Source organism: Odocoileus virginianus, chromosome 6 (genome assembly GCF_023699985.2).
Source record: "Odocoileus virginianus isolate 20LAN1187 ecotype Illinois chromosome 6, Ovbor_1.2, whole genome shotgun sequence".
Lineage (NCBI taxonomy): Eukaryota > Metazoa > Chordata > Mammalia > Artiodactyla > Cervidae > Odocoileus > Odocoileus virginianus.
The window spans coordinates 16,563,465-16,692,090 of NC_069679.1; the positions used below are offsets into that span (position 1 = coordinate 16,563,465).

The window sequence follows — 128,626 nt, forward strand, 5'->3', positions numbered from 1 at the left end:
CAAGGTCCAAAGGTTCTGAAAGAACAATTGACCTTCTCCCTAACCACCTAAAAGAGTTATGGACAAAGAATATCACCTGCCATCCCAGGAAACAAAGAATGTTGAGGCCATCAAGCCAGCAGTCATTGCAGTAGTTGAATTCAGGATGGAGATAAACAGGATACAGGCCTAGATAGTTAGGGTGTATATCAGGGAAAGATTTTGGTGAGTCTAGACACTTGCATCTTTCTGTACAAGGAAAAGTGCTAAATTTGTTAAATTTAAGTTGCCTGGTTTTTCTTTAATTAACAGTAATCTCTTGATGTTCCAACTATTTGTGGCTTTTTTGGGGAAAAGTTCCTATATATCCTGGTTCTTCCCTTACTTCTTCAAAACAGTCCCTCAGAGCTATCTGAGAGGCTGTCTCCCAAGCTTAAGTCCTCAGTAAGTCCACTGAATAAAACATAATTCTCAACTTTTAGGTTGTGAATTTTTTTTCAATCAACAGAATGTATATAGAGGATTTATTTCAGGAAGAGAGCTATCACCATGGATAATTACAGTATAATATGAACTAGATGTGTAGACAGGGAGGTCTGTTAAAGTCTATTAAATTTTTTCTCTGTTCCCATGGTCTCTGCAAGGCTTAACGAATATTTGTTGACAAAATGTTTGCTAAATTCTGCTGAATTGCTCCCTTCCCTTTGTAGTCCTCAAATACTATCTTCCAACTTTTTGCCTTCAGCTAAAAATGTTATTTGAGGTAGCAGCTTGTTCGATTTGTCAAGTTTTACTCAGCTTTCCTGGGTACCTCCTATGCATATGGGAAATATCCATGTTGTTAAGCTTCTGTTTGTTTTTTGTTTAAAAAAATTAATAAATAGAAATCTCATTTAAATAGAGTCAGGAGACCAGAAGGGGAAGCTTTCACACTCTCCAAGGATAGCAGAGCCAATGGGAAGAAGAAAGATTGCCTCTCTGGCTCAGACCTTAAGAGACTGTTGCAATTCAGCCAATGAAAAGTCACATGCTCTTTGCTTACTTTAGCCCTCTCAACTTCCTTTTTCCCTGTATAAAAGAGTTCTCCTCTCCATTTTTGCCAAGGATTTGCATGTGACTTACCATGGTTGCCCACCCAAAATTGCAATTCTTTGCTGATCCCAAATAAACTCTTTTTTTTTTTTTTTTTGGCTGGAAAAAAGCTTGGCGGTCTGATTGTCTTAGTGCAACACTTGCCCTTGTTAATTTATTTTTTATTACAGAGGGAACACAGACAGAACCTAGAAGGGTAGAGGAAAAATTATTTTTCTTGTCCTAGAGTTAGAATATTTAGTTTATATCCAGAACTTATCTTCAAAACTTGTTAGTAGCAACGCCATCTTCTTTCTTCTCTCTTTTTGGCTATGTGGGTTGACTTCAGTTCAGTTCAGTTGTTCAATCATATCTGACTCTTTGTGACCCCATGGACTGTAGCACACCAGGCTTTCTTTTTTTTTTTTTTTTTATTAGTTGCAGGCTAACCACCTTACAATATTGTACTGGTTCTTGTCATACATTGACAAGAATCAGCCATGGTTTTACATGTATTCCCCATCCCGATCCCCCCTCCCACCTCCCTCTCCGCCCGATCCCTCTGGGTCTTCCCAGTGCACCAGGCCCAAGCACTTGTCTCATGCACCCAACCTGGGCTGGTGGTCTGTTTCACCCTAGATAATATATATGTTTCGATACTGTTCTCTTGAAACATCCCACCCTCGCCTTCTCCCACAGAGTCCAAAAGTCTGTTCTGTACATCTGTGTCTCTTTTTCTGTTTTGCACATAGGGTTATCGTTACCATCTTTCTAAATTCCATATGTATGTGTTAGTATACTGTAATGGTCTTTATCTTTCTGGCTTACTTCACTCTGTATAATGGGCTCCAGTTTCATCCATCTCATTAGAACTGATTCAAATGAATTCTTTTTAACGGCTGAGTAACATTCCATGGTGTATATGTACCACAGCTTCCTTATCCATTCGTCTGCTGATGGGCATCTAGGTTGCTTCCATGTCCTGGCTATGATAAACAGTGCTGTGATGAACATTGGGGTGCACGTGTCTCTTTCAGATCTTGTTTCCTTGGTGTGTATGCCAAGAAGTGGGACTGCTGGGTCATATGGCAGTTCTATTTCCAGCTTTTTAAGAAATCTCCACACTGTTTTCCATAGCGGCTGTCCTAGTTTGCATTCCCACCAACAGTGTAAGACGGTTCCCTTTTCTCCACAGCCTCTCCAGCATTTATTGCTTGTAGACTTCTGGATAGCAGCCATCCTGACTGGCGTGTAATGGTACCTCATTGTGGTTTTGATTTGCATTTCTCTGATAATGAGTGATGTTGAGCATCTTTTCATGTCTTTTTTAGCCATTTGTATGTCTTCCTTGGAGAAATGTCTGTTGAGTTCTTTGGCCCATTTTTTGATTGGGTCATTTATTTTTCTGGAGTTGAGCTGGAGGAGTTGCTTGTATATTTTTGAGATTAATCCTTTGTCTGTTGCTTCGTTTGCTATTATTTTCTCCCAATCTGAGGGCTGTCTTTTCACCTTGCTTATAGTTTCCTTTGTTGTGCAAAAGCTTTTAAGTTTCATTAGGTCCCATTTGTTTATTTTTGCTTTTGTTTCTAATATTCTGGGATGTGGGTCGTAGAGGATCCTGCTGTGATTTATGTCGGAGAGTGTTTTGCCTATGTTCTCCTCTAGGAGTTTTATAGTTTCTGGTCTTACATTTAGATCTTTAATCCATTTTGAGTTTATTTTTGTGTATGGTGTTAGAAAGTGTTCTAGTTTCATTCTTTTACAAGTGGTTGACCAGTTTTCCCAGCACCACTTGTTAAAGAGGTTGTCTTTTTTCCATTGTATATCCTTGCCTCCTTTGTCGAAGATAAGGTGACCATAGATAGGTTCGTGGATTTATCTCTGGGCTTTCTATTCTGTTCCATTGATTTATATTTCTGTCTTTGTGCCAGTACCATACTGTCTTGAAGACTGTGGCTTTGTAGTATAGTCTGAAGTCAGGAAGGTTGATTCCTCCAGTTCCATTCTTCTTTCTCAAGATTACTTTGGCTATTCGAGGTTTTTTGTATTTCCATACAAATTGTGAAATTATTTGTTCTAGTTCTGTGAAAAATACTGTTGGTAGCTTGATAGGGATTGCATTGAATCTATAGATTGCTTTGGGTAGTATAGCCATTTTGACCTTATTGATTCTTCCAATCCATGAACATGGTGTATTTCTCCATCTGTTTGTGTCCTCTTTGATTTCTTTCATCAGTGTTTTATAAAGTTTTCTATGTATAAGCCTTTTGTTTCATTAGGTAGATATACTCCTAAGTATTTTATTCTTTTTGTTGCAATGGTGAATGGTATTGTTCCCTTAATTTCTCTTTCTGTTTTCTCATTGTTAGTGTATAGGAATGCAAGAGATTTCTGTGTGTTAATTTTATATCCTGCAACTTTACTATATTCGTTGATTAGCTCTAGTAATTTTCTGGTAGAGTCTTTAGGGTTTTCTATGTAGAGGATCATGTCATCTGCAAACAGCGAGAGTTTCACTTCTTCTTTTCCTATCTGGATTCCTTTTACTTCTTTTTCTGCTCTGATTGCTGTGGCCAACACTTCCAAAACTATGTTGAATAGTAGTGGTGAGAGTGGGCACCCTTGTCTTGTTCCTGATTTTAGGGGAAATGCTTTCAATTTTTCATCATTGAGGGTAATGCTTGCTGTGGGTTTGTCATACATAGCTTTTATTATGTTGAGGTATGTTCCTTCTATTCCTGCTTTCTGGAGAGTTTTAATCATAAAAGGATGTTGAATTTTGTCAAAGGCTTTTTCTGCATCTATTGAGATAATCATATGGTTTTTATCTTTCAATTTGTTAATGTGGTGTATCACATTGATTGATTTGTGGATATTAAAGAATCCTTGCATTCCTGGGATAAAGCCCACTTGGTCATGGTGTATGATTTTTTAAATATGTTGTTGGATTCTGTTTGCTAGAGTTTTGTTAAGGATTTTTGCATCTATGTTCATCAGCGATATTGGCCTGTAGTTTTATTTGTGGCATCTTTGTCTGGTTTTGGAATTAGGGTGATGGTGGCCTCATAGAATGAGTTTGGAAGTTTACCTTCTTCCGCAATTTTTTGGAAGAGTTTGAGTAAGATAGGTGTTAGCTCTTCTCTAAATTTTTGGTAGAATTCAGCTGTGAAGCCATCTGGTCCTGGGCTTTTGTTTGCTGGAAGATTTCTGATTACAGTTTTGATTTCCTTGCTTATGATGGGTCTGTTAAGATCTTCTATTTCTTCCTGGTTCAGTTTTGGAAAGTTATACTTCTCTAAGAACTTGTCCATTTCTTCCAAGTTGTCCATTTTATTGGCATAGAGCTGCTGGTAGTAGTCTCTTATGATCCTTTGTATTTCAGTGTTGTCTGTTGTGATCTCTCCATTTTCGTTTCTAATTTTGTTAATTTGGTTCTTCTCCCTTTGTTTCTTAATGAGTCTTGCTAATAGTTTGTCAATTTTGTTTATTTTTTCAAAAAACCAGCTTTTAGCTTTGTTGATTTTGCTATGGTCTCTTTAGTTTCTTTTGCATTTATTTCTGCCCTAATTTTTAAGATTTCTTTCCTTCTACTAACCCTGGGGTTCTTCATTTCTTCCTTCTCTAGTTGCTTTAGGTGTAGAGTTAGGTTATTTATTTGACTTTTTCTTGTTTCTTGAGGTAGGCCTGTAATGCTATGAATCTTCCCCTTAGCACTGCTTTTAGAGTCCCACAGGTTTTGAGTTGTTGTGTTTTCATTTTCATTCATTTCTATGCATATTTTGATTTCTTTTTTGATTTCTTCTATGATTTGTTGGTTATTCAGAAGTGTGTTGTTTAGCCTCCATATGTTTGAATTTTTAATAATTTTTTTCTCTGTAACTGAGATCTAATCTTACTGCACTGTGGTCAGAAAAGATGACTGGAATGATTTCAATTTTTTTGAATTTACCAAGACTAGATTTATGGCCCAGGATGTGATCTATTCTGGAGAAGGTTCCGTGTGCACTTGAGAAAAAGTGAAGTTGATTGTTTTGGGGTGAAACGTCCTATAGATGTCAATTAGGTCTAGCTGGTCCATTGTGTCCTTTAAAATTTGTGTTTCCTTCTTAATTTTCTGTTTAGTTGATCTATCCATAGTTGTGAGTGGGGTATTAAAGTCTCCCACTATTATTGTGTTACTATTAATTTCCTCTTTCATACTCGTTAGCGTTTGCCTTACATATTGCGGTGCTCCTATGTTGGGTGCATATATATTTATAATTGTTATATCTTCTTCTTGGATTGATCCTTTGATCATTATGTAGTGTCCTTCTTTGTCTCTTTTCACAGCCTTTATTTGAAAGTCTATTTTATCTGATATGAGTATTGCAACTCCTGCTTTCTTTTGGTCTCCATTTGCGTGAAATATTTTTTTCCAGCCCTTCACTTTTAGTCTGTATGTGTCCCTTGTTTTGAGGTGGGTCTCTTGTAGACAGCATATATAGGGGTCATGTTTTTGTATCCATTCAGCCAGTCTTTGTCTTTTGGTTGGGGCATTCAACCCATTTACATTTAAGGTAATTACTGATAGGTATGGTCCCGTTGCCATTTACTTTGTTGTTTGGGGTTCATGTTTATACAACCTTTCTGTGTTTCCTGTCTAGAGAAGATCCTTTAGTATTTGTTGAAGAGCTGGTTTGGTGGTGCTGAATTCTCTCAGCTTTTGCTTGTCTGTAAAGCTTTTGAGTTCTCCTTCATATCTGAATGAGATCCTTGCTGGGTAGAGTAATCTAGGTTGTAGGTTATTCTCTTTCATTACTCTAAGTATGTCCTGCCATTCCCTTCTGGCCTGAAGGGTTTCTATTGATAGATCAGCTGTTATCTTATGGGAATCCCTTTGTGTGTTATTTGTTGTTTCTCCCTTGCTGCTTTTAATATTTGTTCTTTGTGTTTGATCTTTGTTAATTTGATTAGTATGTGTCTTGGGATGTTTCGCCTTGGGTTTATCCTGTTTGGGACTCTCTGGGTTTCTTGGACTTGTGTGGCTATTTCCTTCCCCATTTTGGGGAAGTTTTCAGCTATTATCTCCTCGAGTAACTTCTCATGGCCTTTCTTTTTGTCTTCTTCTTCTGGGACTCCTATGATTTGAATGTTGGGGCGTTTCACATTGTCCCAGAGGTCCCTGAGGTTGTCCTCATTTTTTTTATTCTTTTTTCTTTTTTCCTCTCTGCTTCATTTATTTCCACCATTTTATCTTCTACCTCACTTAGCCTATCTTCTGTCTCTGTTATTCTACTCATGGTTCCCTCCAAAGTGTTTTTGATCTCATTTATTACATTATTCATTTTTAATTGACTCTTTTTATTTCTTCTAGGTCCTTGTTAAACATTTCTTGCATCTTCTCAATCTTTGTCTCCAGGCTATTTACTTGTAACTCCATTTTGTTTTCAAGATTTTGGATCATTTTTATTATCTTTATTCTAAATTCTTTTTCAGGTAGATTCCCTATCTCTGCTCTTTTGTTTGACTTGGTGGGCATTTTTCGTGTTCCTTTACCTGTTGGGTATCTCTCTGCCTTTTCATCTTGTTTAGATTGCTGTGTCTGGAGTGGGCTTTCTGTATTCTGGTGGTCTGTGGTTCCTTTTTATTGTGGAGATTTTACGCAGTGGGTGAGTTTGGACGATTGGTTTGTCAAGGTTTCCTGGTTAGGGAAGCTTGTGTCAGTGTTCTGGTGCGTGGAATTGGATTTCTTCTCTCTGGAGTGCAATGGAGTGTTCAGTAATGAGTTTTGCAATGAGTCTATGTGTTAGGTGTGACTTTGGGCATCCTGTATGTTGACACTCAGGTCTATGTTCCTGCGTTGCTAAAGAATTTGTGTGGTATGTCTTGTTCTGGAGCTTATTGGCTCTTGGGTGGTGGTTGGTTTTGGTGTAGGTATGGAGGCTTTTGGATGGTCTCTTATTCCTTAATGTTCCATGTAGTCAGGAGTTTTCTGGTTTTCTCAGGTTTTGGGCTTAAGTCTCCTGCCTCTAGATTTCAGTTTTATTCTTCCAATAGTCTCAAGACTTCTCCAACTATACAGCACTGATAATAAAACTTCTAGGTTAATGGTGAAAAGATTCTCCACCGTGAGGGACAACCAGAGAGGTTCACAGAGTTACATGAAGAATAGGAGAGGGAGGAGGGAGAGAGAGATGAGCAGAAGGAGAAAAGGGGGACTCAAGAGGAGAGAGACAGATATATGCAGTTATCTGTTCCCAAAGTGTTCTCTGTAGCCCAGACACCCACAAAAATTCACAGAATTGGATTGGGAAGAGAAGGGGAAAGGAGGAAATAGAGGTGTTCTGAGGTAGAAAACAGAGAGTCAAAAGTGGGAGAGAGTAATCAACTCACTCCTGAATAGAAATAGGGACTGAATATTGGATTCTTAAATGTCCAAAATTTATATCACATACTGAAAAACAAAGATTAAAAATCTAGCATAGAGGTTAGACTCTTTGAACTACAATATTTAAAAACAAAAACACACAAAAAAAACAAAAAATAAATTAGAAATATATATGAAGTTCAGCTTAAAAATAGGGCTTCTCTCTCTTTTTTTTTTGCAAGGTTATAGTGAAATGAAAATGAAAATTAAGGAATAATAGAGGAGTATTAGAGGACTTTAAAAGGAAATAGGAGAGAGAAACAAGAAAAAGAGAAACAAAAAAAAAAAAAGAAGAAAAAAAATTTTTTCCCTAATTAAAAAAATCATAAAAATATATGAAAATGAAAGTTGAGGAGTAATGGGGGAGTAATAGGGAATTTTAAAAGAAAATAAAAGAGAAAAAATTTTTTAAAAAGGAAAGAAAAAAAATTTTTTTTTCTTTTAAAATTTAACAAAAAATATACATATATATCTAGGAATTTCTCTGGAGCTGTTGTGGTCAGTGTAGGTTCAGTTCAATTTCAGATAGCTCCTCTTTCCAGCTTACACTTCTCGATATCTATAGGCCCCTTCTGGTGTAGTTGGTATTACCTTCAGGGATTTTAATCTGTTGCACCGGTCTTTTCTGAAGCAGTTCCCTTTGTTTATTTGGCTTCTGTTTGCCTTCTAATTTCTGCCCTGATACAGGTGGGTGGAGGTGATCTCTTATTTAGGTTCGCTAGTTCAGTTCAGTCCTGCTATGGGGAGGGCGGGGCGCTGCCGACAGATATCGCTGTGTGTGGATAGCACTCAGCGTGTCCCGGCCACACTGGGTTTGCCCTGCTCACGGGTGTCAGTGCTTTCCCCGTCTACACTGCTCAGGCTCCCGGCTGCTCTATATGGAGCGGGCCCTGTGTTGAGTGCGGTTCCAGTTTTCGGGTACTCCACAAAAGCGCAGATTCGGTTGCGCCTGCGTTTTGCGCCTTCCCCGGCCTGAGCGGTTCAGGCAGCCAGAGGCTTGGGCGCACTCTCCCCGGATGCAGCGGTGCCTTTTCCCGCAGCGCCTTTTCCCTCCGCGGCCCCAGCGCATGCCGCCGGTTGGGTGCCTGCGGCTTGGTTTGTTCTCAGAAGCTGGCCTCTAGCCATGACCCTCCCGGCAGCGGATGTCGACCATCCAGAATCTCAGGAATTCTTTAGATAGAACCCGGAGGCCTGTTTGCTGTGTGGGAGGGGGTGGCTGCTCCGGGGCTGAGTTTGCCCCTTTCCCCTCCCCCCTGTCTCCTACCTCCAGCGGGGATGGGCCGGCTCTTCTCTGGAGTTTCTCAGTCTCTTTGTTTTGCGAACCGCCGGCAGTGTGTTCAGGCCGGTTAATTTTCTCCCTTGCTATCCCACAGTTTAAAAGAGCTCCCTCCGATTGCTCTCAGGGTCTTCGGGCCGATCCTTACCCCGCTAAGCAATGCCCTAAGCAATGCCGCCCGCCCTTCTCCGTCCCGCCCCCACTTGTTGGTGGCGGGTGCGGGCGTCTGGGGTACTTTTCTGCTGGGAGTTGCTTTTAGGCACATAATCTGTGGGCCTTATTTAATTTTTCCTCCCAGTTAGGTTTCCCTCTGAGATTTGAAAACTTCCCCCAGACCCGCCAGCGCGAGGGTTTCCTGGCGATTGGAAACTTCCTCTATTAAGACTCCCTTCCCGGGACGGGTCTCCATCCCTAGCTCTTTTGTCTCCCTTTTAGTCTTTTATATTTTGTCCTACCTCCTTTCGAAGACAATGGGTTGCTTTTCTGGGCGCCTGATGTCCTCTGCTAGCGATCAGAAGTTGTTTTGTGATATTTGTTCAGCGTTCAATTGTTCTTTCGATGAATTTGTAGGAGAGAAAGTGGTCTCCCCATCCTAGTCCTCCGCCATCTTGGCTCCTCCCCTCTTTCCACACCAGGCTTTCTTGTCCATCACCAACTCCTGGAGTTTACTCAAACTCATGTCCATTGAATTGGTGATGTCACCCAACCATCTCATCCTCTGTCATCCTCTTTTCCTCCTGCCTTCAAACTTCCCCAGCATCAGGGCCTTTTCCAATGAGTCAGCCCTTCACATCAGGTGGCCAAAGTATTAGAGTTTCAGTTTCAGCATCAGTCCTTCCAATGAATATTCAGGACTGATTTCCTCTAGGATGGACTGGTTGGATCTCCTTGCAGTCCAAGGGACTCTCAAGAGTCTTCTCCAACACCACAGTTCAAAAGCATCAGTTCTTCAGTGCTTAGCTTTCTTTACAGTCCAACTCTCACATCCATACATGACTCTAGAAAAACCATAGCTTTGACCAGACGGACCTTTGTTGGCAAAGTAATGTCTCTGCTTTTAAATATGCTCTCTAGGTTGGTCATAGATTTTCTTCCAAGGAGGGGTGACTTGCAGGATCCCAATTCATCCACCAGAAATCTAACCCATACTCCCTGCAATGAAAGCTTGGAATCCTAACCACTGGACCACCAGGGAATCCCCTTGTTTCTTCTCTTCAAATGGGAAATAAGTCATCAGGGACATGTTGGTATTTACAGAAACTCTGGTGCAATTTAAGCCCTAGCTCATTATTCCCGTGAATAGTGGGGAATTGGGCACCAATAGACTGGATGGGGGTTGTCTCAGGGAACATTGTAAATCCAACTACTCTCCAGTTTTTTGGGTGAATGAAGAGGGGGAGTAAAAAGGCAAGAATTCTGGGCACCTGGGTATGGAGGACTTGAGAGATGATTCTAAGAAAAGATTAGATGGCCATCATGTTCCCATACATCTCCAGAGTTCCCAGCAAGTTAGTGGTATCCAGTGCAGACCTAAATCAAGCAGTGGCTCAAGGAGTGTAGAAGCTGGAGGGAGACACTACTAGGGCTTGTATGTGATGCTGCAAACTATGAAAGACCCATTTTATGTCTGCTAATAGCTCTTTTTCTGGGAAAAATCCCAAATTAAATTCTAAGAAGTTAAATGAGGGGCAGTAGTTTCTCTTCCAGAGAAGGCAATGGCACCCCACTCCAGTACTCTTGCCTGGAAAATTCCATGGAAGGAGGAGACTGGTGGGCTGCAGTCCGAGGGGTTGCTAAGAGTTGAACATGATTGAGTGACTTCACTTTCACTTTTCACTTTCATGCATTGGAGAAGGAAATGACAACCCACTCCAGTGTTCTTGCCTGGAGAATCCCAGGGACGGCGGAGCCTGATGGACTGCCGTCTATGGGGTCGCACAGAGTCAGACATGACTGAAGCGACTTAGCAGCAGCAGCAGCAGTTTCTCTTCAGTTTGCAGGTGCTCCATTGCCATTAGCTCAAAATAAAGTGAAAGAAAGTGAAGTCGCTCAGTCGTGTCCAACTCTTTGTGACTCCGTGGACTGCAGCCCACCAGGCTCCTCCATCCATGGGATTTTCCAGGCAAGAGTACTGGAGTGGGTTGCCATTGCCTTCTCCAGGGGATCTTCCCAACCCAGGGATTGAACCCACGTCTCCCGTATTGCAGGCAGACGCTTTACCATCTAAGCCACCAGGGAAGCTCAAAATAATCCACCTCCCAAAGTAGCACATCTTATGAAGGACTCTTCTGAACCCCTAGTTTTTTTAACAGGTGGGCAATATAGCAGCGTATACATAAAATGTGCTAACAGGGTAAATCCTATGGGTTCTCACCACACACACACACACACACACACACACACACACACACACACACAGACATGAAAGGGTAACCACGTGAAGTGGTAAATATGTTAGCTTGGTTATAATGATTATCTCAGGATACATATGTAAACCAAATCAAGTTGTACATCTGAAATATAAATAATATATGTTAGCTACAATTCAAATGCTTTCAGTTCAGTCCTTTCACACTACACACACATTCTCCTTCTTTAGTATCTAGTGTCTTTACACATCTCTGTTCCCCAATTTGTTTCTAAATATTCAAAGGGAGAATGTGTGAGAATTATCTTAAGAGGAATCATTCTCTCTGAAGCAAATGAAACAAAGCTTTCTGTGTCATGGTCACTGATCTGATGGACTTTAGTCTTGACCAGAGTTTATGAGGATATTAAAGTATGTGCATGTTTATAAACTAGAGAAGAATTAAAAGAGGATAGGAGGAAAAAATAATCTCACACACAAGAACATAGTCTTCTCAAATAGCTGGAATTGAAATTATCTTATTTTCTTTATTATAAGGAACATATGAAAAATCTTTCAGTCAGGAAGAGTGAAGGAGTCTTAATGATCTAGTATATTGTAATACTCTGACTTAACTAGGATAACTCAAAAGTTTGAGAAGGGGAAAAGAAAATTCCTTGTATCATTTCTTGATCTTATTAGATCCAAATACAGCTAGTTTGCCACATAATACAGATAGAGCTCTCACGTTGCGAGTATATATTTCCAACTTTTTAATGCTTCTCCCAAGAGCTGATTTTTGGGAATAACAAAAGCCATGTGTTAAAACTTTCAAAACTCCTTGTGCTGAAGTGGGAAAAGCACTGGATAAGTAGCCAGTTAAACTAGACTTTTGTCTCAGCTTTTCTACTAAATTTTGGTCTTAGTAAATTCCTTAACTTTGAGCTTTTGTTTACTGTAACACTACCAGTAGCATCCCAAAGGTGCCACGGTATTAGAATGAGATAGCTTAGATGAAAGGACCTTGAAATTCTTGAAGTGCTATGTAATGACTAAATTCCAGATGATAAGATCAAAGATAGCAAAGCTGACCAATATTATAAAAGAAAGCATATTATAGAAGAGCCTAGATTCATTATAAGTTTGTGTCTCATCTTTTTCTGTCATGCAATGTGTTTAACAGAATGGGTTATATAAAGAAGAAAGAAAGAATCAGGGGAGCCAGCCTGGGACAGCTCAAATGCTTACTCATTACTGTTTAAGGAGTAAGTTAAGGGCCAGCTGCTGGGCCATAACCCCAGCTGAGTGGTATCTATTTGTCAAAGTGCACAGGCACTTCCGGGTTACCCTCACAGGCGATGACAACACGTCTGGTGCTGGCCTTGGCCCGGTACCTGCAGTTGGGAGCCCTGGAGCTCCCCGTTTCCCTACAATCTGTGACCCTCACCACACCCTCGTGGCAGTTCATCCGGCCGTTCTTGCACTGAATGTTGGCAGTGCTGCAGATACTGCGGATGTTCCAAAGATCTTCATGAATGAAAGTGTTGAAGCGCTTGCACTGATGTGAAGTCATCTTCCGTCTTTGCATCATCAAGTTGCAGTAGCCGTCATTGCCTCCTGTCTCATCAGGGTCCACGTGTTGCCGCAGGAATCGTTGGTACATGCGATCCTGGCCATAGGAGGGCTGTACCAGCCCCAGCCCCAGCAGGGTCAGCAACAAGAACAGAAGAAAGACCTGGGTCCGCTGGAGAGCCATCACTACCTTGGAGATGCCTAGAGAGACCAAGGGGCAAGAAAATCATCCCAGTTTCAATAGGAAGTGAGCAACCCAAAGCAGCAAGGACAATTTTTGGAGCAACAGATGGGCCCTTTTTCTACACGTGCAGTCTAAGGATTAGGCCCAGCTGAGTTCCTAGTTTGATACATATGTTACTACTGTCCTTTGTTTTCAAAGATACTGCTTCATGATAGTGGATCACACTGTGTGTGATTATAATGCTGATGAGGGACTTGCATCTTATTCCACCTACAGCCTATCCTTAACAATAATGATCAGGATTAAACATAACTGTCATTTATTTAAATGCCACCTTCTCAGTTCACAACCACATTTTGCCTGTGCACGGAAAGACCCAAAGCTCTAAGTCACATTTCTGTGTCTGCTGCTTCAGATACGTGATATGGAGTTAGGAGGAGAGGGAAGTGAAGGGGCTGTGGGAAGCAGGGTGGCAGGAAGAAATGATGCTAGATTTACTCCTCACCCCAGGACCACTGGATTCAACTTCTGAAGATACACTTAGCACTTGGGCAAGAGCTTCATCCCCACAACTTACTTTGTGTTGTCTGTCCCAAAACTAGTTGTGCACAATTCTGTCTCCTTTCTCTCATTCTGCTTCTTTGTGACCAACAACATGGGTTAGCAATATGACTAGCTACAGAGAAGATTTTACTTTTCAAATAAGAGCATGGATGGCATCAGTCACAATAGCCAACTGATTTATTAAGACATGGAAAAATATTATGAACAGAGTTTAATGTAGACATCAATGGGTGCCTCTCAAGGTTCTACCCACAACAGAAAATTAAATGATCTTCAAATCCTCCCAACACATACTTTTTGGTTAGAGCTTGCCCCAAAGTCTTTCTCCACTGAACATGATGATCTCAGTAAGAACTTTTGATACGGTGGTCCCAAGGCCCTAGTTCTGCCACACTAACTGTATGACCTTGGGGAAATTAACCTCTGTCAGTTTATTTCCTCAAAAGTAAAATAAGCATAAAGGTAATACCGACCTCTAGGAATGTTGTGAAGAAGAAATGATAAAATCTATGTCAAGTGCTTATCATAATGCCTAGCCTATGCTAAGTGTTCAGTAAGGGTCAGAAATGATTATTTTTAGCATTTCCATTTTATCTTGGTTTCCTTTGTTCTCTTCATTCCGCTAAAATAATAACTATACTGAACTGCACATATTATAGACACCCTCCCTCTTGTACTGTAGAGAACCTATATTCCCAAGACATTAGAAGGCTGTTTTGGAGCTGAAATATCTCAGCTACTAGGATTTATGCTGTGTACCTACACAAATATTTCCTCTCCAAAGTGCATGGAATTTTCTTCCTTGCATGTCACCCTTTTACAGAAGACTTGAAAATTTTGAGTTCTTTTTCTCTTATCTTTGCAAAGTCAACAAAACATAGTGGAATAGGATTTCAATTTCACAAATGATTGACCTGAGATAAAATGACTTGCCTGTGACTAAACACTTCATTCTAAATAGCTTTTTGGTTGTGAGAGAACAGGAGATCAAGAGCAAAAAGCACTAGGAAGGGCTGGCTTCTCAGCAGCCAGCTCCATCAGCAAGTGGAGAAGCACCCTGTCTCATTGCCACATGATTTCCTAGAAAAGTGTCATTTGTTCTAACACCAGGGCTGAGTATGCGATAATAATGTTCTAAGCAGGTGTTTGGAGATGTGAGGTATTAAATTTTTTTTTAAATTTGTTTAGCTGTACGCCCGAGTTTAGGGGTGGCGGCCGAGAGGAGCTACCCCACCTCCAAGGAGTGGTGGCTGCTCAGGCGCAGCAGTGCTGAGAGGAGCTACTCCACATTCAAGGTCAGGAGGGGCGGCCTGAGGAGATACCCCTTGTCCAAGGTAAGGAGCAGTTGCTGGGCTTTGCTGGAGCAGCCGTGAGGAGATACCCCACGTCCAAGGTAAGAGAAACCCAATTAAGAAGGTAGGTGTTGCGAGAGGGCATCAGAGGGCAGACACACCGAAACCACAGTCACAGAAAACGAGCCAATCTGATCACAGGACCACAGTCTTATCTAACTCAGTGAGACTAAGCCATGCCGTGTGGGGCCACCCAGGACGGACGGGTCATGGTGGAGAGGTCTGACAGAATGTGGTCCACTGGGGAAGGGAATGGCAAACCACTTCAGTATTCTTGCCTTGAGAACCCCATGAACAGTATGGAAAGGCAAAGTGATAGGATACTGAAAGAAGAACTCCCCAGGTCGGCAGGTGCCCAATATGCTACTGGATTTCAGTGGAGAAATAACTCCAGAAAGAATGAAGGGATGGAGCCAAAGCAGAAACAATACCCAGTTGTGGATGGGACTGGTGATAGTAGCAAGGTCCGATGCTGTAAAGAGCAATATTGCATAGGAACCTGGAATGTTAGGTCCATGAATCAAGACAAATTGGAAGTGGTCAAACAGGAGATGGCAAGAGTGTACATTGACATTCTAGGAATCAGCAAACTAAAATGGACTGGAATGGGTGAATTTAATTCAGATGACCATTATATCTACTACTGTAGTGGGCAGGAATCCCTTAGAAGAAATGGAGTAGCCATCATGGTCAAAAAAGAGTCTGAAATGCAGTACTTGGATGCAATCTCAAAATGACAGAATGATCTCTGTTCGTTTCCAAGGCAAACCATTCAATATCATGGTAATCCAAGCCTATGCCCCAACCAGTAACACTGAAGAAGCTGAAGTTGAACGGTTCTATGAAGACCTACAAGACCTCTTAGAACTAACACCCAAAAAAGATGTCCTTTTCATTATAGGTGACTGAAATACAAAAGTAGGAAGTCAAGAAACACCTGGAGTAACAGGCAAATTTGGCCTTGGAGTACGGAATGAAGCAGGTCAAAGACTAATAGAGTTTTCCCAAGAGAATGCACTGGTCATAGCAAACACCCTCTTCCAACAACACAAGAGAAGACTCTACACATGGACATCACCAGATGGCCAACACCGAAATCAGATTGATTATATTCTTTGCAGCCAAAGATGGAGAAGCTCTATACAGTCAGCAAAAACAAGACCAGGAGCTGACTGTGGCTCAGATCATGAACTCCTTATTGCCATATTCAGATTCAAACTGAAGAAAGTCGGGAAAACCACTAGACCATTCAGGTATGACCTAAATGAAATCCCTTATGACTATACAGTGGAAGTAAGAAATAGATTTAAGGGACCAGATCTGATAGACAAGAGTGCCTGATGAACTATGGATGGAGGTTTGTGACATTGTACAGGAGACAGGGATCAAGACCATCCCCATGGAAAAGAAATGCAAAAAGGCAAAATGGTTGTCTGAAGAGGGCTTACAAATAGTTGTGAAAAGAAGAGAAGCAAAAAGCAAAGGAGAAAAGGAAAGATATTCCCATTTGAATGCAGAGTTCCAAAGAATAGCAAGGAGAGATAAGACAGCCTTCCTCAGCGATCAATTGCAAAGAAACAGAGGAAAACAACAGAATGGGAAAGACTAGAGATCTCGTCAAGAAAATTAGAGATACCAAGGGAACATTTCATGCAAAGATGGGCTCGATAAAGGACAGAAATGGTATGGACCCAACAGAAGCAGAAGATATTAAGAAGAGGTGGCAAGAATACACAGAAGAACTGTACAAAAAAGATCTTCACAACCCAGATAATCACGATGGTGTGATCACTCACCTAGAGCCATCCTGGAATGTGAAGTCAAGTGGGCCTTAGAAAGCATCACTACAAACAAAGCTAGTGAATGTGATGGAATTCCAGTTGAGCTATTTCAAATCCTAAAAGATGATGCTGTGAAAGTACTGCACGCAATATGCCAGCAAATTTGGAAAACTCAGCAGTGGCTACAGGACTGGAAAAGGTCAGTTTTCATTCCAATCCCAAAGAAAGGCAATCCCAAAGAATACTCAAATTACTGCACAATTGCACTCATCTCACACACTAGTAAAGTAATGCTCCAAAGTCTCCAAGCCAGGCTCCAGCAATACGTGAACCATGAACTTCCAGATGTCCAAGCTGGTTTTAGAAAAGGCACCGGAACCAGAGATCAAATTGCCAACATTCGCTGGATCATCAAAAAAGCGAGAGAATTCCAGAAAAACATCTATTTCAGCTTTATTGACTATGCCAAAGCCTTTGACTGTGTGGATCACAATAAATTGTGGAAAATTCTGAAAGAGATGGGCATACCAGATCACCTGACCTGCCTCTTGAGAAACCTATATGCAGGTCAGGAAGCAACAGTTAGAACTGGACATGGAACAACAGACTGGTTCCAAATAGGAAAAGGAGTACGCCAAGGCTGTATATTGTCACCCTGCTTATTTAACTTATATGCAGTACATCTTGAGAAACGCTGGGCTGGAAGAAGCACAAGCTGGAATCAAGATTGTAGGGAAAAATATCAGTAACCTCAGATATGCAGATGACACCACCCTTATGGCAGAAAATGAAGAGAAACTAAAAAGCCTCTTGATGAAAGTGAAAGAGGAGAGTGAAAAGGTTGGCGTAAAGCTCAACATTCAGAAAACAAAGATCATGGCATCTGCTCCCATCAGTTCATGGGAAATAGCTGGGGAAATAGTAGAAGCAGTGTCAGGCTTTTTTTTTTTTTGCTCCAAAATCACTGCAGATGGTGATTGCAGCCATGAAATTAAAAGACGCTCACTCCTTGGAAGGAAAGTTATGACCAATCTAGATAGCATATTAAAAAGCAGAAACATTACTTTGCCAACAAAGGGTCTGTCTAGTCAAGGCTATGGTTTTTCCAGTGGTCATGTATGGATGTGAGAGTTGGACTATGAAGAAAGCTGAGCGCTGAAAAATTGATGCTTTTGAACTGTGGTGTTGGAGAAGACTTTTGAGAGTCCCTTGGACTGCAAGGAGACCCAAGCAGTCCATTCTAAAGGAGATCAGTCCTGGGTGATCATTGGAAGGACTGATGCTGAAGCTGAAACTCCAGTACTTTGGCCACCTGATGCAAAGAGTTGATTCATTGGAAAAGACCCTGATGCTAAGGGGCCGACAGAGGATGAGATGTCTGGATGGCATCACCGACTCGATGGACATGAGTTTGAGTAAACTCCGGGAGTTTGTGATGGACAGGGCATGCTGCGATTCATGGGGTCGCAAAGAGTTGTTGGACACTACTGAGCGACTGAACTGAACTGAACTTAGTTGTGATGCAGTTCCAGAGCCCACCTGCTCAGTTGTTGTGGCTTGTGGGCTTAAATGCTCTGGGCCATGTGGGATCTTAGTTACCTGATCAAGGACCAAATCCCCATCCCTTTCATTGCAAGGTGCATCTATTAACCACTGGACCACCAGGGAAGTCCCTGGAGATGTGTTTTCACAACTATGATGTGATCAATGTAGTAATGGTTCAAACCTTTGACCTTCCCCATCGAGACCATAGGATTTCCCTCATGGCTCAGTGGGAAAGAATTCACCTATAATGCAGGAGATACTGGTTCAATCCCTGGGTGGGGAAGATCCCCTGGAGAAGGAAATAGCTATGCATTCCAGAATTCTTCCAGAAGTCATAGGATTCCCTGGAAATTCTATGGACAGAGGAGCCTGGAAGGCTATAGTCCATGGGGTTGCAGAAAAGTTGAACACCACTTAGCAACCCTAACTGGGCAAAAGTCTGTTTGTAAGCCCCCTTTACCTCAACAGATGGTACTGGTTGGAGAATCTGAGAAAGAATTCTAGTAGTCTACTAAGCACTGGAAATTTCTTGCTTCCTAAGGGCTTTTTTTTTACTTTATAATAGTAAGACAAATTTTCCAAAAGAATTTTGGGAAATTCTTCTCCTTACTTTGGAGAGAAATGACAATGTTTTCAATTTTGAAATAGATGAAACTTTGACCTACTCTTCCATCCCCTCCTCCATAAATTGAATTCTTTCTGTGAGGCTGGGCTCTGTGTGGTACCAGGACACTGGCCTCTAACCCAGGTATTGAGGAACCAGGGTATTGAGGAACCAGGTATTGAGGAACCAGGTCCATTTCAGGGCATGTACACAGCAGGGGAGGCTACCATGGGGAATACTGTGACCATGATAGTCATTCATATGATGGCAAAAATAGTGATGCATAGTTGTAGTTTATTAACTACACTCTAAATAAGATATCCAGGTATCTGTTGATGAAATTAGGTAACACCAAACTCATAGATTAATTAGCATATTTTACAGACTGTCTGTTAACTTAATCTTGTATTTACTTGAAGTGAAGTGAAGTGAAGTGAAGTGAAGTGGCTCAGTTGTGTCCGACTCTTTGCAACCCCATGGACTGTAGCCTACCAGGCTCCTCCGTCCATGAGATTTTCCAGGCAAGAGTACCAGAGTGGGTTGCCATTTCCTTCTTGAAACCATATCAAATTGAAGAATAAAGGATAAGCTTGGAATTTTTCTATGACCTCCCTAAGACCTCAGAGTTGCCAGGCATCAGTTGATAAAGGAAAAGATTAAAGAGAAAATAATGTAGTAATCAATTTTTTAATCTTTTTATGAAATAACCAGGAGAATATCCTGGGAGTGTTCCATTCAAAGCAATATCAAATTTCTTCCTGCTTAAGGGAAGAGGTGGCTACCCTGAATGGGTTTTGTTATTTACGCAGGATTTCAAATGTGTGCATGTGTGTGTGAGAGAGAGAGAGGGAAAGAAACTGTAATTAATCTATTGGTACTTAGTCCCAAGGGGCTTCCCAGGTGGTGCAGTGTAAAGAATCTGCCTGCCAGTACAAGAGACACAAGAGATGTGGGTTCAATTCCTGGATCAGGAAGATCCCCTGGAGGAGGAAACGGCAACCCACTCCAGTATTCTTGCCTGGAAAATTCCATGGACAAAGGAACCTGGTGGGCTGTAGTTCACGGGATCCCAAAGAGTGGGATATGACTGGATGACTAACACACACACCCCTTCACAGAAAGATAAAGTCCACGCCCTGAATGCCTAAAAAGGAACTGACTGGTAAGGAAAGAGGCATTGCTCTACCATCCAACCCTCTCAGATGAACAGCGAAAATGCAGAAAGATCAATAGACCAAGAATCAGTGAGACTTTGATTCTTACTGATTTGAGAGACTTTTTATTTATGAAGCATATTGTAAAGCAGAAAAGATCAGCAGCTCATTTTCTGGATTCTTATCAATGAATGTTGCTGCAGTCTAAGGGGAAAATGCAAAGAAAGATGAGCAGAGCCAGCTCTGGGCTACTATCTTGAAGGGATAAAGGACTCATCAAAGTGGACGGGCCAGCCATTTTCACAGCCAATAACAATGACTCTGGAGGATTTTATGGCTCTGTACTTGCATGGAGGCCGGGAGGAACCTCCTTTATGCTTGCAGGTGGTGACCTGGAATGCAGATCTGCTTATTTTGAGATTGCCTCCATAAGGTTCTCCATTCCTGTCTTCACAGATGGCCTTGATGTCATTCTTGTTGCCATGAATAAAGGTGTTGGTGTCTTTGCAAGGTCTGGTCAGGCCTCGATTTTGCATGATGTTATTACAGTATTTGTCATCCCGGCCCTTTGGTTTGGCGTCGTAGTGCTGGGTCAGGAAGTGTCTGTATCTGTAGTCATCTTGATCCAGGGCCAGTGGGGTCAGACCCAGACCCAGCATGAAGACCAAAAACAGGGGGCTCAGGACCATGACCATCTCTTCCAACAAAGGCTCCTGCCAAGGGCAAAAAGAGATATAGTAGGGCACAGAACAGCATTGCCAAACTAGGCTGGAAGGACAGGGATTTGTTTTATGGTGGGGTGCCATGAATCATGGAGAAGGAAATGGCAATCCACTCCAGTACTCTTGCCTGGAAAATCCCATAGACGGAGGAGCCTGGTAGGCTGCAGTCCATGGGGTCGCTAGGAGTCGGACATGACTGAACGACTTCACTTTCACTTTTCACTTTCATGCATTGGAGAAGGAAATGGCAACCCACTCCAGTATTCTTGCCTGGAGAGTCCCAGGGACGGAGGAGCCTGGTGGGCTGCCGTCTATGGGGTCGCACAGAGTCTGTCACAACTGAAGCGACGTAGCAGCAGCCATGAATCAGGTACCCTCTATCACTAGGTATATCTTTTTCTTTTCCTTTCCTCAGTAGTCTCATCTGTCTCATCAATCGATTTCTTTGGAAAGTCAATTTAAAAGTTTCCTGAACACAACTTCCAAATGCAAACACTCTTTTCTATCCCTGAAGATCACTGAAAATTTACATTTCTATCAGTGGTACCATTAAAAAATCCATTCACACTCTTTAATTCATTTATTAACTGGGTACCAAACACCATGCTAGGTCCTAGAACACAAAGACCATTAAGACATACCAAGTGTCTCCCTAATACAGGATCCCCATGGGGGGATCAGCCACGGGGAAGGCATCAGAGCACTGATGTACAAAGATGAAACAAAAAGATATACACTGAGAGCTATGAAGATGAGGGACTTTCAGGGAACCTTGAGCCCAGGGAAGGGCGATCAGAGAGGACTGTTGAAGATGGATTCCAGGGCAAGTCAATCCATCAGTTGACTGTGAGGAGAGCAGGGGGAGCAGTTTCACCAGGAGGTGCATGGAAGCAGAAGTAGCAGAACTAATTCCCCAAGAAGTAACTGTTTCATGGCCAAATGTGGAATTATTACCATTTAGGAAGAACAGGGACAAGTGTGGAAGAATCTGTGTCGTCCTTGGGAGTGGGTCTGGGGTCAGCTCTTACAGAGAACTGGAGGAAGAGGAATTCAAGCTTACTCTTGACAGCTTCTTGCACTGGGAACAGTTTGGATTATTCTCAGAGAATATTTTCCAGTTTCCCTGAAGGCCTATGTGGACAGTTACGCAACAGGCAAATGGTATTATCATGTGGTTAAACAAATAAACAACAAAACACTTCAGACCTTTTCATTAAATAAAAGGCTTTATAATTTGCTGAATTGATTTCTTAACATCTTCCTCAAAAGAAGAGAGAGCTGCCATCACCACTCAGGAACAGTCAACTAAAACTGTAAAGCTCACGCATCCCAGGAATGGTGTGTCACAGACAGCACAGCCAGAGAGTGAATATTGTGCTTCTTGCTGGGATGTGATTTTAACTCAATGACAGATAATTAAAAATAGAACTAGACCAACATAATTTATAACAAAATAGAAAACAAGCTTCTCATGAGCCACTAAGATTTTACTTCTTCTGGAAACTGAGAATTGGAGCATTGCAAGATACTTATTGTTTGTAGCAGATAGTTTCTGACTATACCATCAGTTCTTTGGAGGAAAATTGAAAGAATAGGGTCTTTTTAAAAAAAACCACCATGGTCCTACTTCACTTTTTACCAAATAAATGTGACTGTCCTCATGTCTAACAATAAAAAGAACTTTTCAACGTTAATTGGAAACTGATTTTTATAACTTGGTTTTTCAAATTGTTTTCCAATGAGTAGCTCATCCAATTTATAATTGGCTATGATTTCTCGTCAGTCATCACACATGCCGAGAAATTCTTAGACTGGGATAAAAATCTGATCTTCAATTTATTTTTAAATGTACTATAATCTTTATGAATCCACATAAATGGTATCAGTTCAGTTCAGTTCAGTTGCTCAGTCATGTCCGACTCTTTGCGACCCCATGAATCGCAGCATGCCAGGCAGTGTCAAGGATATTAAATTATTAATTTTTATATTGTGTTTTTCTTGTTGTAAGTCAATAAACATATTTTCATATTAAATATTTTTGTAGCCCTTAAAGAGGCCACAAGTTGTAGCACTAAACCTGTAGTGATGCTAAACAATGCTGGGAGAACAGCTGTGGATCTAGAAAGACAAAAGGATTTGGGGCCCTGCTGCTTACATGGGAGGGCATGTCATAGAGTGAGCTTTCTAATCAGCATCTGACATTGATCTGCCTTATCTGTTTTATCGCTGTTCAGTCGCTCAGTCGTCTCCAACTCTTTGCAACTCCATGGACTGCAGCATGCCAGGCTTCCCTGTCCTTTACCATCTCCTGGAACTTGTGCAAATTCATGTCCATTGAGTTGGTGATGCCATCCAACTGTCTCGTCTTCTGTCATCTCCTTCTCCTCCTGCCTTCAATCTCCTTGCAGTCCAAGGGACTCTCAAGAGTCTTCTCCAACACTACAGTTCAAAAGCATCAATTCATCAGCGCTCAGCCTTCTTTATGGTCCCGAGCTCACATCCATACATGACTGCTGGAAAAACCATAGCTTTGACTATACAGACCTTTTTCAGCAATGTGATATCTCTGCTTTTTAATATGCTGTCTAGGTTTGTCATAGCTTTTCTTTCAAGGAGCAAGTGTGTTTTAATTTCATGGCTGCAGTCACCATGCACAGTGATTTTGGATCCCAAGTAATAACAGTCTGTCACTGTTTCCATTTTTTCCCCATCTATTTGCCATGAAGTGGTGGAACCAGATGCCATGATCTTAGTTTTTTGAATGTTCAGTTTTAAGCCAGTTTTTTCACTCCTTTTTCACCTTCATCAAGAGGTGTTTTAGTTTCTTTGCTTTCTGCCATTAAAGTGGTATCATCTGCATATCTGAGGTTGTTGATATTTCTCCCAGCAATCTTGATTTTAGCTTGTGCTTCCTCCAGCCCAGCAAGTCACATGATGTACTCTGCATATAAGTTAAATAAGCAGAGTGTCAATATATAGCCTTGACATACTCCTTTCCCGATTTTGAACCAGTCCATTGTTCCACGTCTGTTTCTGACTGTTGCTTCTTGACCTGCATACAGGTTTCTCAGGAGGCAGGTAAGGTGGTCTGGTATTCCCATCTCTTTAAGAATTTTCCAGTTTGTTGAGATCCACACAGTCAAAGGCTTTAGTGTAGTCAATGAACCAGAAGTACATGTTTTTCTGGAATTTCCTTGCTTTTTCTATGATCGAATGGATGCTGACAATTTGATCTCTGGTTTCTCCGCCTTTTCTAAATCCAGCTTGTGCATATGGAAGTCCTCAATTCATGTACTATTGAAGGCTAGCTTGAAAGATTTTGAGCATTACCTTGCTAGCATGTGAAACGAGCCCAATTGTACAGTAGTTTGAACATTCTCTGGAACTGCCCTTCTTTGAGATTGGAATGAAAACTGACCTTTTCCTGTCCTGTGGCCACTGCTGAGTTTTCCAAAGTTGCTGGCATAATGAGTGCAGTACTTTAACAATGTCATCTTTTAGGATTTGAAGTAGCTCAGCTGGAATTCCATCACCCCTGCTAGCTTTGTTCACAGTGATGCTTCCTAAGGCCCACTTGATTTCACATTCCAGGATGTTTGGCTCTAGGTGAGTGCTCACTCCATCGTGGTTATCTGGGTCATGAAGATCTTTTTTGTATAGTTCTTCTGTGTACTCTTGCCACCTCTTATTAATCTCTTCTGCTTCTGTTAGGTCCACACTATTTCTGTCCTTTATTGCACCCATCTTTGCATGAAATATTCCCTTGGTATCTCTAATTTTCTTGAAGAGATCTCTAGTCTTTTCCATTCTATTGTTTTCCTCTACTCCTTTGCACTGTTCACTCAGAAAATGAATAATTTCTTATCTTTCCTTGCTATTCTTTGGAACTCTGCATTCAGATGGGCATCTCTTTCCTTTTCTCTGTTGCCTTTCACTTCTCTTCTTTTTTCAGTGATTTGTAAGGCCTCCTCAGACAACCATTTTGCCTTCTTGCATTTCTTTTTCTTTGGGATGGTTTTGGTCATTACTTCCTGTGAAATGTTACAAATCTCTGTTCATAGTTCTTCAGGCACTCTGTCTACCAGATCTAATCCTCTGTCTACCAGATGTAATCCTTTGAATCTATTTGTCACTTCTATTGCATAATCATAAGGGATTTGATTTAACCTTACATTGCACTTTTCAGTCTGCTGGATGTGTTTTCTCTATTTTTTTGAAAAAGTTTCCAGCAATCACTGAAAGATAAATTTAACATCCCAACCTTCACAGAAAGGAAAAGTCTGCCGCCTGTTACCTGAGATGGAAATGACTGATAAGGAAAAAGACATTGCTCTCCCATCCAACCCTCTCAGGGAGAAGCTGAATAGAGAAAATGGGGGAAGATCAGTAGACCAGGGATCAGTGAGAAGACTGATTCTTGCTGATTGCAGAGACTTTTTATTTATGAAGCATCTTGTAAAGCATAAAAGAAAAGATCAGCAGTGCATGTTCTGGATTCTTAGCAATGCATGTTGCCATAATGTGAGGGGGAAATGCAAGGAAGGAAGGGCAGAGCCAGCTCTGGACTATGGTCTTGGAGGGATAAAGTTCTCCTCAAGGTGAACAGGAAAGCCATCTCGACAGCGAATAACAATGACTCTGTTTGCTCTGAAGGCTCTGTACCGGCATGGAGGCCGGGTGGACCCTCCTCTATGCTTGCAGGTCGTGACCTGGAAGGGAGACCTGCTTCTTCTAAGACCGTCTCTGTAAGGTTCTCCATTCCTATCATCACAGATGGCCCTGATGTCGTCACTGTTGCCATGAACAAAGGTGTTGATGTCTTTGCAGGGTCTAGTCATGTTTCGTCTCTCCATCATGGTGTTACAGTATCTGTCATTGTGGCCTGCTGGGCTAGGATCATAGTGCTTCCTTAAAAATCCCCTGTACCCATCATTTTGAGCCAGGGTTTGTGGGGTCAGGCCCAGATCCAGCATGAAAACCAAAAACAGGGGGCTCAAGACCAAGACCATGTCTTCCAACAAAGGCTCCTGCAAAGGGCAAAAGGAGATTAAGTAGGGCACAGAACAGCATTGCCAGATTAGGCTAAAAGGGCAAGGACTTTTCTCTCTGACAAGGTATCATGAGTCAGGTATCCTTCATCACTACTTAGTGATATTCTTTTCCTTTTCTTGAAAAGGAAAAGTTTCATCTGTTTTGTCTCTTGATTCCTTTGAAAAATCAATTTAAAAGTCTCCTGAAGACAGCTCCAGTCTCAGCTGATCTTTCCTATCCCTGAGGATCACTGAAAATGTACCTTTCTATCAGTTGTAACATTACAAAATCCATTCACACGCTTTAATTCAGTTATTAGCTAATTTAATAGCAAACTCTATATAAGTCCCTACTGGGTACCAGGCACCATGCTAGGTCCTGGAAGACAAAGGCCATTAAGACACACGAAGTGCCTCCGTAATACGGGATGTGGCACCCATGGGGAAGAGATGGGAGCACCAGGCTACTGAGATGAGACAGTAAGACAGATGCTGAAAGCTATGAAGAAGAGGGACTTCTATGGAACCTTGAATCCCAGGGAAGGGGCGATCAGAGGATTGTTGAAGACAGATCCCAGGCACTCAAGTCAATCCATCAGTTACTGTGAGGACAGCAGTTACACCCTGAGGTGCTGAGGTGAAGGGAAGCGGACCTAATTCCCCAAGAAATAGGTGGTTCATGGCCAAAGGTGGAATTGTTATATAAACTACCATACAGTTGTGCTCATTTCACATTCTAGCAAGTTATGCTCAAAATCTTTCAAGCTAGGCTTCAGCAATGTGTGATCCTAGAACTTCCAGATGTACAAGCTGGGTTTCAAAGAAGCAGATGAACCAGAGATCCTAACACTCTAATGGCAGAAAGTGAAGAGGAATGAAAGAGCCTCTTATTGAGCCTGTAAAAGCTAGCTTAAAACTCAATGTTAAAAAGACTAGGATCATGGCATCTGGTCTCATCACTTTACGGCAAAGAGATGGGTAAAACATGGAAGTAAGTGACAGATTTTAATTTTCTTGAACTCCAAAATCACTGCAGATGGTGACTGAAGCCATGAAATTAAAAGACACTTGCTTCATCCTCTAGCTCTTACAGAGGACTGGAGGAAGAGGAACTCAAGCTTATTCTTAGGAGCTTCTTGCACTGGGAACAAATAGGATGATCCTCAGAGGATATTTTTGTTTCCCTGAATACATACCTACACTGATACACAATAGGCAAATGGTATTACCATGTGGTAAAATAAGCAAACAAAATACCTTAGATCTTTTCATCAAATGAAAGGCATTATAATTTCCTGTATTGATTTTTAATATCTTCTTCAAAAGAAGAAAGCTTCTATCATCTCTCAAGAGCAGTCAACTCAAACTGTAAAATTCAAACATTTTAGGAATGGTGTGTCACAGACACTCAACACACCCAGAGAGCAAATACTAAGTTTCTTCCTGGGGCACAATTTAACTCAATGACAGACAATTTAAAATAGAATTAAATAGGCATAGAATATAATAAAATAGATAACAAATATCTTACAGTCACTAAGATTTTATGTCTTCTGAAACTTGAGAACTGAAAGTCATTTGTTGTTTGTAGCAGGTAGTTTCTGCTACAAACTTTGGGAAACTACAGTTCTTTGGGAAAAACTGTGACAAAAAGGGCCTTTTTGTAAACCACCATAGTTCTACTCCACATCTCACCAAATAGATGTGAATGCCCTCATATCCAACAATAAAAATAACTTTCCACAATAAATTAGAAACTGATTTTTATAACTTTTGTTTCTCAAATTGTTTTCCTACGAGTAACTCATCGTTTTATAATTGGCTATGATTTCTTGCCATGAAGAGATGGGACCAGATGCCATGATCTTAGTTTTCTGAATGTTGAGCTTTACGCCAACATTTTTACTCTCCTCTATCACTTTCTTCATCAAGAGGCTTTTTAGTTCCTCTTCACTTTCTGCCATAAGGGTGGTGTCATCTGCGTATCTGCGGTTATTGATATTTCTCCCAGCAATCTTGATTCCAGCTTGTGCTTCTTCCAGCCCAGTGTTTCTCATGATGTACTCTGCATATAAGTTAAATAAGCAGGGTGACAATACATAACCTTGGCGTACTCCTTTTCCATTTTGACACAAGTCTGTTGTTCCATGTCCAGTTCTAACTGTTGCTTCCTGACCTGCATATAGATTTCTCAAGCAGCAGGTTAGGTGGTCTGGTATTCCCATCTCTATCAGAATTTTCCACAGTTTATTGTGAGCCACACAGTCAAAGGCTTTGGCATAGTTAATAAAGCAGAAATAGATGTTTTTCTGGAGCTCTCTTGCTTTTTTGATGATCCAGTGGATGTTGGCAATTTGATCTCTGGTTCCTCTGCCTTTTTTAAAACCAGCTTGAACATCTGGAAGTTCACGGTTCACGTATTCCTGAAGCCTGGCTTGGAGAATTTTGAGCATTACTTTACTAGCGTGTGAGATGAGTGCAATTGTGTGGTAGTTTGAGCATTCTTTGGGATTGCCTTTCTTTGGGATGGGAATGCAAACTGACCTTTTCCAGTCCTGTGGCCACTGCTGAGCTTTCCAAATTTGCTGGCATATTGCGTGCGGCACTTTCACAGCATCATTGTTCAGGATTTGAAATAGCTCAACTGGAATTCCATCACATCCACTAGCTTTGTTCATAGTGATGTTTTCCAAGGCCCACTTTACTTTACATTCCAGGATGTCTGGCTCTAGGTGAGTGATCACACCATCGTGATTATCTGGGTTGTGAAGACCTTTTTTGTACAGTTCTTCTGTGTATTCTTGCCACCTCTTCTTAATATCTTCTGCTTCTGTTAGGTCCATACCAATGTTCCCTTGGTAACTCTAATTTTCTTGAAGAGATTTCTAGTCTTTCCCATTCTGTTGTTTTCCTCTATTTCTTTGCATTGATTGCTGAGGAAGGCTTTCTTATCTCTCCTTGCTATTCTTTGGAACTCTGCATTCAAATGGGAATATCTTTCCTTTTCTCCTTTGCTTTTCGCTTCTCTTTGTTTCACAGCTATTTGTAAGGCCTCCTCAGACAACCATTTTGCCTTTTTGCATTTCTTTTCCATGGGAATGGTCTTGATCCCTGTCTCCTGTACAATGTCACGAACCTCCACCCATAGTTCATTGGGCACTCTATCAGAACTATTTCTTACTTCCACTGTATAGTCATAAGGGATTTGATTTAGGTCATACCTGAATGGTCTAGTGGTTTTCCCGACTTTCTTCAATTTAGGTCTGAATATGGCAATAAGGAGTTCATGATCTGAGCCACAGTCAGCTCCTGGTCTTGTTTTTGCTGACTGTATAGAGCTTCTCCATCTTTGGCTGCAAAGAATATAATCAGTCTGATTTCGGTGCTGACTATCTGGTGATGTCCATGTGTAGAGTCTTCTCTGGTGTTGTTGGAAGATGGTGTTTGCTATGACCAGTGCATTCTCTTGGCAAAATTCTATTAGCCTTTGCCCTGCTTCATTCTGTACTCCAAGGCTACATTTGCCTGTTACTCCTGGTGTTTCTTGACTTCTACTTTTGCATTCCAGTCCCCTATAATGAGAAGGACATCCTTTTTGGGTGTTAGTTCTAAAAGGTCTTGTAGGTCTTCATAGAACCGTTCAACTTCAGCTTCTTCAGTGTTACTGGTTGCGGCATAGGTTTGGATTACCATGATATTGAATGGTTTGCCTTGGAAACGAACAGAGATCATTCTGTCATTTTGAGATTGCATCCAAGTACTGCATTTCAGACTCTTTTGTTGACCATAATGGCTACTCCATTTCTTCTAAGGGATTCCTGCCCACAGTAGTAGATATAATGGTCATCTGAATTAAATTCACCCATTCCAGTCCATTTTAGTTTGCTGATTCCTAGAATGTCAATGTACACTCTTGCCATCTCCTGTTTGACCACTTCCAATTTGCCTTGATTCATGAACCTAACATTCCAGGTTCCTATGCAATATTGCTCTTTACAACATCGGACCTGGCTTCTATCACCAGTCCCATTGACAACTGGGTATTGTTTCTGCTTTGGCTCCATCCCTTCATTCTTTCTGGAGTTATTTCTCCACTGATCCCCAGTAGCATATTGGGCACCTACTGACCTGGGCAGTTCCTCTTTCAGTGTCCTATCACTTTGCCTTTTCATACTGTTCATGGGGTTCTCAAGGCAAGAATACTGAAGTGGTTTGCCATTCCCTTCTGCAGTGGACCACATTCTGTCAGACCTCTCCACCATGACCCGCCCGTCTTGGGTGGCCCCACACAGCATGGCTTAGTCTCATTGAGTTAGACAAGACCGTGGTCCGTGCGATCACTTCATGGCAAATAGATGGGGAAACAGTGGAGAAACAGTGTCAGACTTTATTTTTTTGGACTCCAAAATCACTGCAGATGGTGATTGCAGCCATGAAATTAAAAGACGTTTACTCCTTGGAAAGAAAGTTATGACCAACCTAGATAGCATATTAAAAAGCAGAGACATTACTTTGCCAACAAAGGTCCGTCTAGTCAAGGCTATGGTTTTTCCAGTGGTCATGTGTGGATGTGAGAGTTGGACTATGAAGAAAGCTGAGCGCTGAAAAATTGATGCTTTTGAACTGTGGTGTTGGAGAAGATTCTTGAGAGTCCCTTGGACTGCAAGGAGATCCAACCAGTCCATCCTGAAGGAGATAAGTCCTGGGTGTTCATTGGAAGGACTGATGCTGAAGCTGAAACTCCAATACTTTGGCCACCTGCTGCAAAGAACTGAATCATATGAAAAGACACTGATGCTGGGAGGGAAGGGGGCAGGAGGAGAAGGGGACGACAGAGATGAGATGGCTGGATGGCATCACCGACTCGATGGACATGAGTTTGAGTAAACTCTGGGAGTTGGTGATGGACAGGGAGGCCTGGCGTGCTATGATTCATGGGGTTGCAAAGAGTCGGACACGACTGAGCAACTGAACTGAACTGAACTGATGATTTCTTGGCAATTCACACATGCTGAAAAATTTTTAAATGGGACAAAGATTTGACCTTCAATTTATTTTTAACTGTACTATAATCTTTATGAATTCTAAATTAAAAACAAACGGTATAGAGTCATAGATATTAAATTATTTTTATATTGTGCTTTTCTTATGTGTGAATTAACAAACATATTTTCATGTTAAATATTTTCATAGCCTTTAAAGAGACCACCAATTGTAACACTAAGCCTGTAGTGATGCTAAATAGTCCTGGGAGCACAACTGTGACTCTAGAAAGACAAAAGGATTCAGGGTTCCACTGGTTACATAGCAAGGCATGTGACAGGTTGAATGAAATGATCTCTCTTTCCACCAGCATCTGGCATTGATCTACCTTATCTGTTTCATCTTATCTATAGACAACTTTGGTATACTACCAAAGAATTACCAAATTGTACCCTAAGATTCTTTGGTCATTCCTCAACACTGAAAGAAAGAAATAGTCACTGAAATGGTTTCCATTAGGCATGTAAGAGTATCATTTGTAATAGAATCAGCAAAAGTATTTTGGGGAGGTTAGCAAGAAAGTGGTAGATGACTAGGCGAGTCACGCATAAAAGAATAATAAGACATCCTACCGCGCCACTGGTCCAGCACAGCCGCTGGGCTGCCACGCTCCCCACACGCCAAGCTCTTTACATGGCGCTTTCAGTCTTCTGGGTGTGTTTTCTTCTTTTTTTTTTTTTTTAATTTTTATTAGTTGGAGGCTAATTGCTTTACAATATTGTAGTGGTTTTTGCCATACATTGACATGAATCAGCCATGGATTTGTGTTTTCTTTTTCTACTTTTTTGGAAGACTCTTTTCTTGAATTGTAATCAGTTAAGTCCCCTGCTCTGCAATGGACAAATATTGCCTTTTAACGTCAAAGGCAGTTGTAGAATGGCAGGCTGTCAAGGGTGGAAGTATTCATAATAGTCACACTGGGAACAGAGGCCAGAATCCCAGAGTTCAAAAATCTAGCAGAACCTGAGCTGGTCGTACCCAAAAGAGTCATTAGGTGGCAGCGGTGGATAGGAATGCTGTCTCCCTCGCTTGGAGGAAACGGTGGGTCCTTCCTTGTAGGAGTCAGTATTGTACAGGGGATATTGCTGATCACAGAAAGGGGTGTGAGCTGGCAGGCCTGGCCACAGTCTCTGTCCAAACACTCCAAACTTAGATATTAAGACCAAGGACACCTCACTAGATACGAGTGTCAAAGCAAAAGTCACAAAGCTCAGGGTATTACAAATAAAGATTTAGTGGTTACCAGGTTTCATGCCTGCCATTCCCAAACCATTATTCATGGGATCTTAAGCAAACAATTACCTATTTACTTATAAATGTTTCTTGCATCCCCACTCAGTCACTCAGTCATTACTGACTCTCTGTGACCGTATGGACTGCAGCCCACCAGGATCTCCCGTCCACAGCATTATTCCGGAAAGAATACTACAGTAGGTTGCCATGCCCTCCTCCAGGATAAGTGTTTCCTACTGGCACATAATCTACAACAGGGCAGAGAGCATATTATTCACCTTGAATCATACTACATGCCTCACAGCAGACCCGCAATATATATATTTTTAATGACTTTTCATTTTCCTCTCCAAACCTAAATTTGCTTATCTATAAAATGAGAGTTGCTCACTGTAAAAGTTTGAAATTCCGTGGTTCTCATTAAGGCATCAGGGAACCTTTCTAGTTTCATAGCAAATGTCCAGTGACCATGGAATTGTAAAGATAAGTTTGTATGGATTTAGTTGGTGGCACAGCCACCAGCTGAAAGAAAGAGATGATAGGATGATGTGAGCCCAGTCTCACTGGTATGTATCACCCTTTAAGGATCGGGGTGTAAGCCCAGCCCTCTTCACCTCTAGTTAAGGCATTGAGCCTACCTCAGGGCTTGGCACCCTAAAAAGGGTATTTGTTTGTTGGGAGGTTGAAGGCCTTCATGTTCCAGTCTGGGGAGGTAAAGGGATATCTTTATTTCTGATTTACAAAATTTGCAAAATTCATCCTGTAACAACTCAGCTGAAGTTTGCTTAGACTTATTGTAATTTTGACCCCCTGAGACATCCAGAAACCAAATCCCAGCAAACACAGTGTGGCCACCTCTATCTAACATCTGCTCCCCCACTTCACACATTGTTTTCAGTTCTCACACGTTTGCAGTTCTAAACTTCTGGCAACGAGAGGGAAAATGGAACTGGGAAAAAACAAGTAAGAGACAGAAGGTTTGTGGTACAGAAGTGAATCTGCCTAGGCAAATGGTGCGGAGCCTCACATTTGGTCAAGGATAGTCAGACTCATTTACACAGATCCTTCTAGGCCCCAGCACATATTTGGCAGTGGAATTTATTTCAAATGTTCTTTAGATTTTTATCCTGTGTCTCAAACTAATCCCTTGGTCTTTATAAAAATTAACATTCTTGTCCTCTCTGACAGGCAATATTTTTTATTCAAGGAAGCCATCAAACTTCACGTACCAGAGAATTACCCCAACCTTTGATGATGAGTAATTATGGTCAGTGCACCTTCTTTTGATCTTGGGGTATGCTCCACTCCCTTTCAAAGAACACCCAAAACTTACTTTCTTCCTTTTTTTGTACCACACAGCTTGTGGGATCCTAGTTCCCTGACAAGGAATTGAACCCATGCCTTTGGCAGTGAAAGCATAGCATAGTCCTGCTTGGATTGCTAGGGAACTCCTCCAAAATTTTCTTAAAGAAGTTAGCCGGGAAGTTTACAAGTAAACAGAGATTGGACTTCCCTGGTGATGCAGTGGCCAAAGCTCTACACTCCCATGCATGGGGCCAGGGCTTGATCCCAGGTCAGGGAACTAGATCCCTCCTGCCACAGCTAAGAGTGCCAGCACCACAACTAAAGATCCTGCATGCTGCAACAAGGATCGAAGATCCCTGTGCCACAATTAACACCTGGTGCAGGCAAATAAATAAATAGATATTTAAGAAAAGGAAAACTGAGAGCTAAAAATATACTTTCTGTTTCCTTTCTTTTTCAGTGTCATACAAAACCTATACTGGGGAGGTGGGAGTGAGGTGGGGCTCCAGATACCCTTCAGCAAACAGCTTTCCCCAGGCTTTGGGGATTTTACCACAATTTAGAAATCTGTCCTAACCCTCTACTTGCTCCCACGGGCACTAATTTGCCTTTATCTATATAAAGGATATCCACCAAAGAAATCTGTTTTCATTTTAAACTTTGGAACCTAATTCATTTTCTTCTGAATTCATGAGCTTTGGCCTAGAGGTTTTAAAATAGGGGAAAATAGTTTCATTAAAATGGATGGATGGCTATAGTATATAAACAGAAAACAAACAGACAAATAAATAAAACAATGGATTACCCAGATGGAAGAATCTTACAAAAATCTGGAAGTTTCCCTCCAACTGCAGAGGGGTCCCAGCTATTTGTTCCTGGAGATGGGTTCCAGCCAAGTGAATCTGGAGGTCCCTCCTGGTTCTGAACACACAGTGATCAGATGAACAGGGTGGAGAGACCAGGTCTGAAAATTCCCAACCGTGACAGAGACACACAAACCGAGGACACTGCTCTTGAACAAACAATGAGAGTCGTTCACCTCTTCCCTGGTCATGATTTGGTCAACTATTAACTCACCTTTGGATTAGAGATTTGTTCTAGGAGGCAAAGTTTGATAGATGTGGCCTTTTGTCCCCAAGTTGGCTTTTTCTGACATCCCTGGTTCTTACCCCTGCCCGAGACAGGACCGAGGTTTCACTGTTCCCATGCAATGATCTGAATCCCAAAGATGTTGTTTCTTGGGCCAGCTCCAAGAACTACCTTGTAGAAGCCCGCAGAGAAGATGGGGTCCCCCAGGAGGATGCAGCTCCACTGTACTTTCTCTTTACCCACAGAATTTGGTCTCATGAACAGGTGCTAAGTAGGTTTTATAGAACCGGGAAAGCACTTCCAGAGAAGGTTATGTGACAGCTATTAGCACCCTGCACCTGACCTCAACCTCCCAGCTATTAACCTTTAGAAATATCCTTATCATATTCCTGGGCTTCTCTTTCCTTTCATCTTTACCTGTCCACAAATGACTGTAAGTGTCCAATCTCCTGCTGTAAAACTGACTAACTCCACCATCAATGCAACACTGCCTTGCATCCGCTCACAAAATGGCTATGTTGCCTGCATAGAAAGTGGACGCAAGGGCACCAGGATCACTTTCAGATCCTATGGTTTCAAATACCAGGTAGCAGCAGGAGGCCAGCTGCTTCACAGACGCCTGGCAACCACCTTCACTGTTGTTGGATCTAGGACACTGTTGTCCTTCTTAAAAATTACCAACCTTCTCTGGTCATTCACCCACCTCCACATTTTCAGCCTCCCTGTATTTTAGGTGTCAGCTGAAGTCAGGCTGCCTATCAGTAAAACAAATGCATTTGAAATCATCATAATAATTATAATAATCTGTGTTACCTTTCATTCTATGAAGGGCTCATATTTATTTACATGACTACATTTAATCCTCACCAGGACTGTTTGAGGTGGGTATTATGTAAGTCAGTTTTTTTCTGTGTGTGTGAGGAAACTCCAAAATCAAACAAGACCTTGACTAAAGCAATCCTTTTTTATTTTCCTCCTGCTAATAACTTTCTTGACCCATCCAGTTTCTGCCTATAAAACTCTTCCATTGCTGAGCTTCTCAGAGCACCTCTCTTATTTACTAGATGAGATGCTGCCCCTTTCATGAATCGTTTATCAAAGCCAATTAGGTCTTCAAATTTACTCAGTTAACTTTTGTTTTTTAACAGAGCAAAGAAAAATAGTGGGATGTGGGGCTTCTCCTGGCATCTAACAATGTCCCCACTCACTTTTCTTTTCTGAGCAAACGCACTGTTTGCGAGGAGCACCTATTTTATTTTTTTTTTAATAATTACTTTATTTTAATAGGAGAACAATTACTTTACAGTATGATGGTTTTTGCCATACATCGACATGAATGAGCCACGGGTGTACATGTGTCCCCCTGGCCTGAACCCCCTCCCACCTCCCTCCACACCCCATCCCTCTGGGTTGTCCCAGAGCACTGGCTTTGAGTGCCCTGCTTCATGCATCGAACTTGCATTGGTCATCTGTTTCACACACAGTGCTATACATGTTTCAATGCTATTCTCTCAAATCATCCCACCCTCGCCTTCTCCCACAGAGTCCAAAAGTCTGTTCTTTACATCTGTGTCTCTTTTGCTGCCCCGTATGTAGGATCATTGTTACAGCCTTTCTAAATTCCATATATGTGTGTTAATATACAATATTCGTGTTTTTCTTTCTGACTTACTTCACTTTGTATAATAAACTCTAGTTTCACACACTTCATTAGAACTGACTCAAATTTGTTCCTTTTTAGAGCTGAGTAATATTCCATGGTGTATATGTACCACAACTTCCTTATCCATTCATCTGCTGATGGACATCTAGGTTGCTTCCATGTTCTAGCTATTGTAAATAGTAAGAGCACCTATTTTAAATTACCCACACACCATTTCTTTAAACACACACTGAAGAACTGAGTTTTAAAAAATTATCGACCATTACAAACCATAAAGCTGGGTTTTGCTTTGAGATTCAATCTGAAGATCTTTTATCAGAGAGTTCAGGTTTATAAATATAAATAATGTGATCTTGAAACAAAGTTATCAACCAGTCACTTGTTAGGGAGAAGGCTGTCAGGCTCCTGCGACAGCCTTAGTGCCTTAGCAGCCCTGGACCAGGAAGCAGCAGCCGACTCCCACTGTCCAAGGGGATCAAGACAAATTAATCAACACGACCCCATCCTTCGCTGATAAATTGCCTAAAAACAACAGATCAGCCTCTGATTTTAGAGTCATGCAGTAGTGCTGGCAGGCAGCCTCCAGCCTCTGAACACAGCCAAGTCCTATCTCTCCCTCTTGGATTTTACCTGACAAACATTTGGAGAATACACAACCTATCCCTGGGCTTCCCAGGTGGTGCTAGTGGTAAAGAATCCATCTGCCAATGCAGGTAAGACTTAACAGGCCTGAGTTCAATCCCCAGGTCAGGAAGATCCCCTGGAGAAGGAAATGGCAACCCACTCCAGTATTCTTGCCTGGAGAATCCCATGGACAGAGGAGCCTAGCAGGCTACAGTCCATAGGGTCGCACAGAGTTGGATGCAACATAGCAGCAGCAGCAGCAATCCGTCCATGGAATTGACAATGCCAAAAGCAAGTTGGTGAATAATGAATGATTACTTTTATTCTAATTGCTTTTCTTTTCACCTTGGCACAATGAGTTGATGAAAACAGAAAATAAGATTTTGAAATAAAAAGAAAATTTTAATATTTCATTAAAATGCATTTAAATGCTTACTCAATATGCCAGCAAATTTGGAAAACTCAGCAGTGGCCACAGGACTGGAAAAGGTCAGTTTTTATTCCAATCCCAAAGAAAGGCAATGCCAAAGAATGTTCAAACTACTGTGCAATTGCACTCATCTCACAGGCTAGCAAAGTAGTGCTCAAAATTCTCCAAGCCAGGCTTCAACAGTACATGAACCATGAACTTCCAGATGTTCAAGCTGGATTTGGAAAAGGCAGAGGAACCAGAGATCAAATTACCAACATACATTCATTGGATCATCAAAAAAGCAAGAGAATTCCAGAAAAGCATCTACTTCTGCTTTATTGACTATGCCTAAGCTTTTGACTGTGTGGATTACAATAAACCGTGGAAAATACTGAAAGATATGGGAATACCAGACCACCTGACCTGCCTCCTGAGAAATGTGTTTGCAGGTCAGGAAGCAACAGTTAGAACTGGATGTGGAACAACAGACTGGTTCCAAACTGGGAAAGGACTATGTCAAGGCTGTATTTTGTCACCCTGCTTATTTAACTTCTATGCAGAGTACATCATGTGAAATGCCAGGCTTGATGAAGCACAAGCTGGAATCAAGATTGCTGGGAGAAATATCAATAACCTCAAATATCCAGATGATACCACCCTAACGGAAGAAAGTGAAGAGGAACTAAAGAATCTCTTGATGAAAGTGAAAGACGAGAGTGAAAAGTTGGCTGAAAAATCAACATTCAGAAAATAAAGATATGGCATCCGGTCCCATCACTTCATGGCAAATAGGTGGGGAAACAATGGAAACAGTGAGAGACTTTATTTTCTTGGGCTCCAAAATCACTGCAGATGGCAACTGCAGCCATGAAATTAAAGGATGCTTGCTCCTTGGAAGAAAAGTTATGACCAACCTAGACAACATATTAAAAAGCAGAGACATTACTTTGCCGACAAAGGTCCATCTAGTCAAAGTTATGGTTTTTCCAGTAGTCATGTATGCATGTGAGAGTTGGACTCTAAATAAAGTTGAGCGCCAAAGAATTGATGCTTTTCAACTGTAGTGTTGGAGAAGATTCTTGAGGGTTCCTTGGACTGCAAGGCCATCAAACCAGTCCATCCTAAAGGAAATCAGTCCTGAATATGCTTTGGAAGGACTGATGGTGAAGCTGAAACTCCAATACTTAGGCTACCTGATAGGAAGAACTGACTCATTGGAAAAGAACCTGAATCTGGGAAAGATTGAAAGCAGGAGGAGAAGGGGATGACAGAGGATGAGATGGTTGGATGGCATCACCGACACGATGGACATGAGTTTGAGTAAGCTCCAGGAATTGATGATGGACAGGGAAGCCTGGTGTGCTGCAGTCCATGGGGTCACAAAGAGTCCAACACAGCTGAGCAACTGAACTGAAATGCTTACTCAAAATACCTACAGTGAGAAGCTACAGTTAACTGTCCATATCCACTGGTTCCCCATCCTCAGAGTGAACCAACTATGGACCGAAAATATTTGAAAAAAAATTCCAGAAAGTTCTAAAAAGAAAAATTTTAAATTCACTGTGTCCCAGCAACTGTTTACATAGTATTTACATTGTATTAAGTATTATGAGTAATCTAGAGATCATTTAAAGTATAGGGAGGATGCATGCAGATTATATATTAGCACAAATACTATGTCATTTTATATAAGGTGCTTGAGCATCGAGTTTAGGACCCTTGGCAAGTCCTGGAACTAATTCCTGTTGAATACCAAAGGACTACCCATAATCTATGATTAATGAATGCTATATCTTTTTGTCAGTAACTTCAACAGATGGGAAGTGCCACAGTGGCTCAGACCGCTAAGCGTCTGCCTGCAATGCGGGAGACCCGGTTAGATCCCTGTGTTGGCAAGATTCCCCTGGGGAAAGAAATGGCAATCCACTCCAGTACTCTTGCCTGGAAAATCCCATGAATGGGGGAGCCTGGTAGGCTACAGTCCATTGGGTCGCAAAGAGTCGGACACGACTAAGTAATTTCACTTACCTTACCTTCAATAGATGGGAAGCAATTGCATTGCCAATTGAAGAAAATGCTCATATATTTAAAAAGTGTTCTGACAGTTTGAACTTAAAGCCATCCCCCATATTTTGAAATGTTTTTCACTCTCTCCTTCAGGCCAATAGTTTCCCTGCACAAGGACACAGGAAGCATGGGTTCTCCTTCTATGGACTTGGTGCTAGTATACCTTTCCCTTTATACAGAGTACATATGTTTAGTTCTGTCCCCAAGGGTGATTACAAAAGTAGGTGATGGAGGGAAGAGATTAGTCTACAAATTCCTTCATAACAAAAAATGTTAGGTCTGTAAGTGTGAAACTTATTTAGTAACGGAAGTCAATGGTTAAAGAGGGATGAAACCGACATGGAAGTAGAAAACACTATTGACTGAGGGAGAAGGGGGGAAAAGTCCTACTAGCCTACCTATATTTCCAAATAAAAACAAACATTAGCTATCCAGTTTTCAACAGATTCTGGGTTCTGTGCCCATTTGCTCTTTCCCAACTGAAGAAGGAAATGGCAACCCACTCCAGTGTTCTTGCCTGGAGAATCCCAGGGACAGAGGAGCCTGGTGGGCTGCCGTCTATGGGGTCACAGAGTCGGACACGACGGCAGCGACTTAGCAGCAGCAGCAGCTCTTTGCCCGGTATTTCAGTGTGTTCTGAGAATAGCTGTTTACAGAGGTTGTTTGCTCAAATACAGACTCAATAAAAACTAAAGAGGGGTTTCACCAGCCTGCTGAGGTCCACTTTCTCAGCCATCTAATTTATGAATCATGCTAGCAAATGCTTCTAACTGTAACTGGGTAAACCTCTCAGCTTTGACTGCTTATACACTCACATCTGCTCTTTTAACAATAGCCAGAGTCATTCCTCTTTTTCTAGAATGATTTTCCCAAGCCAAACTAATTTGACTCGAAAGAGGATGTTGAGGGTGGGGAGTCAGCTATGGAAGGTTACCAGGAAAAGCAGAATAAACAATCGAGGGTGGTTATGCAAACTTAAGTCTTTGCCTTCTCCAGCTGGCAAGTTTGTAGAGATTTGGTCATCATCTTCTTCTGGGTACAGCAAGGGAGACAATCTTACAAATGGAGGTTTCCCTTATAAATGTAAATGTTTCTTGTTACAAAAAGTTAACTCCTTCCATGTTTTCAGGATTTTCTCCTTGTCTGCTGTTTTTTAGAAAACAACCAAGTTAAAATAATATGCCAAAGAGACATTTTGGGGTGGCAAATTCTGCTCCCCTACAGCTCACTTGAGATTTCCCCAGGCCCCCAAACACTGTTGAAAATCGCTTTTACTGTCCTTCCTAAATAAGCCTGTGTCGTTATCATTTGATGTGCTGTCACAGAGTAAGAAAGTTCAGGATCCCAAGGTTCCACTGAGAAAGCTTAGAGAAGAGGTTGTTGGCGAAGTATCTCAAAGAATTTCACAACTCAGGCTGAAGGTGGGCTAAGGGGGAGAAGACAGAGGAGAAAAGGAAAACACGAGATCCCAAATGTCAGTTATGGTTGCAAAAACTTGACAAGTTATGGTTCATAAATCTGGCGATCATTCTGTTTTCCTGAGGAAGTGTAGCCTTCCTCGGATTTCCCTTCCGTTCACCAATTCTGCGGTCACGCTTAGAGCCTGTGTTCTAGGCAACAGGCATTTCATGCTGGCAGCTCTGCTCAGCTGCAGAAAATAAGCAGCGGAGTAGGAATGTGGGCTAGAGGAGGGCATGGCAACCCACTCGAGTATTCTTGCCTGGAGAATCCCCATGGTCAGAGGAGCGGGGTGGGTCACAGTCCCTGGGGTTGTAGAGTCAGACGGAGAGACTGTGCACAAGAATGTGGGATCCCTAACTGGAGAAGAATGGAACTTCACCTTGCTTTCCATTCCTCAGCCCCTCCAGTCCAGTCCCGCAAACGCCTCCCCACAGAACTCCATACTGTCTCTGCTAAAAAGGGACTGCCTCGCCCAAACTCCCGGATAAAGCTACCAAAACAGGAGGAGGAGAGGAGGAGACGAAGGAGCGGGAGTGTGAACCTACCTCGGCCTAGGAACAAGTCTGCGGAAATGGGCAAGACGGTGGAAAAGTTTTTCTCACCCGCTTCTTCCCTGTAACGACGACGTCGAGTCGGGAGAAGTGCAAAGATGCAGCGAGGTGGAGAAGGGTCGGGGTGCGAGGCTTTTTATAGTTGGGACAGCGCCCCACTTCTCCCAGGAGGCGCTTCCCGCCAGGACCCGCCTCCAAAGCAGGCGTCAGAGCAACCCCCGTTCTAGGCGGAACGGGAGGGTTTCTGCCTGGGCTGAGATGGAGCTTGGAGGTCCGAGCCTGATACTCACTGGCCAAGAGGACGCGGCCTGAGGGGGCCTGCAGACTGCAAGACCCTGGCCCCTGCTCCACAAGGCTGCCTTTCCCAGGCTGGCGAGAGTCCACTAAGCCAGGTAATTTGGCCCGCACACATAACCTGCTCCAGCTACCTCATGTTCGATCAGTGTACATCTTTTGTAGAACAGTTAGGACCGCTGGGAAATTTGCACAGAACAGCGGGAAAATTTGCACAGAACACAGCTTTTTTCAGCTATTAGCAAAGGTGGGGTAGAAAGGAGAAAAAAGAACTGGGCTCGTCCGGGATTTGAACCCGGGACCTCTCGCACCCAAAGCGAGAATCATACCCCTAGACCAACGAGCCACGGCAAAACCGAACTGCAGAGATTGTCTCTGAATCTTACCTCTCCGTCAGCAACTGGCCGTGTGGTTGCTCTGAACTTTTATTTTCTGTGTAGACGTTTACCTCTGATTTTGATTAGCTGTTCTTTATGAAGTATCACGTCTGACTCTGACCTCACTTATTCTCCATCCGCGTCCTGGACCCCTCCAGACCCCAGATGGGGTGAGAAGAGGCAGCTTTTCAAGACGTCAGTCCCCGTGTCTGAGCTCCAACAAGCCCCTCCCTGAGGAGTCTCTTTGGGTTCCAGACAGGAGGGAACCTGCAGAGAACCGAGTTGCAGCCTGAGGGCCCGAGCTTGGGTCGATTGCAAGACTGTAGGGTCCTGAACACCAGGACAGATGCCCAGGATGTGTATCTGTCCGACTGCTACTACTTCGCGAGAGTGTAAAATCCTAGGGGCAGGAATGACGGGCATCAAAATACCGGTAGCCAGTATTCTGATCTATTGTAGGTGAACCAGTCTGGGGCATGTTCATATAGATCAGACGCCCGAAGTTTCCTTGAATGAGAATCAAATGTTCCATTTCCCCACCTTTAAGTTGTTTCCACAGTTTGAAATTCTCTTTCCCAGTCACATCCCAGTTTACGTCAAAGCCTATTCCTCCTTCTTGCACCAGTTCAAAAAAAATTTTTTTTGGTTGTTGTTGTTGTTGGAACTATTGAAATCTGTTAACAGTTGAATAAATTAAAAGTCTCTCCCCACTGAATGGATATGTGCGTGTAGAGTGAATGAAGGTCTCAGGGGGCTGTCCCGCAAATTAGAGCTCTAAGGATCGCAGAATAGAATATATATATTCAGTACCAACGAGTGGTGTTGGATCTTCAACTTTTGAACCTCAGGTGGCAACCTAAATTCAGTTATACCATCAAACTCAGAACTTCTTCAGATGGTTGAAAGAGTTAGTGCTCACTCCCCCTTTTCTGAAAACTGTACCCAACAGGACCGTTTTCAAGATACCAAAACAGTCATCTCTTCCTTCGAGCCGGAATCGAACCAGCGACCTAAGGATGTCCACTCTGGAAAGTACTACAGTCCTCCGCTCTACCAGCTGAGCTATCGAAGGAAGCGCGAGCAGCAACTGTTTAAAATTTTGGATTAAGAACATTGATAAACAGAGGTTCCGGAACAATAGCCCACTAGTTGCCAGTGTGTGGATACCACGTAGCCGAGCAGCTTAGGAGAAAGTCCCTCATCCACACTTCTACGGACAACCCCTCTAGAGCTGAACTCTTCTGCTTCAGAGAGGTGTTTTCAAGCGGGCCTAACCTGTGAGCTCTTCACTCGAGTACCTAGAACCTGCGGATCTCGAGGCCGCCCCCAGCCGTGGCGATCTGCTGGCCTGTTGTCTTCATTTAGCGCGCTGCCCCGGGCCTCCTGGCCTGATGATGTGTGTCTAAAGTGGGAGCAGACACCCGGGCATTGGAAAACTAAGGGCTGAGGGGTGTAACATACAATTCTGATCGCGCACGGGCGAGTCAAGGAGAAGGGCGGGCCTCAGAGCTCTGGCCTGGGCCTCCCTTTTCCTCACTTCCCATGCTCGCCTCCATAATCCAGGAGCATTTGCACAAGCGAACTGCTTCTCCCTTCCGTTTACGCGTCCACAGACTAGCGGAGGGAGAGGCTGTGACGTATAATACATGGCTGAGCCCAATGTTTCTATGAGAATTGACTCTTGGAGAAACTATTTTAAGGTTTTCAAAGAGGTAGCCACAGATTCTTTGAGTCAATAATAAATTTAGTGACACGAGTCTCGACCCTAACTTTCCCGCTTTGATATTGAAGTGTTCGAAAACCCACTGAAACGTGGAACCTTGTCGGACAGCCTATATTCTCTCAAACGCCTAATCGGGACAGCGGACGCTGGGGAGAGGACTTGGTTCTGGACTCCAGGCCTGCTCAGAGCGGGTGTGCGGGTTCGATCCCATCTCTTTCCTCACCGCCCTTGTGTCCCGCCGCGGCACGGGCAGCCCCCACGGCTCTTGCTGTGGTCCCGCAAAGCCAGGACGTCCTCGGAGCTTGGCAGCACTTGCCGCAGTTTGTAACGGACTCTGCCACAATCAGGATGGCAAAGCAGCCCTTGCCCCCTACTATTGGAACCTAAAAGTAAGTGTTCCGCTCAACTGTTTATTTGGGACATCTGCAAACCGGCGGTAAGTTATAATTAGCGGAATTTCGGCTGGCGTTCAAATTTCACGAGAGTGGTGGGTAGCTGGTGAAGTAGATTTTTAAAAAGAGCCAAGGGATTATCCCGTAGGCCCCAGCGAGATTTGAACTCGCGACCCCTGGTTTACAAGACCAGTGCTCTAACCCCTGAGCTATAGGGCCCTGCGGATGACCACTCTCCTTTGTTCTTCAAAACAGCTTTTATGCTGGACCTTTATTAGGGTGCCTATATGTACTGGGCAAAAAACCCTGGATGTCGTTTCAATACTCGCTCAGTCATGTCCGATTCTTTGCAACCCCATGGACTGCAGCAGGCCAGGCGTTCCTGTCCTTCATCATCTACCTGAGTTCACCCAAACTCATGTCCATTGAGTCGGTGATGCCATCCAACCATCTCTCCCCTTCTCCTCCTGCCCTCAGTCTTTCCCAGGATCAGGGTCTTTTCCAGTGAATTTGCTCTTTGGATCTGGTGGCCAAAGTATTGGCGCTTCAACTTCAGCATCAGTCCTTCCAATGAATATTCAGGGTTGATATCCTTTAGGATTGACTGGTTTGATCTCCTTAGAGTCCAAGGGACTCTCAAGAGTGTTCTCCAGCACAATTCAAAAGCATTGATTCTTCAGTGCTCAGCCTTTATTTATGGTTCAACTCACATCTTTACATGAATATTGGAAAAACCATACCTTTGCCTATCTGTTCCTTTGCCAGAAAAGAGATGTCTCTGCTTTTTAATATGCTGTCTAGGTTTGTCAGAGCTTTTCTTCCAAGGATCAGGAGTCTTTTAATTTCATGGCTGCAGTCACTGTCCGTGGTGATTTTGGAGCCCAAGAAAATAGTCTCTCACTGTTTCCATTGTCTCCCTACCTATTTGCCATAAAGTGATGGGACCAGATACCATGATCTTAGCTTTCGGAATGTTGAGTTTTAAGCCAGCTTTTTCACTCTCCTTTTTCACCTTCATCAAGTGGCTCTTTACTTCCTCTTCAGTTTCTGCTATTAGGGTAGTGTCATCTACATATCTGAGGTTGTTGATATTTCTCCTGGAAATCTTGATTCCAGCTTGTGCTTCAGCCAGTCTGGCATTTCACGTGATGTACTCTGCATAGAGTTAAATAAACAGGGTGACAATATACGTACTCTTGACATACTCTTTTCCCATTTGGAACCAGTCATTTGTTCCATGTATGGTTCTAACTATTGCTTCTTGACCTGCATGCAGGTTTCTCAGGAGGCAGGTAAGGTGGTCTGGTATTCCCATCTCTTTTAAGAATTTTCCACAGTTTGTTGTGATCCACACAGTCAAAGGCTTTAGCGTAGTCAAAGAAGCAGAAATAGATATTTTTCTGGAATTCTTTTGTTTTTTCTATGATCCAACGAATGTTGGCAATTTGATCTCTGGTTCCTCTGCCTTTTCTAAATCCAGCTGGTACAACTGGAAGTTCTCAGTTCACATACTGTTGAAGCCTAGCTTGAAGGATTTTGAGCATTACCTTACTAGCATGTAAAATGAGTGCAATTGTGCAGTAGTTTGAACATTCTTTGGCATTGTCCTTCTTTGGTACTGGAATGTAAACTGACCTTTTCTGGTCCTGTGGCCACTGCTGATTTTTCCAAATTTGCTGACATATTGAATGCAGCACTTTAACAGCATCATATTCTAGGATCTGAAATAGCTCAGCTGAAATTCCATCCCCTCCACTAGTTTCGTTTGTAGTGATGTTTCCTAAAGGCCCACTTAACTTCCCACTCCGGGATGTCTGGCTCTAGGTGAGTGATCACACCATCGTGGTTATCTGGGTCATGAAGATCTTTTTTGTATAGTTCTTCTGTGTATTCTTGCCACTTCTAAATCTCTTCTGCTTCTGTTAGGTCCCTACCAGTCCTGTCCTTTATTGAGCCCATCTTTGCACGAAATGTTCCCTTGGTATCTCTAATTTTCTTGAGGAGATCTCTAGTCTTTCCCATTCTATTGTTTTCCTCTACTCCTTTGCACTGTTCACCTAGGAAGGCTTTCTTATCTCTCCTTGCTATTCTTTGGAAATTTGCATTCAGATGGATATATCTTTCCTTTTCTCCTTTGCCTTTCACTTCTCTTCTTTTCTCAGCTATATGTAAGGCCTCCTCAGACAGCATTTTGCCTTTTTGCATTTCTTTTTCTTGGGGATGATTTTGATCACTGCCTCCTGTACAATGTTACAAACCTCTGTCCATAGTTCTTCAGAAACTGTATCTATAAAATCTAATCCCTTGAATCTATTTGTCACTTCCACTGTATAATCATAAGAGATTTGATTTAGGTCACTACTGGAACTCTGTAGTCTCTTGCTGGGAACAGCGCAATATGGGGTCAGTGACAGGAACTACCACCAGATTAAGAATGCAGAAATTTGCCTAATCCAACATAGTCTAATGTAGTGAAAGTTTTCCACCCTCCACCCTCTGCAGATTATGAAAATGAAGAAGGGAAATTCTACAGAGAGGTAATTGTCGACCACAGATCTCTCAGACTAAATTTCAACATCCACATTTGGTTTTCTGTTTGACTTAGGACATGCACCAAGGGGCAACCGCCTGCCCCAAGTTCATAAGGTTAGCGATTTCTCCACAGCTCAAGTCTTAGTGCCAGAACAGGCATTCGTGAATTTGTTCATCCCTTTATTGGATAAACACTGAGCTCCAATTCTGTGCTAGGTGGAATGAGACATCTAGATATGGTCTTTACTTTGAAGCCAGTGGCATAGTCTTGTGGTATAAAGGAACGTTAGTTTTCATGAAATAACAGTGAGAAGTAGCTGTGCCGGGTGTGAGGGAGTGGTAACAGTGCTAAGGTTCACAGACCTGCGGAGTGAGCCATCACGGAGGCAGGCCTTCAGGAGGGGCTGGAACTTGAACGGCACTTTGAAGGCAAGTTAAGACTCACACAAGTTTGGGGACAGAGGGATCCGTGGTAGAGAAAAAAATTATGAGCAAGGTTGGAAAGAAAGACCTTGGCATTTAAAGTGCCAAGGCAGAACATTGGCTGGGGCAGATGCCAGCCCTTGTGGAAGTGAGGTATTGTAAAACAAGTTAGCAGGAGACTTAGAAAATTCTGGAATGAAGTTATACCACTTTAAAAATTGAACAGGGAAATTCACAAGGCATGAATATGAAGATTGGATTGAAAGGGAGAGAAACCAAAGTCAAGGGGACACCCAAGACTGGCCATGGTACAGATTCTCAAACATAAAATGTAGGAGAATAGTAGTATAGGATTGGAAATGAAGGAATGAATGAGAGCGATACAGGCAAGGGAGAGTCTGCTGAAATGAAGAAGAAGAAATAAGAGACAAAGAGGAAAGAAGGAAGATTCTCAAATATCATACTTTGAAGAAGCAAAATGATATTGAAAAAAGGAAATCTAAAGGAGAGATGGGTATCTGGAGAAGGCAGAGGGGTAAAGAAATGTTAGAATTTAGGTAGGCTGGATTTGAAGTGTAGATGGAAGCTATAGGAATTTATGACAGCTTGTGTCTAGAGTTCTGTAGATTGATAAGTCAAGGTTAGATCAGATTACAGAGGTCACTCACTGAGTCAGAGCTTATAAGAATTGTGTGCTCTTGAAGGAAGAGCGTACAAAGAGAAAACAACAGACGCCTGAAAATAAGCTTTCTGAATAGCCCCCTTGCAGGCCTTTGTCATATGAGTGTGTCCAACATTTTAAAAACATTTTCCTTACTTTTTTGTAATTTCAATATTATAAGTAAGATTGTCCTAGAAAACTTTGCTTTCCCACCTGGCAGCTGAGAGTGAGGATGGGACCTAGGTCCACCAATCAGATGCATCCAGAGAGGATTTCAGTTTAGAGGTGTAAATAATTGTCTTAACCCCTCTAATCCAGGAGTTAATAATTCCACAGGGAAATCCCATATTTGTCCAGTGGTGAAGGTGTCAGGTTCTTGGCTTTGGGATTTCTTAAGTCTATAGATTATTGCCTTTCTTCCATTCTGGAAAATTCTCATCTATTATCTTTTTAAGTTTTTTTTATTCTCTACTTTTCTTTCTCCATTCATGAAACAAATTTAATATATATTAGACCTTCACACCCTGTCCTTCATCTGTTAACCTCTCTTTCATATTTACTCTCTTTTTGTCTCATGTTGCTTTCTGGGTTACATGTTCTTACTCATAATCAACTACTGCTGTATTTAACTGAAAAGTGAAAGTGAAAGTGAAGTCGCTGAGCGGTGTCTGACTCTTTGCGACCCAGTGGACTGTAGCCCACCAGGCTCCTCCGTCCATGGGGTTCTCCAGGCAAGAATACTGGAGTCGGTTATTTTCAATTTTAGACGTTTTTGCTTCTTTTTCAAAACTACTAAGCCAAATTCTATAATTTCATATTCTTTGCAGATATCTGCCAGCTTTTAAAAAATCTCTTTAAACATAGCAATTATATTATTTTAATATCTATGATAATCTGTATTATGCTATCTGTTGCTTTAGTTGATTCTTACTCATGTCGAATTGTTTCCTGTGTAACTGTTTTATCTTTGAATGTATACTGCTCAATATCTTTGCAAAATTATAAGCAGTGAATTTTTGAGGTCAAGATGAAAGTTTCTTCCTGGAACAAAAAAAATTACATGGCTTTTGTTTCTCATATGTACTTGAACCATTGTCAGCCCAAAAGGACTCTAAAAAAAGTTCATGGTTAGACACTCCTTGGGCCTCCAAGATGATGTAAAGCCAAACTGCAAATCAGAGAAAAAGCATACCTGTGGTCCTAGCTTTCCAGTAAAAGTTGAAAGCTCTTCTTTTTATTTTCCCTTTCTAAGCTCAGCTGATTTTTGCTGAGCTCCACAGCAATTAGTGTAAGTGAAAGGTTAACTTCTTATTCTTATCTTGTGAGTATAGCTCTTTGGGGTCCCAACTTAATATTTGGAAGAGTATCTTAGTAGAATTTCCACTTTTGGTGGGTGCTGAACCTTGACATCTGCCCTTCCTTTTTCTCCTACCCAAAGATGCTGCCAAAAATATAACCCAATTTGGCAGTAATAAGCAAATGTCTTAAGAGCTACAAAGATTAGTGCTTTCCTTACCTCTCAGATTTCATCTTTTCCTTAGATTCCGGCTGATTAGTTTCCTGTTATCATATTAGTACTTTGATGCTTTTACAAAGATTTGGTAAAATCTTATCCAATATTTTTATCATTTTTCCTCAAGAGGTTGGTCCAATTTAATTAGCCCACAATTACTAGAAAGGAGGCTAGAGTGGTAGGAGCTATAACATCAATCATATTCTACCACAGGGACTGAGAAGGAGAATGCATCACTCTACAAAAGGCCTAAGGGAGAGAGCGTGCAAAAAAAGAGCAGTGATAGTGAAAAAGGAAGCCTGTGTACCTTCCAAGTCCCTCGTTATGACTCCTCCAGAGGCCTCACTGTATTCCCTCTTAGAATCTATGAGACTTCCCTGAATATTTACAGCAATTTTCCTTTCTATTTTAGGAAAAATTATTTTCAACTTAAAATACTCCTAAATAACACTGAAGGCATTAATACATGTCTCTACATTATAGCTTTTATTTTCTAATATTTGGATCAACATTTATCAAATGGCAGTTATATGTTGGCCACATATACAGATCTCTGCTCCGGTCAACTTGGTCCACTTATAATTCCCCAAATATAACTCGCTTTTCCAGTTGTGATCATTTGTTTATTATTTCTTCAACTAGAATGATTTTCCATTTCTCCATACCTGTCGAACACTACTTATCCTGGAAAGATTATCTCAATGTTCTAATTCACAATGCCTTTGCTTTTTTACCAAGTAGATATCATCTCATTTCCCCTCTAAAGCCTATGAACCTTTTTCATCTTTGCTATTCCTTCTTCTTCACTCTCTCTCTCAGGATTTTGAACAGGACACATGTAATGGAGGTGTTCCCTAGCACCCAGAAGTAAGCATCTAGACTGCCATTACCCATTCAACTACACTCAATCAGTTATGAAATTATCAGACTGAGTAATTCCGTCCTTCCTGAATTTCTTCATCTTATATGAAATATTGTTGAAAGAATGCACCCTTTTATTTTTTTAATCTTCCAGAATTACTTCTAAATTCTGTTTTCCTATCTATGTCTATGTCCACCTTTTGGAAATGCTACAAAAGATACAAAGAAAGAACTGAATGAGATGGAAAAGAAAAAGGAAAGGAGATTGCACTACACTTAGTTATGGACTGCTTTATCTTGTTTTTAGAATTCAGTGTGTTAGTATACCATCAGCAGTTTTAGTACACTATCAGCAGTACGTGAACCGAGAACTTTCAGATGTACAAGCTGGATTTAGAAAAGGCAAAGGAACCAGAAATCAAATTACTAACATAAGCTGTATCACAGAAAAAGCAAGGGAATTCCAAAAAAAAAAAACCACATGTACTTCTGCCTCATTGACTACTCTAAAGCCTTTGACTGTGTAGATCACAACAAAATGTGGAATATTCTTAATGAGATGGGAATACCAGGCGACCTGACCTGCCTTCTGAGAAATCTGTATGCAGGTCAAGATGCAACTGTTAGAACTGGACATGGAACAACAGACTGGTTCCAAACTGGGAAAGGACTATGTCAAGGCTGTGTATTGTCATCCTGTTTATTTAACTTATATGCAGAGTACATCGGGCGAAATGCTGGGCTGGATGAATCACAAGCTGGAATCAAGACTGCTGGGAGAAACATCAACAACTTCAGATATGCAGATGACACCACCCTAATGGCAGAAAGCAAAGAGGAAGTAAAGAGCCTTTTGATGAATGTGAAAAAGGAGAGTGAAAAAGCTGGCTTAAAAGTCAACATTCAAAAAATGAAGGTCATAGCATCTGATCCTATTACTTCATGGCAGATAGATGGGGAAAATGTGGAAACAGTGTCAGATTTCATTTTCTTGGTCTTCAAAATCAATGTGGATGGTGACTGCAGCCATGAAATTAAAAGACATTTGCTCAGAAGAAAAGCTATGACAAACCTAGACAGTGTATTAAAAGCAGAGACATACTTTGCCAACAAAGGTCTGTATAGTGAAATCTATGGTTTTTCCAGTAGTCATGTATGGGTGTGAGAGTTGGACCACTAAGAAGGCTGACCGCCGAAGAATTGATGCTTTCAAACTGTACACTGGTGCTAGAGAAGACTCTTGAGGGTCCTTTGGACTGCAAGGAAATCAAACCAGGCAATCCTAAAGAAATCAACCGTGAATATTCATTGGAAGGGCTGGTGCTGAAGCTGAAGCTCCAATATTTTGACCACTCATTGGAAAAGACCCTGATGCTGGGAAAGATTGAAAGCAGGAGGAGAAGGGGGAAACAGAGGATAAGATGGTTGAATGGTAACACTGACTTACTTGGATATGACTTTGAGCAAACTCAGGGAGATAGTGAAGGACAGGGAAGCCTGACGTGCTGCAGTTCATGGGGTCGCAAAGAGTTGGACAAGACTTAGCGACTGAACAACGACAGTTTTATGCACTGTATTCTCAGCTCCTTGAGGGGAAGGTTGTATGGGTTTCCAAAATACCTAACAAAGTGACCAGCACACAGTGGTATTAACAAATACTTGAAATGTAGAGCAAACTACTACCCAGTTATGTTCAGAGAGTAAAAGATATTATTTCCCCCAGAAATCTGGAGCCCAATATATTCTTTTAGTTTCCTCTTCCTGAAATTACTGATAAAACAAGCACTGAAAATCTCTAAGGGACTTCCAGCTCTCATCTAATTTAAATTCCAGGATACTAGTCTGAATTCAGGGGCCAGTTCTCATTTTACATGGTCACTAAATGGTGTACCTAACACTAACAGAGATGAATGCTCCACCCACCCAACACACACAGAGTATCCTTACAGAAAAGAGGAGAAGTTACCTAAAAATAAATATATGGTTACCTACTGAGACTGAGAATATATAAGATAATGTTTATAACAAAAGACTGGGTGAAATCTGTTTAATATGGCATATGCATTTAGCCCTGCTGAGGCAGATTTCCTTTGAACAATGTCTGACCTTCTTTCTCAGGCTAATTCATAATTTCAGACCCTCAAGCAGACACACTTTCCAGTGAGAGAAGCCCCACCTAAGAAACTTATTTGCCTAACAGGGCAAACTTTGTTTCCTACACATTTGTTCGGCAGAAAGTATGTCCTCCTGAGGGTCTGGCATCACACATTAGGACTGTGAAGGAAAGTCAGGCATTTCTCAAAGGAAATTTGCCCTAGTAGGGTTGAATACATGCATTAGGAAAAGAAGGAACACTTTCAATCTCCTTTTATGGAGCCAGTATTATACAGATACCAATAACAGACAAAGACACTACAAGAAAGGAAAATTATAGTCCACTACCAATGCAAAATGCTAGCAAATTGAATTTAGCAGTATATTAAAAGGATCATCACAATGACCAGGTCGGATTTATCTCTGGGATGCAGAGATGATTCAACATGTGCAAATCAATCAATGTGATAAACTATTTTAACAGAAAAAGAAGAAAGCCACATGACCACCTCTGTGCTATGCTTAGTCGCTCAATCGTGTCCAACTCTTGCGACCCCATAGACTGTAGCCTGCCAGGTTCCTCTGTCCTTGAGATTCTCCAGGCAGGAATATTGGAGTGGGTTGCCATTTCCTCCTCCAGTCCAACTCTTTAGGACACTGTAGACTGTAGCCCTCCAGGCTGCTCTGTTCATGGAATTTTCTAGGCAAGAATACTGGAGTGTGTTGCCATTCCCTTCTCCACGACCATCTCTAGATGCAAAAAAAGCATTTGCCAAAATTCAACATCCATTCATGATTAAAAAAATACTCTCACTATAATAGGTATAGAAGGGACTTATCTTGACACAACAAAGGTCATATATGAAAATCCCACAGCTAACACCATAATTAACAGGGGAAACCTGAAATCTTTCCCTCAGAGATCTGATATAAGGCAAGGATGCCCACTCTCACCACTTCTATTCAACATAGTACAGGAAGTCCTAGTCAGAGCAATTAGACAAGAATGAGAAATAAAAAGCATCCAAACTGGAAAGAAGTAAAATCTTCTCTGTTTAGAGATGACATGTCATATATGCAAAAAATCCTAACTACTGAGCAACAACCAAAAAAACCTATTAGAACTAATAAGTGAACTCCGTATAGTTTCAGGACATAAAGTCAACATGCAAAAATCAGTTGCATTTCTATATGTAATAACTATGCAAATAGGAAATTAAGAAAACAATCCCATTCACAACAGCAATAACAACAACAAAAAAATACTTAAGAATAAACTAAAGAGATGAGAGCTTGAACTTTCTGACCTGTATCAAACTCAAGGACATCACTAGTCAATTTCAAAACAACATCTGATAGCAGATTCTAGCTATAAGCTTGTAGTTTCAAAGTGTCCCCCACCCATTTCACAACTATGTTATCATATCAAACCCCAATCAATCCTTATGAAATAAGCACCCTTACTTCTTCTAATTCTTGACAAACAACTTATGTAACCTCACAGTTTTTTGCCTTTGTAATCGTTCCTCATTTTGTAATCCCATGGAACACAATTCAAGTGCTTCCTTGAACTTGTGCCTACTGGGCTACTGTCTTAACAGACCCTCAAAAAAAATTTTTTTTTGTCTTAACCAGGTCGCTGTTTCTGGACTTCTTTGTTAACAAGGAATAAGAAACAAAGAAAAGATAAAAAGGAATCTTACTGTAGGATGATACAAATGTTTTAAACCTTGATTATAGTGATGGTTATACAACTAGATAAATTTACTAAAACAATCATTGAATTGTACACTTACAAGGATGAATTTAGGTATATAAATCATATCTCAATAAAGTTTTTAAAAAGTATTGATAGAAATAATAGAAAGCAAATAGCAATCAGGAGACTTAATCTCCTCTATTTCAGAAATTACATTTAACATAAGTGGAACAAATACTGTTGTTAAAAGCAAAAATTGCTAAATTGAGTAAAATTAGACCTAAGTCTATGCTGTTTATAGAAAACACATTTTAAATGTAAAGACATGTGTTAACAGAAATAATCAATAAACAACAGAAATAGAAAAGAGTTTGATCTGTGCCAAAGCAAAGACTGTAACCCAGGAGACACAGATTCAATAAGCTCTCGAACTGTGTTGTAGTGGCCTCCAAAATGGGAAAAGCTTACATAGGCAAAAACTGCAAAGTTATGTAAGTTGTTTGTCAAGATTTAGGATTGGATCTGGCAAGAAATAAAGGTGTTTGTTAAACAAGGATTGCTGCTAGCAGATGCTATTTTGAGAATAGCTGGCAGTGTCTTTGAGTCCCATACAGTTAAAACAAACAAACAAACAAAATTCAAATTCTTAGATTCAGGAACATGTTTGAAACCATATCCACAATGGCTACCCAGCTCCATTTTGAATGCCTAAACCACAGTTACTCCATTTTGACTTAAAAATGTATTCTTTTCTTTCATGGTTAAAGCAGATGTACAACCCATGTTTGACAAGTCATAAGACAGACTGTTCTAGTTAGCATAAAGTTCAAGCCAAATTGTGTATAAACCAGTATAATGTGGCTCTATCTCAATATATGAAAAATTTTCCCATCATACAGATGTTAAAAGTAAAAAATGGAAAAGACATACTATGAAAACTAAAAAAAAAAAAAAGCTGATATAGCTACCTCAATATCAGATAACAGATTCTTTAAGATGAGAAATACTATATGAGATATTGAGGAATATCTTATTATTAAAGGGTCAATTCTATACAAAGCACAATATTCCTTTTGGTATCTTTTGGTACGTCCATACAAGGGACTATTATTTAGCACTAAGACATATAGGCATGAGCTATCAAGCCATGAAAAGACATGGCAGAAATGTTATGAACTGAATGCCTATGTTTCCCCCAAATTCATATGTTGAAACACTAACCTCCAATGTAATGGTATTTGGAGATGGGTCTTTTGGGGGTACATAAGATTAGATGACATCATGAAGATGGGCCCTCATGCTGGGATTAGTGCCCTTCTTAGAAGAGATGCCAAAAAGCTAACTTTCTCTTTCTCTCTCTGTACCATGTGAGGACAAAATGCTTGACTGCAAGCCAGGAAGATAGCTTGCATCAGATTCCAACCATCCTAGCACTCTAGACTTCTAGCTTCCATAACTGTGAATAAATAAAATTCTGTTGTTCAAGTCACCCAATCTATGGTATTTTGTATGGCAGGCTGAGCTAAGACAAAAAACTCAAATGCATTTTACTAAGTGAAAGAAGCCCATCTGAAAGGCTACATATTATATGGTTCCAACTACATGATGTTCTGAGAAAAAGGCAAAACTATGGACACAACAAAATGATCGTTGGTTGCTAAGGGTTGTGGGGAGAGAGGGATGAATAGTCAGAGCACAGAAGACTTTTAGGGCAGTGAAACTGTTCTATTTGATATGGCAGGTATATGCAATACATTTGTCAGAAACCATAGAATTTATAACACATAGAATTTATAAACATAGAATTTTTAAGCTCTCCCACAATAGTCTTGAATTTCTATGTATCTAATAACATATCTTCAGAGGTAAGAAACAAAAGTTGACAGAACTGAGAGAAGAAATAGAAATAGAAAAACACACAATCATAACTGGATATTTGAACAAATCTCTCTCAGTAAGTGTTAAAGCACTAGACAAAATATTCAGTGAGATCATTAAAGATTTTATGAACACAGTAACCAATATCTGGTATTGAGAGGTAATTGGATAGATTCCTAAAAATGAAATTTTGGATAAAGTTTACTATGCATATGTTAACTACAAATTGCCATTTGCCCTCTGCCTCTACAAGGATTAAGTCACTAGCTGCTGCAGCCACTGACCTTCAACACATCCTGAAAGGAGCTCAGGGTGGAGATGAGGAATGAGGCACTCTGTGCTCTGGGAAAAACTGGTAGAACAGGGCTTCATTCCAGTAGTTATTTTCAGGAGAAGACTTTATGAGCTCAAATTCTTGTATCTTCTCACATCTAGAAAAGCACTAAAATCATTAATGGAAACATTTTCTCCTTGTGATTAGCAGCAGGCCTCTGCCAAAATGTGTGCTTGACTGAACATATCCCCCTTCACTCAAATCGTATAGAATACTGACTTCCCCTATCCCCTGGAGAAGGGAATGGCAATCCACTTCAGTATTCTTGCCTGGAGAATCCCATGGACAGAGGAGACTGGCGGGTTACAGTCCATGGGATCACAATGAGTCAGACACAACTGAGCGACATCACACACTTCACACTTCCCTACCTCTTCAGAGCAGATAGTTCCTCAGAGCTGTCTGAGACACTATCTCCTGAGCTTTAGTCACTCTAGATAAAACTTAACTCACAACTCCCACGTTGTACATTTTTTCAGTCCACACAAACTTCAATCACTCAGCTGACAGAATGGAGGACTGTAGTATGCATGTCTTGGTAGACTTAGGTCTCTATGATTCAAAGAAGAACACAAGTATTTTGCACACTACTGATAAGGGTGTGCACACCACCTTGTTGAAGCCTGAAAAACTGACATAATAAAAACCACATTTGGACTTAGAAGATCAAGGTAGTTGAGATTCCTTGTTCTTGGACCAAGATTTTGCAGGTGCATTGTTCATGGACTTCACACTTTCTAGATTTCAAATCGCTGAGGTTCTTCCACAGATGAGAAAGACCCCTGGTATTGAGTTTCCAGGATGATCTCATTTGATTAATTTGAACATGTGAAGAGCTGTCCATGTGGCCCACGAGAGGGTAATGGTGCAAGCATTTCTCCTAGTTTCGCCTGCATACTCACCTGTCATGCCCAGCAAAACAAATACACTTGGCCAGAGACCTCAGAAGATAGCACAATTTGATTTCATTTTTGTGTAGTTCATCTGAGATCTCCACTGTTTCTAGTCCTGGGCATCCTTGGGTTACAGTCTATTCATGCCTTAAGGGTCATAAAGTGGTCGGTACTGTTCCTTAGTATTGGAAGGATCTTTTCCTTGTCCTTAACAGTTGTCTTTACTATTTTGTCAGGGTTTTCTGCTTTTCCCTCTCATTTATATCTAAGGCTTCTCATTTTTTCCCCTACTGCCACCACACTGAGCACCATCTCTTCCATGCACATTGTATTCAAGACATCAGGAGATCTTTGACTCCTTTAGTTCACCTTCCTCATTTCTGTTGGAATTCCAAAATTCTACAAAACTGATCTCTGCTGCAATCAATGGTTCTCAAAGCATGGTCCCTGGATCAGTAGCATTTGCATCACCTAAAAACCTGTTAGAAATATAAATTCATAGGCCCTTGGTCTTCTAAATTAGAAATTCCAAGAGCTGAGTCCAACAATTAGTCTTTTTAATAAGCCCTCAGGTGACTGTGATGCCTGCTGACATTTGAGAGTCAGTGATCTACTGCTGGAGAGATGGCCCTCTCCAGTGATGTCTCTCTCCACAGCAGCAGGGAGCTCTGGCCCCAGTATGCCTACCTCTTTAACCCTTGAAAATGCATTGTGGTTCATTGACAGAGATCCCACAGAGGATCTGAATTAGCAGTCTTCCTCCAATCCCTGCTCCCTTCACTTCTATGTTAAAACTTATGGGATTTCAAGAAGAGATCTCTGTTTCTATGCCCAAATTTCCTCTTCGGATAAAGACACCAGCCATATTGGATTAGGGCCCACACTAATAACCTCAATTTTAACTTGGTTATTCTGTAAATATCTTATTTCCAAATAAGGTCACATATTGAGGCACTGGGGATTAGGACTTCTATATAACCTTTTGGAGGGACAAAATTCCACCTACAACAAAGACCACAGACTTTTACAGGAGGCTCTGGGAAAATCCCCTTTATATGTCCAGGGAACCCCCAACACCACCATGGGATTAATTTTCTTTTCTCTTGGGGGAAATTAAGAGATAGTGACAATTGTCTATTCTTAAGGAAGTAAGCCAGGTCTGGGTGCTTCTTCCCTAACATAGACGGTATATTTGCAAGAGGGAGGGAGGCACAAAACATGAACATATACAACCTCCCCATTTAAAGCTCTTCGTGGAAATTTGCTCCCCAAATAGCTTTAATGTTATTAAATGAAGGGTGTGATCCGATGTCATCAAGGAGCCACAATTGCTACTTTCTTAAAAGGCAGAAAATTGGCCCAAAAATCCCCCAATCCCACCACCCAGCCTTTTGCTGTTACCTGTTCCCCCACCCCACCACCACCTCCAACAAGTCGAGGCAGTAGTTGTGAAATAATTCTGCTACAACCACACACTAGCGAAAGAGATAGCAGCATCTGGTCGTTCTGTAATTTCCAATTCGTTGTAAGTAAAAGAAGCAAGAGTTCCTTTCCGCATGGGGAACACAGAGACTCAAGTGTGTGGACCCTAAACAGATGCTCAAACGTTTGGAAAACTGATGTGTGTGGCTACTCATCTCTGTGTCAAGAGGAGTGACAGTGTAATGCTAATTTTTTCTCTTTCCGGCTCCGTTCCCAGGCTCCTCTCCGTAGGCCTGTAGGCTTGGGATTCTCGGTAGGATGAGGTGCGGGAGACGCGGAGTTCACGAGTACCAGCCTGGGCTCAGAATCCGCCCTCAGCCCCTGGAGAAGGGCTTCTCTGGCTTCTCCGTCTGCAGTCGCCAGTGGTAATAACCGCTGCATGGCTCCAACTGCGCAGGGGAGACAGGACCTCTCAGAGACGCAGAAATATATGCTCCAAAGAAAGGGACTAAAGGCTCCCTGGAAGCAGGAACCGATCCAACCTAAGAGCCTTCTCTTGCAACAGACTGAATTGCGAAGATTCTGCTTGGGCTGACACTAGGCAGCGGACATTGATTGGCGTCGACTTTTTGGGCTCTCGGCCACTAAGAACAAAAGGGAACTGGGAGACAAGGGGTTTTTTTTTGGTCTCGTTTTGTTTTTGTTTGCTTGTTTATTTTAATCCTTTAACGCACGCCTGTCTGCCTCCTGGAGACTCAAGACTGCCCTCCCGGCTTCAGAATCGAGAAGTATCTAACTCAAAATTTAGCAAAAAATTGAAGTCCAGGCACCCGGAGCTGACACGGAAAGGCAGCTTTGCTCATTCTTACTCCACCACCACCAGTATCCCCAAGCAATATGGATACTGATCACTTTCTGTCCAATCAACAAATAGTTTTCGAGCGCTTACTGGATGCAAAGCAGAACCTGATGCCACCCACCTTCGGGAAGTTGTTTCATTCCACACCCTAACAGCTGCGCTTCCGGAGCGATACTTGGCTTTGAAGTTACTTCCCTTTTAGTTCCTCGAGTGATAAAAGCTATTTGGGTTGGGTGGATACAGGTTCGAGTTCTAGTAGAGCAGAGAAGAACTTTCTTAGTGTCCTCTGATGATATCTAGAATCAAAGTTTGGGGTCACAGAGGAGAGGACAACGCTGAAAAAAAAGGCAGAAAGGTATAACTAGCAAGTGTAGGGGGCTGCTTGGTGTGGGTACGGTAGCGTGGCCGAGCGGTCTAAGGCGCTGGATTTAGGCTCCAGTCTCTCTGGAGGCGTGGGTTCGAATCCCACCGCTGCCAAGGTTTTGTTTCTTGATCGTGGATGATCACGACCCACGTCCTCACTACAGGACCGGATGAGGACTTATCAAAAGGATAGCATTTAAGCTGGGGCTTTTTGAAGTTGAGAGAAGAGAGGTGCAGAGCCTTGAAAGTGCACGTGCCCCACAGCGGGCTGCCCCAGCAGAGGAGAGCCGGGAGTGAAGACAGATTGTCTCATCATTTGCTGCTAAACCAGCAAACTTCGGGCAGTTGCAGAATGTCCCTGTGCAGTTTCTGCTGCTGACTGCCTCTGGGATCCCTACTGTTTCCTACTGGGTGATCTCTATTTATCTGCTGCTCTCCTCACTTGAACAGCACCCCCTCCCTCCCTCCCTCTTTCTCTTTCCTCCCCCTCCAGGCAAGGGTGGTGAAGTCAGGCCAGTAAAGCAGATGGGTTAAACTGGAAAAGAATCATCGAGGAAGGCAACTGCTCCTCAGTTTACCAACTGTGCCACCAGCGACGCCGCATCAGCTCAGGGGAGTGATTTAATTCCTAGGCTCGAGTCAGCCAAAGAAGAGTACTCCGACTCTACCTAGCACATAGTGTCCTAGTGAATTGAAGTCGCTCAGTCGTGTCCGACTCTTTGCGACTCCATGGACTGTAGCCTACCGTGCTCCTCCGTCCACGGGATTTTCCAGGCAAGAGTACTGGAGTGGGTTGCCATTTCCTTCTCCAGAGGATCTTCCATAGTATCCTAGGATGGGTTCAAAGTCAGGATTTGAGCTCTTAAAGAACACTCTCACTTTCTGACCCTAGAGGGCAGTGCCTTTCCTGCCCAGTGTGCACCACCTTTGGTTCCCAAAGGGTGCATTGGGCATGGTTTGGCACCGACTGCACTCAGATTTGAATCCAGGTATCTCCCCTTCCTTAAGCCTTTGAGGAGTCATTGGTTCATTTTAGTAGGTGGTGATGGTCCTGACTGGCCTATGGAGGCAAACAATTAATTTGTCCATGTGACTTGTTACTCTAGTCAGCTTCTGAAAGTGAAGTGAAAGTGTTAGGTGCTCAGTCCTGTCTATTTGAGACCCCATGGACTGGAACCCGCCACGCTCCTCTGTCCATGGAATTCTCCAGGCAAGTGAAAATTCTTTGCTGTGGGGGCCTGTTATGTGCATTGCAGAATGTGAAAATGTCTCCAGACATTGCCAAATGTCCCCTAAGAGGCAATATCTGCACTAAAGACTCAGGCTGCAACTACACTGTTATCTCTCAGTGTTTGGCTTGTTGTGTCGATTTCCTACAACATCTTTTGAAAGGTAGAGGTTCTTAATTTTATGAAGTACAGTTAATCATTTTGCTTGATTTTTCTTTTATGGATCGTGCTTGTAATGTTACATCTAAGAAATCTTCTTCCAACACAAGTTGACAAAGATTTTATTTTAAATATTTTATAATTTTGGCTTTTGATATATTTCAGTCAATTTTTAATTCAGTGTGAAGTAAGGATCAAAAAAATTTTTTAAAGATCATTTGTTGAAAAGACTACTTTTCTCTACTGAATTGTCTTTGAAATTTTGTCAACAATTAGTTGATAATATATGTGTAATTCTACCTCTGTACTCCTGTTCCATTGATCTATTTTTTTTTTTGTATCTTAATGCCAATACTACAGTCTTGATTATAGCAGCTTTATAGTCTTGATATCAGACAGAGTGAGTCCTTTAACTTTTCAGAGTACTCTCCTTTTCAGAGTTGTTTGGGACATACTATGTCTTTGAATTTCCATATGAATTTTCCATATGAATCACTCAGCTGGTTGTTTTCTGGGGAAAAAATAAAAAGGCCTGTTGTTATTTTGACTTGGATTGCATTGAACCTATAAATTATTTAGAGATAATTGATATCTTAACAATATTGCCTTCTCATTCATTAACATAAAATGTTTCTCCTTGAATTTAGATTTTCTTTCATTTCTCTCAGTCTTTGTGTGTGTGTGTGTGTGTGTGTGTGTGTGTACAAGTTTTGGACATATTTTAATGCTAAGTATTTCATTTAATAATTCTATGGTAACTTGGATTCTTTTTAAAAGAATCCAATCAATTTCTGATTGTTCATTGCTGGTATATACTATGTGTATATATATATTATACACTATATATATATTTACATATATGTATGTATGTATATATATGTGTGTGTGTGTCCAACTCCTTGTGACCCCATGGACTGCAGCTTGCCAGGCGTCCCTGCCCTTCACCACCTCCTGGAGTTTGCTCAAACTCACAGTAATATATACAATTAATTTTAATATTAATCTTATATTCTACAATTTTCCAGATTCACTTATTAGTTATAGCTTTCTGAAGATTCCACAGAATTTTAAAATAGGCTTTCAAGTTTGATTTGCTTTATACTTTTCCAATTGAGTTTTATTCCAGATTGGTTTCACAACAAAGCTTATTTTAAACCCGTGCATTTCCCCACTGCTAACAACTCCATCCTCCATCAACCCACAGATCAAAGAACTGAAGCTACTGCTCAGCTGTGAATGTGACATCAGCTACAGACTTTTAAGGAATCTAGAACAAAGTCCTGGAGCCAGGTCAGTGACTCAGTCAACTCCCAAAACAATTTGCAGTCCCGAATTCGCAGTTGTGTGGTTTCAGAAGTGTCTCTGGCCCTGCCACTCTGCTGAGACTGACAGGAAATCCACGCAACAACAGGGATCGGTGAGAGCCTGGAACTTCCACATTATCCCCAGTGATCTGTTGCCCACCTGCTAGAACAGCCACAAGGACAGTTGGGTCTGGGCCAAAGCCACTCAACTGGAGGCATGTTCAAGTGTTACACAGAAGAGGCTAATACTAATCTATAAAGAAAAAAATAGCTGCTCACATTGACCTTGGCTCACTATGTGCCAGGCACTGTGCGAAGCACTTAGTACTTCATCTTTGTAACAACCCTGTAAGGTAGGTTGTAGCATTATTTATCTTCATATCAAATGCAAATTGTGTGAGCATCTGTTCTCTCTTTATGAGAACAGAGAGAAGACATCTCTGGGTGTCTTAGAAACAGAGTGTAAAACCATGTAAGAAGCTTCTTCTCTGAAGAAATAATTCAGCAGAGCCACATGTGTGCATTCTTTGATGTTTCAGGTGAGGGAAGAGACTCAAGAGTGAAGTCACATACTTGCCTAAGTTTCAAAGCTATTAAGTGGCAAACAGTTCCTACAATGGCTGCAACCCAAGTTCCAGTTCTGAGAGAAAGGGACAAAACGACCCTTGAGTGGCCTAAACTCTATAGCTTTTCCTCTGGAAAATGACTCTGGAGAAGGCGATCTGTCAGTGAGGACAGGATATTCTGTGATAGTAACAACTGCCTGATGAGAAAGAGGGTAACAGCAGGGATCAGAAGCCCCAGTCTGGCCTCTATGGAGCTTCAAGATTTCTATCACCAAAACGTTTTTCTTGGAGAAATGAATATGTTTTGTCGCTGGGCTAGGATTTCCCCTCACAAGTTCCCTAGCAGATTCCGAGGGTGGATTTGCAACGCAGAGATGTCAACAGTGGCTACCTGGGAGACCCTTCAGCTCCTAAAGTCACCAAATGCAAATCGCTTGAGCATCTGCTCTCTCCTTATGAGAACAGAGAGAAGTGTCTTAGGAACAGAGTGTAAAACCATATAAGAAGCTTCTTCTCTAAAGAAATAATTCAGCAGAGCCACATGTGTGCATTCTTTGATGTCTCAGCTGGTGAAATAGGGAGAGTTATAGAATTCTGTTGGCATCTTTGGGTTGTTGGTTAGGTTCCAAATAGGCGCTGGAGCATTTGCAAATGCTCTAAAAACGCCATTGGAGGTCATGTTCCTTTAAAGATAAGATTTTCGTAGCTTTAATTAGCAACAGCCTTCGTTTATCTTTGTAAGAGATTTATGGCAGACTGAGGAAGCCGCAAGGAATAAAACGTAGTAACACTACAGAAGACCCACAACCTAGTGTGTGGTACAGATTTAATTTATTCACTACCCATTTATTCATTCACTAAATTCTTCCCCGTTAAGCCCTGGGTGGAAGATGAAAAATTCAGAGCCAACGAGGAGAGTAAAATTTTGCGTAAGTGTACGCTGTGCCCTGAACCCCTTGCTCTTGACGTTTGAAGTTAGGACTTCAAGAACGCATTGTGTAAAGCAGAAATGAGATGTAAAGAAAGTATAATCTGAAAGAGCAGTGAATGTGCACCCAGCAACTGGTAGCGTGGCCGAGCGGTCTAAGGCGCTGGATTAAGGCTCCAGTCTCTTCGGGGGCGTGGGTTCGAATCCCACCGCTGCCAGGGGGGAGCTTTTGCCAGTTGCAGAAGACTCTGAGATCTAAAATGAGACAAATATTGCACCTACTAGGTTAGAGGTGAGAGACTGAGCCTGTAGGAGCCAGGTTCAGTTAAAACTAGTCAAACGCTTTCTCTGGCGAGGAAGTTTTGCTAATTAGTAACGTTTTGATTGGTCTTCAAAGATGAATTTCACGAAGGGGATAGGGGTCATCAGAAACAAGTTTTAAGATCTTAAAACGGAAGCTTTAAGTGCAAACGCACTCCGGAAGACGAATTTGTCACATTCGACAAAGGACTGATGAAAGGGTAGGGGAAAGCGGGAGCGGTGTCCTGGGGGCCCCCCCCCCCCCCCCCCCCATTTTTACAGAGAGAAATTCACAGAGGCTTCGCGGGCAGTGTAAAATCGAAATTCAAGAGGCAACTCTTTTGGCAAAAGTGCAGGGAGTAGCCCTTGGGTCCATACTGTCGTCAGAGAACAGCGGAGACTTTAGAGTCAGTTCCTCAGGTCCTCAGCTCTCCATTGGTCTGTTTGCTCTGGGACGCATCTGCCTCCCCACGCCCAAGCCCCATTTCTGGTCTCCTGATGAAGACTCTGCATCTTTCTCTACCAGGAAGTGAGAAGGACAGGGAGGGTCTGAGGGTGACTGTCTGGAGTGTGACTCAACAAAAAGGCAATGTGCAAGGCGAGGAGGGAGGTGTTTAAATTCTTGTAGACTTGAATCAAGGATCTTGGACAACTAACTTGGAAAATCAGCTCACTGCCCCTACCGCTTGATTTCAAAAGGTCTGAGAATGTTTTAACCCATAATCTGAACTCCTATTAGACATTTTCACCTCTTAAACTGTGAGTACAGGTGACTTTGGATCTTTGCCCACATTTCAGGGTTCCAGGAGACTGTATGGATGGAATTTGATGTCCACTGAAATCCAGGTTGAATTAAAGTGTTACAGCTTTCTCAGTGTCTTTGTAGAGGCCCATTTTGCAGGAGAGAGCATCCTTAGGCAAAGGAGAGAGCACCATCAAGAGGTGGTGAAGGAGCAGAGATGGCCCATTTCCTTAAAAGAAACATCAAGAGAAGTTTCCAGTTCCTGGCTGAATTCTCAGTCTAAGGGTCTGCGGATGATTGTCCCTCTGTTGCTTAGAAAACTCACTTAACAAAATCGCAATCTTTGTTCAACATAAACATTGCACCCCTGCACTCACCGAGCTGAACTAGAATGAAGAGAAACCCAGTAATGCTCAAATGGTCTCAATTTAAATTCATGACAATGATCTCAAGTGCATCTGCATAATAATCTTACTATTTTTGTCAATCGCTTCACTGTACCATTCTTAAAGGCAAATCTTTCATCCCTTCTATGGTGTCTTTAAAATAGCAATACCTCAGCATCCATTCTCACTCTTGGCTTTCTATTTCACTAAGGAAAGAGAGCCATTCACAGGAGAATGCCTGCATGCACGATACTACAAGGTACCCATCTACAGGCATCTGAGGACTTTTATTCCTCCTGTTACTGTGAATGACCTAGCCAAGATACTAGCTAAGATCATCCCCTCTAACTGCACACTAGAAGCCATCCTTTATTGCTTACCCAAGAACATTCTTTCTAGTAACAGTATACATGTAAATGGATAGACATGGACAAAATCAACTCATGAATTTTTCAATTAATACATTTTTCTGTTTGGAGGCAGTTTTATGTAAAAGAAAACTGAGCACAATGTAAAGAAAGTTCTCATATACATGCTCTCCCTGCTCCTCTTCCAATATTTTCCCTTCTAATGACAAATTGCATTGATATAATACATTTTGTTACATTTGGTGAACCAATTAGACCATTTTGTTAATAATTAAATTCACGCATCATCCTAGCAAAATTTCTTTGTTTGCCATTAAAGATTTCTTCAAACCTGGAGAGTGAAAGAAACTTGCAATAAAGGTCCCAAGAGATTCTGAGCATGCATAATTACAAACACACCCAGGATAACTATCCTGAACTTTCGAAACTCTTCCTTTATTTTCCCACTGTCTCAGCCTGCATTTTAGACAAATATCTGTTGCCCTATATGCTGCTTTCATTGCACCCAGAAAGTGTTAGTTTCATCTGAAAGAGCAATGAGTGCTGAAACTTGGAGAGTTAGAAACAAATATACTGCAAATTCTGACATAGAGATATAGAAATAGAGAAAGACAGGGGAAAAAAAGAGAGACATAGAAACAAAGACGAAAACAGTGGAAAAAAAAAAAGTTACAGAGAAAAATCAGACCAAGAGGGCTAGACACCCTGAGAGACAGAAAGAAAATGAGAAACAGACACAGCTATACATGAAGGGGGAAAGTTTAAGAGAAAAGCACGAACTTAGGGATCAAAAAGGGATCAGAAATACACCTGGTAGTTGGAAGGTGGTGGGGAAAATAAAGAGGGCTGAAGCAAGGGAATTGAAGGGTGCAGGGAATGGAAGATAGATTCTGGAGAAACAGCTACTGACAAAGATTTCGGGTCTGTGGGCAGAAAAGATCCAAGTTCCTAACTGGCCTCAGCGAACAGGGCAGAAGAGTACCGATGGGCGCCGTCGTCCCCGCGGAACCGAACGTCACTTTCTCCATCACTTCCCAGGAAGCCTCACTGAGCGCAAAATGTCAGACTAGGTCTAGGTGAGCACCGCAGTCCCGGTCTGGAGTGGGTGTTGAGGCGAGGTGAGTACAGAACCTGGGGCGGGAGTTGAGTGGTTGGGGAGAGGCGGTTAGAGGCGGCGATTCTCCTCAAAAGGTCTTCACTGACCCTGCTGGATGCTTTCTGCTGCTCCCCATTCCTTCGCAAGCCCGCCATCAGACAACCCACGCTTCCCTTTGGCTGACGCCCCCTTTACCCTCACCTCTTACAGGGTTTCTGACCTAGGATGGCCGGTATCACACCAGTCCGTGTAGAAAGGAGCAGGGGAGAGAAAAGACTGTCCAGGCCCAGACATTCTGAAAATTGCCACCCCAGGATGCTTGACAACCACGGAGCTGGCATGTACGTCTCTCTTTGCCAAGAAGGCTTCCAACCAACCAGACGCTTGATGTACCCGGGGTCATCCAGTGTGTTGGCCTCTGTCCTTTCTGCAAAAAGGAAGGACCCAGGGTGAGCCAATGTGCACCCTTCGATAGCTCAGCTGGTAGAGCGGAGGACTGTAGGTCTACTACATGTGGACATCCTTAGGTCGCTGGTTCGACTCCGGCTCGAAGGAAGTGCCTCACTTGCTTTTGCCCCATCATAAATGCCACCACCTCCTGGCACCTGGTGCCTCTGCCCTGCAAATTGGCCCTTGCCCGTGCGCTACAAAATCATCTTCATTCTCACTGGACAAAGCCGACAAAGCCCTTCCGGAGTCACTTGTCCCTTTCCCAAATCCAAGGACACATGCCCTTCATCCAAAAGCAACCTGAGTGGACTTCGGCAACCCCTTCAACATCCCAAGCCCTTTAAGCTTTTATTCATGCACCTCTTCCTGGGGAAGACAAGTACCCCCTCTTGCACTACTATTTTGCTCAACATGGACAGATTCCTGACAAACACGTGTCCACACAGGAGCTGCCCACTGCAAGTCCTGGAGCCCAACAAGCACACGGGCCATCTCATAGTTCATGGAAAACCAAGGCATTCTTCTTGAAAATCCTCCCACTAAGTTTCCTAGTAGGTGGGATGAAAGGAGGCGCTTAGAGGTGGTGCTCCTTTGAGGAGCAGTGAGGCTCCTGTTCCTTGGCCCTTCCCATTTTTGCAAAAATAAAGGACCCAGTGCCTGTCAGTGGAAGATATGGATATGCACTCTTTGATAGTTCAGCTGGTAGAGTGGAGGACTGTAGACTTGATAAATGTGGACATCCTTAGGTTGCTGGTTTGATTCCGGCTCAAAGGAAGTGCTTTTGTTACTTTTGCCCCATCATGAGGGCTACTAGTGAAATGTGTCCACGGACATATGCCCTCCAGCCCCAAACACTCCTTTTCTCCTGCCTTAGGGGGCTGCCCCAACAAGGCACCCTGTTGACCCCCCAGCCCTTTTAATTTTTATTCACCCACCTCTCCCCAGGGACAGCAGCACCTGCTCTGCTACTACACTTACTCAACATGGATAGACCCAGCCACACAGTACCTGCCCACTACAAGCCCTGGAGCCAGACAAGCACTGGGCCATGAAATGGGTCATGGACAATGAAGGCATTCTTCTTGAAAATCCTCCCATTCAATTTCTCTTTCCTACTGTGCCTAGTCCTAGGGTGGTCCCTTGCTTCTCTCTTCTGTCTAGCCCAACTGCAATCTCTGTGTGTCCTTGTCCATTTCTCCAACTTTCTCTCTGACTCTCTCTTTCTCTTTCTCCCTCATTCTCACATTTGCTCTCTCTTTCTGTGTTTCTTTCGAATAATCCATAAATATATAGACATAGGGAGACAGAAAATCTCCATCACTATTCATTTTCTATACTGTGGGACAGGACTGCCACTCTGGGATATACCAAGCCACTGCCAACTGTACACCTGCATTGAGAGCCACTGGCATTGGCAGCGGCAACAGACACCAAGGCTCTCAGGATGGGGGGAGAAGGCTTGAAGTCACGATGAAAACTTCAGAGGCCCGATTTAGGTCTCCTGTCAGAGAACTAGGCTGAGGCCATGGGAAAACGTCAAATCCCTTGAAACATAACAGCTGTTCTGGTTGTTATAGGAAGCTTTGAGTTCCTTCTGAAAGACTAATGATTGACCCTGTACAATGGAGGGGAAAACACGTGCACTGATTCCCCTGCTGCTTCTGATGGAAGACATAGCAATAGAGCTGGAGATAAAGACAGAGACAGAGAGAGACCAAGGGGGGGTGACTGCAAGCGGAGGCGGAGATGGAGAGGAGCAGAGTTTGTGAGCAAAAGGAAAGATTTAGAGTTGAGTGAGCACTGAGAGTAGGAAAAGTGGGGGTGGGGGGGAGGGCAGATAATGGTGGCTGAAGGCAGGGAGCAGAAGGGGCCAGGGAGTGGGGTTTGATGGCTGGATGTGTGATCTGGAGGGCTACACCCACTGTCCTCCTTACACAGGCCACTGGCCTGTGCTTTCTGACCAGCTGGCTTAATTAAGGGCCGGGCCCTTAGGCTACATGGACTGGGCCTTCCCACTGACCTCCATCCATCCCCAACTGAGCCAGGCTGAAGAGGTGGTGGTGGTTGGGGGAGGGTTGTCAAGGGTTGGGGTGCAGAGAGGAAAGCTAAGGTGTGGCCCTTGCTCTTTTCCCTCTTGTGGGAGGGAAACTTCTGAAGGTGGGAGGTATGTTGGGAAAGCATGGGAAAGAGGACTATCCGTACAACGGTGATGGGTTTGTGACTCTCTGCAGTCCCGGGGCCCAGCTGCTGGCCTCCCTTGACCCTTAAGCCCACAAACTCCTGTTCAGTTCAGGTTCTGCCTCTGCATGCAGACTGCATTTCCCCACACAGTTTCCTCTCCAGGTGAGCTGCCCCAGGTCTTCCCATGTCCCACTGCTGGCTGAAAGGGGCTGAGCCCGGGCCTGTGGCCTCTCCAGGGTCCATGGGGTGGTCCCACTGCTTTCCCACAGGAGACCTTCAGGAGAAAGGTTTTATTGCTCTGTGACCACACAGAGTCCCCAGCCTCGAATGTCACCTTCTGCAGAGACCAGCAGACAGGGACCGAAGAGATTTTCTAAGGCTTTCATTGGATGTGCCCACAGACACCCCTCCCCCTCCTCCCTCCCCCTCTCCATGGGAACTGGAGGTTCCCAGGTTTGGGGGAACTAACTTTGATGTTTTGGGGATGTATCAGGGGCAGGGGAGTCCCCACAGTTGGGAGATGGACTCTGATGACTTGGATACTCTAGGGTGAGCCCTAGCACAGTCAGATCCTCCTGTCTGGAGCCTCACAGGGAGCAGTAGGGGACCTCCGTGGACTTGGCCCTCATCCTCACAGGAGTAGACCTGTGGGTCTTTTGATCAGGGGTGGTGATACAGGCACTGGAGGGCAGGTGACTTGGGTGTGGCCTGCTGCACCTCTGTGCTACCTGTGCTGGGTGGGTGACCACGCAGTGTTGGGGTGGCAAGCCCAAACCAGATAGGATCTGAAAGGTTTTTCAAAGACTCCAAGTGAGGGCAAGAGGTCCAAGTCGGACAGTAGGGTGCTCTGGCTCCTCCCTTCCTCTCCTGTGCCTATCCAGGAAGCCCGCAGAATCTTGAGCTACTTCAGGGAGCAGTCACCTCTGCCAAAGGAATCCGGGTCTGTGGGCAAAGGAGGGGAACCAAGGCCCCAGATTGGGCTAGTCCAATCAACATCCTTTCTGCATCATTTCCCAGGAAGCCTCACTGCACGGAAAAGTAAGACTAGATCTAGGTGGGCACCAAGGTCCCTCTCTGGAGTGAGTAACAGGTAAAGGAGATACAGGACCAGGAATGGGGATTGGGGATGAAATAGATGCAATGGGGGAAGGAGCTTAGAGGCCCATGCTTCTCTTTAAGAAGAAGTGAGGCTCCATTTTCTTGTCCACCTTCATTTCTGCAAAAAGAGTAGACTCAATACTTGTCAGTGGAAGCCCCTGACTATGCACCCTTCGATAGCTCAGCTGGTAGAGCGGAGGACTGTAGTACGGCATGAATGTAGACATCCTTAGGTCGCTGGTTCGATTCCGGCTCGAAGGAAGTGCTAGGACTTTTTTTTTTCTTTAATCCATCACGAAGACCGCTAGCGCCCTCTACCGCTGCCCTGTGTATTGACCCTGGCCCTTTCATCAGTAGATCATCCCCATTTTCACAGGACAAAGCCCTTCTGAAGCCAATTACCCCTCCTTCCTTCCTGAAATCCATGGACAAATGCCCCTCATCCTAACAACACCCCCTTGCTCCTGCCTTCGCAGGCTACCCTAGTTAGCCATCCTCGAAACCTCCCAAGCCCTTTAAACTTTTATTCATGTATCACTCCCCAGAGAAAACTGCACTCGCTCTGCCGCTACCACTTACTCAACATGGACAGATCCGTGACAGATAAATGGCCACAGAGGAGCTTCCCACCACAAGCCCTGGAGCCCGACAAGCACCCCTGCCATCACATGGGTCAGGGACAACCAAGGCATTCTTCTTGAAAATCCTCCCATTCAATTTCCCTTCCCTACTCTGCCTAGTCCTAGAATGGTCCATAACTTTTCTGTCTAGCCCAACTACTGTCTCTGTTTCTCTGTCCATCTCTCTCTTTCTAACTTTCTCTTTCTCTCTCTAGCTCTCTCTCTTCTTCATTCTCCAGAGAGAGAGAGAAGGTTACCAGGTTTGGGGGAACTAACTTTGATATTTGGGGGATATAACAGAATGAGGGTGTGCCTATGGTTGGGAGGTAGACTCTGGTACTTGGACACTCCAGAGTGAGCCCCACCATGACCCCACTCCTCCTGTCTGGGACCTCACAACGAGCAGTAGGAGACCTTCGAGGACATGGACCTCGTCCTTGCAGGTGAAAACCTGCGGGTATCTGGATCAGGAGTGGCCACGCTGGCACTGGGGGCCACACTTGGGTGTGGCTTGTCATATTTCCGTGCGACATGAGCTGGGTGGGTGACCAAGCATTGTTGGGGTGGCAGGCCCGCACCAGACGGAACCTTAAACATTTGTCAAAGACGCGGAGCAAAGGCAAGAGGTCCAAACCTGTCGGCAGGGTGCTCTGGTCCTTCCTTCATCTCCCGTGCCTGTCCAGGAAGTCCACAGAATCTGGAGCTACATCAGGGAGCAGCCGTCTCAGGCCAAAGGAATCTGGGCCTGTGAGCCGAGGAGGAGAGCCAAGTCCCCAGACTGGCCGCAGCCTGACCAGGCTTCTGGGTACCTAAGGTGTGGTCTCCCCGCCTAGCCCGACATTCTTTCCCCATCACTTCCCAGGAAGCCTCACCGTGAGGAAAAGTGAGGCCAGCTCGTGGTAGCAACAGGGTCAGGTCGAGGTTAAGTGGAGGGGTGATGACGCCCCAGCACCAGAGGGCAGGTCTGGGTTTGGGTAAGGGCTGGGGGAGACGCTCAGACACTCCTCGAGGACCCCTCAGCGGATCTTACCCAGGTAGTATGCTCTGCTTTCCTCCGCAAGCCCGCTCCCACCTCACCCACGCATCCATTTGGGTTTCAGTAACGCTCCCTTCTCCTCACCCTCTTTCCAGTTTTCTGGCCACAGAGGGCTGCTGTCCTGTTCTCTCTGAAGAAAGAACCCAAGGGAGAGAAAATGAGTCAACAAGTAGCGGCCCGGGCTCAGATTCTGAAAATCGTCTTTCCGGGATGCCTGGCCACCACGGATCTCCGGCGTGTGTAGGCTCTTTGCCAAAGGACTTACAGCCAACCCAGAGTATGTTGTACCCGGAACCTATTAGAGCCTTTTGGCTTTTGACATTTCTGCAAAAAGGAAGGACCCAGCCGACCGCGTATGCACCCTTCGATAGCTCAGCTGGTAGAGCGGAGGACTGTAGATGCGAGGCATATGGACATCCTTAGGTCGCTGGTTCGATTCCGGCTCGAAGGAAGTGCAGCTGGTGGTTTTGCTCCTTCGTGAAGGCCGCCGCCACCCCCGGGCGCCCAGCTGCGCAAATTTACCCTTACGAAGAAGGTTGGCATCTGAACTCTCACAGAATATGGGCAGGAAAGCCCTTCTGGAGCCACCCTCACGGCGACCTGTGGACTGTCGCCAAGGAACACATTTGCTTCTCCTGAAGTCCACGGCTTTCAGCTCAAAACAACAGCCCCCGGCCCCCCAACCATCGCTCCCACTTAAGCGGACAGTAAGTAGCCCAACCCTCAAGCCTTTTACACTGTTATTTCCCTACAGCTCTTGCTTTTGCATCTTCTGCCTAGCACAGCGCTCTCTGATACCCACATTTCTTAATTCGTTTTCTACAATAGTTTTTTAGGGCGGATGGATTCTTTAGCATTTTCTATATATAAAAATCATAAAATCTCCTAACAGAGACAGTTTTACTTCTTCCTTTCCAATTTGGATGCATTATATTGTATAGTATGGTGTATACTATATATCATTTTGTTTTGTTTCATTTTGTTTTATTCCATCCCATTCTATTTGCCTAAATTCCTTAGCTAGAACTTCCTGTACAGTGTTGAATAGAAGTGGTGAAAGTGGTTGTCCGCTCTTGTTCCTAAATTTAGGGAGAAAGTTTTCAATGTTTCACCATTAAGACTGATATTAGCTGCAGATTTTTCATAGGTGCCCTTTATCATATTGAAGGCGTTCCCTTGTATTCCTGGTTTGCGGAGTATTCTCATCAGGAAAGGATATCAAGTTTGTCTAATGTTTTTTCTTTATCAATTGGGATGATCATGTGTTTTCCCCCTCTATTTCGTTAACATGGCATATTATATTCATTTTCTTATGTTGAACCACTCTTACATTCTTGGGGTATATCCCAATTGGTTTTAGTGTATAATCTTTTTACTGTGCTGCTGGATTAGGTTTACTGGTATTTGGTTGAGGATTCTTGTATTTGCATTCATGTGGTACAGTGGTGTATCATTTTCTTTTCTTTTTTTTTTTTTCTTCTAAATTTGATATGAGTCTGGTACTGGCCTCATAGAATAAGTTTGGAAGCATTCCCTCCTCTGCCTTTTGTAAGAGTTTGAGAAGAATTGCAGTTAATTTTTCTTTAAATGTTTGGTAAAATTCATCAATAAAGTCAAATGATCCTGAATTTTTCTTTAATAGGTTTTCAATTACTGATTTAATTTCTTTATTCACTATAGAATCTGTTCAGATTTTCCATTTTTCAAAGAAACTTTTGAGTGAGTTTTGATAGTTTGTGTGTTTCTAGAAATTTTTCCATTTCATCTATGTTATCTAATTTGTTGGCATACAGGTGTTAATAGTATTTTCTTACAGTATTTTTTTATTTCTGTAAGGTCAGTAGTAACATCTCCACTTTAATTTCTCAGTAATCTGATTTTTTTTTTTTTGTTTTTTCCATTGTCAGTCAAGCTACAGATTTGTCCATTTTTTTTTCATCTTTTCAAAAACCAACTTTTGATTTTGTTGATTTTGTTTTTTAAAATTATTTTTCTTTATCACTGCTCTAGTCTTCATTATTCCTTCCATCTGCTTGCTTTGTTTGTGTTTAGTTTGCTCTTCTTTTTTCCTAAAACTTTTCTTCTTAAACTTTTCAACCTCAAGATTGGAGGTTAGGTTGTTGATTTGAGTTTTTTTTTTTTTTTTAATGAATGCATTTATGGCTCTAAATTTCCTTCTGAACATTGCTTTTGCTGCATCCTTTATGTTTTGATATGTTGTGATTTTGTTTTCACTAATCTCTAAGTATTTTCTACTTTCTCTTGTGTTAGCTGATTTGACACATTTGTTGCTCAAAACTGTGTGATTTAAGTTTTTTCTGCTATTGATTTGTAGTTTCATTGCATGGTGATCAGAAAAGACACTTGTATAATTTTATTGTGACTAGTTTTGTGGCCCAAAATCTATCTTGGAGAATGTTCATCTATATTTCTGAGGGAGGTATATTCTGTTGTCATTGGATGGGATGTTCTATGTGTGGTCTGTTAGATCTGCACTGTTAGGTTAGCTTACCGTGTTGAAGTCTTCTATTTCCTTATTTATCTTTTGTCTAGTTGTTTTCTCCATTATTTACACTGGGGTGTTGAAGTCTCCAACTATCATTGTAGGACCATCCAAATCTTTTTTTCATTTAATAAATTAGAGGTAGGTTTTCTTATTAACAAGTTTTGCAAGTTCTTAATATAGCTGGATACTATTTTATCTTTACTAGATATGTGATTTTAATATATATAATTTCCCCAACCTATAACTTGTTTATGTGTTGTCTTAACAGTATTATTTTTGAGAAAGAAAACTTGTAATTTGGATGAAGTTCAATTTATCAATTTTTCTTTTATGGACTGTGCTTTTGATTTAGTTTCTATTAAATCTGCCTAAATCAAAGTCACAGAGGTTATATCTTATTTTGTACTTTTAGAAATTAAAATTATTTTAGTTTTACATTTAAGTCTATGATTCTTTTTTTTACTTAGTTTTTATATATGGTCTAAGATGTAGATTAAAGTCTATTTTATCATGTGAATATCCAACTGTTTCTTTCAGTATTTGAAAAGTATAGAAAAGACTATACTTTTTCCGCTGAATTTCCTTTTCTCATTGAAAATCAAGTGGCCATAAATATGTGGGTCTATTTCTGCACCCTTCTGTTTCATAGATATTTGTCTGCCTTTATGTCACTTAATATTTCTCTCATATATTTTGTTTCTTAGTTCCGTGTTCTTTAAGATAGTCTTCAGCCAATCCTGAAGTACCTGCTTGTCCTGTTTTATCCTTCTTTTCACACTGTGGTTATTATACTCAAGGCCAGATTATACATGGGTATGAGTTAACGTATATGAATTAAGGACTATGGAATAATCTCCTATTCATATTTTAGATTTGTATTGTATTTCTTTTTTTTTATTCAATTCTATGTGCTATTTTTTCTCCTGTAAGTTCCTTTTATATAAAATTTTATAATGGAACTCAATCTTGTTTTCCTATGTTATTTACTTACCCTTTTAAAATATGAAAAGGGAAAAGAAGAAGGGAGAGAAAAGCAATCTTTATTTATTTTAAGAAATTTTATCATAATGAAAAAGACAGTCTTCTGTTTTCAACATTTTCTTTTAATCCTATCTCCCCATTCTGAACTGTGATTCCGTGTGAATAGCTGTGCTTCTATATTGCCTCCACTACTTTTGGATCAGAAAGCAAGTTGTTTCTGGGAAGCTTGAATTCCTCCTGGAGTTGATAGTTCATTATAGTTTTACATTTCCTGGCTCTGAGTAGGCCACATGGTATCTGACATTCCCCAGTGGTTGGTTGGCTAATTTTGTGGAAATTGAGTTGCCATCTTTAGGGAAATATTTCTGACATTCATTAATTTTTAACTGCAGACAGTTTGTATTTCTAAAAACTTTGAATTTTCTTCACATATATACCTGATTGTAGCTACATATTTCTGATGCTCTTTCATTATGAAAAGTTTCAAACATTCTAAAAATAAAGAAAATGGTATAATGAATAATGGTGTAACAAACTCATAGTTCCATGAATTACCAAATCATGGCCATGCTAATTTTATCTATACCTCCACTCATTTTATTTTGAAGCAAATCCCAAGTATCATATCGTTTTGCTATAAATTATTTTTTATACAGTTACCACAACAGGAATTTTACTGATGAGGAAAACTGAAGTCAAAGTGATATTAAAAGATGATTAAAATAGAAGCATAATTTGAGAATATTGAAATTCCATCATTCAACAGAGTTGTCAAGCTAGCAGTCTCCTTAGTTTAAATATTTTCCTTCTGTTCTCCATATAATGACAGGGAAAGTTTTCCAGGATATCCTAAAAGTGAGTAATAAGGTACAGAACAGAGTAAGAAAGTCACAGGTAAAGAATTAAGCATTTTGACATTTGCATACGTACACACAAAACAACCCTGGAAAGTTGTGCAATAAAATAATGAAAATGGTTAATTAGGGAAGGGATATGGGATGGATTGGGGGGGGAGGAGGAGAAGGATTAGAACTTTAAAAATCTATACATTGTTGTATTTTTAAGTCATTTGAGTATGTTTTATATTTTTAAAATAAATATGATCTTTTCTTCTAAAATGTACTATTTCATGCAAAAACTAGGCTATTGCTATGATCAAGTCATTTTGAAAGTATTATAACAATACCAAGATCATTGTTAATTGGACAGATGACTATGTAGTTTTAAAAAAAATTGCCTGACTTTATAGTTAGAGGCTTAAGTTTTATAGTTCAATTAAATGTTACAAACATATATGGCTTAAGTGTGCTTTACTAGCGCTCAGACTTCATGCGTCTCTCTTCATTTCAACTTGTCTTCCTTGCAGCTCAGCAAACAAGAGCCTCAGGTTCTAGTTTAGTTTTGTTCAACTTACCTCAACCAGGTCTACCTGTCTGTGATCTCACTATTTCCTCAGAATCTAAAGTGATGAAACTTCTCATGCCTCATTCATGTTTCCAGTTAGGTATTTTCTTTTCTCTAAAAAAGAATATGTCCAGAAGAGTGGAATTCAGTCAAACTGAGTCTCAGGGGGACCTCTGTACAATCAATCCTCCATATTCATGGGTTCTGCATCTGGGAACTTAACCAACTGTGGATTTTAAATAATCAGGGGAAAAATTCCAGAAAGTTTCAGAATGCAAAGCAAATTTGCTATACCAACAAATATTTACATAGCATTTACATTGTGTTGTGTGTGTGTGTGTGTGTGTGTTAGCCACTCAGTCATGTCCGACTTCTTGCTATCCCATGGACTATAGCCTGATAGGCTCCTCCATCCATGGAATTCTCCAGGCAAGAATACTGGAGTGGGTTGCCATTTCCTACTGCATTACATTGTGTTAGGTATTACAAGTAATCTAGAAATGATTTAAAGTATAGCTTACCCTTGAACAACATGGGTCTGAACTGAACGAGTCCACTTACTTGTGGATTTTTCCAATAAATATAGTACCTACATTTTCATTTTACATATCCTTAAATTAACTAGCTAGGAGGGAAAGTTTCATTTCTCTTAAAGATCACAATATGTGAAATCAAAAGAAAAAAGGGTTTGAGTACTGATTCCGACCAAACTGTTTCAGGTTTTTGCTCTTGGGTAAGTCATTTATGAATTCCTCTGTTTTTGAGAAAGAAATAGCAGTATGTGGGTTTTCAACTACATGGGAATTGGCATTCTTAAACCTCCCTCCCACTGCATTTTTCAAGAGTCAACTTTATATGGAAGATATGTGCAGGTTACATTCAAATACTATTCCATTCTAATCAAGGGGCTTGAGCACTCATATTTTTTTTAATATCCCCAGGGGTTCTGGAACTGATCTGATGCAGATAACAAGAGACAACTCTACTTTTCTTCCTCTCAGCTTAAGACTCATCTCACAATACCAGCTTCTCCTCAAGTCTAGGGGTCAGAGTAGTTTAATTCACTTATTATTGAGCACCTAATGTGTTCTGGGCACTGTGTTTGGTGTTTGTTATTATACTAAAATATAATTCCTGTCCTACAAGTTCAGAATCTGGCATGAGACACAAATGAGAAAGTAGAGTTCCAGTTAGATATTGAGACTTAGTTTCAGAACCAGCCATGGTTCAGGTTGGAGAGTGGGCAGGAGGTGGGGTTAAGGTGAGTGGGCAGGGGAAGCTTCTCAGAAACGAAGCTGATATGTGTCAGGGTAAACTAAGTTTTAGAACATGAATAGGAGTTAGTCAAGTCTTTATTCAAGGACAGAAAGTGGACACAGATAGAAAAATGTGAAGAGTGGTTCAGAATTCTGAATAGTGTTTTAGGTGTGTGTGTTATTTATTACTAGAAGATAAGGTCCAAGGCTGGGAGAAGCAGTAAAAGCTAGGGATGATGCAGGGAAGCTTCTCTTAGCTTATCCCACCCTTGAGGCTACTATTGCTTCCCAACCCAAAAGCCAGGGGAGGCATTCTCAATATCAGTGTAAATCCTCAGGGAGAAAACACAATGCTTCTGTAATTGGGATATAAATATGTCCCATGAGTGCTGTGCAGGAGAAAGACAGATGTTGGCTATGGTCCTCCACAGCTGGTCAGACTCCATTCTTTCTCTCATTTCCCCTGTATTGCCCAGTATTTTCGCAGCTGCTGGTTTGGGGTGAGTGACAGATGAAAGCAGAAGCATTCCCACTCAACCCTTGTTAAGGGTCATCAAGCATGAAGTCTGGGAAACTTCTGTTGAATTGCAAATCTCTCTTGTGTCTTTGAGGAATTATTTTCTCTCTTTCTTCTGGCTTTATTTCCTCACCAATTGGATCTCTTTTCTTCAGCAGGCACTGCTGCTAGCTGGGATCCTAGTGCTTGGTTCAGTAAATCCTCATTTGGGGGCATCACCACTGGAAACTCAAGTTTTTTTTTTATTGGAGGATAATTGCTTTATAGTGTTATGGTGGTCTCTGCTGTACATTGACATGAATTAGTCATAATTATATACAATATGTGTAATACATTATACATATATAATATATATACATATCCCCTCCCTCCATCACCCATTCCACCCTTCTAGGTTGTCACAGAGTTCCACACTGGGCTCCATGTGTTATATAACAGCTTCCCGCTAATTATCTATTTTACACATGATCATGTATATATGTCATTGCTACTTTCTCCATTTGTCCTAACCCCTCCTTCCCGCTGGAGAAGGAAATGGCAATCCACTCCAGTACTCCTGCCTGGAAAATCCCATACCAGGTTTTCCTGGTAGGTTATAGTCCATGGGGTCACAAACAGTCGAACACAACTGAGCAACTTCACTTTTCTTTTATTTTCTCCTTCCAGTGCTGAAACTCAAGTTTTGCATGAAGGACCCTACTTGTCAATAGATGGACTGGTTAGAAACCAGCTACTTCTTCAGTCTTCTCCCTCCCTGCACTCAGGCTCATGCCAGGAGCCAGGGAGGACAGGGTCTCAAACAGAAAAACTGACAGTTTGTACATAAAACTCACCAGCAAAAAACGTGACTATCTGGATTTAAATGGAACATTTTTCAACCATTAGAGACAAAAGGAGCTATAGGTAAGTACATGAAGTCTTTTCATAGGTAAACGAGTGGTTTAAACCCTCTATATCTACCCCTTGCCTTTCAGCCCCATGTTATTCTTTTAGTGACATACCTTGGAGCCCTATGAGATCATTGTATTTCACTTGAAGTGTACCTGTTCAAACCTAAGGCAGTGAGCAGATTGCAGAAGAAACTCTTTATACAGGGAGGAGAGGGTGGACCCTGATTGTTGACCTGGCCACGGCCACAAGAAAGGACAATGTGATGCAGCCTCCTTAGGATCAGAAAGTCCTTTTATTTACAAGGCAGAAGAAAAGCTTTGAAGAATTATACCCAGGAGGAAGGCACAAAAGAAGAAGCAGATTATCCACCTGCAGCCTCTTTTCCCAAGTGCTCTGCCTGTCCTCAGGAACTCCAAGGGTGCCAGGCTATTGTCAGCCTCACAGTAGAAGTCATGGGAAGGACTTCAGGATGGAGCAGGACATTTCAGTCATAAAAAGGAAAAGAAAATTCTTGCAGGGTGATCCTCAGCCTCATGGAGATATCAAAGACTTTCAAGGGCAGGTAGGAAGAATCCCTTCTATATTTTGATTTGGGACTCATCCTCTTCTCACTTAAGGGATAATTAGTTTCAGTATTTTCAGACAGCCAGAAAGAATCCTCTTTGAGGGGACCAGTCCTATTTCATTTCACTCCATTACTTATTTTCTGTGCTTCAACTGCAACGTACTATGCTCACATACTGCTCTTTTCCATTAAAAACCTCCTGTCTCTCCTATCAAATCTATACATATTTTTAGTATTTATTTTAGGTATCACCTTTCTCTAGAATAGTGTCTAAGTCTCAGCTTGGATTCCTTCAAGTCCCCTGGTCTTACCTGTGACACTTCACGTGTGACACATGTTAACTTTTTTGTCATTCTCATTAGGCAGTGAGCTGCATGAGGGTAGTGACAATGTTGCCTTTACCTCTGAATCAACAAACATAGCACCTGAGACATAATCAACCTAGAACAAAAGCTGAATGGTTTTACTGCTAATAAGGTAATTTCTATAGAAGCTACAGGGAGATGAGAATGTTGAATGAAATCTCTAGGGAAAAAGACCACAGAATTGCTTTATCCTAAACAAAAGACGCAAAGTTTTCCTACTTGGGTGGAGCCACAGGTGAGAGATTGTAAGTAGAGAGGTGGCAGTAATGGGAAAGAACCCGCCTGCCAATGCAGGAGACGTAAGAAATATGAGTTTGATCCCTGGGTCGGAAAGATACCCTGGAGAGGGAAATGGCAATCTACTCCAGTTCGTGGACAGAGGAGCCTGGCGGGCTTTAGTCCATGGGGTCACAAAGAGTCGTGTCCATGGGGTTACAAAGAATCATACTGGACTGAAGCAACTTAACACACAAACTTTATTGCAAATGTAGACTGCTGGGTGTGCTAGAGAACTGTAGGGCTGACAGAGAACCAAGGACTTAAGGTCATTTCTCATGCTTTGCATGGCTAATGGTGATCAGTTTTCTCCTAGTAACTGAAGCTTTAAGAACAAATTTCAGAATATCATTGATTTGTTCTTATAATTGGTGTTAGTCTTCAGAATTGGAATGATGAGAATCAGTTGGTAAGGACTTAATTTCTGAATTTATTAGAAATTACCAGGAATTCATAATTTTGTCTCTGACAAGTCATCTAATAGGGCCCAAGTTTGAAGAGACTTAGCTTGGTGTTATGGACTGAAAAAGCTTGAGAAACTCATCCTAACATTCCCCAGAATATTAGGCTTGAAGTTGGCACTAAATTAAGATATGTAGATAACCGACTAAATCAGTGTGGTTTATCCCTATTCCCCTTTTTAAATATAACTTGCTTTAGATAGGCAAGCACTTTGTGACTAACTGAGTTCTGTTAGACTCTTGGGTTGCAGGAGAAAGTCTCCATGAAAAGGTAATATTGTGAATAAATGTACTAATGGCCTAGATTCCTATGACTCATTCTACAGCTGAGCAGATGAAAGACAGTCAAGGCTGAATTAATTGACTGTTTCCAAGGGAAGTGGCAAGAAAAACCTAGACTCTGGTGCCCTAAACTTAGAGTCCAGAGCTTTCTCCATCACACCATTTGTCAGCTAAGTGCTGGCAACTCTTTGCACTATGAATTCATTTGCTCCTTACAGCATTTTACAATTGAGTTGCACAGAGAGGTTAAGTAACTTCTCCAAGGCTACTCAGCTAGTAAGTATAGATGCTGGGATTCAAAGCCAGGCAGTCTGGCTCAAGTTCTGATTCTGGTTGAATAGGAATCACATTCTTCACAAAATCATTTTTCTTAGTTTTTGTCCAGCTCAATGGATATTGTTTTTATAATAATGAGATATCACCATTTGGGACCTTAGGATAGTAGATGTGAAGATGGAACCTCCTGTCATCTTCACACCTTAGTTTTAGCTATCATTTATAGGAAATCTTTCTCAGCTCTAAAAATCAATTAGATGAGGACCTCAGGTCCTTCAAATCTTTTAAAAAATTTTTTATTGGAGTATAGTTGATTCACAATGTTGTGTTCATTTTAGGTGTACAACAAAGTGAATCAGTTATACATATACATATATCCACTCCTTTTAGATTCTTTCCCCATTTAGGCCATTACAGAGTATTGACTAGAGTTCCCTGTGCTGTATAGTAGGTCCTTACTAGTTATCTATTTTATATATATTGTATGTATTTGTCAATCCCAATCTCCCAATTTATCCCTCCCCCTACTCCTTCATAACCATAAGGTGCTTTTTTTTTACATCTGTAACTCTATTTCTGTTTTATAGATAAATTCATTCATCATACCCCTGTTTTTTAGATTGCACATCTAAGTCATATCAGACAATATTTGTCTTTCCCAGTCTGTTTACTTCGCCAGTATGACGATCTCTAGGTCCACACACGTTGCTGCAAATGGCATTATTTCCTTCTTCTTTGTGACTGAGCAATATTCCATTGTATGTATGGGCCAGATCTTCTTTATCCATTTGTCTGTTGATGGACTTTTAGGTTCTTCAAGTATTAACAGGATCTGTGACTAGAGAAAGTGGAGCTCTGTGTGCCATATCATGATAAAATAAACTTTAGGACTGTCTGAAGAAGACCTATTCTCACCAGGAAGGTGTTCATGTTGTTGCACAGATGGGAAAGATAATGGCTCCTGGTGGAAACCAGAGCAGTGGTGTAACTGAGTTCATCCTGGCGGGTTTCCCAAATCTCAACAGCACAAAAGCAGAACTGTTTTCTGTCTTCCTTCTTGTTTATCTGCTGAGTCTAACAGGTAATGTGTTGATCGTTGGAGTGGTAGGAGCTGATACTCGCCTGCAGACTCCCATGTACTTCTTTCTAGGTAACTTGTCCTGCCTAGAGATTCTGCTCACTTCTGTCATTATTCCCAAGATGCTGAGCAATTTCCTCTCAAGGCAACACACTATTTCCTTTGCTGCATGTATTACCCAGTTCTATCTCTACTTCTTTCTTGGGGCCTCTGAGTTCCTACTGTTGGCTGTCATGTCAGTGGATCGCTACCTGGCCATCTGTCATCCTCTGCACTACCCCTTGCTCATGAATGGGGCTGTGTGCTTCCGAGCGGCCTTGGCCTGCTGGGCCGGGGGACTCCTTGGAGTACTTGGCCCCGCAGTGGCTGTGGCCTTGCTTCCTTTCTGTGGACAGGATGCTGTGGTGCAGCACTTCTTCTGTGACAGCGGCCCGCTGCTCCGCCTGGCATGCACCAACACCAAGGAGTTGGAGGAAACTGACTTTGTCTTAGCTTCTCTTGTCATCGTATCCTCACTGATGATCACTGCCGTGTCCTATGGTCACATAGTCCTGGCTGTCCTGCGCATCCCCTCAGCCTCAGGCCGGCAGAAGGCTTTCTCCACCTGCACCTCCCACCTCATGGTGGTGACCCTCTTCTATGGAAGTGCCGTTTTCCTCTATGTGCGGCCATCACAGAGCGACTCTGTGGATACTAACTGGGCAGTGACAGTGGTGACAACATTTGTGACACCACTGCTGAACCCATTCATCTATGCCTTACGTAATGAGCTAGTCAAACAAGCTTTGAAGGACGTGTTTAAGAAGGTAAGAGCAGGATATTGGTGGCATCTTTCACTTGCTAAGAGTTTCAACAGGAAAATAGTGAGGTAAAAGTGAAGGGATGTCATCACTTAAGGGATGTCCTAAGTCCAAGTCTTCTTTGTTATCTTCTCATTGTCTCATCATCATGGATATCACCACATGACCAAATTTTGGAACCACTAAAGAACTACAAGGCATCAAATCCATCCTTCTTCTCTTTCAGGCAAAATTCCTTGATTCTATCTCATATAAATTCACATTATTATTGACTTAACAGAATCAATACCATCATAAGAACCTCCAACCTGTGCAATCCTAACCTATGGGTCCATAGTCACCTGTGCCAGGGTCCAGCCTCGGCAGGATCCAGGTGGCACCCTCAGGATGAACGGCATCGGTGAGAGAGAGAGAAGACATGTGAGACCAGCCTTGATAGGGCCAAGTCTCAGGATGAACGGCGAGAGAGAGAGAAGAGAGAGAGAGAAAGAGAGAGAGAGTGACCAGACAGGGGGGTGCAGCCGAGTCTGGCAGAGTCTGGCAATGCTTTATTTTTTACCGTAGCTTTTATACCCTAAGTTAGTACATCTCTAAAGGGAAGATAGTTTAACATTACATCAGCTTGTTCTTCACGAAACCAGGGTGTTTTCTGCATACTTCTTTGTTTATGAGGGTCTTGTACATTATCTTCTGGCCTTGGGGCCTACTAACATTTTATGCAAGTCAGGTGAATGTAAACCTATTTTCTGTTTCTATGGTGACCTTAACTGAAAGGTAGCAGTCTCATAGGGCAACAGTACAGAATAGAAGTATAGCCTTGTTAACACAAAAATTAATCCTTCTGCAGAAGTTGTCAGTTGCATTTATCTAAGAAGTTTACCCCACACTGACTCTGCGGCTTCAGTGAGGCAGCTTCTGCCTAGCACTCCTGGCTCACAATTAACAACCATCTCATTGTTCCCACACTAGGGCTAAGCTCTTGTTTTTCTAGATCTTTAGCTATATTAACAATGGTTTCCATAACACAACCTTAGCACATTAAGAGCAAAAACACAGCAAGCAAAACACAGCAAGCAAGCATCAACCCAATAACCACCTTTAGAATAATTTTTCTTATGTTTTCTAATAGGGCTTCTTCACTCCCCGAAGGGCTCTATGTCTATTAGGGCCTTTATATGATCAGGTTCTTTATGTTATTTTATGATTAGGGTATTATAAGCAATCATGCATATTAGTACCAAGGGCATAAAAACGTATTTGCCAAACAAACTAAAATACCAGCAAAGGAGTTTAAATTAAAACACTCCTTTTACCCTGGATAATCTCATAAAATACCACCACCTGGGAAACTTATTGATTAAAGTTCTAAATTGATTCTTCTTTGGGAAGAGATCGGGAAGGGCCTTCTGCCTGTGTCACAGAAATTAGGGAGTAGTCTATTGAAGCAGGCATCAGAAAGACAGATATCATCTTTAAGGTGAGTGCCGGGGGCAGCTTTTCGGAATCCCTGAAAACCTGATCCGCCTTGCCTGTCAGGTTTTTTCCCTCCTGACCTTGTCATGGGTGGGATCTCATGTCCTGGCTCCTGGCACACCTGGGTATCTAAGAATGAGCTTCAGAAAGTGTATAAGCACTATTATTATGTAAACATATATATCTGAGCCTATATGCAATTGTCTGGGAAGAGGACATATAGCTTTAATTCAATTCCTGAAGAGTTCCGTGTATGACTGTCACCAAAAGTTAAAAACTAATTCTCATTAGAGTCTTTAAATTATTTGTGAAAATCAAGAATCTTAAGGCAAATGTCCTATAATCATAAAAATAAATAGATTAACTGTATATTTTTGTGCATACATTCTGAAAAAAATTGCATTCACTGTTAGGTGGAAAGGAGGTAAAACAAATTTAATAAGGGACTTATTTTCTTCTCCATGGCAGTTTCAGATGCCTTTGGAAAAGCAGATCAAAAAGAAAGCTTATGAATAGCAGCATTTAATGTGGTTTTCTAATTTACACTGTATTATAAAGGTGTATTAAAGATATATTCACTCATTTTGTCAGTGAATTATGTTGCTTTCATGTGTCCATCTTTTTATTACATTTGAATATCCTCATTCATCTTTTATTTTTAGTAAAATGGGGATGGAATGAGGACCTTCAACATAAAAAAATTAAGAATGTCAACTATTGTTATACCTACCAAAAACCAGATTTTGTGTTACATTTTATCTACCTCATTGTATATTTGAAAGGAAATGAGGGTTCTTATTTGTGGTGACCTTGGAATCTTAAACAAATGTTTATGTATGTATATATATATGTATGTATTCAATCATTCAACAAAGGTTTTTTAAGCATCTTTGTTGGATACTGTGATATATGTGTAATATATGTTATTATAGATAATATATCCTAATTATATATAATAAGATGAATAAGCAATGGTTCCTAACCTCAAGCGACTTTGATCTTAAACAGGAAGACTAAGAGGCAAATAATAATTCAAAGATAGGGGATAATAAGGGGGTTTACAAAATAACATTGGAGGTCATATGAAAATTGATTTATCCTGTTAAATATTTTCTTGTTAGAGAAGTTTTCAGAAGCTATCATTCACTACATGGGAATTAACTCCATGTTGGAGTGCATTTGTATACAGAGACACAACGCTTAGAAAAAATAAATATCAAAGTATGGGCAGCACATCAACCTCAAAATAATGTTGCAAAATTGGCAAACTGAGCATTAATATGCAAAGTAGTGAAAGTGAAGTTGCTCAGTCATGTCTGACTCTTTGTGACCCCATGGATTGTAGCCTACCATGCTCCTCCTTCCATGGGATTTTCCAGGCAAGAGTACTGAAGTGGGTTGCCATTTCCTTCTCCAGGAATATCCAAAGAAATAGCCATAACGTTTCAATGGTCACTGGAAATAGTGATGCTTTTATCTGGTTCTATTAGTAATACACAAAAACACACACTAAATATTTCTCCCCTGAAAGATTCCTAATTGAGAACTAGAGGAGTGGAAGGAATAAGAATAAGCAGTAATTTGAGAGAGAAAAAGAATTCTTCTGGAATGATCTAGAAGTGTCACCCAGAGGGCAGAAGAGGTATTACCTTAAAAGCTACCTAATTTCATGGAGCGTAAGAACCTGAAGTCAAGCCCAGAGATCACAAAATAAGAGGAAGCTAAAAATAAGAATGTGTTCCAAACACATGGAACAGAGGCTGGTACTTAGGAGGTGCCCAAGAAAGTTGACTCTGTACTGTGTCTGTCTAAGCTGGAACTACATTATCTGGAATTTTCTTTTCTATATGAATCTAAATTTCTATATGGATGTGGTGAAATTTGTAGTGAGATTTAGAAGGTGAAAATGTCACACACACAGCAACCACTGTGTTCTGAAGATTGGCATAGAATGCCAGGCTTTGTTGCAGCTTGTACTTATTGATGCAACAGAGATGCTGGTCTACTAGTCTGCTTTTCACTCATTGGTATGGGCTTAAGTTGGACCCACAATTCCTCTGGCACAAATGGATCGCCTTCTCCTCTTGGGCCAAGTGCATGGGTAGTTCCATGATGAAGGGAGCCAGCTTCTCCTGCAGACTTCCCACATCAACAAGGTTGGAGACAGTGAGAGACAGATGTAGGTCCCAATTTGCCCTTTTTATTTCATTTTGTCTTTATGGATTTCATGGCGTCAGTTTGAATCATTCTCCCCTCACTTCAGTGCCCACTTGTCCTTACCACCCCCAGGGTTACAGATTCAGACCCAACACTAGTCTTAGAAGCAAGAGCTTAACATAAACTTTTTCATCAATTCCCAGAATTATAATAAATCTTTTACTCATCACTACTTATAGTGCTTCCACTTTGATTGAATCCTAAATGATACAGTTTCTTTTGCAATAATAAGCTGCAGCATTTCTCCTGTTTCCCATTATTTTTCAAACTTCTTGAAGACAGAGACTGGGTCATATCTGAGTTAGGTTCCATGACATCCAGAAGAGTACCTGGTAATTTGGAACATAGCAAAGTCTCATTACTTTTTTTTTCTTGTAGGGAAAAATTACATAAGGAATGAAAAAGTGTCAAGTAAGTATGCTCAATAGTGATTTGCTGGGGACACTTTCATATAATTCAAAGGGGATCATGTTGACAATAGCTTATTAAAGGCCCATATTGGCATGGGAGTAAGATAGTTATAAGTACCATAGGAGGTGAGGAAGACAGTTTAGCAGCTCTAAGTTTGTACAGGCCCTGAGTCTATGGCTGAGCTCCCGAGTGGGCCTTGGAGCAGATGAGTTCAGTAGCTATACATACATAGTTAAGTCCTTCCTAAAAGATCCTCATTCCAGGAAAACCATGATTTTGTGAAGTTTTGCATATGGATATTTCCCTTGGGTTCCCCATCTTTAAAAAAAGAAATGCATTGCAGCTATAGGAAGTATTTCAAGATCTGACAATACAGAAAGGATTTTAGCAGTAAAGACTTTGACAAGTTTTCCAGACCTTCTCTGTGACTCCTAACATTCCCTTAGCAGTGAGGATGACATAGTGGGTCTCAACTCCAACAAGCAACAAAATTACTTGTTGGAAGTGTCATCAGTAAAATAAACTCTGGACTCAGACTCTTAGCTGTAGAAGCTGGTGCTGCTCCTCTCAAGCGGAGCCCAGAAGATAAGGTTCCAATTTCCACCACTATAGAAAAAACTACCCACTGAATCTTTAGCCAGGTGCTCTGTTTCTGGTTCCCAATGGACATTATTTTCTCAAAAGATCTTATTTGAGATAAGAAATCCCCACATCTCTCCCACATAAGATCATCTTAATCTATTTATGCTTTTCAGAACTAATTTTCCTTCTTCTCCCCCCTCAAGCCGCCTAGGTATTCTTTAATTTGCTCCTTCGAGCCTTTTTTTCAAGTGCTGCCGAGTTCCTTGTCTTGATTGTAGCCAGTATTTCTGCTTCTTACCATGATAATGGAAGGAGGATGGAAGGAGGATAATGGGAGTAAATCTGTGCTACTGATAAAAACCCTTAAGGGTGAGAACATACCAAGATCAAGGAGTGCACTTTTGGCAACCCAACATTCCTTTGCCCAGGTGTCAGGGCAGGGCAGCAAAAGACCCACTGATTGTCTTTGAGTAGACAATTAAATAATTGTGAAGCTATCCCAAGACCTCTAAGCTAAATGTGTGAACTGTCTAGATCCTCCCCTTCACACTCAAGATTCTAAGAAGAAAGATTTACTTATGTGTCTACACCTTCCCCTCATTCTTCATTCCATGCAGCGCTGTCATCTCCCCTAAACTTTTTGCTTTAAATGCTGGTAAAGATTGTCAGTGGGCCCTAAGCAAATAAATAAGCCATCAAAGCAAGTGACTGTCATGAGCCTTCCTTCTCTAGTTTCTTCACTCACTGATATTTTCTTTCCACATTTTTAAATACGAATGATCACTAGGGCCAGTCCTTAAATTCTTCTTCTCTATATAATTGCTCTTTCCTGTTGGTTCTTACCCACATCACGGTTAACTGCTCTATGTTTTTTTATTCATAAAACTCCTTTCTTTGGTTTGGATCTTTCTCTTGAATCTCAGGATTTTATATCCAAATTCTCACTGTGCATCTCCACCATAGTCATTCAGCAAACACGTTAAAGCCCAGGCTGGATACATCACTTTCTCAGGGGAGGGTCAATCTGTCAGGACGTCCTGGCAGATTCTACTTTCTCCCCTCCCTCCAATCACCAGTCACAAAACTCTTTATTCTTGCCTGGTCACAAAACCTTTCTAAGAGAGGAAAATTGCAAATATGATCAAGTCAGACAGAAATCCTGTCAAAGATCCCCCTTGTATAAGCAGTTGAGGAAGACAGGCAAGTTTGAAGGCCTATCATACCAGTGGTTTCTAAGTCTTGGCGACTTTCACAAATCGGGATCAACCACACCCTAAGGTCACAAGTAGACACCTCACATTATAGCCTGCTGGTTTTCCAAGTGAGCGATCAAAGTGCATTGAAGAGTCTAGTGGATTCTTGCCAGAAATGGCAAGACAATTGTCACCATGTTATACTGCGTTTTGGAAAATAACGCCTTAAAATAATTCAATTGTACTCCCTTTGGACGGCATGGATGTCTGAACCCTTTGAACCCAAGCGTTCCCGGAGCCCCTATTTAGCATTGGGAAGACCGCGTACAGCACTTGCGACTCTGAGGAAGACAGACTAGGGCCTCAGGAAGAGAGTTCTGTCAGGCGTTGCAGCCCCAGCACACCTCCGGGTACCCCTCTATTCCGTGTGAATGCTGAATGAGAAGCGCGCTAGTTTTCGTTCCAGCTCGAAGTGCCGACAGCTCTGCCTTAGCAAGATATTCCTGACAAAATATCTACATAGCGGGACGAGGTGCCTCTGTCTCTACAACGAAGTCCTTGAATCAGGTCAAGGTTGAAAGGGACTTCGCCTAAGTGGATCTAGGCTTGGTGGTGTTGGCTTCATTTAGCTTTAAAGATGGGGAAAAGAAAAAAAAAAACAAAAAACAGGATATCCTGGGGCTCGTCCGGGATTTGAACCCGGGACCTCTCGCACCCAAAGCGAGAATCATACCACTAGACCAACGAGCCAACCTCCGTGATTCGCTATCTTATTTAGGAATATTCATTTATTCTGTTCCCTGCATCGCACTGTATGAAGACCATTTTTGATTTCTCTCCTAAGCCCAGCGATTTTCTCCAGACTTCAGGAGCATCAACGTGCGGATTCAGGGAAACCTGAGCCACAGCGTTCCAGAGGCAGAAATGTTCAGTAAGGAACACAGGCTGAGCTGCTAGTCCACCTGTGGACCCTCTTGCGAGGGTCTGAGTTCTTACAGAGTTAGAACAAACATCCCTGCCGGTGGCCTGAAGTTACAGGACAGGTAAAGACAAAAAAAACACATTGATTTCATCGAAAGCCTTCCCGCCCAGGGTCTAAAGCTGAGGAACTCGATACCACGCCCCTGCGGAGGTCAAATCCTAGAACCACTGCCCCAGCCTGCCCACTATGTCACACCCTGTATCATGCTCTTGCTGTTTTCTTTCAGCTTATTTTAATGCACCTTGTACTATAGATCTAGATTTAAGGCACTCTTCAAGGGCGCGCGGAAGGTGGCAAACGTCGGGAAGAGCCGACCGTTTCCAATACCTTCTCCTTTCGAAGCCTACCCTCGCCCGCTTCTCCAGCACCCAGAAGGTGGTGGGTGGAATGGGAAGCGAGAGCGTTGCCCTTACTCCGCAGTCTCTTCTGCTTGGGGAACGAAGCTCTTGGGCTCTAGCTTGTCTGCCTTGGTCACACGGATCACCACGCACCGAGCATATTCCTGGCTCAGGGCACAAACCTGATAAACAACGAACGCGGGACTCAGTATCCGCGCCAGATTGCTGGGCGGGCTAAGATGCGAGAGAAAAGAAGGGGACCGGCCCCTTCCTAACCCTTCTCTGCAACGCCACTTTCTGTTGATTCTAGACTTCGGGTTGGGTATTTAGAAGAGCTCTGAGACCGAGAGAGAAGCAGCTGCCGCTCAGACTCCGAGCTGTTGGCAGAGAGTGTTCAAGGACCGAGGGAAAGGCTACTACTCTTCTAGTCTATTTCTGCTTCAGGAAACCTGGAGGAATCTCAGACCCAGGATGACTAAGACCGAACCTGGTTCCACTGAAAGATCGGGTGGTGGGGACGGCCTGGACCCCTGAATATCTTCACCTCGGGCACGCTCTGGGCTTCGAGAAGCCCGCCTTTCTTAAAACAAGAACGAACCCTAATAAAGTCTACGAGAGCTGTAGCAGTTACTTTTACAAGGATCCAAGCAGATAGGAGGCAAGGACGTGGTGCCGAGTCTCGCATGCGCACCTACCCCAGTTTACCTCAGGGCTGCGCTGGCTGGCCCTGCGGTTGCCCAAGTTCGGTGACTTGTCAGGCCCGAGCCTGAGGAGCACGCGCTGTGGGCGCTTCCAGTGCTCTCCCAGGGACTCACATTTCCGTTTGGGCCTAGTCACGGACGTATTTCTTCTTCGTATATTAAGAAGCGCTTCCTGCAAAAGAAATTCCTTTTAATTTTAAAATATCTGTAAATATGTCATTTAGCTGCAGGTATCAAAACTTAGGGAAGTCGACGGGGACGTTTACGCTGCGCGTTGGCTCCATAGCTCAGGGGTTAGAGCACTGGTCTTGTAAACCAGGGGTCGCGAGTTCAAATCTCGCTGGGGCCTGGAGAGAGTACCGTCACTAACGGGAGTGGTGCTTCCTGCGCTTTTCTTTGTTACACTGACCCTTGAAAGAAAAAAGCCGTGCCTGAAGGTTCAGGGGAAATTATCTGCTGAAGATTTGAGAGGAAAGATGCCGTGCCTGAAGGTTCAGGGGAAATTATCTGCTGAAGATTTGAGAGGAAAGATTATAGGATAGGCGGGCTTCACACAACTGCGTTTAAGGTCAAGAATAAATCAACCTCGGCCAACAGATTACCGTGGTCCTCCGGCTGCCGCTGGAGCGTGGATTTGCGCATTTTCCCACTTGCTACCTGCCTGACTCCCCAGTGTTTCCTTTGCTTCTGGAGCAAGAACTGTTTTGCCGATTACTCTGGGACAGCGCAGTCCAGAAGCTATGCAGATACACCCCAATCCGGGCGGCTTCTGCTCTTTTACTTCCTCGGACTCAGCCTCTGTGTCCTTCTGCCCCAGGCTACTCCAGGATTCAGTTTACCCTAGAGTCAACTCTCTGGAGACTTCTTGACCTCCGGTTTAAGCCCGAACTTCAAATACAAAGAAGCTAGGCCACTCACTGGCCCAGTACTGTACGGCTCAGTTACTGTACGCTCAGTCATCGACGCTTTGTCGCGTTAGGCGCACCCTTTGGTAGCTCAACTGGCAGAGCGGAGGACTGCAGCGGTGATTAAGCTTCCGTCATCCTTGGGTCGCTGGTTCGATTCCGCCGAGAGAAGATGTTTACCCTTTCGTTGCAGTCTCCTATTCCACTAGATTTTATCTCCTAAATCAATAACTGTGCAATATTTAATTCAATTTTCAGGCAACAAAAGAACAACTTTTTGCCGACCATAACACTTAATGTTATGTGTCCTCTCGGTGATCATGAGTTATAGGTGATTCGGTTTACTGAGGAGATATGAAATAACGGTTGGAGAAGGAAATGGCAATCCACTCCAGTATTCTTGCCTAGAGGATTCAGTGGACAGAGGAGCCTGGTGGGCTGCTGTCCATGGGGTCGCACAGAGTCGGGCACGAGTGAAGCGACTTAGCAGCAGTAGCATGAAATAACGGTACCCCTTTTAATTTGAATGGCTTCTCCTAATCTTGAAGACCAGCTAGTCTTAACTGAATATTGGGTAATATCCCTCAACCCCTTCCCCAGCCCTACAATTTTCCCTTACCATGAATAATTTATACTAAGCAATTCAGAGTTCAAAGAGAAATACTGTAGAAATATCTGTCCTTCAAAAGAATGTGAACAAACAATGTAGAGAATAAGCAATGCAAAAAGCAAAATATGCATGTGGGAATGTTCTCTCAATAATAAGAAAGAAATACTAATTCAAACTAGGGGATTTTGTTTCACCACCAAATTACAGTGTTTACTGTTTAGTACTGGCCAGGATACAGTGACAAAGACTTTCTCGTAAAATTGTCACTACTTTCTGGAGTAGTACAATTGGGTGTTATAAATCAGGAATCTTAAAAAGACACTGTGTTTTAAAAAAACACAACAGACATCGTGTTTCATCAAGTATTCTTTTCCTACTCCTAGAAATTTATCATTCATTTTTGGAACAAAGGAAATACGGCAAAAGATGTTTATCTGTGAGTAAATTGTGTTCTGTATATTTTAAGTGTTTCTTTTTTCAAAATATGCTACATATATAAATGACATTTTTAAAAAAACCAAAGCTTTAACCTTACAAATGTTTAAAAATACACTGTGTTGCAGTGGAAGACTTTTGACAGTTTCTTACAAAATTAAATATACTCTTTCCATACAATCCAGGAATCACATTCCTTGGTACTTACTCAAATGAGTTGAAAACTGATGTCCACACAAAAACCTGCCCATGAATGTTTATAGCAGCTTTATATATGTATAATTTTCAAAACTGGGAAACAGTAAAGATGTCCTTCAATAGGTAAATAAATAAAACTGTGGTACATCCATACAATGGAATATTATTCAGCAGCAGGAAGAAATGAGATATCAAACCATGAAATGGTATGGTAGAACTTTAAATGTGTATAAGTGAAAGAAGCCAATTTGAAAAGGCTACATACTGTAAAATTCCAAATATTCAACTGGAGAAAGAAATGGCAACCCACTCCAGTATTCATGCCTGGAGAATCCCATGGATGGAGGAGCCTGGTGGGCTACAGTCCATGGGGATCACAAACAGTCCGACACTGCTCAGTGACTAAACAACAACAATGACAAATACTCAACATTCTGGAAAATGCAAAACTATGGAGATGATAAAAGGGTCAGTGGTTGTCAGAGGTTATAGGGGAGGGAGGAATGCACTGGGGAAGCACTGAGGATTTTTAGGCCTGTGAAATTATTCTCTATGATACTTTAATGATGGTGTATATATTATCATTGTACATTTTGTCAAAACCCATAGAATATGCAACACCAAGAGTAAACTGTAAACTGAAGATTTTAGAGGATTTTTTTCCCCTCTTCATAAAGCACAAAAATATGATCATTTTGTGTGTGTGTTTGTGTTGTGTGTGAAGAACATAGGCGTCTTAAGAATTTTTTTAGTGAGAAGTGGATAAAAGGAAAGGAACTGATCTGGAGGAGTCATCAAAGTGAAACAGATGACCTGTGAGGACAGAGAAGATAATTTTGATTGAGGAGAGAGAATGACATAAAAAGGAAGGCAGAATCAATGTGTCACAAAAAATCCCAAGACCTTGGTTCCTGTGGAGAGTCCTCGTTCTCTGCTCTGTACCTTTCATTCCTCAAGGCACTGCAGGGAAACACTGTACCTCTCTGAGAGAGCTGCACAGCCTGTGGGATAACAGGGGCTGAAAGGGCTGAGAAGGGCAATGGGACAACCATGCTGATAGGGCACCGCTAAATAGACCCTGAGTCTATCCCTTCCTCTTCCCCACACCGAGTTAGGTGCTAAACAGGCATTGCAACTGGGTGATTCAGAGACCAGGATAGTCTCCAAGGTAAGTGAATTCACTTAGAAGGGGCAAAGCAGTGGTTAATCCAACATTCACAGAACACTCCACTGGGCTTGACACCCAGTCAGCCAAAAATCAGCTTTCAAGAGTTTTGGAATAAAAAACCCACCTGCAAAGTCAAATTCAAAAGAACCATTTACCTGCCCTGCCCTAACCCTAAGGCAATAATGCCTGAGAGAGCTGGAAGCCTGGAAGGAAATGGCTTTCTGCATGGATGCATGCATTCATCATCTTCAGTTACAAGAGTAACATGATTAAAACCAAATCAAGTCTGTGAGGGTTATTTCCTGAGCACAGAGCTGCAGCTCCTAAACCAGTGTTGGCTCCCAAACCAGGGCTGATGGGGGCTATGGGGCACTATCTAGGAAGTCTTTCCTATCAGATGGTGCCTAAGTCAGGTCATGAGAATGATTCAGTGTGAGCGTATATTTTATGAGGACAGAAAGAACTCCCTGTTGTGAGAATACAAAAGCTTAGATACAAGCAAAGATGAGGTGCAAACAACTAGTTTGAGCAGGAGATGTTGAGAAGAAACCGGCTAACCTGATTTGAAATAAGTATTTAACAGCAGGATTGAAATGTTGCCTGGAAATTCTTGCCAAAGGTTTTCACGAATTTAGCTTGAGTTATACTAATTCCGATTTAGAGCTATACTAAAACACACCGTTGGCAGTGGTGGGATTCGAACCCACGCCTCCGAAGAGACTGGAGCCTAAATCCAGCGCCTTAGACCGCTCGGCCACACTACCGCATGTTAACGGGAAATCTCATCCCTGAGCTGTTTACTACAGTACACGTGCTCATAATTTTGAATTTTCTTGAGATAGTGGAATTTCCTTCAGTGTTTTCATTTATCCCTAAGGACCCGAGCAAACTCGGAGAGAGGAGAAATCATTGTATTCTCACAGGCCTGAGAAGTGAACTAGAAAGTGGTCAATGATTATTAGCGCGAATTTCCTTGAAAGACCTTTTCTTTAACCGAGGCAATTCCACGCAGAAAGGAGGGGGGAAATCTCACTGGCGACTTATCGCAAGTGATTTCAGAAGACTAAGAAAATCTCCTCTGTTGGGTCGTTGGTCTATGGCTGTGAAAGTCACAGAGAGAATGAGGTCGGAGATCAGATCAAGCAAGAGGTTCGCTTCCGTTGACAGACCTGGCAAGCCTGTCGCCGATAGACAGGAAAATCCTTGGTCGCATTCCCTGCAGGTTCGGTGAGAGAGAGAGATTGGTCTACTTTTCCTGAAAGTAGCACTCTGGGGTAGACCCACGCACACGCGCACTGCGGCAGCCTCTGAACAATTTCCCTTTCAGAGGGACCAGGGTGACTCCCAGAGGGAGGTTACATCCAGGAACTTTCCCACAGCGGGGAGGGGTGTGTCCGGGTTTCCATGGGGGTTTCGGAGCCACTAAGCTTCAGATCGTTTCTTTCGAATGGCGTAGAGGGGAAGGAAAAGTTTTAGAAGTGCTCCCAGCCAGGGATCTTCAGCACCCAAGGGGAATCGCGTACCTGTCAAGGATCTGTGCTCCGCGGTAAGCCCTGGATTACAAGTCACCTTGTTCATTGCTGCTTCTGATTGGCCATTTCTGGGTCTCTGGATGCAGAAACTCTCCTAGAGTCTAATTAAAGTTTCCTAACTTCCTCTTACTCCCCGCCTCCATCATTCCAAAAAACCACACCCTGCCCTTGCCTGCCCTAGCCCAAGAGCTCTCCGAGGTCCTTTCCCGGCGGCCTGAGGGGTCGGGGTCAGGGTCAGGCTTGCTTCAGTTCAGTCGCTCAGTCGTGTCCGACTCTGCGACCCCGTGAATCACAGCACGCCAGGCCTCCCTGTCCATCACCAACTCCCGGAGTTTACTCAAACTCATGTCCATCGACAGAGGCAAAATTGTTCTTCTCCGTATTTTCTTGGGACGAAGGTCTTGCTGGTTCCCATCTTCGATGCCAGGAAGCGGGGTGGGGTGGGGAGCGAGGAACGCAAAAGAACTTCTAAAAAGGCTGATTGGAAATAGGGCTCAGGGAGCCCCGGATGAACGTAGAACCAAGACCGGGAAGCAGGAGATGGGAAAAGCTGGGGCCACTTCAGGAAGAGTTCAAGGCCAGAGGCGGGCTCTCCTCGCACTCCCCATCAGCTCCCTACTGCCGCCAATCCGGGTGCCCTCTGGGTCAAATCCCCTCCACCCCCCACCTCATCTCATCCCTCTCCCACACCAGGTTAGACGCTTCCTGATCGCTCTTTTTCGCTCTCTCGTTCCCTCTCTCTGCTCCCAGTTGACAGGCAATCTGAGCTCCCAGGGTGGAACTGGGTGTCAACTCGTGGGTTCCCACCGAGTCCTCTTTCTCTCCAGAAGGTCCTGGAGTCACGAGCGTGGCCGTCTCTCGGAGATGGTGAGAAGCAAAGGCCAGCGAATCTAGCGGAATCGGCAAAGGTGTGGCTTCCATGCCCCACATCACTGGAGATGGAAGAGCTCAAGGACCTGTCTCCAGCCCCTTTTGGCTGAAGTGGACAACTTTCAGGAAACTTGTTTGTGTTTCCACGCTTTTTGAGGACCCTCAGCAAAAAGTGTGTGTGACCTTATTGCCTTCAGTAGTACACCCTTCTTTGCAACAGGGCACAAGCAGTGGGAAGACTGATGCTCACCTCAAATTGGAGAGAACCTAGAAATCGTGTGCAATAAACCTCGTGCATAAGACAAGGAAGCATCAGTTTGAAAGACAGAAAAGGCCTGGGGTTCTTTACTACTTGAAAGGATGTAGGGATGGACGGGAGGAAGAGAGAATAAGTGTTGAACATATTTATCGAACTGTTTTGTCTAATAGTGAACCAGGTGAGAAACTCAGAGTCTGTGGATTGGTCCTGGGAAATCTCATATTGAGGCTTTTGATTAGAAGATTAAGTGAGATCATATTTAGGTCTCAGTGCTAATTCGGTAAACATTTAAATAAACCACAGCTTCTGTAAATGTTTTTACTTCTTTTTAAAAATATGGATTCCAAAAAAAGTACAGAGATTCTCATAAGATGGAAGTGACCTGAACCCTTGATTATTTATTTGTTTTTTAGTTCTAGGTCAGGGCAGTGAAAGGAACTAGTTAACAAGAAAGAACTTGATCAATATAGCAGAGGTCCCTTTGATTCTAAAGGACTGCAGATTCAGGCTCCACAAATTGACGAGCTTCAAAGCATTTTCTTATCAGGACAAAGTACCACAGTTTCACATGCCATTCTGAATTTCCTTTATGTGCATGGCCTCCCCTATTCAGTCACCTGTTATCGCTGGAGCACTCATTGTTTGCCTTAAACTCACTGGATTCTTCTGTGAGAGAAGTATTTTGATCTGTTCCTCGTAGAAGTGGATCATCTGTTAGACTGACAGAGACCTGAAGTCAGAAGTCTTAGCTTTCCTAGTGGAATGCCAGCCTTGCCAAATACTTGACTGACCAGTATCTGAAGCCCTTTGGAAAGATGCCTGATAGACATAAGTGTGATGTTTGTCTGGCACATAACTATTCCTTCAGGTTTCAGTGTTGAGAGTATTTTAGTATTTTAGGCTAGTATTAACTAGTATTTTAGGCTCTAACATTCTGCAACAATACAGGAGAATTTACCCTTGGATTTCCTGCTATCCATACCTTGTCAATAGCCTAAATGATGAAAATTTATACACAAATGGAAGATTTACTTTAAGGCCTTGATGCTCAAGGTATAGTCTAAGAACCAGCAGCATCAGCATCTCCTGGTAACTTATTAGGAATCTCAGGCCCATGAATTGGAATCCTAATAAGTTCCCCCAAAGTTAGAGAATTGTTACAAGTACTGTATTTCCAACCTATGCTTCAACTGTTCTCTTCTCTATTTAGGGCATTTTAAAGTTCCCACCAGACTTGCACACTACATTGCAATGTAAGTCTCTCACCCTAGCTCCAGTAGAGAGCCATCCAATTACTGGCTTGGCTCCCATCTGCATGTGCTCTAAAAATCTCACTAAAAGTTCTTTATGACCCTATGGACAGTAGCCCACCAAGCTCCTCTGTCCATAGAATTCTCCAAGCAAGAATACTGGAGTGGGTAGCCATTCTCTTCTCCAGGAGATCAAACCCTGGTCTCCTGCACTGCAGGCAGATCCTTTACCATCTGAGCCACCAGGAAAGCCCACAAAAATCTTACTAATAATTAAACACTGGTAAATAATATGTTCCTTTTGATGGATGTATCAGTCTTTTCAGGATTTATTGAGTCCCTAGTTAAATATTTAGTAGCTTTTTCATGGTTTCATGTGTTTAGTACATTGACCATCAGAGTAATACAAAATACTGTGATGTATTTACACTTACAACTTTTCTAAAATAACTAACTTTTAAATAAAAGAACTTCTAAAGAAAAAGGAGAGAAGGGAAAGGAAATCTTTCCCCTTATTTTCAATAGGAAGAATTAAACCTCTTATTTTAAATTTGTATTTGTCTTTATAATGTTTACTGAAGTTTATGGAAGAGGTAGGAGAAAAGGGAACAATCTCACCAGGTTGATTGCCTCTGCAAGCTTCAGGTGAAAAGAAATGTAACCCTGAACATGGTCAGCCTAAGGGAAAGAAGAAATTTATGAGGCATTCCTTTTTCTTTGTTTCTATTCATCTTTGTTTCTATTCAAGGAGGTAGCAATAACCTCCTTCTCCTCCACCCCCCACCCCCAACTCAATCACTACAAAATATTGTAATAGTCTGGCTACTTTGGGTTTTGGAAAGATCCCCTGGAGGAAGGCATGGCAACCCGTTCCAGTGAGAATCCCATGGACAGAGGAGCTGGGTGGGATACAGTCCATAGGGTTGCAAAGAGTCGAACACAACTGAAGAGACTTGGCAGGCCTGCTTTGGGTTTAAGAAGATAAAATCTGAAGCACACTTGATTTTCTTCTTTGATTTCTCTACTACCTTGCCCAGCTTCTGACTCCAGTTCCAGAGTATCCAAGTACTCAGAGGGCAGCTTCTCGATGAGCACACAAGTGTAATTATAATGGATTTAGGCACTTAGGATTAGGTAATGGAGAACACGGACCAAGAAGCACTGTGAAACTGAGGAATAGAATCTTCTTTTGGTTGTTCAAGGTATATTACAACCCACCCCACATCCACCAAATAAATCTGTGCAGAAAATAAATAAGGTTATTATCCCTGCTTGTAACAAGCATGCAGTTGAGTGTAAGAAGATATTTTCTGTAAAACATACAATATAAATCTAGAAGAATGAATACCCACATACACACCACCATTAGGTGGTAACATGAGTAGTAACTGATACGCCAGAGTGAGTGTAGCCTCAATTTCCCAAGGGCCAGAGACCTAGGGAAACTAAAGAAAATAAATTTAAGAAAGCATAAGTTGAGGCTAGTACAACTTTTTTTTTTTTTGCTAAAATTTTGCAAAGCCTTGTTCCTTGATATTCTAGATAAATAATCTATGTACCTTAGAAACCAGCCTGTCTATCCATAGATGTACTTGGATGCTGCTAAGATGAATAATTGATTGGATGCTCTTAATTGTGCCTACTTTTCTATATAAATTCTTGACATTTTAAGGTACTTTAGGATCAGTGAACCTGAAAATGCAGGGTCTTCAACCAAGGAGATCAAGGAGGTCTCTTTTGTGGGAGGAAAAAAAAAGCTCCTTGAATGGCACACAATGCATTTTCATGCAAATAGATAAAATAATCTTATTTGACCTCGTTTTTCTGCTTGGGCACTTAGAAATTTATTTTGTCTACAGCCTAGACAATCTGTTCCGGAAAATTATTTGGTTCCTTAGAGTATTAAAAATCTGTGAGGTAGTGCTCCTGACAAAAATATATAGGCTGAATCCAGTTGGAGTATTGAACCCACTCCAGTATTCTTGCCTGGAGAATCCCATGGACAGAGGAGCTTGGCAGGCTACAGTCCACGGGATTGAACAGCTGGACACGGCTGGAGCGACTTGCAGAATGTGAGACTTGTAAGAGAGCTGTTATGAAAAAAGAAAGGCTGAAAGGAGGGGAATTTTCAAATGGAAAGAGAATAAAGGAACATTAAAACTAAAAGCAGCCAGAAACATTGTTTGAATCTAGTTTTAAAAAACAAATTGGAGGGAGCCAGTTGGGGAAATTTGAAAATATGGACTATCAAATTACAGACTTATTATAAATGTTGTTAATTAGATCTGATATGGTACTGAAGTTTTGCTTTTATTCTTAGTTCTTATTTTTAGGAGATGTCTGTTAAGTATTTAGGTATGGAATTTAAAGAGTACAGTAACTTTCAGATTTCTTGCAGACTTAATGATCTTGGGCAAATGACATTAAAAATTAGTGAGTACACGAGCAGGCCTATGGTCAGAGAATCTAAACCTTACTTAATAAAAGTGGTTCGCTTCTTGGGCTTGCATGAGTCAGTCTTCTCCCCCGCCCCCTGCAATGTTCTAGTCTATGGCTATAGTTGAAGTAAAATATAAGTACAAGATTTTTTGTAGTTAAATAAATTTTTAGTTCCTATTTACTAGCTTACAAAAACAGGATCTCTAAAAAAGTGAAAACAAAATCCTTTTTAAAAAATTGTATTATTCATACCAAAGATACATGCAAATCCATATGTCTTTAAGGAAAGATTAAAATCTTCCTCTCTAGCACCTCTTTTCCCTGCTTTCTCCTAACCCTGGACCGTTGAGAGACAATAGTTCCAACATACAAGCAAGAGTTAGGGGCTCTGGGATTCAGAAAAGACAAAAAACCGCGGGGTAAACCTCTTCCCACCTTCTCTGTGGATTTCACCGCCATATAAGGAAAGGTAGGGCACCATAACCTCCCTGCCTGTCGGATACCCTCTATGTGCGCCTTTTTATTCTCAGGTGGGTCTCTCGAGTGCCCAGCTATCTGGAGTTCTGGCATATGCATCCTTTCTGGGCAGCAGAGGCATAGAAGGCAATGTCTCAGCCGATTATAAAGGTAAGGGACTAGAAGACAGTCTAGCGGTGACTGCTCAAAGCAGAGTCTTTTGGGTTGGGTGACAGGACACAGAAAGATTTCAATTTTGCAGCATACCTTAGTTTTTGCTTGGATCAAAATCCCATTTAACACAGTAACTTACTGAAAACACCTATAAGAGGGAAGATAAAGAGGCAGCATACAAGTGAGGGCTCCATAGCTCAGGGGTTAGAGCACTGGTCTTGTAAACCAGGGGTCGCGAGTTCAAATCTCGCTGGGGCCTGTTGGTCGTTTTTTTCCCCGCCTCCTAAGCATTGAAGCAGTGGCTACAGGTCGAGGGAACCAGTGCGGCTGTCCCGGCAGAGCTCCCCTGTCTTCGGCAGCGCGTCAAAAGACTTTCAGGCCAAGTGGACGTAGCTCCCCCGCTGCTCTCCTGGTCTGTACCCACGATCACAGCTGATAAATCCTCCGCTGCGTCAGGCACGCGCTCGCTGGAGAAACAGACACGCATTTCTGCCGGTAGAAGGCACTCAAACTCGTGTTTCTTAGAAACGCCTCGTGACGTGGCCTAGTGACGTGCGTGAGCCTTGAGGCGGAATTAAAGGGCTATCTTACCGTGGCTCGTTGGTCTAGGGGTATGATTCTCGCTTAGGGTGCGAGAGGTCCCGGGTTCAAATCCCGGACGAGCCCACCTTTGTTTGCTTCCGCTAATTTATTTAAAATATATGTGCTATCGCATTTTGTTCTCTCTACTCTGCTTTGAAAAGTTGCGGCAGAGGACACTTAGGGATGAGAAATGGTAAAATTACGGAGAACTACGAGTTGTTTTTGAATTCTGTCTGATGATGCGATTCCCCACTCTCCTGGCTGGCAGGCTGACGCGGCAGCTCCGAGAGCCTAAGTCTCTAGACCTCGCAGTGCATCTGCTGTGAAAATGGAAACGGTCACACGTTCCCTTTCCCGGCCTAGCGCCAGGGATCCCGTTCAGTAAATAAAATAGTGTATGGGAAACTGAAGAAGGAAAGGAGCAGGTTGCCCTGACTGGACTGATTCCATTTTTAAAAAGAACAGGAACTCCACCTTACACTCTCGGCAGACTTTGGACTGCATACCTGGGGAGCCATAGAGATGAAATACCAACAGCCAAGCAGGCCTCCTGGCGGATAAAAACCAGACTAGGCAGACCCCGTACCTAGACCTCCCGGAGCCAGAAGGAACGCAATGTCCACGATGTAGTCTTTTTCTTCTTCTTCTTCTTCTTCTTAAGAGTTTTATTCTTTTTTCCATTTATTTTTATTAGTTGGAGGCTAATTACTTTACATTATTGTAGTGGTTTTTACCATGCATTGACATGAATCAGCCGTGGAGTTACATGTGTTCCCCATCCCGATCCCCCTCCTACCTCCCTCCCCACCCCATCCCTCTGGGTCTTCCCAGTGCACCAGCCCCGAGCACTTGTCTCACGCATCCAACCTGGGCTGGTGATCTGTTCCACTATGTAATCTTAATAATGTTAACTGATGTAGAATAAACTGTATGTCCAGATAGCTTTAGAATGTAAATTTATGGCTGTAACCTGATTGCATCTCTTACTAATATTGTCCAGAGTGGACTTTAGAGAATTTGGGCATGTAGGCTTGGGCACGTACTCTTTGTATAAAAGGTCTTCACCAAGTCGGTAGGGGTCCTTGGCTAAGGAGGAAACTCTTCCTGGGACCCGCATGTAATAAACTGCACTCCACGATCCAGGCTGTCCTTCTGAGTGAGTTTGCTTCCCAGAGCGTTTGGCTGTAACAAAACTGCTTGGCAACTTCAAATAGTGCTAAACACAAACTGCTTTTCCCGCCTCTGAAGGAATGCGGGTCTGAAGTGTATTAACATAATCACCATTTTAAGCGTGTGTGATACATTATCCTTTAAAAGAGTTTTTATGTAATATCACACACTGTGGTGTCTTTTTCCCTCTTCCTCCTACTCCACACTCCTGTTAAAAAAGAAGCAAACAAACAAAAACCAAAAAGCAACACTCACGTAGAGTAAGGTCATCTCTAGCGGAGGAATTAGAATGATTGTTGTTCAGACACTCAGTTGTGTCCGACTGTTCGGGACCACATGGACAGTAGCACGCCGGGTTTCTCTGGCCTTCATCGCCTCCCGGAGCTTGCATTCCAATGTTTAGCCGGTGATGCCATTCAACCATCTCGTCCTGCCTAGAATTTTGCCCAGCAACAGGGTCTTTTCCAAAGCACCAAACTGGGCACGTCCAAGTTTGTCTATCAAGCACTGAACCTCAGTAGGACGCGAGAGGCAAGTCAAGAAACTGTATTAAAGTGGCAGGATCAACGAGTCAAGGATATTTGATCTGCATGGTTTCAAAAACCACCTGGCAGCGGTGGGATTCGAACCCACGCCCCCGAAGAGACTGGAGCCTTAATCCAGCGCCTTAGACCGCTCGGCCACGCTACCGACAGAAGGAACCTGAGATCATACTATATATGATCCTCTCTCCTCCCAGTCCCTCCACACCCAGTGATTCACATATTTATGGTTTGGGAGGCTCTTCGTATCTACCCCCCCCCCCCCCCCCCCCCCCGCTTTCTTCCTGATCCGATTTGCTTTCTTTCTCCTTTGAAGCCACAGTGCTTGAGATTTATGGGAAGAGTCTTATTGCACAAGAGCGCCTCGAGAGGCCGGACAACCTTTGTTAGCTCTAACGGGTACCGAGAGCCTGCCTGGGCCCGGCACAGTCTGGTCGCCCGGGAGAGTCGGCCCTCCCGGGTCTTGGGGATGCTTTCCGTGGAAGGCGCCACACCGCGAGAGCTTTCGGTCCTTAAGATGCTGAGTCTGGGGTCCTGCGGCGAGAAAGCGCCTGGATCTTCCTAGAGGAGACGCAGAAGCTCGCCAGGCGGTGAGTTCCATAGCTTAAAAGGGAGAGCCAGAAAAGTCCCAGCCTGACCGAACCCAGGAACCAGTCAGTAATGTGCCGAAGCCTGAAGAAGCCTCCCACTTGGGCCCCAGTCTCCCGCCCGCAGCGGACCGAAAACAGATCTCCTCCCCAGTATCACAGGATCACCCTTCGGCCTGTGACTGCCCCTAATGCAATTGCCTACCTTCGTTCCCGCAGCATCTTTAGCTCACTCAGAAGCGAAAACATGCTGTGCAATTTTTTTTCTTAAAAACGATCTGTGGAATAGCAATCCGTAATGTGGACGAGAGTGCAGTGATTTATTCTTCCACTAGGTGTCACCCACGTCCATAGTTAGCAAAAGAAGGTTTTTGCAACCAACTGTAGACGTGGCTAAAAGTTTCTGTACTAAAGTTTGAAATAGAAGGGTAAGTTGTGTGGCTCGTTGGTCTAGGGGTATGATTCTCGCTTAGGGTGCGAGAGGTCCCGGGTTCAAATCCCGGACGAGCCCTGTTTTCTTTTTCCCTTCCTAGTCAGCTGTCTTTCCCTTGTCTGCCTCCCATAAAGCCTCTGATTTGTTGATGTTAAACACCATCACGTTAAACAAGCACCCTATGTAGCTAATATTACAGTAAGGAGCACCATTTTATACTCCACTATTGCAGATTTAAACATATCTTTAGACAAATACTCTTTGTGTTCTTAAATCACGAGGATAAATGCCAGATGTTATTAAGCATATTTCATATAAAATTTCTTCTACAAAATCATTATTTCTAACGTCAAGCATCACTTCTCTTTTGTAGTTTCTTGTTATTAAACAGAAAGTGTTCCTTCAGAACTTAGAGAGGTGGAAATTTTCCTAGGCGGTAAGCCTGTGGCCCACACTGGGTACTGGGGCCTCCACAGCTCAACAAGTGTGACCACGCGTCTTGTCCCAGAAAGCCTGGACTCCCTCCCTCATTCAAACCTAACATTTCAGGGCCCTTGGGTGTGTTAGTAGGCTTGTGGGAGTTTCTGGTAGAGTAGCACCCTGGGAAGGAACTTCTTGACAGGGGTGCTCATACATGCCTGCAAATTAGCCTCAACCTGTAAATCTGTTTAATCATTCACTGGGGGTCCAACCGCAAACCAATTAAACCAAAGTCTTTGAGGATGGTCATTTCATAACAGATCTTCAAATGTAATTAAGGTTGGCCTGGGAGTTACAGATGCTACCTAGTTGTTCTACAGGCCACAACTAGAGACCACGCCCAGTATCCTAGCAACGAGGCATCCTGCATCCCATTCCACCTGCCTCAGAATCACCCTCTTCCAGCTGGTACTTCCTCTTCACTCTTTAAGTTTAGTTCTGAGTACAATCTTTTCTCTGGGATATGGGGTGGGAGGGGTGGTAACTCTCATCCTCTACACAAGGGCTAGACTCTCAGTTCATGACCTTCATCCTACTCGCTCCCTACCTGCTGGATATGCAGTGTTCACATCCCCTTATTTCAGTCAGATGCACTCTGACTCACCTGATGAACAAGACCTAGAAATCACAAGTAATTTTTACTTCACTCTTAATTATTTTCCTGAGTATTTAACTTATAGTACCTTTTAAGACATTTGGAAGAACAGTGAAACAAATGATCTTGGAATCATTGTTTAGTGCTTTCTCTTGTAACCTATATTCAATCCTGTAACAATATTGTCTGTACCTTTAGAATATTTCCAGAGTCTAAACATTTTTCACCACCTCCACCACCTCTGTACTCCAAGGCACCACCACCTCCCCCCTGCGCTATTACAATAGCCCACCAGCAGGCCTCTCTGGTTGGCCCTTGTGTATACTCTCAATGCAGTATAGATATAAACAAGAAGGACCCTATGGGGCCTTCCCAGAACATGCCTTCTCTCATATTCTCTGCCTTAACTCTTCTCAGGAGTACCTAGATAACAGTATTTGATGCATAGTATTTTCAGAGTTGTTTCACAGATATGAAACCACCCCCCCTCCAACCAAATGGAAGATGTTAACTAATCGATGACCATGAGCACATAGACCCCAGCCTCCTGGAGCCTAAGGACTGATACTGTTTACCCCTATGACAATGCCGGTTCCCTCACCATCAGCCAATCAGAGAAATGTGCATGAGCTGATCACGTACCCTATGACCCTTTCCCTCACCTGGCTTTTAAAAATGCTTTGTTTAGGAACTTCCCTCATGGTCCAGTAGTTAAGATTCCATGCTTCCACTCAGGGGTCACGGTTCAGTCCCTGGTCAGAGAACTAAGATCCCATATACTGCATTGTGTGGTCAAAACCAAAAATGCTTTCCTGAAACACTTCTGGAACTTAGACAATTTTGAGTATGAGCCACCTCGTCTCCTTCCATGGCCCTGCAATAAACTTTTCTCTTGCTCCAAACTCCAACATTTCAGTTTGTTTCACCTCATGGTGAGTCAGGCACACAAACTTGTGTTAACAGAGAGAACGATCCTATTAAAACCTTTGTTGTTGTTCAGTTGCTATGTCATGTCAACTCTTTGTGACCCCATGGACTGCAGCAAGCCAGGCTCCTCTGTCCTCCACTATCTCCTGGAGTTTGCTCAAATTCATATCCATTGAGTTGGTGATGCTATTTAACCATCTCATCCCAGTACCATATTGGACACATTCCAACCTGGGGGGCTCATCTTCTGGGGTCATATCTTTTTGCCTTTTCAAACTGTTTATGTAGATCTCCAGGCAAGAATACTGGAGTGGGTTGCCATTTTCTCCTCCAGTGGACCATGATTTGTCGAAACTCTTCACTATGACCCGTCCATCTTGGGTGGTCCTGCAGAGCATGGTTCATAGCTTTATTAAGTTATGCAAGCCCCCTCACCATGACACAGCTGCGATCCATGAAGGGGATTAAAACCTAAGAGAGAGCAGATCATTGCTCTGCTTAAAATTCTTTGATGCATCTCTGTTTCATTCCACATTTTATCAAAACTCCTTGCCATGACTTCAAAAATCTCTACACGACTCAGCCATTTCTCATACTCCTCTCACTTTTTTGACCTCATCTCCCACTGTCTCTCCTATTGTCAGCTGTGTTCCAACCACATTAGCCTATAGTAGTTCTCAGAAATACCCACCCCAGTGCCTTTGCAAATGCTCTTCTCTCTGCTTTGAATCTTATTTCCTTCATATCTGCATGGCTCAGTCCTGCTTTTAAGATCTCTGCTCAGATGTTATCAGAGCGACCTCTGTATGAAATAGCACCCACCCCCTTTGCTCTCCGCGCCTCTGTCTCTACTGTAACTACATTCTTTGCACGGACCAGCACCTAACTTTTGCTGGTGCTCCTGCTGTTGTTTAATTCTCCCTCCTCAGCCACTAGAATGGAAGCTCCGTGAAGACGGGGCATTGTATTTGTTGTTTTCACTGCCAAAGTCTCCTATTCCAGAGGCTGGAACAGTTCTTAGCACCTAATAGATACTCAAGAAGTATTTGTTTAATAAAGTGTGTGAATTGTTTTATTTTATTTATTTATTTTAAACCACAGAGTAAGGTCCTAATTGCCAGATCACCAGGGAATTCCCTGTGTGAATTATTTTAAATCAAAAAGGAATCCCTGGGGACTTCGCTGGCAGTCCCTGGTTAAGACCTTGCGGCCCCAATGCAAGGGATGGTAGTCCAATCCCTGGTCAGGTAGCAAAATTCCACATGCCTCGGGGCCAAAAAAAAAAAAAAAACAAAAAAAAACACAAACCCAAAACATAAAACAGAAGCAATATTATAACAAATTCAATAAAAACTTTAAAAATGGCCCACATTAAAGAATATTTAAAAAAAGAAAAAGAAATCCCTGATTCTGGATGACGAAGGGAATAAGGAGCATGGAGGTTTTGGGAGCTTGAACAGAGGGCTCTTGCAGTGTCAGGTATCTTATGCATGTGCCATCTTCTAAGAAAGCCTGAGAGCGGGCTTTCTGAAATATATTCTTTGGCAGCTCTCCTTGGTCACAGGATGGACCTGCAAATGCTTTCCAGAAGCGTTGAAAGGTTCTCCCAACTGGACATAAAGAAAGGCACAAAGGAGGCTCTCACAACTGTAAATTGTGCCACAGTGCCACCGACTTCTGTAGCAAGCTCTCCCCAGGCAGAGCTGCTGAAGTACAGAGCTGCTTGGGCAAATTCTGAACCACATGGTGTTTTGAGGTCACACTGTAGGGTTGCACTTAGCAGGGCCATTCTGTTAGAGTCTGTAAAATAATGGACTTAATAAGATGAGGAACAAAAGTCCATAAAAGGGAGATTGCAGAGGAAGAGAAAAACAAAAGAAAAGAAGCTGTATAATCCAATAGGACTTTATCAACTTCACTTGACCAGGTTTCATAATAAGCGATCTGTGACTGTGAGTCAAGGAAACAGTGCTCACATGTAGGGAGAATGCTGGGAGGAGTATTTAAAACAAGAAGTGAAAACCTGTTGATGGTCGCAAGATAGGTATTAACAGGCAAAGTGACTCTGTTCTCAAGGGCTATGACCACCAGTTGAAATCTGCCCCCTTGTGGACAGACCAAATATTACCATGAGTTTTTCCATTAGGGTCTTGGAGATGATTGATTTAATCTCCTTGCAGTCTAAAATCCTACTGCAGTCCAAAAACCTACAGTCCAGGGGACTCTCAAGAGTCTTCTCTAGCACCACAATTTGAAAACATCAATTCGAAAGCATCATTTCTTCAGGTGCTCGGGCATCTTTATGGTCCAACTCTCACATCTGTACATGACTCCTGGAAAAACCATAGCTTTGACTATACCGACATTTGTTGGTGAAGTGATAACTCTGCTTTTTAATATGTTGTCTAGGTTTGTCACAGCTTTCCTTTCCAAGGAGCAAGTGTCTTTTAATTTCACGGCTGAAGTCACCATCCACAGTGATTTTGGAGGCCAAGAAAAGAAAATCTGTCACTGCTTCTACTTTTTCCTCATCTACGTTCCGTGAAGTGATGGGACCAGATGCCATGATCTTAGTTTTTTGAATGTTGAGTTTTAAGCTAGCTTTTTCACTCTCCTCTTTCACCTTATCAAGAGACATTTTAGTTCCTCTGTTTTCTGCCATTAGAGGGGTATTATCTACATATCTGAGGTTGTTGATATTTCTCCCTGCAATCTTGATCCCAGCTTATGATTCATCCAGCCTGGCATTTCTCATGATGTACTCTGCATCTAAGTTAAATAAGCAGGGTGACAGTATACAGTCTTGTACTTCTTTCCAAATTTTGAACCAGTCCATTATTCCATGTCCAGTTCTAACTGTTGCTTCTTGACCTGCACACGGGTTTCTCAGGTGGCAGGTAAGGTGGTATGGTATTCCCATTTCTTTAAGAATTTTCCACAGTTTGTCGTGACCCACACAAACCAATCAATTCTAAAAGAAATCAACCCTGAATATTCACTGGAAGGAATGACACTGAAGCTGAAGCACTAACACTTTGTTCACCTGATGCAGAGAGTGACTCATTGGAAGAGACCCTGATGCTGGAAAAATTGAGGGCAGGAGGAGAAGGGGGCAACAGAGGATGAGAAGTTTGGATGGCATCACCGGGTCAACGGACATGGGTTTGAGCAAACTCTGGGAGATAGCGAAGGACAGGGAAGCCTGGAGCACTGCTGTCCACAGAGTCGCAAAGAGTCGGACATGACTCAGCAACTAAACAACAGTAGCTTTCAGATTAAAAATTAATTTTCAAGGACCTCATTACTTTTTGCTGAATCTTCCGTGTGCATTATATGAAGGTGTATCTTACAGGGGAAAAAGTTATGTTACTGTCCAGTGAGATGGTGTTGGTGGGGTTAAGCTGAACTACTTATTAAAGTACATGGCATCCCATGGATATACAGGGAAAGCAGAAAATAGAGCTAGCACCGTTAGCAAAACTCTTGAGTTGTTTCTTTAACTAAAGGTGAAGGTTCAGAGTGACAATCAAAGATTTAAAATCTTCAAGTAGAGGTGAATCAACATTTTTCTTTTATTTTATTGATCTTTCTGATCTTATGTCCATATGGGGCTACAGGGTCCCACCAAAAAGTATCAAAACGGACTGTTAAATTTTGCCAAGGACAGCCTTTTGATACTATTTTTAAGGGTGAAATCTGGTTCTTTTAGGACATTCACTCTTGGATTTTTCCATTCAGTCCGTATTTAAAGAGTATTTATTGAGCAAACATTTGCTGAACATTTGCATTATTCCAGGCTCTGTGCTTGGAACAGAGGTTACTTCAGGGAACCAGACAGATGTGGTTTCTACCCTCATGAAACAATCAAATAATTTTTCAAAAACTGAGAAATACATTTAATTTAATATATTAGTGATAAAGACCATAAAGGAAAAGTACGAGTGTGATGCAAGCGAAACAGAGACTGTTCACTTAGGCTGGGGCTTCTGGGCAGGCTGGCCTAAGGAAAGGAGAATGGGGAGGGGTGAATGGAATAAGGAACATATGCAGGAACTAGATGTTAAAATCTTGAGTTGAGAGGAACCCTGATGAGTTCAGGGATCTGAAAGGGGGAGTTTAAGGAGAGTTAGGGAGACAGGGAGAGTGGTTTGGGGTGAGGCGCCTTCGCGTGGCCTGGTAGGCAGAGGTAAGGACTATGGTCATTATTTTAAGACTTAAGAAAAGTCATTGATACAGTTTAGGTCAGGGAGCGGGTGGTGGTGGAGAGCACAGGCACAGAACTAAATTTGTGTTTTCAAAAGATTCCTGCGGCATAGTACGGTTGACAGCAAAGCCATGGAGAACCCCTGTGTCAGCTTTCTAATAAGCAAGCCCAGAGCCCCACATCAGGGAGGTTTACGGATGAACGTGTTTTAGCAACTCTAAAGTTGCTCATTGTTCTTCTCTCGTGCATTCTGCCAACTCTGCCAGCTCCCAGCCACTTCAGAGGAGGTCAGTGAGGCCCGTGGAATTAAGCTCAGGGTCACAGAACTGTTGAGTGGCAAAGCCAGTGTAAGGAGAGGAGCACAGCTTTCGTGACTCTCAGGCCACTGCTCATTTTGCTCTAGCTGGAGGCCTCCGAAAAGGGAGGGTGTTTTTCTCTTTCTTTTTGTTGGTGGTTGGCTTTATTTTTGGTTTTGTTTATTTATTTATTTATAATGTGGAGAAGGCAATGGCACCCACTCCAGTACTCTTGCCTGGAAAATCCCATGGACGGAGGAGCCTCTAGGCTGCAGTCCACGGGGTCGAGAAGAGTCGGACACGACTGAGCGACTTCACTTTCACTTTTTAAAAAAATTGTATCTGGGTTCTTTTGGCCTTAATAATGATTGGGGTCAGGAAATCATCATTTGAAGGAATCTTATCTGATTTTCAGGAAAACAGAAATTGACTCCCAAGAGGACAGCAGAGATGGGAGTGGTAGGAAAGGTATGAATGTGCTTGGAGGTGCTGTAGAGGAAAGATGGGTTAATGCTCCTTCCTCAGCGTGGACTCAGAGGAAACTGTTCAGGGCTCAGCCTGGGGACACACATGAGGAGTCAGGTACATTATGGTCAAAGCTTTCTCAGAAGTGGGAAACAGAAAGGCTTACCAAGTAGCAATTAGATACAGTTAGGGCAATCTCCCCTCAACCTGACCTCCCCTGGCCTACCACTTGGTGGCTGTCATTTCAGGAATGCAAGTAAAATTATCAAAAAAAATTTGGTTTGCCCCCAAGGGAGTACAGTCCCTCCCACTGCCTGTGTGCATAGCCTGGGGCTGTACCTGCAAGGCTGAGAGGTTGGTAGCCTCTGACTCAGAACATGTCCTGCCCAAATCAGCAGCAGCTTGTTTTTGGACATAGGCAAGCTCCAGTCTACCTCACCTGGATGGAGACGGGTGAGGTAGTGGATGGAGACAGGTGAGGTAGTGGGAGGGCAGTTGGAAGAGGGCCCAGAGGCTTGTGAAGGTATTGAACAAATGCCTTCCTGTATTCCTACTGGCATGAATCCTGCCAGTAACAGCTTCTCTAGGAAAGAGTTCTGCGGTTGCGGAAGGTAGTCAATCAACCCTTCCAGAATAGGGGTGGCTTCATGCTTTTTTTTTTTTTTTTTGGCAATAGTGTTTTTGATTTAGGGAGATATATTTATGCCAGAATGCCAATTCCCTAAGCCATTTCAAAGGCTATTCCATCTCACTTCTGAATCAGAGTTCTGCTCCCCACTTTTGGGACTGTTGCCCAGGTTCTAGCCCCCTATTTGTGTATAGCTCACCCTGACTCCTCAGGTGGCACTCGTGGTAAAGAACCTGCCTGCCAATGCAGGAGACTGCAAGAGATGCAGGTTTGATCCCTGGATTGGGAAGATCCCCTCGAGAAAGGCAAGGCAACCCACTCCAGTGGGTTTCCTGCCTGGAGGAGACTCCAGACAGGAAAGAGGAGGCGCGCATAGAGTCGCACACACGCACGTGTAGCACCCTGACTCCAGCCCGAGAGGCAGAAAACACGTGGCTACTCCCCCAGTGTGGAGTGAAATAGAAGTGGTGGCCAGAGAATCCTCATCTTAAGAGAATAGCTTTCAGGGCCATTTAAATGTAGCTCGGAGCCTTTATTTGCAAAGGTAAGAGTGTTCAAACACTTGGCAGCAGTGGGATTTGAACCCACGCCCCCGAAGAGACTGGAGCCTTAATCCAGCGCCTTAGACCGCTCGGCCACGCTACCCACTGAAAGGTTGATGAGACTGTAGAGGATGACTTGAGGAATATACTTTGTACGGTCCGCCCTCCTCTGCTTCCCTCCATAGCCTGTGGTTCATGCATTTATCGTTCAGAGGAGGCTGTTCGCATCTCTTCCACCACCCCACCCCCCTCTTTTCTTCTTGATTTATTTTGCTTGCTTTCTTCTTTGAAGTCACAGTGCTTGAGATTTATGGGAAGAGTCTTTTTTTTTTTTTGTACTTATTTTTTTTTTTTTAATTTTTATTAGTTGGAGGCTAATTACTTTACATCATTACAGTAGTTTTTGTTATACATTGATATGAATTAGCCATGGATTTACATGCATTCCCCATCCCAGTCCCCCCTCCCACCTCCCTCTCCACCCGATCCCTCTGGGTCTTCCCAGTGCACCAGCCCTGAGCACTTGTCTCATGCATCCAACCTGGCCTGGCGATCTGTTTCACAATTGATAATATACATGTTTCAAAGCTATTCTCTTAGATCATCCCACCCTCGCCTTCTCCCACAGAATCCAAAAGTCTGTTCTATACATCTGTGTCTCTTTTTTCTGTCTTGCATATAGGGTTATCATTACCATCTTTCTAAATTCCATATATATGTGTTAGTATACTGTATTGGTGTTTTTCTTTCTGGCTTACTTCACTCTGTATAATAGGCTCCAGTTTCATCCACCTCATTAGAACTGATTCAAATGTATTCTTTTTAATGGCTCAGTAATATTCCATGGTGTATATGTACCACAGCTTCCTTATCCATTCGTCTGCTGATGGGCATCTAGGTTGCTTCCATGTCCTGGCTATTATAAACAGTGCTGCGATGAACATTGGGGTACACATGTCTCTCTCAGATCTGGTTTCCTCAGTGTGTATGCCCAGCAGTGGTATTGCTGGGTCATATGGCACTTCTATTTCCAGTTTTTTAAGAAATCTCCACACTGTTCTCCATAGCGGCTGTACTAGCTTGCATTCCCACCAACAGTGTAAGAGGGTTCCCTTTTCTCCACACCCTCTCCAGCATTTATTGCTTGTAGACTTTTGGGTAGCAGCCATTCTGACTGGCATGAAATGGTACCTCATTGTGGTTTTGATTTGCATTTCTCTAATAATGAGTGATGTGGAAAGAGTCTTATTGCACAAGAACGTCTGGAGAGGCCGGACAACCTTTGTTGACCTTATAGTCAAATTCTTCCTTTATCCTTTTCTACCACCTCTATTTTAGAGATGAAGAAACTGTGACTCTGAGAAGTGATACAGATCTGAAAGAAAAAGATCTGAAATCTTTCATCCATTCCATAACATTTTTTGATCTCCTGTGAGTACCAGGCAGTGTGCTAGAGCAAGCAAGTACATTGTTCTGGCTCTCCAGAAGCACACTGCATGGGGGAGAGAAAGCCAAATACATTCTTTGCCACACCACATAGTAGTCACTACTGCTAAGTTGTGTACAGGAAGCTGGGAGGAAAGCTTTGTATGGCACTCAAGGATAAGATGAAAGTGGTTAATTCATAAAATTCCTGGAGGAACAGATAAAGTCCCACGCCCTTTGCTTGGCAGTCAAGAGATATTGCTTGATAGGTGGGCTTATGTCAAATGCCTGAGAGTTTGTGGGAACCAGCAGAAATTGCAAGCTCCACTTCCAAGGTTAGAAAGAAGCTTGAGCTATCTATCGTCTGACTGTTGTCCATATCAGAGTAGTAGGTGAAAATGGTTTGGGAGGGCTGCTTGGTGAAAATGAACAGTGAAGAAAGAAAACAGATCTCAACTCAGAAGTACTTCCCACCTTCTGTCTTAAGAGTAGTGCTAAAAGGTGGACATCTGGGTGATGAAGAAATAGGGAGAGAGAGCTAGATAATGGTGGAGGGTAGGGGTGAGGAATACTTTCTGCTTTAAGCAAGCTTCCTAAATTCAAGGTATTCACAACTCTTTCTCTGCCAGTCATCCCCACTTCCAAGGCACACAAACATGTTCTTACTACTCCCTTCCTCCCTGCCTGACCCTGGACTCTCCCTCCCTGGTAGAACTCAGATCTCTCCAGTTTATCTCTAGGATCCCTATGAACTGTCTTGAACACGAGTAGTTAAGGCCTCTAACTGAGAAATACAGACGAATCCTTTTTCCTCCAATGGTCTGTTTGTGACATAGGTCTTCCCAGGATCCAGGGAAGAAGCATTCTGAGGAGCTGGCTGAGTCGTGTGATGTGAGACAAGTGCATACCCTGTGCCTTGTGGAAGCTCTGAACAAGGAAAAGTGACCTAGACATCATGGTTTCCTATTAGGGTGTTGAGTAATCCACATCATAATGGAAAACTCAGCTTAATTGTGGGGTGGGTGCCACTCTACAAATTATGATGCTATTCACCAACTCGAGGCTCATCTAGTGTGGTGATCCTTAAATATCAGGGAGCATTATAATCATCAGAGATGGGCTACTAATTACACATGCAGAATGCAGGGCCTCACCTCCAGAGATTTTGATTCTATGGGTCTAGGGTAAAGCCCAGGTTTCTGTATTTTTCATCAGTAGCCAAGGGACTCTGATGGGTTTCACTTAGAAACCACCACCTGCACCTCTTTTTTTTTTTTTTTTTAATCTGTGGGAGCCAGGAAGTGATAGATTAAGGAGTAGTTGAGGACTGACTGTGAGGTCATCCCCTCCCACAATATGCTCCCCACCTTCCTTCCAGTCCCATTCTTTGGCATGGGCAATTTGTGTTCCCTCAGTTTTACGGTAAAGTTCTCAGATGATACATCTTCAAGGGGGCGCCTTGCCTCTTCTTATGTAGTAATAAGCACCCCTCAGGCCGAGCTCCTTTGAAACTCTGTGGTCACTGCTGTGAATAGGCATGGAGGCCCAGCACTTGAGGAAGAGGACATATAAAGTATGGAATGATGAGGGGAGTAAGCACACCCCATATCAGAGTGGCCAAGAAAAAGGACAATTTGAAAAGGACACCTGGTTAAGGGCCTGATGATGGATGGCAGGACTAGCAGATGTACGAATCAGGGTTAAGGTATTTTTTCTCTTTTGTAATTAAAAATGTTCAGGAAGTCTGTTAAACTCCATATCCTTGTGTTTTGTGTGTATTAGTGAATATAGGGCAGGTCTGTGTCCAGGCTTTGGGAGAAGGGTGAAATAGGCCAGAAACAGCTGCAGCCCCATGGAGAAGCACTTTGAGAAGTCAGGAATGAACCAAGAGGAAAACCGGCGCATCTATTTTGCACACGAGACTAAAGCGCTCCCCAGAGGTCTTGAACAGTTGCAGAAGGGAACTAGAATTCTAATATTGATGAAGCATGGAGCTTGGATTATTGCTATACAAGGGAGGGCAATCTCCCTAATCTAAAATATTGGGTCTATTTAGGTTACATTTCCCTTTGGCTTATTATTTCCTTTGTTACCACTCAGATGCCTGGCTCCTAGCTTGCCATCTATGTCTCCTCATCCCATGCACTTTTCCCCAAGTGATCTTTCACAGAACCCTGTTCCTTTGACTGTTAATAGTAGTGTCCCTCAAATAAAGCTCCAAGCTCAAATCAATTTGAAAAATCTTGAATTAAATGAAACTAGTCAAGCTTCCCTAATGCTGAGCTTCTCAGAAGCTCACGCTCTGTGAATCTCATGACTGCAGAGGAAGGGATATAATGAACAGTGTTTCCTCTAACTTTAGATCGTGAAACTTTTTCTTGAAGTTCACTCATTAACATTTTACAGAACGACATTTGCCTGAAGGCAAGGTGGCCCTCCAGTGTTTTTTGTTTGGTGTTTGGCTCACATTAGGTGGCATGTGGGATATTAGTTTCCCCACTAGGAATTAAACCCGTGCTCCCTGCATTGTGAGCATGGAGTCTTAACCACTGAACCATCAGGAAAGTCCTTCCAGTGTTTCTCCTCTCCTTCTCTTGTAGTAAGAAGGAGCCAGAATTTTAGCTGGGCACATGCCCACCCAGAATAAACCCTAAGTTTCCCAGTGTCTCTTGCAGTTGGTCTGACCAAGCTATTGCTGATGAGATATAACTGGAAATAGTGTGCCAGACTTTGGGACGTGTCCTCAGAAGGCAGTGCATGCCCCTTCCCTGCCTGTCTTCTCCCTGCTGGCTGGCTGGACTGCAGACTGGAAAGTTGTGACAGGGCAGCCTTCTGGACCATGACGCAGAACCCACACAATGAGACAGAAGAAGCTACCATTTTGGAACACCTCACCAATTGTAGGCTAACTACCTAAGGCTTTTCCCTGGTGGCTCAGATGGTAAGGAGTCTGCCTGAAATGTGGGAGATCCAGGTTTGATCCCTGGGTCAGGAAATTACAACCCAGTCCAGTATCTTGCCTGGAAAATTCTATAGGAGCTGGGCCAACTACAGTCCATTGGTCACAAAGAGTCAGATACGACTGAATGATTTCACTTCATTTACACAAGAAATAAACATTCATTTTGTTTAGACTACTATTACTTTGAGCTTTCTATCATTAGCATCCATTTGGGAAGTGTGTAAAAGTGATTTTTTTAGACTTTTTTTTCCCCTCAAACAAGTTGTGTATTAGGACGTACACAAAGTCTAGGGATTTGCACATAAGCTAACAAAAATAATAAAGGATATTCCAAAAAGGATACTTGGAATAGGAGAGGGCCTTGACTGATTAAGAGTATTTAGAATCAATAAATATATTCTAACAAATATACTAATTATAATAAGTTGTTCAAAAGTTTTCTTCTAAAGCTTACATCTCTCTCTATATATATATCAGTTCAGTTCAGTTCAGTTCAGTTCAATTCAGTCGCTCAGTCGTGTCCTACTCTTTGCATGCTGGGCTGCAGCACGCCAGGCTTCCCTGTCCATCAACAACTCCCGAAGCTTGCTCAAACTCATGTCCATCGAGACAGTGATGCCATCCAGCCAGCTCATCCTCTGTCATCCCCTTCTCCTCCTGCCTTCAATCTTTCCCAGCATCAGGGTCATTTCCAATGAGTCAGTTCTTTTCATCAGGTGGCCAAAGTATTGGAGTTTCAGCTTCAGTCCTTCCAACGAATATTCAGGACTGATACTTACGTATCTTTGATCTCCTTCCCCCATCAGTAGGTCCAAGGGCTATATACAAATATGTATGTATTTGAGTATAATAAACTGTTTTTCTTTCAATAAACCTCATTTGTCAAAGACAAATACAGTACTGTAAACAGTCTCCAAGGGCATTGGCCCCAAGGCCCCACTCTGTACAGACAGCTCCTCAGAATCCACAGGAATTCTGAGCTTCCAGAGTCCAGAATGGTTCAGAACATACACACAGCAGCTTAAGCTCATCCAGTCAGTAAGGTGAGCAAAAAGTGTCCTCCAGTCCTCATGCCTCCTTCATCCGTCACTCCGTTCTTAGCACTCCTGAGACAAGCCTCCCGGGTTCTTTATTGGAGGGCATTTAAGCACCAGCCCTCGGTGCTACTCCACAACACACTCTTAATGGTTGTGAGTCAAATCCAGGGGAGGGACCAAGGAGTTGGAAATGTTTTCCTTCCTGAGGGGAGCTTGTTCAGAGTACTCCTGACTTGGAGCCTACTTGTAAGTGGCAGCAAACAGATCATAACAACAATCAAAATAAAAATGTAAATTACATAATATATTAGAGGGTATAAATGAAATAGAAAAGACAAAAGTAGAACATGTAAGTGTGGGTCAGGCATGTGTGGGCTAGAATTTCAGGTGGGTTGGTCTGCATGGGCCTCACTGGCAGACTTGAAGGAAGGAGAGTGAGAGAGCACAGCATCTGTGAGGGACAGACATCGGGGATCTGGCGGAGGGGGTGGCCAGAGCAAACACCCCAGGCAGGAGACCCCCGACCTGTACAGAAAACACAGCTAGAACAGATATGGACGGGGTGCGAATTTGTCGCTAACATGGCTCTTATCAGCTCCCACTGATTTTGTCATTCTTTTCATTTCCATTAGTTATTGCTCTTGTTTAGTTACTAAGCTGTGTCCAACTCTGGAATACCACGAACTGTCGCATGCCAGGCTTCCCTGTCCTTCATCATCTCCCGGAGCTTGCTCAAATTTATGTCCATTGAGTCAGTGATGCTATTTAACCATTTCATCCTCTGTTGTTCTCTTCTCCTTTTCCTTCAATCTTTCCTAGCATCAGGGTCTTTTCCAATGAGTCGGCTCTTCACATCAGGTGGCCAAAGTATTAGAGTTTCAGCTTCAGCATCAGTTCTTCCAATGAATATCCAGGACTGATTTCCTTTAGGATGGACTGGTTGGATCTTCTTGCAATCCAAAGGACTCTCAAGAGTCTTCTCCAGCACCACAATTAGAAAGCATCAATCCTTCAACACTCAGCCTTCTTAATGATCCAACTCTCATGTCCATACATGACCACTGGGAAAAGCATAGCTTTGACTATTGTTGGCAAAGAGATGTCTTTGGTTTTTAATATGCTGTCTAGGTTTGTATTGGTTATTCTTCTTCTCTAAAGAAGAACTTTCCTTTATTACATGAAAGATATTTGGCTACCCTGAAATAATGTGCAGCTCTTGTATTTTAATTATAAATTTTCATATTAAGGATTGATTCAGACTCAGAGGGGAATAGTGATCTTTGTCTTTTCCCTGATATGTCCCAAGTGTCTAAAATAGTGTCTGGCACAGGTAGACAAATGACATGTGAATGATAAAATTTACTTATAGTAGGTGACAAAAATCCCATATAAACAGTGACTGAGGAAACTAAGTCTTGGCACAACCATGAGTCAAGAATTCTGAGTGTGATCCCTGTACTCAAGGAGTTTTTTAAGGGAAGTTGATAAGAATGTTTGTCTCCTGGTTAGTGCTATTGGCTGATAGATGTTTCTAGATGCCCCTGAATCCCTGGGAGAAAAAAAACCATAATAATAACCACGTTGAATTTCTCCCCAGATTAGTAGGACAGAAGACTTAGAATTAACTTTAATTTGATATAGAAGCAATAAGGTGATGCAAATTTTCTTGCCTAAGTTTGTAGAATAAGATCTATACCTGTTAGGCAGCAAAATATTTGTTACTTACAATACTGCACTGATTTTTTAAGTAAATCAGTTATCAGGAAGTGTCTCCCCCCCCCCCCCCCGATATCTTGCCAGGCATTTTTGAAGAACATTCAAGAACATATTTGTTTTCACAAAAATGAAATCATATTTTGTATTTTATTACATAACTTTTCACTTAATTCATCAGACTTAATGGAAAAGAATGTAAAAAGGAATGTGTACATATGTATAACTGAATCACTTTGCTGTAACAGCAGTAACTAGCACAATATTGTAAATTACCCATGCATGCGTGCTAAGTCGTTTCAGTCATGTCCACCTCTTTGTGACCCTATGGACTATAGCAGTCCAGGCTCCTCTGTCTATGGCAAGAATACTAGGGTGGGTTTCCTTACCCTTCTCCCAGGGATGGAACCTGTGTCTCTGATGTCTGCAGCAGTGGTAGGAGGGTTCTTTACCACTAGCGCCACCTGGGAAACCTGATTTAAAAAATATAATTAATCAGACTTACCTCAAACTTTTATTTATTTATTTATTTATTAAAAAAACTTTTAATTTTGTATTGGGGTACAGCCAATTAACAGCTGTGATAGTTTTAGGTGAACAGTGAAGGGACTCAGCCATACATATACATGTATACACCCCTCCATTGGGAGGGGTCTTGATTTGGTTACAAGGTATTTATGGGAAGGTGGGGGCACAGAGGGACAGGTGGAATCCAGGAGACACAGAAGAGCTGCACCATGGAGAAGCGAGGCTCTCAAGTCAGAGATGGAGAGAGATGGGGGAGTTAAAAGGGAACTTTGATAGTTTTACAGCAGATGGAGATTTTAAAAACTAATTTTGCATTATTGTTTGTGTGACAACTGAGGTCCTGTGCCCAGGGAGGGCTCCCATACTCCCAGGGAGAGTCAAAGCAACCTCCAAATGTCTGTTCCAACACGTTTCCTCTGCAGGAGAGAGCAAGTGAGCCTAGGTCTGTCTAGAACGTTCTTGGATCCTGCGGGGGAAAACATCCTGGGCATCTCTATATCCAAGAAAACTTCAGTGGTGTCTGTAGTACTATTTGTTAAAAGTTGGTGCAATTGGATTTGCTTGGGGAGATTTGGCAGAATGGAGAGATCTTTAGTTTGTCTGTCAATTGCTGCTTTACAGATCATCCCACATGGTGGCCAAAAACAACAACACTCATTCAATCCTAAATCTGGAGGTTGAACTTCACTAGGCAGTTCTTGCTTGAGGTCGTGTATGTGGTTTCATGCACAGGGAACTGAAACGGGTGGAGCAGTCTGGGCATCTCCCTCGCTGTATGGCCTCCCCCCGTGTGGTCTCAACAGTCAGACTTCTTTCTGCAGGACACCCAGAGTCAACGTCCTCGGAGAACCATGGCCCAGTGGAAGCTTGTGACCTCGGCTGAGAGGTCACGTGATGCTACATGATGGGAGCAGGCACAGAAGCCCACCCTTATTCTCAGCAAAGGACAGAGACTCTACATCTTGCTAAGGGAGTGGTAAGGTTCTGGAAGAGACTGCGGGATAGAAATATACTGTGGTCATTTTGGGGAGAAATACAATCTGCTACATGGCTTTAAGGTGAGCAAGGCATTGGGCAACTGCAGAAGTCTTGCAAGGGTAGCCAACCACATCTGTGGGACATGAGTAAGCGCCACAGTTTCCAGGGAGGTGAAGCAGCTGGAGGTCTTTGCGCATTTCTCTCCCTCCATGCATTCTGTCCCTGGTGGCCTCTGCACAGCCACACTTCACACGTGGCAGCTGAAGGCATCCAGAGTAAGTGCTTGCTTTCTCTACTGTCCCTTGGAGGCCACTGCCTTGTCACAGACAATGTGGGACGTGGCTCAGTTTCTAGCTGTCCTGGAGCAGAGCTCATTACTTTGACAGGATGAGTCGTGAGAGGAATTACTTACGTTGTTCTACATCCTGGCACTGATATTAGTTTCCAGCAGCTATCTGCCTCCTGCAGTCTTCTGAGATAGACCTGAGACTTAGCAAAGGGAGAGTGGTGGGAATTTTAGGTTGAGCGCAATCATCTGATAATCCCTTCCCTTTTTCTCCCCCCCCTCCTCCCCGCCCTCCCTTCCTCCCTGCCTCCTTCTTCTCCTCTTCCCCCTCCATCTCCATCCTTCCTTCTTTCCCTCTTTTCTTCTTCACTCCCTTCCCTCTTCAGATGCACAGAACTAAGTTGATCATATTCTGTTTACAGCCTCTCTGGTTTTATTCAATTTTATTATTTTTCCTTTTTATCCCTTATCCTTGCTTCTATTTCTCTCATTCTCATGGGCATCTGTCTTAGAGGATGTAATCCACGTTCTTCCATCCTATTTAGATATTGTATATCCTTGGAAAATATATTATTTTGGAGCATGAATGTTTTCAATTTAAATCAACTGGCAGTGATTTTTCTTTTTTCACACAGCACCATGTTTTGGAGTGCTATACATGTTGTTATTTGTAAAACTAGTGCATTATTTGAAGCTGTTTTATACTATTTTATTTTATGTATCTAAAACATCTCTACCTGTCCATTTCTGTCATGCGGGACATTTACATTACCTTTAGGTCTTTTCTGCCACTTATCATGCCGTGATGAACATCCCTGCACATATTCTATCTGGAAGAACTCTGTTGGAGTCTATGATCGGGATAAGATTACACGGTCTCAGATTATACCCATTCATAATTTCACCAAATACTTCCAGATTACTTTCCAATATTACTGCACCAATTTTTCAAGTCTACTAACATTTTTTCCAGCACTTGATGTTAGATATTCTAGTTGTTGATAATCTGGTGGTTAAAAACCACTTATCTCTTGGTTATGTTAATTTCCATTTATTAGATTACCAACACAGTTAAGCATTGACTTCCTCTTCTGAAATTGACTTTTCGTAACTCTTGACAATCTTTTCTCCTCTGGAGTGTTTGTGTCTTTTTATTGTTGATATAAAGGAATCAGTCCTGAATATACATTGGAAGGACTGATGCTGAAGCTGAAACTCCAATACTTTGGCCACCTGATGTGACGAACTGACTCCTTGGAAAAGACCCTGATGCTGGGAAAGATTGAAGACAGGAGGAGAAGGGGATGATTGAGGATGAGATGGTTGGATGGCATCACCGACTTGATGGACATGAGTTTGAGCAAGCTCCGGGAGTTGGGAATGGACAGGGAAGCCTGGCGAGCTGCAGTCCATGGGGTTTCAAAGAGTCGGACATGACTGAGCGACTGAACTGAACCACTGAAAGAAGGAATTCCTTATCTGTAGGTGTTAATCTTTGGTTAGTTTTAGGAATTACAAATGTTTTCTCCATTTGGCTGCCAGCACTATAAAACATTTAAACCCAGCCTCAACTCTATTGCAAAAGGGTAATACTCTGAAATAAGAGATAGGCCTAGTTGCATTAGTTGAGGATAAATTTTGTAACAAGAGTTGATTCCTTGCCTGTAAACTTAGTATCACATCTATATTTTAGCAACTTGGAAATCCTGGCAGGAAGCAGTGAACTTGTGACAATACATAGATAGAGTTCTTTTTATCCAACAGAAATGCTTTTGTAAGATGTGCAAATCAAAATTTGTTAATTGAAAATTTCACAAACAATTAATTATGCACTTATATCTTTGTGGCATTTTTGCAGCACATACTAAAACAGGACAGTTTGAATTGTGAAAGGACAGCCAGAGTGAAAATTTTGGGAAAGTAAATAAAAACCTCCTGCATGTTGATCTTCATGGTCTGGAATTATGCTTTTATTTTTATTGCATAGAAAGAGACACATTCTTTGAAGACTTTTCCAGGACTGACTCCCAGACAAATTTTAACCCCCAAAGAGCTTCTACATGACAATTAGAAAGACATATACAGATACATACAAAGGAGACTGTGTAGCTGTCTTTCCAAAAGACAAATCATTTCAGAGCAAGAAAGAGCAAAATTAAGTCCATTTTCCCATTCCTGTATCAAAGACTGTAAGATTTTGGCAACAAAAATAATTCTATTGTCTCAATACCTGAGTCACTATTTTACTTAAGCCCTTATCTACTAATTTTCCATGTAGGTGTCCAATGTATACTATAATTCAGTGGTTCTCAAATTTTGCTGCATATTAGAGTCACTGGGAAACTCTTAATATACTCAGCACTCAGGTCTTACCCAACACTAACTGAGGCAGAATGCCTCAAGGTGGCATTTAAAAATGCCTCAGAGATTCCTAAGTTCAGCAGAGTTTGGAAATCATTACCATGCTCTCTGAGAGCCTAGGGCTTTATAAAGACTCATGTTAATGTCCAGGAATTGTTTCTTCCCTGCCCTGGACGCCACGTGGGAATGAAATTTGCTGAAACTGGAATTCAAGGCTTAAGGATTGAGATGGTGAGATTTTTATTATTTTTGCCACATCAGATCTCTGCCTGAAACTTTCTGCAACTTACTTCTTCATTAATGAAGTGGAGATAACAGCTACTTCAGAGGTTTGTAGTCAGGACTGATGAAAATTTGGAAAATAACTAGACTCAGGACTTTAATAAGTGTTTTGAAAAGTCACTGCTCCTTTAATGAGGACACAAACAGGACCTGCCTTCCTCAACTGTCCCTCTGAAAGTAACTTCTCTTCCTGAAGGCAGCCGAGCACACTCCCTTCCTACAGGCGCCTCCCTTTCTGCTCCTTCCACTTGGACCTGCCCACACTCAGCTGGCTCCCTACCAGTTATTGTCTGGGAACAGTGAGACACAAAGGACTTTCTGAGTTCCATGATCACAAGGATATGTTGTCTATGAGAGCTACAGCAAAAACCAAAGGTGAGAGGGTCTAGCACAAAACCAAGTAAGATCGACAGAAGGAGAGGTTGGAAAGGAATTGGGAGGAAAGGATCAGTAGACAGTGCTAAAAAAGCATATGGAATTGTGTAGGATCAAGGTTAAGACAATTATGGGAGAGAAAGTTGTTTAGTAATAGGAATAAAACAATCAGATATGGGGTACTTTTAATAGCTTCTGTGTGTTCTGCTTTGTATTAAGCACTCTGATGGATTCAGGAGAAACAGGTGATGAGATACCAACTATTAAGAAGCTATGGAGACCACCACCACCACCACCAAAACCCAGGAATAATTAGAGAACTGATCAATGCCAGCCTGAGAGCTAAAATGATCAGAAAGGGCTTTCTTGGGGAGCTGTACCTCTAGCTGAACATTGCAGGGTTAGCATGGTTTTTATTAACAGAGAGAAGGCTATTAAAATATCAAAGGCCAGGGGAGAAAGTCCCTGGGTCAGGAAGATCCCTGGAGTAGAAAATGGCAACCTATTCCAGTATTCTTGTCTGGAAAATTCCATGGACAGAGAAGCCTGGTGGGCTACAGTCCATGGGGTCGCAAAGAGTTGAACATGACTGAGCACAGGGGAGAAAGTCAGTGGATGGGGCTGGTGGAATCTGATCACTCTCCAATATTTGCTGTCTTCTCTTCCTTTATAGGAATTAAGCCAAAACACGTGAAGGATCTCATACCCCTGATGATACTAATGGTGATAATCTTCTTGCTGCTTCTATTCTGGGAAAATGAGCTGGATGAGGATGCAGTGGCAGCAACTTTAGAGCAGTTGCATGTGGATTACCCTCAGAGTGACATTCCGATGAGGTACTGCAACCACATGATCATACAAAGAGTCATCAAGGAACCCAACAACACCTGCAAAAAAGACCATTTCTTCATCCATGAGAGGCCTCGAAATATCAACGGTGTTTGCAATTCTCCCAGGAGGGTGCCTTGCCAAAACCACAGCCCTGGTCTCTGCTTCCTGAGTGAAATTGAGTTCAAAATGACAGTCTGTAAGCTCATTGAAGGCACCAGATATCCTGCCTGCAACTACCGCGTTTTCACCACAGAGGGGTTTATTGTTGTCACTTGTGATGACATGAGGCCATCTAAAATCCAGAGATACACTGAATAATCTGAGACTAGCATCAGAGTCTGCCGTCCTCTCATCTCCTCTCTCAGAAGCACTGCTGCTGGTTTTCCTGCACGCTGTGGACATGGGGCCATGCCCAGAGTGAAATGCATTTATCCTTCCACTATTGCTGAGCTGGAATCTTTTTATTCTGCTTCAATAAAAAAAAATCTACTGAATTAAACCATAAACTCTATATGTGTTTTAATTCCTTCTCCTTTTTCTGTGGGTCATTTGATGAGAACCAAGAGTGAATCCTATGCAGGCCTGAAATTAGGTAAGGGAAGTAAGGTACTCATTTGACACCCAAAATTTGAGGAACACCAAAATCCCCAGAGTCATAGAGTCAAATAAAATTTTAAGGATCAATATAAAAATTTCTGATGAACAAAATATCTGAATTTTAAATTAAGACCCATTCTGACAGGGTTGGATTTAGGATGAGGTGGGGTGCATGAGTTTTAACAGTGTAGAGTCAGATACTGTTACTTAAAATTTTGATATTTGTTCAGCAGGGTTTATTTTGCATTAAATTTATTTCTTTGTTTCTTTGTTTTTATTAGAGTATAGTTGATTTATAATGTTGTGGTCCTTTCTGCGGTATAGAAAAGTGACTCAGTTATACATATATTCTTTTCTATTAAGGTTTATCCTAGGATATTGAATATCATTCCCTATACCATAGGAGAGTCCCTTGGACTGCAAGGAGATCAAACCAGTCAATTCTAAAGGAAATTAGTCTTGAATATTCATTGGAAGTCTGATGCTGAAGCTGAAGTGCCAATCCTTTGGCCACCTGATGCAAAGAACTGACTCCTTGGAAAAGACCCTGATTCTGGGAAAGATTGAAGGCAGGAGGAGAAGGGGATGACAGAGGATGAGATGGTTGGATGGCATCACTGACTCAATGGACATGAGTGTGAGCAAGCTCCGGGAGTTGGGAATGGACAGGGAAGCCTGGCGTGCTGCAGTCCATGGGGTCACAGAGACCTGGACATGAGAGAGCAACTGGACTGATACTGTAGGACCTTGTTGTTATCCATTCTAAATATATATAATAGCTTGCAGCTGCTAACCTCATACTCCCAATCCATCCCTTCCTTGTCCCCTCCCTCTGGCAACCACAAGTTTGTTCTCTATGTCTGTGAGTCTGTTTCTGATTCATGTGTGCGTGCTCAATCGCTTCAGTTGTTTTGGGCTCTTTGTGACCCTAAGGACTGTAACTCACCAGGCTCCTCTGTCCATGGGATTCTCCAGGTAAGAAAAGGTAGCGGGTTGCCATGCCCTCCTCCAGGGGATCTTCCCGACCCAGGGATCGAACCCTTGTCCCTTACATCTCCTGCATTGGCAGATGGATTCCTTACCACTGTCGCCACCTGTGAAGCTCATTTCTGTTTCATAGATAGGTTCTTTTGTGTCATATGCATTAAATTTATTTTTAAATGTTGCAATAAAATACTGTTTATCTTGATTATCGGGCTTTTAACAGTTTGTACCTGCAGAATGAGTACTTCATTCATCTCACATTCATCCTAGACTTTATCCTAAATGTAGAGGGAGTAGGGGTCATCTCTTAAGGTCTTCTTTAAGGATGACATATATAACTCAAGCTGTACCTGCTCTTATTCAATGGCTGCCTCTGTGCCTTGAAAGAAAGTAAAAGGAGATCAGAAGAAGCCTTATTGGTCAGAAACCATTTCCCTTAAAGTCTAGAAAGAAATGGATAAAGATTTCCCAGGGAGGGATCAAGACTCTCAGGGTTCCGTCTATTTCCTCTTTGTGTCCCCAGAAGGAACAGAGATTACTTTGACTCAGACTAATCATTCTTTCCCTTTTTAGTTCTTACAACTGGATTGTTGTTTAGCTCCTCCTCATTTGCTATGGACAGAGGGTCTTTAAAATGAGAGGACAAAGGAAGAGAAGGAAGGGAAATAGAGACGCCTAATTCTGGGGATTTGATTACGTTCTGCTCCTCTATATCAGTTTCCTCATCTGTAAAGTGAAGAGATTGAACTAGATAATCTTTGAGCTTCTTTTCAGATCTATTCGGAGAAGGCAATGGCACCCCACTCCAGTACTCTTGCCTGGAAAATCCCATGGACCAAGGAGCCTGGTGGGCTGCAGTTCTTGGGGTTTCGAAGAGTCAGACATGACTGAGTGACTTCACTTTCACTTTTCACTTTCATGCACTGGAGAAGGAAATGGCAACCCTCTCCAGTGTTCTTGCCTGGAGAATCCCAGGGACGGCGGAGCCTGGCGGGCTGCTGTCTATGGGGTCGCACAGGGTCGGACACGACTGAAGCGACTTAGCAGCAGCAGCAGCAGCCAGATCTATTACTCCACAATTCTATTTCTTAGGGAATCTAGAATCTTTTTGGAGTTGTCAGAGATAGGGAGTAGTAAGAAAAAAAGGGG

The 128,626-nt window shown here is 42.5% G+C and overlaps 5 protein-coding genes, 1 long non-coding RNA gene and 16 other non-coding genes across 28 annotated transcripts; 12 read left to right on the forward strand and 10 right to left on the reverse strand.

Annotated features, from left to right (window-relative positions):
• Positions 1-11,602: 11,602 nt before the first annotated feature.
• On the reverse strand, positions 11,603-41,173 carry RNASE4 (ribonuclease A family member 4). Of its 3 annotated transcripts, none has more exons than XM_070468917.1 (2): positions 41,087-41,173; positions 11,603-12,852 (listed from the first exon to the last, which is right to left on the reverse strand). In XM_070468917.1, exon 2 carries the CDS (start codon positions 12,833-12,835, stop codon positions 12,392-12,394), a length of 444 nt encoding a protein of 147 aa, XP_070325018.1. In that variant the 5' UTR covers positions 12,836-12,852; positions 41,087-41,173; the 3' UTR covers positions 11,603-12,391. The 3 variants fall into 3 exon arrangements, with proteins under 3 accessions (XP_070325018.1, XP_020754038.1, XP_020754039.1); XM_020898379.2 differs by having other exon boundaries at positions 41,030-41,115; XM_020898380.2 differs by lacking the exon at positions 41,087-41,173 and adding an exon at positions 33,974-34,056.
• Positions 19,933-41,167, reverse strand: LOC110140108 (angiogenin-1). 3 transcript variants are annotated; one of them, XM_070468916.1, is made up of 2 exons: positions 41,087-41,167; positions 19,933-20,548 (listed from the first exon to the last, which is right to left on the reverse strand). In XM_070468916.1, exon 2 carries the CDS (start codon positions 20,528-20,530, stop codon positions 20,087-20,089), a length of 444 nt encoding a protein of 147 aa, XP_070325017.1. In that variant the 5' UTR covers positions 20,531-20,548; positions 41,087-41,167; the 3' UTR covers positions 19,933-20,086. The 3 variants fall into 3 exon arrangements, with proteins under 3 accessions (XP_070325017.1, XP_020754036.2, XP_020754037.2); XM_020898377.2 differs by having other exon boundaries at positions 41,030-41,119; XM_020898378.2 differs by lacking the exon at positions 41,087-41,167 and adding an exon at positions 33,974-34,067.
• LOC139035489 (angiogenin-2) lies at positions 25,123-25,566 on the reverse strand. The gene has a single exon (XM_070468529.1). It carries the CDS (start codon positions 25,564-25,566, stop codon positions 25,123-25,125), a length of 444 nt encoding a protein of 147 aa, XP_070324630.1.
• An 84-nt stretch (positions 41,174-41,257) lies between the features above and the next one.
• LOC139035595 (uncharacterized) lies at positions 41,258-67,544 on the forward strand. Of its 2 annotated transcripts, XR_011488207.1 has the most exons (5): positions 41,258-41,427; positions 42,656-43,818; positions 61,946-62,031; positions 66,269-66,411; positions 66,642-67,544. It is a non-coding gene; the product is annotated as an uncharacterized lncRNA (long non-coding RNA). The 2 variants fall into 2 exon arrangements; XR_011488206.1 differs by lacking the exons at positions 61,946-62,031; positions 66,269-66,411; positions 66,642-67,544 and adding an exon at positions 58,409-61,288 and having other exon boundaries at positions 41,261-41,427.
• TRNAP-UGG (transfer RNA proline (anticodon UGG)) lies at positions 41,604-41,675 on the reverse strand. The gene has a single exon. It is a non-coding gene; the product is annotated as a tRNA-Pro (tRNA).
• On the reverse strand, positions 42,689-42,778 carry TRNAY-GUA (transfer RNA tyrosine (anticodon GUA)). The gene is given in 2 exon segments: positions 42,689-42,724; positions 42,742-42,778. It is a non-coding gene; the product is annotated as a tRNA-Tyr (tRNA).
• TRNAT-UGU (transfer RNA threonine (anticodon UGU)) lies at positions 43,968-44,040 on the reverse strand. The gene has a single exon. It is a non-coding gene; the product is annotated as a tRNA-Thr (tRNA).
• On the forward strand, positions 59,386-59,467 carry TRNAL-UAG (transfer RNA leucine (anticodon UAG)). Its single transcript has one exon. It is a non-coding gene; the product is annotated as a tRNA-Leu (tRNA).
• TRNAL-AAG (transfer RNA leucine (anticodon AAG)) lies at positions 63,676-63,757 on the forward strand. Its single transcript has one exon. It is a non-coding gene; the product is annotated as a tRNA-Leu (tRNA).
• TRNAY-GUA (transfer RNA tyrosine (anticodon GUA)) lies at positions 66,897-66,986 on the forward strand. Its single transcript is given in 2 exon segments — positions 66,897-66,933; positions 66,951-66,986. It is a non-coding gene; the product is annotated as a tRNA-Tyr (tRNA).
• Positions 67,545-70,330: 2,786 nt separating the features above from the next.
• TRNAY-GUA (transfer RNA tyrosine (anticodon GUA)) lies at positions 70,331-70,421 on the forward strand. Its single transcript is given in 2 exon segments — positions 70,331-70,367; positions 70,386-70,421. It is a non-coding gene; the product is annotated as a tRNA-Tyr (tRNA).
• A 1,756-nt stretch (positions 70,422-72,177) lies between these two features.
• Positions 72,178-72,267, forward strand: TRNAY-GUA (transfer RNA tyrosine (anticodon GUA)). Its single transcript is given in 2 exon segments — positions 72,178-72,214; positions 72,232-72,267. It is a non-coding gene; the product is annotated as a tRNA-Tyr (tRNA).
• A 7,420-nt stretch (positions 72,268-79,687) lies between these two features.
• Positions 79,688-85,742, forward strand: OR6S1 (olfactory receptor family 6 subfamily S member 1). The gene has a single exon (XM_070468508.1). The coding sequence runs from the start codon at positions 82,539-82,541 to the stop codon at positions 83,544-83,546; it is 1,008 nt and encodes a 335-aa protein (XP_070324609.1). The 5' UTR covers positions 79,688-82,538; the 3' UTR covers positions 83,547-85,742.
• Positions 85,743-90,028: 4,286 nt separating this feature from the next.
• On the reverse strand, positions 90,029-90,100 carry TRNAP-UGG (transfer RNA proline (anticodon UGG)). Its single transcript has one exon. It is a non-coding gene; the product is annotated as a tRNA-Pro (tRNA).
• A 1,547-nt stretch (positions 90,101-91,647) lies between these two features.
• TRNAT-UGU (transfer RNA threonine (anticodon UGU)) lies at positions 91,648-91,720 on the forward strand. Its single transcript has one exon. It is a non-coding gene; the product is annotated as a tRNA-Thr (tRNA).
• A 3,649-nt stretch (positions 91,721-95,369) lies between these two features.
• On the reverse strand, positions 95,370-95,451 carry TRNAL-UAG (transfer RNA leucine (anticodon UAG)). Its single transcript has one exon. It is a non-coding gene; the product is annotated as a tRNA-Leu (tRNA).
• A 6,402-nt stretch (positions 95,452-101,853) lies between these two features.
• Positions 101,854-101,926, forward strand: TRNAT-UGU (transfer RNA threonine (anticodon UGU)). Its single transcript has one exon. It is a non-coding gene; the product is annotated as a tRNA-Thr (tRNA).
• A 335-nt stretch (positions 101,927-102,261) lies between these two features.
• Positions 102,262-102,333, forward strand: TRNAP-AGG (transfer RNA proline (anticodon AGG)). The gene has a single exon. It is a non-coding gene; the product is annotated as a tRNA-Pro (tRNA).
• A 1,694-nt stretch (positions 102,334-104,027) lies between these two features.
• On the reverse strand, positions 104,028-104,109 carry TRNAL-AAG (transfer RNA leucine (anticodon AAG)). The gene has a single exon. It is a non-coding gene; the product is annotated as a tRNA-Leu (tRNA).
• Positions 104,110-104,987: 878 nt separating this feature from the next.
• TRNAP-AGG (transfer RNA proline (anticodon AGG)) lies at positions 104,988-105,059 on the forward strand. Its single transcript has one exon. It is a non-coding gene; the product is annotated as a tRNA-Pro (tRNA).
• Positions 105,060-113,139: 8,080 nt separating this feature from the next.
• TRNAL-AAG (transfer RNA leucine (anticodon AAG)) lies at positions 113,140-113,221 on the reverse strand. Its single transcript has one exon. It is a non-coding gene; the product is annotated as a tRNA-Leu (tRNA).
• An 8,142-nt stretch (positions 113,222-121,363) lies between these two features.
• RNASE12 (ribonuclease A family member 12 (inactive)) lies at positions 121,364-126,376 on the forward strand. 2 transcript variants are annotated; one of them, XM_070468509.1, is made up of 3 exons: positions 121,365-121,759; positions 122,434-125,065; positions 125,739-126,376. In XM_070468509.1, exons 2-3 carry the CDS (start codon positions 125,032-125,034, stop codon positions 126,212-126,214), a joined length of 510 nt encoding a protein of 169 aa, XP_070324610.1. In that variant the 5' UTR covers positions 121,365-121,759; positions 122,434-125,031; the 3' UTR covers positions 126,215-126,376. The 2 variants fall into 2 exon arrangements, with proteins under 2 accessions (XP_020754022.1, XP_070324610.1); XM_020898363.2 differs by lacking the exon at positions 122,434-125,065 and having other exon boundaries at positions 121,364-121,759.
• The last annotated feature ends 2,250 nt before the right edge of the window (positions 126,377-128,626 follow it).

Bases quoted from the DNA above. Each gene is read 5' to 3' on its own strand.
- RNASE4 (XM_070468917.1), bottom strand. From the start codon at position 12,835: ATGGCTCTCCAGCGGACCCAGGTCTTTCTTCTGTTCTTGTTGCTGACC.
- LOC110140108 (XM_070468916.1), bottom strand. From the start codon at position 20,530: ATGGTCATGGTCCTGAGCCCCCTGTTTTTGGTCTTCATGCTGGGTCTG.
- LOC139035489 (XM_070468529.1), bottom strand. From the start codon at position 25,566: ATGGTCTTGGTCTTGAGCCCCCTGTTTTTGGTTTTCATGCTGGATCTG.
- OR6S1 (XM_070468508.1), top strand. From the start codon at position 82,539: ATGGGAAAGATAATGGCTCCTGGTGGAAACCAGAGCAGTGGTGTAACT.
- RNASE12 (XM_070468509.1), top strand. From the start codon at position 125,032: ATGTTGTCTATGAGAGCTACAGCAAAAACCAAAG. The intron at 125,066-125,738 runs GTGAGAGGGTCT...CTTCCTTTATAG, and splicing joins AGCTACAGCAAAAACCAAAG to GAATTAAGCCAAAACACGTG.